Source organism: Hydra viridissima, unplaced genomic scaffold (assembly GCF_058129835.1).
Source record: "Hydra viridissima isolate aposymbiotic clone 2 unplaced genomic scaffold, HvirCarnegie_v1 scaffold_10, whole genome shotgun sequence".
In the NCBI taxonomy this organism is placed as follows: Eukaryota; Metazoa; Cnidaria; class Hydrozoa; order Anthoathecata; family Hydridae; genus Hydra; species Hydra viridissima.
In genome coordinates this window covers 16,744,700-16,862,328 of record NW_028324309.1, presented here as the reverse complement: position 1 = coordinate 16,862,328, position 117,629 = coordinate 16,744,700, and the positions used below count along the sequence as shown (strand labels likewise).

The window sequence follows — 117,629 nt, the reverse complement described above, 5'->3', positions numbered from 1 at the left end:
GGTATCAACCATATTTTTACCAAGATTTTCACACAAGTTACTGTAAAGAATCTTTGTTGTTTTTTTTTGAGATAAGTTTGACGTGTTTAGGAGTTCCATTATGACTTCAAAAGATAACTTTTTAAGCGATATTTTTTAAGATTTTGAACCTGGTCTTCCAACAACAACATGTGTGGAACATTTTCACCACGTTTAATACTTTCTCTCTTCCAAAGCTTAAAACATCAATCAACGTTTCTAAAGAACTTAAAAAATTCAATGAAGCCTTAAACTTAGAAGGTGCAGAATTTTTCAGCCATTATTTGAAGAATGTCAACATTTTCTATTTTTGGTTGGTTAACAACACCAAAAAAAAGATGAAGCTCCATTGCTGGACTAAAAAAGCTTCAAGCAACTTTCTGAATTCCTTGGCTTAGCTTATTTTTGATCTAGCTACAAAAAACTTGTAATTTTTCTTCAGACTTTCAAATGTTCATAGACTACTTTGGTGAAAAGATTTTGTGAGTCAATACCAACAACATGGGTGCTTGCTTAAATGCTGATTGAATTCTTCATAAGAGTTTGTCAACTTTGAGAACTTCAAATGGTCTGTGTTAATCAAATCCAGCAATGCCTTATTGTTTTTCTAGGATTCTGGTACTTATTCTGCAGTTGCAATAATTAATTGGCGCTTGACTTCTGTTTCCCGTGCTGTCAAAGTTGTTAGTATATTTTAGGTTTTCTGTTTAGGGCTAGATGTTTTATCGATTCCCTAGATGCGTTAATAACACCAAGAATCATTTTTAAAAATGATCCTCCACCATCAATTCCAATGTTGATGAGATGATTTGCTGAGTATTACCGTTCGAGCAGTAAATGGTTGGTTATTTTTTCCAAATTCTTACAATTAATAATATCAGTTGTTTTTCATTTTCATTTTCAGTTGTTGTAACTTGTCTCTTGGAAATCCTGACTTTTGACAATATAAAGAATTCAGACCAAAAAGTTGTACACAAGTGATTCAGACCTCGGCCAATCAGTGTAGACACTTAGTACATCTTTCTTCAATATGCTATGAGAATGGGGCTTTTCAGGTTGAACAACATTTTTAATTATTCTTTTAATGATTCTTTAAATAGATGAAAGTCAAACAAAATCAAAACAAAATGAAACAAAAAACGAAAAAACTTTGGTCATCTCGGTGAAACTTTTATAGCAACTTTCTACAGTTGTCACAGAATCCTCTTGGGGCCTTTTCATTATTCAAATCCATGTCCTTATTTCACAAATTTTTTTTTTCAATCGGAAATGTTTAGTCCTCTTTCATAATTTTGCAAAAACAAAAAACACTTTTTTTTGCGTCTTAATGATTTTCGTCTGTGTTAGGTATTTTTGAATTTTGCAGTTTGAAGTACAAAATGAAAGTTTATTGTCTTCAACAGATTTGTAAACAAGTTTAAAAACAAACTGCATAATTCAATTTTAAAATTAAGAAACCAATGAAAAAGGCGGAGTAAGGTGTGTTAAAAATTTTAACGCTGTAATCTTGTAATAATACATTTTTGATTTAAGGCATTTTAAGGAAATTTAAATAGTTAAAAATAGTAGAAAAGTTATTAAACTTTAAACTAATTTTTTTTTAAATTAAGTTAGTTTTTCGATCATAAATCATTCGTTTCTCAAGTTTTCTAGATTTACAATATTGGATTTTAATTTTCTTCTTTTCAAAACTCAAATATTCGTTTATAAACTCTTTCAACTAATTCTTTCTTGTATTTCGGAACTGTGAATCCATGATTTGTCATTCGCTTCCAACTTAATTTTCTACTTTTCTTCGCACTTTTTTAATGGTTTCTTCATGGCCTTCTACATTCACGGCCGTATATCTTACATTTTTGAGGGGGAAATTAAGAGGCCGATTTTTGTTCGAAAAGCTAGCTGCACTAAATATTTAATTTTTAAAAAGCAACTTAAACCCTAATTATTTACTTATGTTTCTTCAATATAAAAGTAGCATTTGCTGTTTATTATTATACATTTATTTAAGATATATTAGGTATCAAAGATTTGAAGACATTTGTGTAATATTTATTGGAGATTTGCAGTCATTGCTACAATACCAAAGTTAATAGATTGTCACAAAAATTATTCAAATCAAAGTACATTTATATCTATCTATATTATATTTACCTATAATGTATATCTATATTCATGTATATTCTTAAACTATAAGAAAATTGTCAAGAAATGATTCAAAGAACTCAAATGGAAGGAAAATTTTAGTAAAGGATATAAATAAATCCTATACAGCTTGCATAACACACTGTTAAAAATTTCCGTTAAAAAACGGAAAAATATTCTGTTACTTGCACGGAAAGTATCCGTATTTCCATGTATGGGATGTACAGATACATAATGTACGGAAATTTTCCGTATCTGCGGCCAAATTTTCAAATACGGAAGTTTCCGTTGTATTAATAACTGCAGTTATAATCAACATGTTAAACCGCCATAAGTGATGATTTTTCAAACTTATATTTGGGTACACATTTAGCTTCAAAAAGAAATAGAAATATTTATAAAAGTTGACAATTGCATCTTCTTCTTCTTCGATTATTTACTGAAAAATTTGTAATGCTTTTATCAAAAGTTGGATTTCATTCTAGATATAATATTTATAACATAACTTTTTATAAAATATAATATTATATATTAATTTATATAAATATTATATATATATATATATATATATATATATGTATATATATATATATATATATATATATATATATATATATATATATATATATATATATATATATATATATATATATATATATATATATATATATATATATATATATATATATATATATACTGATGTCTTATCAACTCCAGGGATATTAAATTAATTATTTTTAATTATTTTGTGTTTAGCAAAAATATTAGTAATAAAGAGAGATATAGTGGTTTTGTAACAATTTTTAGCTTATGCAAGAAAAAGTTAATTTTCAAACATTCTTAGAATAATGAAATGTTATTTCATAAATTTAGTTTTTTTTTTAGCGATGATTTAGGACCAGATGGGTTAAAGTTATTAATTTTCTGTTATAAAATATTCATTTTTCATTATATTATAATATATAACAATGGTATATAAAATAAGTAAAATAACTTAGTATAAAAAATTTAAAATTTTATTTTTTAAATGGTTTTATAATAAATCAAAATAAATTTTTATTAAAGATTAGAAAAGAACATTTAGATTGTTAAAATGTTTATTAGAATGAATAATTGTTATTAGAGTTAAAATAGAGTTTTAAACTTTTTCTTAATTTATCTGCTGCTCAAAAAATCATCGTATTATTTGGTAGGTAAATTTAGTAATTGATTATTAGAATTTGATTTCAAAGAAGTTCTAAAGATTTTTATTTACTTAATAATATAAAAAAATCTAATTTTCTAATTTTAATTTAAATCTAATTTAGTACTGGCACCAACAATGGTAAAAAATTGGCCTTCGCTAAATCAGTCATATAGAGTAACATTTTTAAAGTAATCAATCATTGCACACAATGAGTTTTTTTTAAAATTTATTACTTTATTAAATATTAAAATGTTTCCTTACTCAAAAACTTATGCATTTTTATTTTTAGTTGATTCGAAATGGATAAGAAAGGAAATACTATATTTTTTTGCATTTGAGTTGATTTATTTATATTTTACGAAACTAATATATATATATTAGATAAAAATAAATTTTTATGTACTGTGGGGTGCAAAAAAAAGCCGCACTGATATTTTTTCTTGATTTCAAGTATAAATTGTATAATCAAGCAAAACAAAAAAAATTGGATGTGGCAGTGAAAAATTCAGTAAAGAAGAGGTATGCATATATATAAACTAATATTTGTATAACAAAAATCATTAGAGATACAGAATAATATGGGCACATTTAATATTTTAGAAAACAGCGAACGGATATAGAAATTGGACGAATTATTGAAGCTGCTGACCGAGGAGAGTCTCATAGAAGCTATGTAGAGCGTTTTAAACTCCACTATTAGCAGATTGGTGAAGAAATATAAACAAAATGGTACAACTGAAAGCTCTATTGGATCAGGGAGAAAACCTAAAACTTCAAAAAAGAAAGATCGCTACATTCTTAATGTTGTCAAAAAAGATTGTAAAATCACATGTAGTGAGATAAAACTAGATTTGAACCTTACTAATATCTCAAAGTGGATAATATCTCATCGAATAAAAGTATCAGGTGAATTTTTTTCTGGAAAGCAAATAAAAAAACCATTTGTTAGTGAAATCAATCGCAAAAAAAGATTAAAGTGGTGCATTGAGCACAAAGATTGGACATGTGAACAATAGGCTAAAGTTATTTGGAGCGACGGGTCTCCTTTCATCTTGTTTTATAATGGTCGACCTCACTGTTGGAAATTAATTGGGGAAAATTCAACCCCCAAACATGAAACGCAACCATTAAACATGACAAAAAGGTCAATGTGTGGGGTTGTTTTAGTGCACACAAAGTTGGACAACTTTACTGGGTGAAAGACACCATGGACCAGCATTTGTATCACAAAATCTTAGTTAATCAACTTGGACCAAGTATAAAAGAATTTTTTCCTAATGGTGACTACATCTTTCAACAGGATAACGATCCCAAACATACAGCACGGTTGAATAAGAGATATCTAGAATCTAAATTGATACCAGTTATGTCTTGGCCAGCACAGTCTCCTGATTTAAATCCAATTGAAAACCTATAGTCTATATTGGATAAAAAGTTGAAAGATCGTAGGGCAACAAATGAAGATAAACTGTTCCAAACTCTTCTTGTTGGTTGGAATGCTTTACCAAATGACTTATTAAAAAGGCATGTAGATAGTATGCCTTCTAGATGCGCAGAAGTCATAAAAAACAAAGTGTGGCCAATTAAGTACTTATACAACTAAAACTTGAAAAATACTTCACAAATCCTAATTTCTTTTTATTATATGCAATATAGAATAATGTCAAAAGCATTTCTATCAAAATTGTCTTATATCACTTTTATTATATGAGTTTGAGACATTTTTTATTGCTTTTTTTTTATTAATAAAATTGAGTGTGGCTTTTTTTTTGCACCCCACTGTAAATTTATATAGGATTATGTAATATAATTATATTATTATGTACTAATACTTTATTAACTATTTTTTTTTTTTTTTATTTGAAGTTGTTTATTTACAAATTGATTATTTAATCACGGAAAATTTAATATTTTATTGTAAATCAAAAATGATTTGTTTTAGATAATATTTTCGATAACATTCAATCTATTTTACATTTAAAATGTTCACTTTTTAAATTTTCATATGAACAACATTCCTTTCATTTACGAAAACTATACGGCAGTTGAGTTGCCACAACCTTTCTGTTGTTTAACGGGGAAAACGCATTGATTTTCAACGGAAATTTCAGTTTATATGCGGAAAATTTCCGGCAGCTACGATGACAAAACCTCCCGTTATTTAACGGAAATAAACGGAAAAAACCCATTGTATTTAAACGGAAATATCCGTTTATTTACAGAATTTCCGTTTACATGTGATGGGTTTTTCCGTAAAATAACGGGAAGTTTTGTCATCGTAGCTGCCGGAAATTTTCCGTAGAAAACGCGATATTTTTTTAACAGTGCATACAACTTATATTTGCAATTTTGACTTTATTTTTTTCTTTGTCCCTTTAAATGTTTTTAAACATTATTGGAAAGGAAATCCTTCGATAGTTTTTGTTTGTTATTAAAAAAAAAACATTGACAAGAATTTTTTGTGGAAAACATAATTCATCAACTTTCATGATTTTCACAAACAAACTTTCTTTTTGGTGTATATTTATGTAACGTGTATGTTGATGACTTCATGACAGGAATTGATAAAGATGAAACTTCATTCTCAAATCCGAAATGGCATATATGCTACAAACAAATTCTGCAAGCTGCTTGGATGGAACAAATAGTCTACCACGTGATGAGAGATAGATAAGAGTTATTTTCAAGATCGCAGTCTTCAGCTTTCAAATATTTCAAAAAATATTTTGCAGTGTTCACTTTTAGACCTCTTTGATAATTTTTTTTGCAACATAGCCTGCTAATTTTTTTTGCAACATAGCCTGCTAATTTTTTTTGCAACATAGCCTGCTAAAGTTATTGCAACTTCTTAACTATCATAATCAAGAAAACTTTCCGTAATTTCCTCACTTCAATTATTAAACAGTTCAATCAAGTATAGTTAAGGAATATCTGGTAGTAGATTTTCTTCCCAAAAGTTTATATGCTTTTTAACTAAGGAACGATATGACATAATTCTTTCTGAATTTAAAACTTTTCTCAGGCTTACAAAAATATCTGCGCCCATTCATTTGCCTGTATTGTGAGAAACGTCTCTCAATTGGGTCACTTTGTAAACGAGCTGCCATCACATAATCATATCCATCATTCAGGAGCTCCTCAAAAAACACTGCTTGAGCACGTTGTGACTAGAAATGCTGATGCAGTTTGATTTATGAGGGTGAATGCAGGTGAAAAAGACCACTGATTGATCCAATCAGCCCGAGCTTAGTAAAATGTCATTTTCTTGTCTCCTGATACAATAGCACAGTATATCTCAGAAGTAATGCATATCGAATTATCTTTGCAGAATATGGTGGACTGCCTTGTAGCTTATAAAGCTCTCTATCTTTAATCTCACCGAAAATAGTGTTGCAGTTTTATAAAATAATGTTTCTAATATAAGAAGGAAAATTGGTAAAGCCACAGTTAAGTTGCCTAAAATAATTGTAGTTTTTTTTTTTTATTTTGGTTTTACTTCCGACCGGCTAAAATGCCCAACAGAAGGTGGGATGTTCGACGCTTGCCTACATCACCCCGTTTAACGTCTTGAAGTCAGAAAGAATCTGCCAGCACGACGGATCTACCTTGGGGCCCCCGGGTGTCGAAAATACGAACGAAAAAACGAAAGAAATCGAATAAGACCCAGATCATCTGCCCGACTTTAGCAGCTAATGACCAAGTTTCGTACCCCCCACTTCATCGGACTTTTTACGCCACAAAAGTGACGTGCCGAATTTTCGATAGGCTTTGGGATACTACACTTGATCTTAGCCATTAGGCCGAGAAGCGAAATAATTTTACTTTTCAGCTTTATTCGCACTCGTTGGCGAAGACAAAATCATCATAGAATAGTTATTAAAAGCAAAGTGGATAAATTTCAAAGTAGCTTTTAATTTGCTTTTTCTTTTTTTTTCTAATTTTGGAAACCTGTACTTTTTATATAACTTTTTCTATTGTTATTATGTACTTTATATTTTATGTGTAAATTTATTTCTGATTTGTAATTTATTATAGTTATTTATTATGGTTAAAGAATATAGGTTAATATAAAATTTTCATGCTAATGTGTTTTTAAGAGATATGTGGCTGAAAATAGCCGTTTAGTTTATCAATTACAAAGGATAGTGACGGGGCATGCAAGATTGATATATAATATTGCATTTTACATATAAACATATGATATAATAATATAAAAATTAATCGCGCTGTAATATTTTTATTCCACTATCAACTTCTAAAGTTTATTTTATTTTTGAAATCACTCATGCGTGCAAACTATTATTCTATTCGAATTACTTCTATACACTCCACCGTATTTTTAAAAGCTTAAATGTAAATCTATTTTTGGCCGCTTAACTGGAGCCTTACCGAAAAATTTTCTAGTAGACTAATTGTATCAATTTTTGCATTACGTCTTTAACAAACCAACTTGGAATGTAATTGGTGTCCCCTTGCAGTGCAAATGCACATTCAGGTTTTTAAATCAATTTCTTTGAATAATTCGAATGCAAAAGTTTTTTATTATTTTTTTAGTTTATTCAAACTCTATAAGTTAACATGACCAATCTAAGGAACTCATTAAAATTTAAAGCCTTGCTTGCGACCGAATTTTCATCTGATAAAAGACGAGCTAATGTGGTAATATTGTATCTTAAAGTGAAAATGTCATTCGGTTGTACCAATTCATTATGTGGAACAATAAAACGAGATGCTTGCGGTCTTGGCATTTTAACAAGTTTTTTTTAAAAAAAAAACACTTATTTTCACTTCACAAATATTTTCAATTTAAAAACTTTTCCTTGAGAGAAAATTGAAAATTTACTGAAGTCTTAATCAGGGGCGTGTCTAGGGGATGTCTGCTACGTCGCTGGACATACCCAAAATATGTATATATACATATTTTTTCACAACTTCAATATTTCGTTAAGTAAATATGATGCGTCGGTAGATAAAAGCAAACAGAGCGAATAATTATAATAAACTAAAGCAATAATTAAGCAAACTATACAAGGTTAACTGTTCGAACGGATGGTAAGAAGTTATTAATCCGGGATAACAGTTAGATTTACGGTTTAGTATTTTATTATACGCCAAGTTAGAATTATTTTGTTCTATCTCCAAGTTTAAATGTTGGGAGAAAGTTTTTGATTTTTTTCTTAAAGTAATAATTATTTAAAAACTTAGTCTTAATTTTTAAAGAAATAATAACTTATGCTTTAAATAATTTATGTTTAAACAAATTAGAAAAAAACTTGTAAAATAGAGCGCATTTTAGAAGTAATCATTACTTACTAAAATTAATAACTCATTTTCTCCCAACTTTTAAAATAGGAGATAGAATTAAATAATTCTAACCTCGCGCATAGTGCTTGTCAAATCGAGAACGGTCTAAAGTTTATTAAAAAAAAAAAAAAAAAACGATTTATATATTTAAACGGAGGTTGTTTTAATTTTTGACTTAAACAAATTAATAAGAAACTTGAATGGACATACCTTTTTTTATTAAGTTATAAGGTACTTCATTTTTTAAATATTTTCTTTTGTTAATTTAAAAAAAATAAAAGTAATTATTTCTTAGAGAACAAATTCCGGACTTCCCTTTTCAATTACACCCTGAGTAAAGTTTTAGTCAAATTCTATTGATATTTATCATCAGGAGGAGAAGACTGTAATTAACAACAAGCATATATTAAAATATATCAATGGACATCCCCAACTATTTTATACAAAGCTGTGTATCTTTTTAATTACTTGCATTTTAAAAAATATAAAAAGAAAGAAAGGGTTTTAAACATTAAAAATAAAATTTGGACTTCCCTTGGTACATACACCCTGTTTAGTGAGTATTTATTAAACATTTCTTAAACATAAAGTTTAGACAGTTTTTCAACAATTTTTTTTTGCTTCATATAAGAATAGGTCGTGTGTAATTGTTAAGCGTTGGTGCTGACTATGGTTATCATCATTTTCTTCTAAAAATAGATAGCGTGCGAAGCGATGATGTTTGATAATGGTTAGCATCATGTGCGATAAAATATCGGGCGATTGCTAAGCCGTCTTACCTCATATATGCGTTTGTGAATGAGGAAGGGGGGGGAGGGGGATGCTAAAATTTAACTTTTTTTTTTTTTTTGGGGGGGGGGGGGGGGGGGGTTAAAACTGCGACTTACCCAAAAAAATTCCTGTACACGCCCCTGTTAATTATGCAAACTCTTTTGTTAAAAAACAAAAAAAAATATTTTAATTACCTTTTTATTACGCAAATGTAACGGTTGCGCTTTTTACTTTTTTAGTTTACGTACATAAAATACGACTCAACTGATTTTTTTTTGCAAAAGTTCACATGAATACTTGGAAGAAACAGGTTTCATAACCCAATTGAAGAAGCATTTATTGCTTCTAGTTAAAATATTTATCTTCGAAATGAAATTCACATAAAAAAAATGTTTGGTTGGTTAATCTTGGTGCAGCAGGTTTGTTGACCATTTTAAATATAATTTCTTTAAATTAGTAAATTCTTCAAGAATAGATTTTAAAGAAGAATAGATTTTAAAATAATACTTTAGAAGAATAGATTTTAAAATAATACTTTAGCAATCTTTTGTGTCAAAAACATTAAAAATCAGCCTCTAAATTTCCCCCTCAAAAATGTAAGATAGACGGCCGTAAATATAGTTGGCCATGAGTTTGTTTTCTAATAAGGATTTCAGGCTTTGTAAATAGAGGTAAAAGCCCTTTTTATAATGTTGGGAGTCCTGCTAGCTTAATTTGATTTCTTTGAATACAATTCAATAGCAATACAATACAAATAGCAATACGATACAAACTTGAAACAAGTTTGAAGAATGTTTAGCCTCATTTCATTATATATATATATATATATATATATATATATATATATATATATATATATATATATATATATATACACACACACATATACACATATATATACATAGGGACCGAGTCCCCGGGGGCAACAGAGGCAGTGCCCCCCCCCCGGAAATTTATACTAATAATATATTATCACGGATTATCATGAGGGCGAGAGTATCTATTTGCCCCCGTAATAATCCGTGATAATATATTATTAGTATAACTTTCCGGGGGGGCCACTGCCCCTGTTGTCCCCTCGAACTCGGCGCCTATATATATATACATATATATATGCATATATATATATATATATACATAAATATATATATATATATATATATATATATATATATATATATATATATATATACATATATGTATGTATGTATGTATGTATGTATGTATGTATGTATGTATGTATGTATGTATGTATGTATGTATGTATGTATGTATATATGCATGCAAACACAGCATATATATTTGTAGTTCGCAGTTAATAAATTTACATTTATTCAGCTTCTTCTCACTTTTGTCTTTTTACGTCACATTTTTTTTTTAATTAAATAAATTACAATCATACTAATTTGACCAACGGTTATAAATAATGAGGATAATGCAAATGTATTTACAGCCATAATCGGTTTTTTTTTCCAGTCTAAAAAATAATAAACTGACTGACCAGTCGCAGAATTCTGAGCTACAATTATTGTTAGGTAGATAATACCAAAAAAATACGTGTAAAACAGGTGTAAAAATCTCACTGGAATTCGGTGGAACATCAAATCAATTATTAATAAACAAAACGAGATACCGTGGTTATTAACAGCACTAAATGAGATTATACTAGATAACTGTTGGTCAGAATTGTGTAGGTAACCCCAATACATAATGAAGACCATAAACGTAAATAGATAAGTAAAATTGAACCAAAACCAGAAAAATTTGAAGCATATTTTTCTAGTTTTGTTTTCATTGTGCAATTCTTCTAAGATTTCCACTTGATCTTCCACATTTTCACAAAATGGAATTTGCTTGAAACCGTAAAGACCAGATATTGCTGTGCCCCATATAAAGTAGAAAAGAATAATGCCAACGTTCAGATTGGTGAGGAAAACTAACCAATCCCCATTGTTGTACACGATGCATGAAAACACTAAAGATATTATCATGTACGCAGTAAAAATGAGACGCACACACCAAATGAGCCACGTTGGCAGACCACAAAACTAAATTTAAAAAAAAAAACATATTCATTATTCGTAATCATGTTTAGAAATACTGCATTTTATCACTTCTAACAAAGTTAGGCTGTAACCACCTCCTCCACTCCCCCAATGCACGTCATTTGACTGATGGATGACATTAGTACACTATTTTTTTTTTCTATTTAGAATTATATTTGTAATAAGTCGAAGTTTTTTTTGTTACATTTAATTTTATATATTTATATATATATATTATGTTAAAGATATAAAGATCTATATAAATGTATTTACAAAGGTATTTAAAAAGAGATATATTAAAAAAATACTAGTCAGATATTTTAACGTTTAATATGTTTTGACAACCATTCTAAGATGAGAGATGTATGAGCTACATTCTGGGCAAGAAAGGTAAGAATTGTGTAAAATACCCAATAGCTTTTTTAAAAAAATTACTACGGAAAAGCATATAATAAAATACCGTTACAAAATTTTTATCATGAATATATATGTAAAGAAAAAAGAAAACGATTTTTTTAAACTGAAATTTTCAAAAAGCTTTTTTACGAAGTTTCTTACTTTTATCTGGTAGAAATCTCCCTCGTTTTCAAAGTCGAAGAAAAAATTTCTTAAGTGGAATTCAGACCTGATTTCTCTTAATAAAAGCATTCTTTTATATATCTAATATTATGTAATATTACATATTTCATTAATGAAGTAAGTTTTTGCTTCACCGTTGTTTAACATTGTTTTCCTAAGAGCTTTTGTGTTTACTTTGTAAGTGAAGATTTTCTAGCATAGATTTATAAACTACACGTTCATATTGATAGAGACGATTTGAAATTTGTTAGAAATTTTCAAATCAGTTTTTTTTGAATTTCGTTGATCAATTTTGATGATTTTTAATGTATATTTTTTTCTTATTAATAAATTGTCAATTACATAAAATCAATAAGATTGGCGTCACTTAAAAAAAATGTTATATTCAAATATTGTAACAAACTGGTTACATAATCTTTTCCATTGATTTCTGCTTGGCAACGACACGGCATAGAGTCAGCAAGATTTAAGATGCATTCGGAGTGAATTTGGACGAAGCAGCATCAAATTAACCAAAAAACTCGACAACTTTGAAAAATCCGCGTGGGCATTAAATAATTTTTTCCACACAAATTGATCCATGACGTTATTATTTCGGAAAGGAGGATTGATGCAGTCTCGGCTAAATTATCCCCCCACCTTAACACTACGTTTGGTATTTGCTGTTATACTTTTGAATTACGGCCATTGAGCATATTTCACTCTATCATTTCCAAAAAATACAATTTTTTTTTTCATCGCTCCTCAGCACTTTACTCCACTGCTAGTGTGTCCAATCAAGTATTATGTTAACAGTTTTTTCAAAGCACGTTATCCAAACGACCGGTGCACGAACGACGCTTTACCGTCCCAATACTGCGTTTGGTTTCTGATTCATGAAAGTGTTTTATTTCAATGGAAATGTAACGCGCAAGTCCCAGAGGAATTTGACAATTTTCTTTATCCTTTTGCATGGAAAGACTTTTAAAGACCCTCAAAAAAAAAAAATGTCCTTAAGATTTTTATCAACTATTTGTTTATTAAGGATAAGGCTTTGTGTGATTTCTTATAAAATTATTAACAATTAATTTTACTCGTTAAAAAGTTTAGTTAACTATCAATTTAAAAAATTTTCAAAATTGATTAAGTAATTAAAAAGTGATTAAAAAATTTCAAGTCTTCTCTATCAATATGAATATAAAAATTTCAAGTCATATATATATGACTTGAATGTTGACATCTTCTATAAGAGTGTATGTTATATTTTAATAAGAAAACATCAAGTTTTTTAAATACAAATATTAATTTCTCATAATAAATTAATATTTGTATTTAGAGAACACGTATTATTTGATGTTTTCTTATTTCATATATATATATATATATATATATATATATATATATATATATATATATATATATATAGGCCCTATCAGAGGCCTATATATATATATATATATATATATATATATATATATATATATATACAGGCCCTATCAGAGGGGGAGCCACATGGGCCATATGGCCTGGGGCTCCGATTTTGTTGGGGCATCACATTTTCAAAAAACATTTGTTAAACACGAAAATAAATATCAAAGTAATTATTTTAATCTAATTATTCTAAACAATTTAACTTTAGGTTAACTTAATAAATTAATTTCATTTTCATAATTACACTTTTCCAAACCTAAATTCGACATGATAAAGATTACGTCATGTAATGATGCAATTAACCCTCCGTCGGGCGCGCTTGATCAAATTGATACAATTCAATTACTTTTAACTCGTACGAGTTTTTAAGTTATGACTTAGGGTGGAATGCAAGAACCGAACTTCAAATTTGAAGTCGAACTTCAAACCTAAAGTGCGACTTGAGCGAATGCACAAAGCGAACTTCAACTCAAGTCAGACTTGAAAACCGCTAAAAATAGACCTTTTTCAAGTCTGACTTCAAACCAGACTTGAGAGAGCAAAAATTCCTTCCGAATGCAAGAACCCAACTTGAAATTTCAAGTCAGACTTCAAATCTCAAGTCTGACTTGAACGGAATGCAAGAAGCGAACTTGAACTGAAGTCAGACTTGAAAAACGAGAATTTTTGAATTTTCAAGTCATTTTTTCAAGTCTGCTCCAGACCAATCTTGAAACCAAACTTGAAAAAAAAAACAGACCGCCATTATCATTTTGCTGATGCGTAACAAAACTTTACTATTACTATATAACTTATTACAACCTTTGCAAGTATGAAAATGAGTTTTTAACAAGCAAAAGTAGTTACTTGGGCATATTCACCTAATTAATTTAGAAGGTTACATTGTGAAAGTATATTTTTAAATGAATTCATTACAGAAAACTGAATATTAACATTGCGAAAACGTGTGTCTTTTAAAACATCCTGTAACTCGTATGTAATGATTCAACATGTCATATTTTGATGCCATTAGAAATGTTTATTAGCTTTTTGAAATGTCGAACATCCTAGCATTATAAAAGGCTGTTGATTAAGGCACATTTTTGTGATACAGTATAAAAGTAAATTCCATTTAGTAATAAATAGTTGCAGTTATACAAAGAGGTGATACGTGTAAAAGGAGTAAAAGAGAGTTCATGAGAAGTAGTTACAATTACATGAAGTATTAAAAAAACTTTTTTTTAAATGTTCAAAAATGAATCGGTATGAACTGAATTTTAGAAGAAGAAGAAGAAAAAATAAGCCAAGTCACATACCAAGGTTTATTATTGACAGAGCTAATCCTTTAGAAGTTTACCACGGTATAGAATTTAAAAGGTGCTACAGATTTTCCAATAAAAACATTTTTAATATTAGCTAATGACATTATTAACAACAATGTTAACAATTGAGGGTGCCCTCTTTCAACTGTACAACAACTGGCTATTGCATTTCGGTTTTATGCTACTGGTTCATTCCAAGTGAGTAGACATTCAAGAAATGGTATCAGAAAATGGCACCTTCTTATTGTAGATTTTACATTACGTTTTTAAATAACAACATTTTATACCAACAAATGATTATAACAATAAATAAACTCTTTTAGAGAATAATAGGAGATTTGGAAGAGCTGAAACTCAACTGTTTGTCCAGTGGTTTAGAACATTTCAATTCAAATGGCTAACAAAAGATATCAGTACATAAAGTTTCCAACAGAAGCAAAAGTGTTTATAAGTTTTCATGGATATCTGATTTTGCTATTTCATACAAACTTCAAACTTTTCTTAGATAAAGAAAATATTTATATTTATCAACCATTATTTAGATTTTACCAAATTCAAAAAATCCCTTTTTTTACCGAAACAAAAAGGGACTTTTTTTTGAATGTTGTTCATGTTTCAGGTGATTCTGGCTATCCTTATAAACAATATTTAATGACACCTTTTTCTAACCCAAAAATGAAAATGAAATCAGATACAATTACAACTTGAGAAGTACACACATGTTGAATGTTGTTGTTGAATATTGTTTTGGTATATCAAAAAAAAAACAATACCCTTGTCTTAACATTCCCTTAGGAACAAAACTGCAAAATTCCATAGCTATAATAATATCCTGTTTTGTGCTTCACAACATTGCCCTTCTACAAAATGATTATTGTGGAGGCAATGAAATACAAAATAGCAATGAAGAATGTGGTGCTAAAGCATTCACTAAAGATATTTTTGCAGAAACAAAGCAAAAGTCAAATTTCAGACTTATTTTTTTAAAAAAAAAATTGTGTCTGATAATGGATAAAGGGTCTAATAACAAAAACATTATTTTCAAATATTTATACTACATAATATTTCAAAAGAATTACATTTTATATTTCAAAATAGTATTATATATGAAAAAAACAATTTCACTAAAAAATAAAGTGATAAATTAAAACATTCCAAAAGCAATTTGGATCTGATATTGTTAGAAAAAAATAATCCTCACATAGAATAATTCTGTTGTGTTGCTTTTTTAAAACTTTGTGAAAATTTTAACTGTGAAAATTTTCACAAAGTTTTGTTTGTATTGTTGCTTTTTCTGGAGAGAGTTTTTTTTTTATATCATCTATTTCTATTTGTTTTTGCATTAGTTCTTTATCAAGATCATGAATTTCATTGTATTGCTTTTTTGTATTTTTTTTTATTAAGAGATTTTTGTTTAACGTTAAACTTTATTCTTTTTCATGTGTTAATGAGCAAGATGCTATCAATGGTTTTTAAAAGTTTTCTTTTCTGTTTCTATAAGTGGCCCAATAATTTCAGAAAACCTGTCTCCATATGTGATCTCTATTGACTTACATATGTAAATGGTATACTTACATATGTAAATGGTATATATATATATATGTGTAGGTATATATATATAGGCGCTACTCGACTTTCTCCCCCCCCCCCCCCTAATTTTATGATTGATTCTGATAGAGAATTTTATGCTGATTAAGAATCGTATAAAAACATGGGTCTCAAAATTAATGGAAAGTGCTCTAATTCGAAGTCAAAGTTGTAAAAAATCCCACTAAAAACCCTAATATTCGCCATTTTGAAAATATTAAGTTAATGATCTTTTAGCTGACAAAAGCAAATTATTAATAGCATGGTTTTTACGTTAAAAAATTCGTTAAAGTATGTTTATCTTGCACAATTTTTTGTGGCAAAGAAAATAACCGTTTTTTGATTTATTAGAGAATAAACTATATTGCAAGTAATGTACTTTTGTAATAAAATTTAAAAAAGAATTTAACAGTTTAGTTTCCTAAAAGAAGAACTTTTGAAACTCAGTTCATTGTTGTTCTATCACATGTAAAGTTTAGAAAACGTAACCTTCAAACCGTTTTTTTTAATAAAAAAAACCAGCGTACGATACAATAATAATTATTCATCAATTTTTCTACATTATCACATTCTACGTTCAACCTTTATTTGAAATCTTCTATTAATTTCATTTCTTTATAACACTTTCGTTACAATACTTTAAAAAAATAATTATAAGGCTTATGGAAACCAGGTCTGTTTATTGCGCAATAAAACGGTAATTAATTTTCGTTAAAAATGAAAGCGTTTTGAAAAAAAATGGCGAATATTAGGGTTTTTAGTGGGATTTTTTACAACTTTGACTTCGAATTAGAGCACTTTCCATTAATTTTGAGACCCATGTTTTTATACGATTCTTAATCAGCATAAAATTCTCTATCAGAATCAATCATAAAATTAGGGGGGGGGAGAAAGTCGAGTAGCGCCATATATATATGTGTAGGTATATATATATATATATATATATATATATATATATATATATATATATATATATATATATATATATATATATATATATATATATATATATACACACACACACACACACATAGTATTATGTAATATTAGTATTGAGAAAACTAATTTTGTTTAAAGTAATTTTCTCAGTATTTTTAAAAAAAAAACCATTATTTTCATTAAAGTATTAGTAAAAAGATAAATAAAAATACATTGTAGTATAGTATCATCCCCAAAAAGCGTCAAAATACGATTCTGCATTTTCTAGAACATTTCCATGTATTTTAATTCAAATGGAATCTGTTAAAATGGAGAAATCAAGAGAAATTGTCTTGATCACTTAAGTGGTACATATGACCAACCGTTGTTTACCAACAACTTAGGATTTGGAACTGAAAGTGCCAAGATGAATTTATTTTTCTGATGTAAAATACATAGCAAGAACTTTTTTTTTTTTACTGTCATTAACTTTTTATTTAATCGTATATTATACAAATATCATTACACGGAATTTGTTTCAGTAAAAGGTTTTTCCCGTAAAAAAAATCCATTACCGCTATTGGTTGCGAAGTGCATTTTCCGATAAACGCCCTAAATTCAACGCCTCGACTATTTTTCAAGTTCGACTTTCTCAAGCACGAGCTTGAAATTTTCAAGTCTCGTTTACGCATTCGCTCAAGTCAATTTTTCAAGTCTGACTTGACAAAGTCGAACTTGAGATTTCAAGTCGAACTTGACTCAAGTTCGGTTCTTGCATTCCACCCTTAGTGTTCTGCTTTTTAGTAGCTTCGTTTTTTCTTATATTTTTTAGTTGCACTTTATCAAACAAGATTAAATCAATTTGTTTTGAACTGTTTCTTATCATTTTGTATAAAATTGATATATTGCGCTTTTGTATATTGCGTTTTGTACGTTACATTTTGTAACTTGGAGAATGGTAATACTTTTTTGTTCTGGTAAATATTTTTTAATTTTTAAACATAATTCGTTTTATAAAATTGTATAAGTTCGATTGATGTATAAATTTATTATATTTTCAAATTTCAATATTATTTCCAGACACCATTAAAATGAAGAGAAAATTTGATAGTGGTGCAAGTAAAAGGCGGCGGAGAAAAGAATTGGCCGAAGAAGCATGCACCAACTCAAAGAAAATTTATTCGTTTTTAAAAAAATCAGAAAACACAGTTCAAATTGAACAAGCAAACCAAACTCAAAGTGTGAGTGACAATGGTAACATTGAAAATATAGTTGTTCCAATTGCAGAAGACCCAATTTTGGACCAACAACCAGCAGGAAATTTAAATATTATAAACCAGGAACGGGTTGAAACCGAAATCTCATTACAGAAAAATGCAGGTGAAAATAAAATTCGAGATATGGAAACAGAGACAACTGATCCAGTTCATTAAGGTAATCCGTTCAATTTTATTGACATTGGGATTATCAACAAGAACAATTCTTGTCAAGTGAACTCTTTTCTTAAGATTACTCGCTTTGAAATTCCAAATAATATTGTTAAAGACTCTAATCATCATGCATTTCATTATCGTTTCTTAAACAAAACTCTTGCAAATGGAGAAACATGCAAAAGAGACTGGTTGTGCTGGAGTGTTAAAAAACAATCTTTGTATTGCGCACCATGTTTCCTTTTGAACAAAAATGCTGCAAATGTGTCATTTTTCTCTAGTTCTGCCGGATGGGGCATCAGTAGAGGTTGGAGAAGATTGAAAGATCGTATTCCGTCGCACGAAAGTTCAATTTACCATAAAGAAAACAATGTCTTACGGAAATCTGTTAGTAGAGCAGCATTATGTGAAACTTCAGTGGATAATTTACTTTTATTAGAACTCAAGACTGAAACTGAAAATTGGGAAAAATTATTCCAACGTATTCTAGATGTTATTATTTTTCTTTCTGAACGTGGATTAGCACTTTTTGGTTCTAACCAACGAATAGGTGATCGAGCGAATGGAAACTTTTTAGGTTATTTTTGAGCTTCTTAGCAAATATGACCCACTTTTAGCTGAGCATGTTAAAGATGTTCGAGAATCACAACAGTGTAAGCAGCGAATGCAAGGTCGTTATCTTTCAACACGAATTCAGAACGAATTTATTGATATTTGTGGTTCACATGTTCAAACAGCAATCCTCCACGAAATTGTGAAAGCAAAATATTTTTCAATAATAGTTGATGCTACTCCAGATTGATCGTACAAGGAGCAAACTACTCTGGTTATTCGTTATGTTAAAATTTTAGATAATTCAAACTTTTCAGTTGAAGAAAGATTTATTTTATTTGAAAATTTTTCAAAAATAAACTGGAAGAGAAATCGCTGCTCGAACACTAGAAATATTGAAAACTTTGAAGCTGGATTTTGAAGCCTGCATTGGTCAAGCTTACGACAACGGTGCTAATATGAGTGGAAAGTATAACGGGATGCAAGCGGTTTTGATACAACAAAATCCAAACTGTATATTTTCTAGCTGCGGAAATCACTCATTAAATTTACTTGGTGTCGATTGCGCTGAATCATGCAAAGAAGCAGTAACGTATTTTGGAACAATTCAGCAATTGTACAATTTGTTCAGTAGCAGTCCTCAAAGGTGGGAAATTTTAAAACAACATCTTCCTGTTTCGTTGCATGGAATGTCCAAAACAAGATGGTCAGCACGGATTGATGGTGTTAAACCAGTTGCACAACATTTGAACTCAGTAAGCAGTGCTTTAAATGAACTTGGGGTGCTACATTCAACAGCCCAGGCTAAAATGGAACTCAATGCTATTCAAAAGTATATTTCCAAATTTGATTGCATTTTGATGTTGTGTATCTGGATGAAGCTACTCACAATGATTCATAAGACAAATCTAATCATCGAGGCACGCCAAGCCACTCTTGATATTGAAAAGGATAACATTGAAAATCTATGTAATGACATTCAAAGGTTGCGTGAACAGTTTGATAAGATTTTAAATGAGTCAAAATTTGTTGCAAGAAATATTGGTGTTTCATGTGAGTTTTTAACTAATCGTCATTTTCCAAGTCAAGATGATGCTGAGTTGTATTTCAAAATCAATGTATATTTTGTCATCATTGACTCAATTCAATCTGGCTTCACGCGACAATTTCAGTCGTTACAAGAAATTTGTAAACTTTTTGGATTTCTCTGGCAGTTTAAAAATTTGAATGACGAATATCTTGTATTGGCTGCTCAACATTTTCAGCACAAATATGACAAAGAAATCTCACAAGAACTTGAAAATGAGGTTTTATTTCTTAAAAGAATCTATGGTGCTAATTTTAAACTAGACTGCACACCAAAAAAATTGCTGGAAGAAATACTTGGACTTGGTCTTTCAGGTGTCTTTCCAAACATTACAATTGCATTACGAATTTTTATCAGCTTGCCTGCATCGACGGCTTCGGGCGAACGCACATTTAATGTTTTAAAGCAGATAAAAAGTTATCATCGTTCAACTATGGGGCAGGAACGGTTGAATGGACTTGCTATGTTGAATATAAATTGCGATAATGCACATAAATTAGATTTTTCAAATATAATTGCTGCATTTTCAGAACAAAAAGCAAGAAAAGCGTTTGTAAAAATTAATTAAAAATAATTAAAAATAATTCATTCTGTTTTAGTTACTTTTAGAGAATTTCTTTAGATTTCATTTTCAAAATGTGACATTAATTTTACTACTCATTTATAGTGATTTGCAAATAATTACATATCGAAAAAAACCAAATAATAAAAACCAATTAATAATTATTCATGCATGAATCATTCATTTGTGAAATCTAAATTGTAACATTCACAATAAAGTAATAGTCACTGATCTCAAAATATAACTGGATAGCGTATACGAAAAAATTTTTTGAAGCCAGTTTTGGCCTCCCAAGATGGCGGCGGAATTAAGGAATGGTGATATGAAAATTAAGAAACTGATGATAATCAAGTTTTTTATCTTAAGCTCAAATATTGATAAATATGTAATTTTCTAATAAAAATCTAGTTTTTTTGTTTAACATAAGATTTTTTTCATAAAAATAACGGAATATTACATATTTACATAAATTTCAAATATAAATATTTTTTTATTTAACAAAACATATTCTTACAATAAGTTGCTCTATATTAACTTTCTGTTTTTCGTTTTTTAGAATAAATATAATAAAACAAAAATTCTCAATAAAACTAAGTACAAATTTTAATTTTAATTTGCTTAAATTTAGTTTGTTTATTAAAAGTAAAGAAAAAGTATTAGTTTGCTTATGCAGAAATCTCAAGTTTCAAATAGTTAGCATTTGTTATATAATTTATGTACCTTTTAGTTCTTAACTACCCAATGCTGTGTACTTTCTTATCATTTCAAAAAAACTGGTTTGTTTGAAATGATAAGAAAGTACTAATGCATTCCAACATTTAATGCAGATAGTTTATTGTAAATTTACGTATCAAAAATTTTTTGATAAGATACATAATGTTGATAATGTTTGATAACATACAAAATATATGTCGTCAAAACATTCCCTTTATGATTTGTTTTGAATAACAAGTTAAAAACAATTGACTCAATTATTGAGAGCTGAAATATTACAAAGAATAATATATAAGTAGAATAACATATATTAGAAAATAATATTTTGTACTTAATATTTTATTAAATACTATATCCATTAATTACATATATGTATTAAACAATCCTAGAAGGAACCCCTGAGTTGTGTGTACTCACAGCACTCAGCTAATAGTTCATGCAGCATGTACATATTTGGTATCTTGCTACAAAAATTGAAAACATAAAATTTGTCAAAATTGTAAGTAGACACCACTGCCGCTTACCATACAGTCATGTTATCAACCTTCTAGCACACTGCATTGGGTAACTAAGAACTAAAAGGTACATAGATTATGCATAAATATTATTTAATCGTAAAGTATATCGAATATTTTGTACCTTAGTATCAAAATAATTACTTTAATCATCTGATTTTTTTTTGAAAATCATTTCATTTCGTGAAAGTCATTAAAACTTTATTTCATAGTCTAGTTTTTCTTTCAAAACTCTATTTATTTTCTTTAATATTTCTGTAAAAAGCCTTATAAAATGTACATAGATCATGGCTTACTATATAACAGGCCTTGCCAACGAGCGGCTTGCGTAAAAAACTGGAGGCAAGATAGTTTTATGTTTGAAAAACTAGAAAGCAGTTTTACAAAATAAATACGGGGGTGTTTTTTTTGTAACAATAATAATTATATAACATTAAATAATTATTATAAAATTAACAAAATAATTTTCATTTAAAATTTATTTGATAAAGTTAATTAAAGTTGAATATATATATATATATATGCATAAATTTAATATTTGCATAAAATTAACAGTAACCAAACACCCGTCATTATTTTAACTAACTTCCAAATTAAAAAAAAAAGTTAGTTGAGAGGTGAAGGATTAAGCAAAGGATTTAATTTAGTATTTAGAAAATGGTTCGTCGATGTTGTGTAACAAATTGCAATGGCAATTATAATCCTCAGAATAGAGTTAAAACATTTAGACTTCCAAGAAACATTGAAGAACGAAAACGTTGGATTGCTATAATACCAAGAGATAATGTTCCTGATACTGATAACACCGTAGTATGTGAAAGACATTGGCCAAAAAATTATTCAACTGTTACTGTTTATGGGAAGCTGAGACCTCGTGATGCTCCGTCAGTATTTGATTGCATAAAGCCAAGCTTAGTTCCTACTGTACCCATGCCACTTAGAAAAACATCAAAAAGTCTTAATAGTGCTCGCTGGCAAGAAGAGGATGAGTTAGCAATATTTAATTCACAAGAAAAAATAGAAAGTATTAATGTTTTATGTGAAAAGTTAAAAACTAATCAATTTAATTTTGCTATTATTAATTATTTATGCAATGATATATTACATATTCAGTATTCAGACTTTTTAAAGGAAAGTGCTATTCCTAGATTTCTTCTTTGCATAAATAAAGATCTCATTTTTGAAGCATTTCATTGTGGAGTTAAAATTAGTGTTATGACTTTATCATCTAACCGAGTTTATATTATGAACAAATTTTCTCATATCCAAGAAGCATTAAGATTTTTAAATTGTTGTGAAATAACACCTAAAAAAGAAGTTGTATATCAACAAATTTTGTCAATGAATAAAACATGTATTGGGGAAAAAAAGTATCCAGTTGAAACAATTGTGCGAGCATTTGAGTATTTTTCTCTTTCACGATCAGCCTACAATCGTATCAGAGAAGATTTTGAACTTCCAAGTTTACGCACTTTAGGAAGAATTACATCTAAATGTAAATCTTTAGATGATACCACTTATATCAGACATATTTTCTCTAATCTCAGAGATGATAGACAAAAAACATGCATTTTACTTCTTGATGAGGTTTATGTTAAACCAATGTTGCAGTATCATGGTGGCATAGTATTTGGTAAATCTGTTAACAAACCTCATCTATTAGCAAACACAGTACTGAGCTTTTTGGTTGTAACATTGTTTAATGGACCAAAATTTCTTTACAAAATGTTACCAGTCAGAGAACTTGATGCTGAGTTTCTTTTTGAACAGACAACCCTGATTCTTGATGCAATTAAAAATAATGGGGGCAATGTTGTTGCTATTGTCTGTGATGGTAACAGAGTCAATCAGAAATTTTATAACTTTTTTGAAAAAAAAGAAGCATGGTGCACTAAAGACAATATTTTTCTTTTATTTGATTATGTTCATTTATTAAAAAGTATACATAATAACTGGATTACAGAAAAAACTCAAGAACTTGAATTTTATATTGATGGTAAAAAAAAAATAGCACGGTGGGTTGATATTATTAATTTGTACAAGCTTGAAACGAAAAACATTGTTAAAATGTCTAAATTAACGGAAGTTTCTGTTTATCCAAAGCTGATTGAAAGACAAAAAGTTATCACTTGTCTGCAAGTGTTTTGCGATGAAACATTGTCAACATTAAAAAGTCATCCAGACCTGCATGATAATGAAGGGACGATTATTTTCATCTCTAAAGTCATTGAATTTTGGAAAATTTGTAATGTTCACAGTCCGTATGCAGACATTTGTTTGAAAGATTCTAATCAAGCTGCTATTGCTTCTGCTAATGATGACAACTTAAGCAAACTTTCTGCAATGGGTGATTTTGCTATACAAATAAAAAATACAGAAAAAGGAAAAAGAGTCAAATTACTAACAAGAGACACTGCTAGTTGTTTAGCTCAGACCTGTTATGGTTTGGTTCAGTTGTCAAAATATCTTTTAGATACAACTCATCAGTATGTGTTATTAGGCAACTTTACAACAGATCCATTAGAAAAGCTTTTTGGAAAATTAAGACAAGGCTCAGGAGGAACTTATCTTATTTCCGTTCAACAAGTTCTTGAAAAAGTAACTATATACCGTACAAAGTTGCTATTAAAGTTTGAGAAAAGTTCAGATGTGTTAGCCAATCTAGGTTCAGATCACTCTTGTCCAAAATGTAAATTTTTACCAAGCGAGGGTATTTGCAACATTATTGACAATTTACCTGCTCTGTGTGACTCATTGACCGTCGATATTAAAATGTCGTTTATTATTGCAGGGTACATTATTCGTGAAGATGAAAATCCAGATGACACCTTTTATTTCTATGAAGCGTATGGAAACTTTGTAAAGGACTTAAATTGAGGAGGTTTAACAATTCCTGGTGACAAAGTTTGTCAATGGGCAACTTACTGTTACATTCTTTTTTATGAAGTATATAATGACACTTGTCGGTCATCACTGTGTAACTTCCTTATGATGCTATCAGAATTTTATTCATTAGGTATGCAAAGACATCATGGATTAACAATGACAAATATTTTATTTAATAATTATTGTCGACTCTATTCACCTCGTTCACACAAGGAGCCAAAGCAGAAGCTGATAAAACTCAGCACAAAGTAAAATGCTTTTAACAAAAACTGTAAAATAGTGTTTAGTAAAATATCTAAAAAGCTTGTATTTACTTTTTATTCTCTAAAGATTTTATCTCTTTTTTCTCAAAAATTTATTTTTAATACTTAAAAAACCCATTAATAAATTTTGTGGTAAATGCTAACATTAAATTACAGCAAAATATAAATCTATATATACTAACTAAATTGTTTAAACATAATTAGCTTTAGATACATTTAAGTTAATTTAAAATTGTTATAAATGTTATTTGTTAGTTATATTACAATGTTAGTTATAAACAAAATTAAAAAAATAATAGTAATAAATTCATCTTTTCACTTTTTATAAGTTACTTTTAGTAGATATATCATACAAATATTATATTCATGCAAAAATCACCTAACTGAGAATGTAAATTATTGCGAAGTAATATTTTTAATCTTGCCTCCAGTTTTTTACGCAAGCCGCGCGTTGGCAAGGCCTGTTATATAGTAAGCCATGACATAGATCACCGCTAAGAGCTCCGATCGCCGCCATCTTGGGAGGCCAATTTTGGCTTCAATTTTTTTTGAAAAAGGTAATTGAGTACGCTATCCAGTTATATTTTGAGATCAGTGGTAATAGTTTAACATTCCACTCATACGTCTTACCTTCTTAATTCCCAGGCCTCCCCAAAAATGCGTTTTTAGTAGACAAGCGCGTCTCTTGGCTAGTTGGCTTGATAAAACGCACAAAAAGCGCCACATCTGTGTGTGACGGTCTGTCTAATTTGTTGCATTTAGTCTTAAAGTTAGACATTTATCTGGTCCTGATCTATCTGAAGACTTAAATGGCTTACCATTATCTTGCGTCGCTTTTGCGCATATTTTTCTTTTGGGGCCTCCAATTTTTAACTGGCCGGAGCCTCTCCAAACCTCTGAAAGGCCCTGTATATATATATATATATATATATATATATATATATATATATATATATATATATATATATATATATATATATATATATACAGAGCCGGCTCGTAGCGTGTGCGAAGTGTGCGAAACACACAGGCGCAGCATTAAAAAGGCGCAAAATTAAAATTTTGCTTAGAAACAAAATATATTGATCTTTCAAGATCTATAGCTAAAAATATCAAAGGTACTAAGTCCATTTTTGTGAAAACTGAGTTATGCCCCTTGTCTAATCCCAATCAGTTTTTTTTACAATGTTTTCTGCTAACCAATCAGACAAAAGTTTACATTTTATGTTTACTTCTGGACAAGATGGCCGACATTAATGCTAAAATCGGTCCCCGCCTTAAATTTCTATTGTCAGTTGTGAATGACATATCTGCACCTTATTTTCCAGATTTAAAAAAGATTTTCTTGAATGTTTTTATAAAAAATATACAAATCTCTTTTTTAGTCTATTATTTATATAATTATTTTTACACATTGTTTGTTTTGGTTATTTTTTGTGCATAATTATTTTTTGTTAGTAATATTAGATCTAGCTAGTAAAATTGCATGCAATTACAACTGCCTATTTTGATGCAGATAGTGCGGTTTCAGATTATAATGCATTGCATAATGAGTTGTTTTTTGCATATTTTTTAAAGTTCAAATAATTAAATTTAAAAAAATGATTGTTATTATTTTATTATAAAAAATAGAAGGTATTATAAAGGCATAAAATTTTAAAGAACTTGCATTAAACCAAATGAAAAATAAATAAAAAACCCAAGCAAAAGGATTAAGGCTGTTAGACTGTTAGATAAAATTTTAAGTATTATAAAAAAGGCTAAGTATTTTTCGATTATTGTAGATTGTACACCAGATAATAGTCACAAAGAGCAAATGTCTATTATTATACGTTACGTTAACATTGCAAAACAATTGGATAACCAGGTTATCAGTGTCACAATTCAAGAAAGTTTTATAGGATTCATAAATGTATTAGATACTACTGGATTAGGACTTACTGAAGAAATTTTGAATTCATTGGAATCAAATAATTTATCTGTCATGGATATTCGTGGACAAGGATATGATAATAGATCCAATATGAAAGGTAAAAAAATTGGTGTACAGAAGCGTATAAAAGATATAAATTCACGAGCCTTTTATATTCCTTGTGTCTGTCACTCCTTGAACTTGGTTGTTGCGGATGCAGTCCAAGGATGTTTAGAACTTATGAGGTTTTTTTCACAAATTCAAGCTTTGAATAATTTTTTCTCTGCAACTACAAAGCGTTGGCAAATTTTTGAATCAAAATGTTGCAAATTAACAGTAAAGTCATTAAGTGCATTGAAAGAAGTTGTCAACATTGAAAAAGATTCTATTACTAGATTAACTGCTGAATCACTTGCATCAAAATTAAACAGTTTTGAATTCATATGTGGTGTTGTGGTTTGGCACGATGTATTAACTGAAATTAATTGTACTAGCAAACTATTACAATGTCAAACTGTAGACGTGAAGACTGCTGCAAATGCATTAAAGAAAACTATCGATTTTTTTGTTACTAAACACACTGAAGATTCTTACAAAACATATATTTCAAAAGCCAAAATTCTAGCTAATGATGCAAACTTGACCAATGAATTCAGTTCTATTTCACGTGAAAGAGCAAGAAAAAGAAAAAGGTTTTTTGATGATGAACCTTTTGAAGAAGATGGTGATATACAACCAAACCAAAAATTCAAAAAGCAGTTTTTTGATATTCTCTTTAAAATAGCTAAAGAATCAATAAATGAACGATTTGAAAGCTTTTCAAGTACAATAGAACCGTTCGAGTTTTTGTATAATATCAAAGAAATTGATAAAATAGGAGAAGAAGGCTTAATTAATAAATGCAGATTACTGGAAAAAGTATTGACTCATGGTGATTCAAAAGATGTGTATTCAGAGGATTTGTTTCTGGAACTTAATTTGTTATCACGGAAATTAGATGGGAAAAAATCACCGGAATCTGTGCTTAAATGGATATATGATAGTCAGCTTGAAGAACTGTTTCCTAATGTTTGTATTTCCTTACGAATATTATTAACACTACCGGTAACAGTGAGTACAGGGGAACGTAGTTTTTCCAAATTAAAATTAATAAAAAACTATTTACGATCAACAATGGCCAGGAACGTTTAAATGGTTTATCAATAATTTCCATTGAAAACAAAATTGCTGAATCTGTGGATATTGATACTTTAAGATTAAATTTTGCAAAATCTAAAGTTAGACGTGTTCCGTTTAGTAACTAAAAATATGTTTAAAATCAAAAAATTTCTTAAGAAAGTTATTGTATTTGTAGTATGCATTGTTTTATGATTTAAAAAAAGTGACATTTTTTGCGAACGAGCTCGGAATTTAAATCTAAAAGGCGCCTAATTTATTCTCGCACACATATAATATTTTTCACGAGCCGGCTCTGTATATATATATATATATATATATATATATATATATATATATATATATATATATATATATATATATATATATATATATATATATATACACATATAGTATTGTAGAAATTATCTTAATATTTTTTTTAAGAGAATTCGTATTGTTTGATGTTTTTTTGATTATTAATAAAAAAAACATCAAATAATACGAATTCTCTAAATACAAATATTAATTTATTATGAGAAATTTTCGCTGGATTATGGTTACCAGCATCATCAGCTCGTAAAATTATTTTAAGTAACAAAAAACGGTTAAAATTAACTGACGTCAGCAGTTGAATGGCTTCTTTCTTTTTTATCCTTACGTATAAGCGTAAAAAATGGTGTCCAAAATTTATTTTTAACAAATTGCCCATTATCGAGATTAATCCCGCCATTTAGAGGGGAATATTGGTGCCTCTGTATCTCAAGAGCCTCACGGACCTTCCGATCAAATGTTTTTGTTTCTACTTTAAGAGTTTTAGTTCTCTCCCAATTAATTTCTTCTGAGCATGATTTACTATGTGTGGCTATTTCAGACTGATGATGCTTGCCCTCGTTTAAGCTTTTTTGATGTTGTTGGGTTCGAGTTCTAATTTGTAATTTCGTTTCGCCAACGTATTTCTTTAAACAGTTACATTCAATTAAGTAAGCTCCAGGTTGGCTATTGCGTGCTAATTTGGATTTGTTTTTACACGTTACCAGTGATCTTAAATTAGGATTAGATTTTAAAACTACTCTATATCCAACTTTTCTAAATATTTTTCTTAATTTTGGGGACAGTGATGGTATCCACGGTAATGAAGCTGTATGGAGGGTGTCACAGTCGGATTGATATTTTTTTTTATTTATGGACCGTTTTTTTCTAATTTGGTTTGCAATACTTAGCAGTTGGCTTTTGTCGTAACCATTTTCGTTGAACGTTTGAATTAAGTTGTCTCGTTCTTTAAATGTAAATCACTGCATATGGAATAAGTTCTGTGAACGTAACCTTTAAATATTGCGCTTAAAATTTTAGGGTCGTGAATTGAGTGAGGTTTAATTTGAATATTCGTAATGGCTTCTTTTCTGTAAACTTTAAACTCGTAATTATCATTGGTGTTATTTATTACCGTTACATCGAGGAAGTTTAAAGTTTTATTTCCGTTTTCGATTTCGATTGTGTATTGTATTGCAGGGTGTTGTTTATTCAACATAAGTTGGAATTGCTCTGCTTCCTGAATTTTTGAAAATCTAACATGACTATCATCAACATATCTTAGATAGGATTTTAAATCAAGAGGAGGGTTTAATGTTTTTGCAATTTTAAAAGTATTTTCTTCGTAGTATTGTAGAAAAGATTCCGCCAGTATGACCATGAACGAAAGACCAATAGGACCGGAATTCTCCAACTCATGAGTTTCTTCGTTCCACAAGAAATAACATCGATGTAAACAAAGCTCTATCAGCTTTTTAGTTTCCGATATAGTAAGTTTAGTAGAACATTTGTGGGAATCATCTTGATCTAAAAGAATCAAAGTAGCTTCTTTAAGTGGAATTGATGGATAGAGGTTTACTACATAAAATAAAACTTGAACCTCATTTTTTTCTATATTCCATGAGTTTGCTTTGTTTATAAAATCAAAAGAATTTTTTAAACTTGTTTTGTTTTCTTATTAATATATATATATGTATGTATATATATATATATATATATATATATATATATATATATATATATATATATATATATATATATATATATATATAACACACTTCAGTGGACTATAAGCATTCTTGGGTGAAGAATTTTTTTACTAATCATATATATATATATATATATATAACAAAGAAAAGTGCTTTCACTGACAATTGCATCAATGTTGTGCTTAGCCCTTAGATGTTTCTTTCCGACATTTTTGCGTCAATTTTGTAAATTGCTTTTAAGCTATCCCCAATCGAACTTTTCAAAATAAACCTACGCACATAAACCCACTCTTGTTATACAAGCAGATTGCTTTATCGACTTTCTGTATATAAAAAATCTTTTAATACCACTATTTACAATCATATTTGAACTAGTCATGAAGCCTTATCTTGTTCCTTCTTTTTGTAAAATTTCAAACAAATCATTCGCATCTGCAATCGGTTGCACTGAGGGACCGACATGCTCCTTATGAATTTATCCGACATGCTCCTTATGAACCTTTTAGAGTAATTTAACATCTTTTAATTAATAGTGTATGTGGAGCAGCAATAGTTCACACAAAAATATATTTTTTTTCCCTCTCGTAAAAGAAAACAATAGTGCCCGTGAACATAGAGCTGGGCTACCTCTATTTAATAATTTCTATTGAAAAGTTAAAATGTTATAAATGAAAGTACATAAGTAACAAATAAAATAAAAAAAATAATCCATCCTCATAATAAAAATAGAATTTCACATAATTTAACACGCATAAAAGCGTTAATAAGTGAGCACAGGTAAAATAAATATCATAGGTGTGTTCTCACGTGCACATGAACCCATAAAAAAAGTGATGAGAGATTAAGAATGAAGTGAACGGAAATGAGAACTGGTAGAGTGACTGTAAAAACGTACTTGCAACTTACAAAAAGAAAATACTTGAAACTAAAGATAAAGTATTCCAAGAAAGGAAACGCCCGTGTGTAAAATAACTACGTTGTTATAACTTTCTCAGTTTATGACCACACACCCTTTTGTTAAAAGTAGTTAAAATTTTAGAGAAATTTAAGAACTGAACTAATTTCTTAAAGAATCTTTGATGTAAGATACAGGAAGCCCCGAGGGAAATTTCATAAATGAATCAGACTAAATTAAAGTGAAGCATTTTTAAATGAGGGCAGTATCAGTAAAAAAATCAAAGTTTTAAGATACCTAAAAGAAATATTTTGCGCAAAAATCTTTGATTTGTTTTCACAAGATCACTTAAACTTGGGGAGCAAGGGCGGGGGGTGGGGGCAATTTTAAGAAAAGATCAATATAGAGTAGAATTCATTATTATCATGATGCAGTTTGTAATGATCAGCGGTTGATTGTTTATGCTCAAATGCAACTATTTCTTATAGCCCTAATAAATAAAGAGAATCAGTACCGAGCAGTTATTAATAGGCTGTTGGTGATTACGAATAATTAACGATAAATAGATGTTGCTCATTTGCGGTTATTTCTAGGGCCCAGAAATAAGCGTAAATGAGAAGCTTTCAAGCCTCAACGGTGTAAAATTTCTGCACTCAGTCCAGTCTTCATGTTTCCTCCTCCATTTGGTTTCTTGACAATTTTTGCAGGTTTTAATTTTCTTTAGCTGATCAAAAAAAAAAAAAAAAAGTAGAAGTGGAGTAAAGGTTCCTGTTAGTTTTAAATTTAAATATTTTTCTTTATGAAAGGGAAACTCTGAAGTATTTTTTTTTAAATTTTTTTGAATTAAAGTCATTTAGATTCCCAGAATAGTTGTGTTTTGATGAAAGTAAAAGTTCTCCCAAACAATGCCTTCATCAAAATTTATCTATATTTCGCAGATTTTATGGGAAGTTGCATAGGACTCAGATGATACTCTAAGTAGTGATAACAGATAACTGTTGAAATGGCGATGGCTTTCTTTATAAAATAATACCTACCCAATGGTTAAACATAACCTCTCTTTGCCTTGCCTTGGAGTGAATTTATCTATCATTTGCAAAAATAACAAACTTTTAATACCAGCTAGGGTTATATTTTATATCTGGTTTGATAATGGATGATTAAGACAGCTACTGTGGAGCCATGCACCATTGGAGCTTTATCAGAAATATTTTTTGTCTTATTTACAAAAAAGATTATCTTACTATATTATATTTAACTGCTGTAGATAAGCTAAGATACTTAGCCAACTTTTATGTTATAAAAAAAAAAAAAAAAGAAGTGGAGCAAATAAAGAAATTTTTTAGCTTGGACAAACTGACATTATAATAATAAGTACAACATCGTATGATGCTGCACTATGGTTTTTAAAACTGCTTTGTAAAGAGCAGTTTCTCTCAAAATTGTCATGGAAAACACAGATAACACAATTTCAGTAAGTTATTAGCTATGATAAATATCTTGAATAAATCTAAGGTAAACCTTAATTTATGAATTATTTTTTTTAATAGGTTGTACATAGAATCAATCTTACTCATTTGTTATAAAATTTTGGATTTTGGATAATACTTGAAATAAAGTCACTATCAATCTAACTTTCTTGTTCTGCTTATAGAAATGCAAGTAAAATAAAAAGTATACTACATCATTATTATGGGTTTTGTGGCCTTTATTAATGCTCTAAAAGAAATTGACAGTTTTAGTCAAAATTTTAGTCAAAATTTGATAATTTTAAAATTTAGACAGTCTTAGACAAAATTTAAGACAGTCTACAATGCTCTAAAAGACATTCTGTTGACTACTGACAAAATGTTTTTAATAGGTTGTGCAATTTGATACAGTATAATTTCCTAATTAGGGACTTGTGACACCAACATTTCATAAACAGTTTTTCCCTGAGTTAACAATGAAAGGTTTATATGTTGACAGAAAAATCAGGTCACAATTTAGAGAGAGGTTATCAAAATCTCGTCTAAAAAAGTGGAAAAAAGTTTGTTTTGCAGAGTTTTGTGAGTTGTTTCAAAAGTATCAGAGCTTTTAGATAAATAGTTTTTTTTTTATTAAAAATTAAATCTGGTACTCTTATTGCACCCTTTATTTTCCACCAAAACAAATGCATACTTAAGCTAAAATATGAGACTAATATGCTTAATAATTTATTTACATGTTTTTAACTAGTGAATAGAAAGTTTTCAATTTATTTTTAAATTTAGAAGTTTGCCCTTTTACAAATCTGCACCTATATTACATATAAAGTATTAGTGTTTACTTATGATCTATATTTAAATATATACCTAATTAAACCCATTGTATATGATCGTTTTTTTAACAATTAGGCTAATTTATGTGTTGACAATTGTTTTGCTAAACAAGGAAATAAAACTATGTAATCAAGTACAAAAATGATAATGTATTTTTGATAATATAATTGAAGATGATTAACTCTGTTTTAGAATAAATCAATGGATTCAGTACGCAAAAGTCAGCGACCCAAAAAAATTCCTGGTCATCTTCTTTCAGAAGTTCCAACTCATGTTAGTAATGCTACTCCGAGAAGAAGCATTAAGAACCCAATTCGACCAAATCCTCTACCTGATTTCTCATGTGATAGTTGTGGCTCTCGCTATGTTGTGAATCCAATGAGAAGAGGTAATAAAGCTGCTGCAACACCAAGGTACAAACCAGCACCACGGCATAAAATAGATCCAGATACACAAAAAATTCTGACCTTGTGCAATGCTTGTGGTAAGAAATTTATTTAAGAAAAACGCTTGTTTGGATACTTGGGCATATTCTTGCTTCATCATTTTGAATTATCTTTTAAATTTAAGGACTGAAGTTTAAACGTAAAAAAAAGGAGAAACATGGAAAGGGGGATTTAACAGAGGAAGAAAAGAAACGTTTTAATGAAGAAGGAGAAGCTTTTGCGAAGGAGTTAGCAAATAAGTTGAACAGTGACTTAGGTGAAGAACGGTTATGAAAAATTTGACAAGTATTAAAACTTTAATGTATTTTGAAATCTTTTACAAGCTGCCTTTAAATTTTAAAAAATATCTTAAGATATTTTTAACTATGGTATTATCCAGGTTTAAAATATTTTTTACTTTTGTTAAGATAAATAGTCTAAATGATTGAATTGTATTTAGAGTTTAAATTCAATTTTAAAATCAACCAGTTTTGTTAAGGTTGTCTGTAATTGTAATTAATTTAGACCATTAAATTTGAATGTGACTTTAATACTTTTTAAATAATCAGGTAAAATTTAAAAATTATTTAAATTCTAAATATCACCAGCTATAGATTATTACAATTGGCTATTATCAGTTAAAGTAAAATATCCACAAAGCAATAAGCTTGAGAGTGTAATTACATCTAATCTGTCCAGAGAAGTCTCTGAGGGCCATAGTCCCAGAGTCAGCTTTGGGAAGTAGACATCAGGCTTAATGTTCATAGTATTAAACTGAATATTAAATTGTTATAAAATTTTTTTTAAGCAAGTCGATTGTTTTGCTCAAATGTGAAGAAAACTGCTTGTGGCTGCATTCAAAAGTTCATTTGCGGGTCTGGTAATCCACTTGAACAAATTTTATTTCTTTTCAATGTTTTGATAAATTTTAATTTTTTAAAGGTCCGCACTAGGATTTAGGACCAAAAGAGAGAGGAGATGGTTTTTATTTCCTTTATCAAAAGTTTTTAAGATTTTTATTTTTTTATTTTTTAGAAAGTACTAGTGTTGAAGATATACTCAGCCGTGCAAAGCTTCTTCTTGATATTCTTACAGTGGCCATGGAGTTAAGAAAACTAAAGTGTTATGATTTAAACAACTTGGAACAAAAGTCTGCGAAGAAAAGGTATTTTACTGGTGTATGCGATTGGGAGAATTGTGTACTGATAAAAGTGATTGGAAGAAAAGTTTGCGTTAAAATGAAATTTATTTTTTAATAAATAAAATTAACTATGATATCCTAATGATTAATCAAATAAAGCAGTTATTTGATGTATTGTTGAAAGATGATTTTTATTCTCATTATGGGGATTTTATCTTAAGGGTCAATTCTTGCAACATTTACACAAGAAAACAAAAATAAAAGAAATGCTATACCACAAGATATATAGGCAATAATATTTGAATGGAATTGATCAGAAAGTTCCAAAAAAGAAAGATTTTGATTTAAGTTTTTGACAAAATTGTTTATTCTAAACAAGGAAGTTTCAAAATTAAGAAAAAAAAAAATTAAATATATAATTTGATGTTTAAAATTAAGTTGGTAAGAATTTTTTTACTTTTCTTTTTTAGAATTGCTAAGATAGGTTTAGGTAATGGTCATCGAAAATCAAAAGAGTATGAAGATTATGTGCTTCAAAAAAGAGAGTATTTAAAAGGATCCATGAAGCTTTGTGAAAAAGGGGCTCAAAAGCTTCTGTTCTATTCCAATAATTTTTTGCATAAAAGAATGAAGACAGATCCAGAGGTAAATATCTATTGTAGATAACTATTTACAAATAAATATGATTTTTTTTTAAATTATAACTGTTTTTGTTTTATTGTTATTTTATTAAATGTGGATAAGTATGGAATCTTTTAGAAAGGAATACGGATTGAGCGTCAAAAAGGCAAGGCAGCAATGGGAACATTAAAACCAATACAAGATCTTCCTCTTGAGTCATGTTGTATTGATAATTGTGTTAGAGTAAGTTTGGCTCTCTATTATTCACATTGAAACTCTGTTAACCCTAATATTGTGAGGAACATTTATAAATTTGTTTGATATTTTTATTTATTATGATTGTTATTATACTTTTTAGATTGAATTTTTTACCAACAACAACAACAACAAAAAAATGTGTATTTAATTTTATTTTTAACCATTGTCTATGTGAAAATTGTTATGGCAAATGCAAATTAATTGCCATGTAGATTTCTCTACTTCTGACATGGTTTTTTTTAAGGAATAAGGTAAAAAGTTGTTACAAAAAGAGAAATGGTTGATACTATTTATTTGTAACAGGGGCAAATAGAATTTTTCTCATTTCACTAGTGGTTCATTGATGACTTAAATTGAAGCAAGAACATCCTGCAATGTCAAAATTCCAGTAAGCCTGACTTCTTGTCCTGTTTTTCTCTAAGCATGCAATACATGAAAAGTTAGTAAAACCTCTTAGTAAACCAAGCAGAAAATTTTTTTAAAATCTCCAATCGCATCATGCTCATTGCACTTTAACTTTACTACCAACAGTTTAAAATTGTTGTGATCTTCTTTAAATTGAGCAAAATGAACTAGTGGAATTGAAGGGAATTTGTTGTCATTATAATGAATTGTATTTAAGTTCTGAGATGAAGAACCAAATTAAAATCCCTAGTCTAAAAGCTACCTTAGTCCGTTACCTCTTGATAAATTGGCAAGAATTGGCTTATTAGTGGGGCATTAGAGGTATAGGAACAGGAAGCAAAACTAAATGGAAAACTGGTGCTAGCCACAAAGGTACATGAGGATTACACTGGTTTACAAAAATAAGTTTTTAGTCTGAGACAATAATAGGGATAGGTGTTTTTTGCAAATTTGGCTGTGCTGAATTCAAATTTATAAACAGTTTTGCTCTATCACCTCTACTTTTCTGGCTTTTAAATAGTCTCATTTTAGTATAAATAGAAAATACATGTTCATATTTCAAGAGTTGCAGCAGATAAAACAGGATAGATAAAGAACACTGAATAAATATACTTGGATGACACAGTTACACATTTTATAGTACCACAGACAGTTAAAAGTGTGTTTTCTTGGAAGATCTGGTGTATTTTGTCTCCAGGATATCAAGCAAGAGCATCCAGCAGAGGTCTCCCATCATGCCAGGGTTCCATTTACCTTGATAGTTGCTCTCCAATTTTGTAATGTCTTGGTGGAATCTTTCTCCATGCTCATCACTAATTGCTCCAAGCTTTGACAGGAAGAAGTTGAGGTAAGAATGGAGAAAATAATTCTTGAGTGACAATCGGCACCCCATATCTTTATAATATAACTTTTCAATACAGGCTTGGTAATCTGGTATGTGTGTGTTACCAAGGAAGCCACTACAAACTGACTTGAAGGCTTGCTATGCTCTCATTTCCTTTAAGTTAAGAAGCTCCTCAAAATCAGTTTCCTTTGGATCTGAGGTCTAACAAAGATGCCCTCTTTGAGCTTTGCAGTTCCTAGGAACACAGTAAATAAATGTTGGAAGGCTGTACCACTTTTGTCCAACGGTTCTGAGGAGGGGAGTGATGGTTCAACGCTGTGCAACTGTTATGAAGTTCCCACACACGTAGCAGAAAGAATTGACCTTGTTGAGGCATCCTCGATGTTTTGATGTGCTTAAGGCCATTGGAATCTGAAAATATAACAAAGTAAAACTAAATCATATGCAAGGCAACAAAATGTGAATTAGAAAATTTAATACTAATATTTAGTTACCAAAAAGATGTGTAACATGATAGTTGAAAGACACCAACCTCCTGCGCTGCTTGCGAGACAACCTCTTCCAATAACTGCCAAAGCAGTACTGAGTGTTGATTGAGACCTGCTGCCTTAACTGCCAAAGTCCATCTTGATATATATATATATATATATATATATATATATATATATATATATATATATATATATATATATATATATATATATATATATATATGCACACAATGCTATCATTTACATTTAGTGGATAATATTAGAATTAACCCTGAATGCATATATACCTTTATGTGCCATATGTGCACAAAATGCACACTATGTATATCTAAAAAACTAGAGGTGATGAATAAAATTGGATTTCAAATTTGAATTCAGCACCCCAAATTTAGACAAAAACAGGTAATTTTGTGCTTGTCTCAATTTTTTTTGTAAACCAGTGTTATTACTTTCTTTCTTTAGCTCACCTAATTTTAGAAATAACTAACAAAACAAAAAATCAGTCAAAAATTTGATTGTAAAACCTTCTTGAATTGCAAAACAATCATCTGAACTCTTCCGAGGTTCCGACCTCCGATTTCCTTGACAATTTTGTGGTGCCAAAATTTAAGAATCACTCTTTATATTATGGTTATGTTGGAATGAAACAGCTGCAACAGAAACAAAAACAGTCAGGAGTGTTAAAAAACCGTTTGAAAACATATAAAATACTGATCAAATCAACAAATGCGCTTGAATTTCTAAAGATATATAATAATTACGATAACAATTTCGAAATTTATCATAAACTGACAAATAAATCTAAACAATATATATCTACTCCAAACAAAATGACCTAATGATCCATTTTATTTGCAAAAAAGCTTTGCTAGCAGGGCAAAAAAGTATGATTGATTTAAATTCAGCGTCATCAAAATAAATCAGAAACATCAGTTCAATAAAAAACAAAGTTTGTTACATGTATTTATTCTATTTATTTTACATTGGTATTTGTGTCCATAGTATGATTTCTTTAAAAATTGTATTGATAGATGGCACTAACTCACAGTCGCTTGCTAGAATCATGGCGCGAAAGATCTGTATCTAGTCAAGTTGAAGCAAGGCGTGTTTTAGCTGAAATGCTTACACCATCAGGTGGTAACCGTGCTAATTGTTACAAGTTCATAGCAGCTGTAACTGGTTGCAGTAATACAACGATTGGAAAAGTTAATGAGCAAATGAGGAATACAGGTTTTATTTGATAATGTTGGTTATAAGGCTATTTGTTCCATTTTAATCAGTCTTCCTTACCTATAATTATTATTTTTATTTTGTTTTTTCTCAAAGGTGGAGATCGTGAACCTCCTGAACATGGTTTAAAAAGATATTGGAAAGAAAAACCTAAATCTGATAATCCGACTGAAGTTGCTCCAGGTTTCGTTCCATCTTACAAAATTCTTCAGACAGCTGCTAGCTCTGCGGGCTTATCGTCTGTCATGCATAATATTGAAAACGAAGCCGCAGCTACACCGACTAAGAGACAAAGGCGTCAACAAGGAACAAACGAAGCAAAGAAAAAGGAGTTGCCAACGGCAAACAACCGTTTTATTACAATACTAACGGATGCGAGCGACCCTGCATCTACATTAGGTTGATTTTTTTTTTTTTAAGTTGATAAGCGTAGTCAAGGTTTAATTACTTGATGTTCATAAAGTACTTTTGATTAAATCACTAAATTATATACTAATTAACTGGTTTTGCAATCGCAATCAATATGAAATCAAAAAAGAATGAAGATACTAAGGGAATTCTTTATTCTTCTTGAATGAAGATAGAGAGTCAACAATAGCATACTTCGAAAATGAAGAATGTAAAAAGAGAACAATAACAGAAGCATTGAAACACGATGATACTTATAAAGTTGAGTGCTTGAAGAATTCAGTTCTAAAACCGTCTGTTAAATGGTAAACATCTGAAAAAGATCAAGAACCATTATAGTTGTAAGCCAAACACTAGTGTTAGCCTTGCGATTATAATGGTTCTTGTTAAACTGTTGGGCGAATGAAAAGAAGAAATTAAGAATCAAATCTATGAAGAAGGTCTTTAGACCAAAATATCTGAAAGATCAAAGAGCACGCGCTGAAAGATCACTTCGAATTTGTATAAATCTCGACCTTATCATATGGTCAGATATGGTCTACTTCATATTTAAGCACAAATAGTGTGCAAGTATCTAGATTGACTATATGTAAATGCTTTAACTGTACCTAACCAAATACCAATAGAATATTTTTTGGGTATGAGAAATTACAAACAGATGAACAAGAAAAAGTATGACAACAGAAATATCCTAAATTTAAGAACACTTACATATAGATTTCGAAGAAAGAAGCCGATAAAAGATGGTGATACGCTTAAACTGTAAGACGGTGCTCAAAAAGGCCTGTAGTTTGATATCTGATAAAATCTGATAAACTTTTTTGTGTGCTTTGTTTTGCACAAAAAAAAAACGTTACATTTTATAGTTTTATTTACCTTTTGAACATCGCGCAATTAAAACTTGATCACGCTTCTCTTAAAGTCTTCTTTTGACCATGGCTCTTTTTATGCTAAAAGCTATTAAAGTTATGAAAGTTAAATGTATTTGAAGCATTAGCTATGACTATGATGACTATGAAAGGGCTATTAACTATACTGTTATTTTTAGGTAACATTCAAAGCATTCCTGCAACAATGTTAGCACTTAATACAAATAACCATTATGGCGGATTCATATCCATTCCCACAGGATTGACGTCGTCCAATGTCAACATATCAAATGGATTGTCGCTACAAACATTTCAACAACAACTGCAGCATCAGCAACAGCTGCAGTTGCAAATACAAATTTTGCAGCAACAGTTGCAAAACACTCAAGCTGCTGTACTAAACCAGTCTGCTATTCAACAAAACCACAATAATAATGCATATATGGTGACGGTCTCGAATCATCTAGAAAACGTTCATTCTGTCGGAACGCCAATAGTTATGCGAACATTAACGACACAACAGCCTTTGATTCAGAATGCTGCATCTCAATCCTTTATGTCAAATCTTGTTACTAGTGAATCAATACCGTCTCCGTTCGTTGGACATTCGAATGGTACTATCAACTTTTTGTCGGCAAATGTTGATGTTTCCAATAGCAATCATGTCTCACTTATCGCCTCGCCTATTTCAAGTCGTGGTGATTTAAACATTGTAGTACCAAATACTGTTTTGCCTAATGAAAATAATGTAAATGGGAACTCTCATAGCAGTAGCAGACAAACTCGACAACTAGGGAGTTTCAGTCATCTGCATCTAATAAGCTCTCAGCCATCTACTATGACATTATCTCAACAACCAGTCACAATTTCCTTACAAAGTCCAGAGATTTCAAACTTGCCTACCATGCTGTTGACCCAGGCATCTTCAAATTGTTCAGCAACCCCTGCTCAATTAGTTCTACGCCAAGTATCTGCGTCTCAGCCACCACTATCTGTTCAGGCCACCACAGATCAACTTCACATTCAGTCAGTCTCTACTTCCCAACCACTAATAGAATCATCCTTAGCGATATCAAATTCAGTTTTACCTCCAATAACTTCATTTAATGCGGATGCTTTCTTGACTAATGGTGGAACAGGGACCTATACAGTTTTAAATAGCAGTATTCTCTCACCAACGCAGCCTTTGTTAGCCGACTGAGAACGTGTACATAATTAAAAATTTTCTCAAGGTGAAATTTGCAAAAGTTGAGTCAAGCTAAAAATTAGCAAATGAAAATGTAAACAAATAAATTCATTTTAAATGAACATGTTCAGAATTAATGTTTGCCCGAATACAACTTGAAGAGTTAATACATTCGAGATGTCTCGACGTTTATGAATAAATTAATAACCATATCTTCGATTTGCTTTTGCGTTTTTTTTTTTTTTTTGTTTTTTTTTTTAGTTTTTTATTAGACATGGAAAACCTGAGTTTCTTATTTCGCTAAGTTGAAATTCAAATAAAAGGCAACTTCGACTGTTTTTAATGGTAAGAGATATTTTAACGAAAAATATCGTCGGAAAACCAATATTTCTTTGTATCGCGTTCCTCTGTAAACGAACTCCATAACCTCAGGAAATGTTTCTGCGGGCTCTCGCGAATTGTAATGGTCCTAAAAGTTCGCGAGATTTTGTTAGTCTACATTAAAATTAGTGTCAGGTTCTCCTAAAGTCGCAGTTATACAATGAATATTTATAAGCATAGATCGTGGCTAAGAATTGACAGAACAAGCATACACATGCTCCTAACGAGATAAAATTTGGGAAACATACCAAAAATCAATGTTGGTAGCGTGATAAACTCTAAAATTTTGAGTATTAAAAGTTTAAATCGACAACTTATTCGAATTAGAATTGTTAACAAAAAATTAGCACCTTTAAAAAAAAGAAAATACATTTAAAACTGTTAAAAAGAAAAAAGGGGTGGGGTGGGTCTGAAAAAGTTACTTTACCGGAATGCTCTTCTACTTTTCCCGTCATCAAATATAGTAAACTTGGGCAAGAGTGAACGAAAAAAAAAAAGTGATGGTTAAGCAACTTTGTTTCTTTTTGTACTTATTTAATGCTAAAACAAAAAGATCTTTAAAAAGCTGTGGCACCTGCAGAGAAATTTCTGCCCCCATCTGAAGATGTAAAAGTTATTTTAAAAACTTTTTTTTTTGTCTTTACTTTGTTTAAAAATTCTCACTCTGATAAAAAAAAAAAAAAACCTTTTTAGAAAAAACTCAAGTTTAAACTCTCGAAACTGAAATTAAATTTTACTAAAGTAAAAAATTTTGTAAAACATTTTATGAAGATCAAAACTCTATTTTCAAAGAATTCGCTTCGATCGGAAAAAAAAAGTTGTAAACGAAAAAATCGAGGAAAGATTTTTATCGGGGGGAAGAGTAAACATCCTAATTGCTGACACCTATCCGTTAGAACGAGCGCGGCTAAAAAATGACTTATCCGTTAGAACGAGCGCGGCTAAAAAAATGACTTATAGTTAAAGTTATAAAACACAAACGAATGTAACTCATTTTTTAACCTGACAAAAAATCACTAAGTAAAATTTCAGAGGCAACAAATCAAATGCAACGCTTTGTATTGCAACGCTTTACAGAAAGACTCGAAGGCAATATGTGAAGTACCAATCTGAAGCTTCTTGTTACAAGTCTTGCATTCGTCAATCTTATTCATCAAAAAAAACAAAAACAAAAAAAAAACAGAAAAGAGTTTTTTTGCATGAAAAAATGCTGCAGACCTACTTATGACCCTTGAACGACTCAAATTTAGTTAACAAAAAGTTTGTATACTTTTTTGTTTTATATATAAATTTGTATGTATGTATATACGTACTTAGCCGCAAAATTAACGCACCACTTATAAATTCCGACTTACTTTGAAAAATATTATGTATTTCCTGGATTTATCGATTACAAAAATGATAATAATGTTTATTGTTACGCCTTTTGTAAGTTTTATTCCGTTTACCTTATTTAATTTCGACACTCCAATCTTCTACCAGCTTGGTAGAAGATTGGAGTGTCTCTGACAGCAGTTGGTTTGTAGAGAACAATGATCATGCTAGACGACTTGGCCAAGGCAGACCACGAGCTACCAAAACCGTGGAGGACCAATTTTTAATGCTTCGAACACTGAGAGAACGGTTCACTACTGCATGAAGTCGTCAAATACAACCTACTGAGGTTCATGGAACTGCTGTTAGCCAAGATACCATAAGAAGACTTCGTGCTTTAAATTTACGACCTCGGGCAGCAGCTACTAGTCCCAGATTGTCTGCACACCACCGAAGAAACAGACTGACTTTTGCAAGGAGGCATATGAATTGGAAAATTCATGATTGGGGACAGGTCTTATTTACAGACGAGTCAAGATTTTGCCTTGTAAGTTCTGATCGCTGCCTAAGAGTGTATAAAAGACCAAATGAAAGACATTTCGCTAGTAACATTTGAGAAACCACTTAATATGGAGACGACTCATTGATGGTATGGGGCGGAATATCATTAGCAGCTCGTACAGAGCTTTTTATTGTTGATGGCGGACGTTTGACTTCTCAACGGTACATAGCAGAAATTTTAGAACCTTTTGTGGTGCCTTTTGTACCGTACATTGGAGATGGATTCCTTCTTATGCAGGATAATGCTAGACCACATACAGCACATATTGTTACAAAATACTTAAATAATGTTAATATACAAGTTTTGGAATGGCCAGCTTGCAGTCCAGATATGAACCCAATAGAGCATCTTTGGGAAATAATGGGATGCTGTGTTAAAAGCCAACATCCACCACCCAAAAAGCTTGACGAGCTGCGACAAAGTTTTATCCGTGTGTGGGAAGATATTCTTCAAGAAACTGTTAGATCTCTAATTGATCCCACTGCACTGTCAGGCTATAATAACATCAAGAAGTGGTAACACTAGTTACTGATAAGTCAAAAGCGTTTCAATTTAAGCTGTATAAGTGTGCATAACAGCAATAATTATTTTACTTTATTTTGTTAAGCGAACCATGTCTTTGGTTTTAGTTGTTTTGTTTTTTTTCACCATCCTTTTTTTTTCACCATCCTCAAGAATAGAATACATGAACAGAATTATTTCGATGATAATAATTTTATTATTATCATCGAAATAATTCTGTTCATGTGTTCTATTCTTAATATTGTTTGTCAAAATATATGACAATATTGACGACAATTAAAATAAATCAAAATATATAAGTGGTGCGTTAATTTTGCGGTATAAATATATATATATATATATATATATATATATATATATATATATATTTCATAAAAATTGGTTTGTTCTTAAATTATCAATGTAAATTTTTTTTTAAATTGTTATATAGTGTAAAAAGTCCTCTAAATAAAGTTAAAAAAAAAAAAAATCTGAAGGTGAACCGTTTACTCTTTTACCCCAATTTACATTTATAAAGTAATTATTATAAGTATTTATAAATATATTACAAACATTTATAAAGTAATATAAATGAATTCGGATGCAAACAATATAAATGCAGATATGACACATAATTAAAAAGAGTTTGATACATAGAAAAAAGTACACATAAATCTTTTAAAAAAGAACTGCGGAACTGAAAATGTTCCGCAGATCACATGTTAAAGAGCTCTTACGCTATTTAGCTAATCTTAACCTACCGTATTTCCAAACCTCAAAGTCAAATCTCAACTGTAATACTACAGGGGATTTTCTCCCTGATATCATAACGAAAGAATTTTTTTCCCCAAAACTTAATGTGAAAAGCAGGAAAGTTTTCTATCAAAACAAACATTAAACTGAAATTGTAAGTGCCTAAGATAATATTGCAAAACATCTCAATTGTTGACAAAATTTAGGTTATATGCACGGACGTCTGTAGATAAAAGGCAAACGACGGAAATAAATGGTAAAAACTTGAATTTGAAATCTTAGATGTTTGATCTCGGAACTGGTTATGTGTAATCAATAATTCTCTAATGAAGTAATAATTTTTAAAATATTCATCTGAAGTGTTGTTCAGTATGAATTCAAAACAAATGAACATCTTGTTTGTCTACAAAAGTTGTACTATTTCATTAAGCTATTTAAATCAATAACATTAGATTTCTTCCAATAAAATATTTCAAAAAAAGTATCTCAGATTTCGCATGATAATTATGTATTACGCTGTTAGTTTTGACCGTTGATGTTGACACAAAACCTATTGTAGACTGATATTTCATTACATTTAAGAAAAAGATAAATAAAAGCAGAACCTGAAATGTGTGAAGTTCGAAGAATTAACACAACACATTTAGTGTCTGCGTGAGAGGAAGTGTTGGTTCAAAAATTGTGTTCATTAGAGTCGGCTGCGTGGAAGTACGCCTGAGTACAATTCATTTTGAAGAAGTAATGATAAGATGACTTTGAAGAAGTGATGATGATAAAATGAGTTTAATCTTTTATGGTTTTACTGCTCGTTTATAATTTGGCGTGTACAAGCAAAACACCAACCGCTATGATTTTAGAAAATGTGAAACAATATTTACATACTTTTTTTGTAAACCAATTTTTCATAAGCCAATTGCATTACTCTAGAAATTGATTTTTTGTTGGAGCATGTTCTATGGTTTGCAAAAGAAAATTGCAACTAAATTTTTTTTATGGAATTTTTCATAGAAAAAAGAAAAGTTTATTACAGAAGTTATTAATGATTTGTTTCTTAATAGATTGTTGAAGTAATTAAAGCCCAGTTGGGGTCGTTGTTATAAAACTTACGCCTTCGTAACACTTCGTGTAAACGTAAAAATTATCGTGCTACGAAAATGTCTTCGCGGCTAAAAAAAATACGAAATATCTTCACGATTCTAAAAGGAAATTACAAATTGATAATTACGTCTCGCTTTTGATTTTTTAAACATAAAAAAAATCTCCAACAATTTTTGCATTAATTTTTATTTTTACAAAAAAGTTCATGAAAATACATACTTATTTGTTTTATAACACCAACCCCCTCTCCCGCCGAACAAAAGATGCTTGCATGTAAAAATTCATTTTAATGGAGGTTTAAAAATGTTATTTGTTGTTATCAGAATCTTTTAAAGCTTAAACGCGATTTTGAACCTCGATTGCGAGGAACAGAAACGAGATTTTATTCAAGATGGTAAATTAATTGCTTTTTGGATAAATTGATGATGCTAACGAAACTCTATCAATGATTTTTCTCCCTTTAATATTTTGAAGAATAGCATGTAAGAATGGCTTTTGAAGATTAAGACCAGTATCTTGTTTTTAAAGAGTAACACAAAACAATTTATTTCTCTTTTAGTAGATATAAAAATGGCCGATAAAAACTCAATGAACACAAATAGTTTCTCTGTTCCAGACTATTTGGTGTTTGCTGCAACATTATTGATATCAAGCATAGTAGGTATATACTTCGCTTGTGGCGGTAAGCAAACAAATACAAAAGAATATTTAATGGCTGGGCGTGATATGACTTGGTTCCCGCTATTTGTGTCGCTGCTTGCTTCATACTTATCTGCAATCACACTGCTGGGTGTTCCATCGGAAATATTTACGTACGGCATACAATATGTTGTATTGTGCATATCTTACGTGATAATTGTTCTGGTCAGCTCAACAATATTTTTGCCTATCTTTTACAAGTTGCAAGTAGTTAGTTCAAATGAGGTATGAGTTCTTAATTTTATAGTTTTACCTTATTGACAATTAACAGGTCACTTATGTTTAACTCAAGCCAAGTTCTTTATAAATTACGATTTCATAATTTATTTTAATTTACTTTTGAATAAATTAAATAACCATTAAAAAGTGATGAATTGACAAAATCCATCTCGTCTCCGCATCTTCAACTTACAACATTTAGTGCACAACTTTGACTTTACAAATTTTAATTCAATATTATTCGCCGTTTAATAATAAATATAACTAAAATATCAAATTCGTCAAAAAGTGTTTTTCTCAGTTTTTAGTTGTTTTTTTTTATTTTTATTTTTGAAACTTTTCGAGTAACGAAGTGAGTACACTAATTTATGAGAATAAATTATGAGAAAAGCTACTTCTTAAATATCTGTTTTAAATTTATCAACAGATATTTTAAAAACACTGCGTTAAAATAGATGAAACCAAAAAACTTTTGACGCTTTGTGATACAAAACTGTTTTCTCTTATTTCTTTTTTCGTCCGAGTAGTTGATCATGAGATTAAAAAAATCACTTATAAGTTTTATTCCATTAAACCCCCCTCATTATTATTGGGCATAGTTAAATATGGCGCATTATTCGGACCTTAATTGCCTTTCTAGAACAAGCAAAAAATGATTGATTGTTTTGAAATTTTTTTTTTTTTTTGATATTTGGAGCGTCATTCTAAATGAGTAGACGTGTGAAATGTGTGAACGATTGTTGCAATGCTACACTTTGGCGACCGATCCATTCAACTTCACCATTACTGCTTTAAACGTCGACAGTTCATAATGATCTTTTAGCCATTGTTCGCTTTTTTTAGATCAGCGTCGAGATCAGCTTCGGCTTCGGCATCTACATCAAAACATAGTTAAATAAGTTTGTTTTAAAACAAAGTTTAAAATGAAGCTTTTTTTTTTTTTTTTTTTTTTTTGGTGAAAAAGAATTTTTTTAACTCATTTAAAAATTTCTTTGTTACCAAAAAAACAGCAAAAGTAAAAGGTAAACACCGATCGTTTACTCGATAAGTCAATAAAAAAGTAATTCGAAAGTAAATAATTATAAAAGGTGTTACAAATAAAGGTGTGCGAACGGGGTGCAGTAACACTGGGCGAAAGCGACAAAAAAATTTTGTCGCTTTCACCCATTAAAATAGATGATAGTTGGAAGTTATCATTTATAGTATATTTTTTCATATAATATACTATAAATGATAACTTCCAACTATCATCAATTTTAATTTTTTAAAATTCTATTATTACTATTCTATATGTTTCAAATTACTCTGATTGGAGGTGTGGCGCTAAATCAACAAATTGAAAACGCCCTATTTCCTTATTATCTTGCCTCTCAAAAGTTGTGTTATAAGAAGAGATGCTTAACTTGGTTTGTTTGAAGTTACACAAATAAAAAAATTTAGCTTCTTGTGTCAACTTCAGTGTTAGTTGTAGACCTGGCTTTGCCCCAGTTCTGTTGTAAATAAGTAAAGGCAGGTTGGGATTCCAGTAAAAGAGAATGCAGCAAAACGTTCCCTGACGTTCCCTGGCAAGAAGCGACATTGGCCTTTGTTATTCTATCAAGTTACATCAAAAGATTTAAAACAAAGAATGCTTGTACATATTGAATTTTAACAATTTTTAAAATAAGCAAATGGGAATTTAACATTTGGCAGGTTTTGTAGTCAACTTAAAAAATTTCATTTCTCTTTAAAGGTGCTGACCTTTTGCAGAGCCCCATCTTCTCCTTAGAGCTTGTACATTTTTTTTCAGAAAGAACTTTTGTACTTCTATTAAAAAAAAAGATAAGAAAAACTGACAAAAATCTTTTTAAAAATATTGATTCAGATTATTATTTGATGTCTCCATATCATTCGAATGTTTATTATGCCCAGACAGAAGTCAATTATACGCAGTCTAAAATCAGTTATGCGCAGATTACTATAAAAGTCATTTTCGATTTTAATTGAAATTTCGTAAGTTTATTGTGCGCACCGCTACTGATAGAGGATTTTCCATTCTATTGGCAATACACTATAATCTAAATATATAACAGTAATATATTTAGATTATGGTGTATAGCCAATATAACACTATAATATATTTAGATTTATGAACATCATGTTTGTAGAGTAGGGCGGGGCTAGTTGAGCAATTTTTACTAAATCTAATAGATCTTTTGAACGGTGCGTCGAATATACATAATTTTTTTACTATTAGAGAGATAATTTTCTCTGCCAAAAATTGCTTAAGAAAAAAAAACGTTTTTAGATTTTTTAGAGAAATTATTCCCTAAAGTTTACTGAGCTGCTCAACCTACCCCAGCGAGGTAAGTTGAGCAGCTGTGTGGGGTAAGTTAAAAATAAAGTTAGTATGTTAAAATTTTTATTTCTGAACTTTTGTCATATATATTTTATTGTATAAGTAATATTTAAGTAAAAATACTTTTAAAAGAAGCAAAAATTTTATGGTTTTAAATCACGTTAACATATTTTTTTAAAAAAAGGATTTCGGATATTATTTTTAAATTGTTAAGAGTATTTAATAATGATTAATTTAAAAGTGTTTATGGACCTTAAAATGTTTACCCAACAAAATTTCTTTCTCCGTATCCGTATAATGTTTTTTTAAGGACCTAAAAAAAATTGCAAAAAATTTTTTTTTTGTTCTTTTGGTCTAAAATTAAAAAAGTGCCCATGCATCTCACTTGACCATGCATCTCACTTGACCATGCATCTCACTTGACCATGCATCTCACTTGACCATGCATCTCACTTGACCACGGTCCAACAACCATTTCATGCGCATTTTATTATCATTATATATACCTATACTTTCATCCATTAGATGTTTTGTCATTTATTGCGTAGTTTTTGAGATATCTTAGTTGCCCAACTTGCCCCTATGCTCAACTAGCCCCGCCCATTCATTACATTAGACATTAGTGTATGTATTATATACACTAAGGTTATAACATTTTAAAAAGCTCTACATGATGAGAAGTAGTGCAAACTTGTGATATATAGCACCTTTTTGCTTTTCTTTTACAAAAAAGCAATCCCAGGACACAGATTGAAATATTTCTATAAAATTTCTAGCTACCCTACTCTAGATTTATATATATCTGTAAAAAAAAGAAAAAGAAAAATATAATTAGATAGTTTTCTACTATTTCATCAGAAATAAAATGTAAATTTACTAAAATTATTTATTTGCTCATTGATTTTTATTACATAATTAACTTTATAATTTTTATAATTTTACTAATATTTGATAAAATGATAAGAAAGATGTAACTCATGGATTTTAATGAAACTAGTTAAAAAAAATAAAATGGCTACAAAATTGGATTTAAAAAAATGAGAAAACGTGCTAAGTACTTGTCGAATTGTCAATAACCAAATGAAATTACAGTTTAATGGATGACTTTGATATATATATATATATATGATGATGATGATGATGATGATGATGATGATGATGATGATGATGATGATGATGATGATGATGAAGATGATGATGATGATGATGATGATGATGATGATGATGATGATGATGATGATGATGATGATGATGATGATGATGATGATGATGATGATGATGATAAAGATGATGATGATGATGATTTGATTATTACCTTAACATTAGAATACAACATTAAAAATGTTGTAAATCTCATCAATCTTGACTCGCGAACTCGGAACCTGTAGACTAAGAAATTAAGACCGTCTAGTGGGCCAGGAAATGGGCGAAATTGATAAAAAGAAGTTGCTCTATTGTAAAAACGCTACACTGTATTGATGGTTACATAAATCAGATTAAATCTAAAAATAATAAACAAGCTGATGTAAACTGATTTTTAGTTTTGATTTTCCATTTGCTTTTCAGCTAAAATTATAAAAAAGTGAAAATTTATGAAATTTCTGTTTAAATTATCTTTGATAATATCAATAATACATTCGTCTAAAATCACAACAGTTTTTATTTACTTTACATCATGTATTCTTTGTGATCTACTGCTGTGTTGCTTTTTTTTTTTGGAATGTATGTTAATCTCAAACAAGATGCCATGTGCGATTTGTTCTTGAAATATATTGTCAGACGGTCGTTGATCAAAGAGTGTGTTAATATTCATACGCTTTTAGATGAGTATTTAGATGGCTACTAGACATTCAAAATTTATCAAATAAAAAATGACCAAGTCTTACGTCGAATACCTTCGGGTTAGACTACTTCATTTTTATGCCCAGGATTTTCAATTGTATGCAAATTAGAAAAAGAATTAAAATAGTTTAAGAAGTTCCTGAAACAAAACAACAATTTTTTTATGGCATAACCAAGCCTGATCTGGATTGTGGCAAATTTTAAATAAAATGAAGGTGTCAAAGTGAAACTTTTAATGTTATTTATCTTCAAAGCAAAAATTATTCCCTTAAATAAATTTTTATTACAAATATTTTATATACACTAGGGTTATAAGATTTTAAAAATTTTTTAAATTTTATCATGGCCATAGACCTACATGATGAGAAATAGTGCAAATATGTGATATATTGCACCCTTTTGCTTTTCTTTTACAAAAACCGACTCCAGGACACAGATTGAAATATTTCTATAAAAACGCTATAGGTTTCTACTAGTTCCTACTAGTTTCTTACTCAAAATGAAAAATGTCAAAAAGGTTTAAAATGGTGGCTAATGAACTAAATGAATTGCGGGAAAAGTTAAATTAAAAAAAAAAAATGAATTGCGGGAAAAGTTTAATTTTTCATTCATAACAAAAAAGTGAGGAAAACTGAAATGTTAGTTAACAAATGCGATGTTTTTAAAATACCATAATGAAAGTACTCAACTTATATTTGCAAAAGTGTTTGATATTACCAAAACATATGTGATCTGGTTGAAAAATGAAGATAAACAATTTTACGAAATGCAAGTTAAATTGCAAGGAGAAGTTGGTTATGCAACAACAGTTCAAGTAAAACTACATCTACAAAAATTAGCAACATGAAATTAAAAGAAATGCCTCAAGCAATAGTACATTTAATCTTCCTTTATTGTGCAAAGTTGTAACATCTTCAATTGCATTCAGTATTTTAACATCTTCAGAAACTTGTTACAGTGGTGAGGCTCCTGCTAAAGTAAAAAAAAAATAATACGATATTCCACTGAAAAAAAAAAAAAAAACAAAAAAAAAAAAACAGGCTAGTTTCCTCTAAATCTAAAATTAAAGTTCCTCTAAATCAACAAGAGTTTTCAAACAATTATTATACTATGGTATTAACATTCCTTTACCAACTCAACCTGCAATATATAAACATGTTTTAGAAAATCACGGAAAATGCAGCAGAACTTTAAAGAAAATCATTTACAATGAAAACTGAGCATTGCACTTTGATGTTAAGAAAATTAACAAGCAAGAAATTCAAGTTGTTGCATTAGAAAATTAGAACTGCGAAGTTTGCTTAGCTTCACTAGCTTAGTGATAGGAAAGCATTAACAATATTTAACAGAATAACTAAGTTATTACCAGTCATTGGAAAGCATTAAAGTTAGTCTATGATGCCACAAGTGTCAAGAGTAGAGTAAAAAATGGAGTTGTTATAATTGTTTCTACAGAAATTTAAAGAAAAAAAGCCTCCTATACCTCTGTATATAGAATGTGAACATCAAGTGTTGGTTTTAGTTTTAAGAAATTTAGTCAATCACCAAAATCTTGGTGGAAACACAGCATCTCCAAATATATCAAATGATTTTGTCCAAGTCAGTAACAACTAAGCAGTAATAACTACAACTTAAGAAATGACTTTCAACAAAGTAATGTAAAAAGCAAAAGTTAAAAGGATTAAATGGTTCGATGATATGAAGTTTTTATAATGATTGGAAAATGCCTACTAATATTATCATACTATAAGTAATTCATGGTGGAACTCTAGAGCATTTTATGCCTTATTTACTTTTGTGCTACTCTCATACAATCTTGAATTGCTTAATATGAACAATTCTGATACAAAGAAGTAACATTTGTGTCAAAAATTGTGTTAAAATCATACAAGATATGAAGTGTAAAAGTGCTGAGAAAGTCAATGATCTTATCTAACAAGTGATTTAATGGCATTATGGTTTCAATCATACTACTGAGTTTTGTTATATAGTTTGTTACATATTTACTCAAATATAGTTTTATCCAATTATTATATATTATAAAATTTCAAAAAATCAAAAAAACTTCAAAACCAATAGTTTATTTCAGTGTTTTTACACCAGAACTTATCTTGTAAGGCCATGGCCATATGAGGTTGTAAAAATTTACATGCACCAATAAATAGTATTCTAGTATTTAGTTATGCAAAATCTTTAATGATGCAAATACATGCATACATTAGGCACTTAAATGGTACCAGGCCCATCAAGAGGATGAACAAAGAAGCCCAGACCAACTATTCTGGTGGGTCTTTAGAGTCCATGGACTGCTCTAAGGTTGGGAAAGAGCTTTCCGGTCACCACCTCTCCTGCAGAATTTACAACGGGCTAAATTCCTTCATTATTGTGGTTTTTGTGCATCACTAAAAAAAAGGAAAAAAGGTCATATGAAACCATTTTTTCCTATTTTAAAAATTATATTTACAAGTTTTTCTATTTACAAAAAATGCATTGCACTCAAAAATCTTGTGAAAAAAAGCTTGGAAAAAAGTTTTTTTTCATGACTCTAACTGGGAGGGCCAGGGCAAAATACCCACCAGCCTTCCTCTCTCAACAGCTCTGAATGATACAATGAAATATACAACTAAATATAAAATTTTTTTTGTTTTTGTACTTTTAACGTTAATCTTTAAATAAAATTTCACTGTTGAGAAAAGTAAAAAGTCCATACAGTTGTAAAAAAATCTTCAAAAATAATTGAAATCATTAATGGGAAGTGTAGATGTTACAAATAAGCTGGTAACATCAAATCCAAACGTTTTGAGTTAGATGTTAGTAACAAAGGGGAACCTCCACATCTAGCTAAATTCTATAATTACAATATAAAAATTAACTTACTTTAAGTAATAGATGTGTTCAGGGTTAGTGTATCAAATTTAAACAAAGTGCTGGAAAAAAAAAAGGTATGCCAATAATTAAAGTAAACTTTTCTCTAATAAATGTCATATTTAGTTTCAAAAGTAGGTTTTTATTTACTACTTGGGCTGGAAACAAAATGATTGACTAAATCTTAAAGTTAGTTCTGCTGTAAGTATAATTTTGCTTGCCAGTCTAATAATGAATTTAAAGATGATTGAACCTTGCATCCTTTCAATATAAGTGAGGATATCGGCTTTTCTGATAAGAAAATAAATTTTTCATCCTTTTTTTTTTGTTTTTATGCATGGCATAATAAAAAAAAAATGTTGTTAAAAAAGAAATGCTAAGTCTGTGAAGAAGTGACACATTTAGAATATATACAGTTTTGTTGGGTAGATGATTATTATTGGAAGTTGTGCTGCATTACTTGCACAGTTAGTTAGAAATGTTCTTAATGAGTTTTCATGATTCATTTTTATCAAAGGCAATTTTTTTCCAAGAACTAGCAAAAACTGTTATCTCTCCTTGATGAAATGGTTGAGTTGATAGCTTAGCTGGTCAAATAATCAGCCAGCCACCAGAGTGGAATGTTCACGTCTTAAGGGTATGTAGATTAGATACAAGTTAAATGGATGAAATATAAAAAAGTTTTAAACAGGCAGTCAAATAAAATTTCAACAAAACCACAAACTCTTTTCAGCTATAAAAGTTTTTACTTTATATTCAAAATTTATATAAAGTTTTTACTTTATATTCAAAAGTTAAAAAGTGATGACATTATGTATAATTAAATAAATTAAGCATAATTAAACAAATTTCATGTTTCCAAAGTTTGCGCCAGATGTATGTTCTCCTAATTAATTTTTTTTTGAGCAAAGATAATTGATTCATTTTGATAATTATGATAAAAATTTCATGACAGTGACTTAAGCAAAAGTTTATCTAAAACTACTCTGACAATAAACCCCACCCAATGGGTTGGCTGTCATACAGTTTTGGTAATCATTTTTGAATTAGAAGATGGTCAAGTTGAATGATATGTTAAGTGGTAGGTAATTCTTAACCAGTTTTATATTGAATAAATGTATATGCTTTTTTATTTTAGTATTTGGAAAAAAGATTCTCACCAGGTGTCAGATCTTTAGGATGTGTTCTTGTTATGGTACAATATGTAAGCATTTTTATTTATTAATATTTGTTTACATTGTTATATTTATTCAAAACAGAAAAAGTTAAAAAGTGTAGAATGGCAACACAGAGCTCAAAATAATACACACTATATACACATAATAATATGCACCTATCAAGAACCATCCTCTCTTAAGATCTCAAGATATTGTTTTTTAACAAATTTTATAGTATATTTTTTTACATTATAATAATTAAATAATATATTTTTTTATATTATAATAATTTTATTATATATTTTAACAAATCATGTAATATCCAAATGTCTGAACATCAATATTAAATAAATATCGTAATCTCATTAGCATTTGATCAGTGATTGGGCATTATTTCAGCCATTGATATTGAGAAAGAAATAGATACTTAAAGCACTTTATTATATTATTTTAATTTCAGCATGTTGTTTTGATGCAGAACAAACTTTTTTATTAAAAAACTAAGATTTTTCATCAAAGTGTCTTAAGTTTAACTTTTAAGTTTAAGTGGCTTAACAAAAATTTTAAAGCTTCAGTTATCTACTAAAATTTTCAATTATCTATCTCAAGCTCTATTGTCTATCATATTACATATTAGGTATGTCACCAACTGAAACCTAACTGATGTATTTAAAGGACAATTTGCTATCCAATTAGAACCATTAAAAACTTATAATATTGAAGTCAAGTTAGTTTTGCATTTAGGGGGCACTTTTATAACAATTTTATGCAGCTTTAATTTTTTACATTTCATATAACTGATATTAAAACTAAATTTTAGTTTTAGTATAAGTTATATGAAATGTAAAGTTAAATGTCATGAATAATTTAATGCACTCTTCATCCTGATCCATCACATAATCACTCAGTCCGAACCCATCAGAAATTACCATACAATCCTTATTCAACTCTTGATCACAACATGCCTATTTTTGTCATAATTGATGTCACATAACTTTGTCAGAGTGAGATGTATTTTTTCTTTTCTTAGATTCTGTATCTTGCAGTGGTGTTGTATGCTCCAAGTTTAGCATTAGAGTCAGGTGTGAAATTTTTTATTTTTTAGCATTAGAGTTAGGTGTGAAATTTTTTATTTTTTTATTTTTTAGCATTAGAGTTAGGTATGTCACCAACAAAAGTTGTTTTCTCTGCAAAAATTAAAACAAAAAAGTTTTTTTTTTTTTAAAATTTGTTTTTTAATTTTTTATTTGCATTTCATATATACTATAATTATATATATTAAAGTATATATATTATAATTGTCTTAAAATTAAGTTTTTGGTTTGAGAGTTTGCTTCTGAATAAAAGTATATGATGAGTACAAAATAAATTTAAACATAAATTAGCATAAATGTAAATAAATTTATTGCATAGATAGTTAGGTTTAGTGTTAAACTATCTCCTAACTTGCAATGTGTAATTTGTTGCTATAGTTGCAGGAATACCACTCACTGCTACCATCATCAGCACAGGTGTTGTTTGCACATTTTATACAACATTGGGTGGTATGAAAGCAGTAATTTGGACAGATGTATTTCAAGCTGGCGTTATGGTGGCTGGTTTACTTGTTGTAATGATTATAGGACTCATAGAACTTGGCGGTTTCAAAAACCTTTTTAGTATTGCTTCAAAAGGAGAAAGATTGAAGTTTTTTGAGTGAGTTTTTTTAGGCATTTTTGTTTGCATATATATTTGGCTTATTCAAGAATCGTTAGTGAATGCCTTAGGGAATACCAAAAGCTTTAAAAATAGTAAAAAAATTTTTTGACTGAGTTATTGCCTTTTAATACTTTCGTTAGTTGTTTTTATTGTTGTTTGTAGTTTATGATTGGATTTTTTTTTTTTTTTTGAGTCATTAGTGATATGAATATTCTCAATAAATTTTGACACTTTAGGCATAAATTGATATTTTGCCAGTTACTTTTTCTTTTTATTACAGCAAGTTAAAATAAAAGACAAAGACTTCAAATACTGGAGTACTTTTCTAACGCCATGCAATTCGTGCAATTTTCTTCTCTCTTGTATTTATCTTTGTATTTCAATGATGGAGTAATATAAGTTACACATTTATTTTTCATAAGTGGTATGCCAATCAAAAAAGTTTTCAAAAAAAAGTTGAGTTTTTAAATTGAAAACCTTATATCAGTTTTACTTTCTTTTTGAAAATCAAAACCAATTAAATTTTCTACCATCTTTAGCTTTAACCCTGATCCAACTGTTCGAAATACATTTTGGACCCTTGCCATTGGAGGCTCTTTCACTGCAATGCCTGTGTGGACTGTCTGCCAACCCGCTGTTCAACGATTTCAAGCTGCAAAAACTATAACTGAGTCCAAGAAGTATGTGTAAAAGTATTATTGTTTTACTTATGTATTCTTAAAAGATATGCTGATGCAGATGCTTTAGAAAAATTTCCAAACGTGTAAAAAATTGTTTGCATAAATATTATTAATAAAGAATGAAGTTTAAAAAGTTTAAAGTTACATCTAGTTTTGTTTTGCTTCTGTATTTATTCTTTTGGGAACTCAACTGCGATTTTTTTTATTAAAGTTTGAAAATTGTTGTTGTTGTTTTTTTGAATAGGGCTCTTCTAATGAATATTCCTGGTCTGATGTTCATTGTCTTTCTATGCGCTATGGATGGATTGATTATTTATGCAGTCTACCATGAATGTAATATTGGGGTGAATGGAATAAAAGCTGTGAAAAGTAATGATCAAGTAAGACACGTGTTGTTGTTTAAATATTGTTTAAACAGATTTTCTTCCGCAAGATTTTTAAATATTTATAATAAATTATTAAATCAAACATATCATATTATGTTTATAATATTTGTATAGGTGCTGCCTTATTTCATCATTCACAAAATGGGACACTTGAAAGGTGTTGCTGGTTTGTTTACATCCTGTTTGTTCAGTGGTGCCTTAAGGTATTTTACGTGCTCTGTTTTATGGAAGAAGTAAAAAGCTCAACTAAGTTGCTTCAAGTCAAAAATTGAAAAAAAAAAAAGTTTTATTTTTTGAATTTTTTAATTTAGTCACAATTTTACATCTGCAAATTCTCTAATTAAAATACTCTCAAGTAATTAAAATCTCAAATAAAAAAAATTAGCACAGCATCCTCTGGATTGAATTCAATGGCGGCTGTTGCATTAGAAGATATTGTTAAAAAGATAAAACCTGGTATCTCTGATCGCGCATCTACATATGCTTCTAAAACTATTGGTAATTGCTTTAGTTGTTTTTGAATTTATTTGATGTTTTCTTTTTGAAAATAAATTTTAATTGTTAGAAAAAAATCATTTTTATTGAATTAAATTTTATTGACTAAATTTTATTGAAAAGTTTATAAATATCTGGGCTGATGCTCAATATTGATAGCATAATTAGATTACCTAGATGGGTGTCAGTAAAGTATGATCTGTACTAACTTTTTTGCATAGTTTGCTACAGAGAAAGTTTCCTAAAAAATATATGTTGATCCAAATTAGCCCACATACTCTCTGAGAGCAATGTCATTTAGTTGAAAAAGTGTGTTCTGAAATTTCTAGAAAGCTTTCAAGTCTGGTGAAATTTTTAATTCAAAAGTTTGTAAAACATTTCCATTAGAACTGTGTGATTTTAAATATTTTATGATTTCCACTTGAAAGTTGCGATGAAACATCGAGAAAAACAATTTTGATATTGATCTTCACTGATTTGATGCTTTTGATCACATGGTGCAATTTTGATCACATGGTGCTATTGACATTGATCACATGATGCTTCGTTGCAAAGTGAAAATTAAAATGTCAAAAGTTCATTTCAAAGCTAAGTGTAAATATCTCTCCAATTCCATCATTAACATGTATAATAGTTTCCAAACCAAAATATTGGCAAGGACCTTGAAATTTAGTTTGAGCAGATTGTGCACTACAATTCTATGAACAAGGCCTGATTACTTCATCACACACTATTCCAAGTTAAATAAATTTTTTATCTAACTTGTAATTGTGAAAGGTTTGTGGTTTTTTTTTTTACCTGATAATAAAACTAAGTTACCGAAATATATTTTCCAGGTTTTCATAAACATCTGAAATTTTTGCAAGTTTCTATATATTTCTGATAATTGCAGATCAATGTGTCTGTTTATCGCCTTTTATATGTTTCATTAAAATACAAATTATTAGAATTAAAGTTTGCACTTTAAGCTTGTGGTTTGGGAGTGCTTGTTATTGGATTGGCGTTCTTGGTGGCGCTTTTTGGTTCCATGGTTTTGCAGGTACCAGTTTATGACGTGTTGTGTTTAAAATATTGTTTAACTTTATTGATTCAAACAGATTTTCAGATTCAAACAGATTCAAACAGATTTTCTTCCGCAAGATTTTTAGTTAACTCTGATTATTCTTTTCAATTTTCTACTATATTATTTTCATCACTAAGAAGAAGAAAGTTATTTCAAATTTCTATGTTTAATGTCCAACATGAGTTAGTTACAATTATTAAGATTTATTATTAAATTTCATACCCTTTTATATTTAAATGTATTAAGATTTATTAAATACAAAAGTTTTTTTTTTTGGTTGAAATGTTTAATCAGATTGGTTGAGATAAAAGTTCAATCATTTATTTAGCTTGCATACAGCATTTTTGGTATTATTGGAGGTCCTTACCTTGGTTTGTTTTTCCTTGGAATGATGGTGCCATTTTCAAACTCAATGGTAACTTAAAATTATATTACTTTCTGTTTTATGTGCTCTAGTAACTACTATTATAAGAAAGCTGTACCGTGGCCATGCTTAAATCTTTTAAAACGTCTTTCTATCGAGGGAGCTTATTTTGGTGCTTTGGTTGGTGTATCTTCTACGCTATGGCTAGCTATTGGCGGATTGATGTACCCTCCAAACAAACGTGAAGCTGTAGTCCATGTGTATAAATGTATTGGTTTCAATACCACTAATTCAACAATGGAATGGCAAAGAGGAAGTGGAGAGATTAGACCTATTTATAAAGCGCCTGAGTAACGAAAATTTAAATCTAATGTTTTTAGACAATTTTAATTTTAAAAAACTACATTACAACTACTTACAAATTTCTTTTTTTAATATTGTACAGTATAAGCCCCCTGCTAGCATCTTGGTATTCAGTGTCCTATCTTTGGTATGCTGCAATCGGCGTGAGTTTCACCTTTGCTGCTGGTTGTCTGTTTTCATTAATTTTTAAGCGTAAGTTTATTTATTACCTAATAGGGCAAATTTTAATAGGCAAATATTTTTAAGGGTATGATGAACGAACCTTTTACATTTTTCCATTCTTTTTTTTTGCTTAAATGCTTATTGCATTTTTATTTTGTATTTTTTTTTTTTTTTCACTTTGGAGAAGAAAATTAAAAAACTTCAATGCTAACAACTTCAAAGTTTGTTTTTTTTCAGTGTTGATGCCAGATGATCAAAAAAAGATTGATGACAGACTTTTGTTCGATTACGGAGCTTTTTTCCAATCGCTCATTCCATCCTGCTGCAAGAAGACCAAATATGAAGTTGACGACAACACGGCGAGTGTTGAAAACGTTAGTTAAGTTTGTGATTTATTAGTTTTTTTTTATTAGTTTTGTAATTCATCCATTGGAAACGCATTTTGTATTTTTGTATTTTATTTTTGTATTTTTAATGTTTCATCTTTCATCATCAAAGATTTATCTTTTATGGTACAATTATCACTGATTTACACTGATCAATAATTCTAGGGCCTGTTTACATTAATTCTTCGAAAAATTACAAACTTAATGTTTTTTTTTTCATTTAACACTAAGGGTCTGCGTATCATTTCTTTTCCATATCGTTATCATTCTTATATGATATCGGAAAAAAAAATCATCGGAATGACAAAAATTCCGGTATAAACTAACTACAATACCGGTTAAAATTTTTAAAATTATATTACGTCGTAATCATTCCGATGACACTTTTTTTTTCATACAGAGGATGACCAGAGAGCGATAAGGTAGTTTGTTTAATAGAATATTCAAACATCCCGCGTTACTTCCTCTATCTTCCTCTCACTACTCCCGTGCATTTGCTTTTATAGAAAAATCTTGAAGATTTCTATAAAACATTCGTAATCATCAAGGCCCCGTTTTATAAAAATTAAATTTTAATTTTTTCTGATTCTTTATATCAAAAAGTTAGTAATATCTTCGTTTACTTTTGAGACATTTTGCTTATGTACCTTTTACAACAATCGATATATATTTCTTTTTAAAGTGTTTTGTTAATTAAGGGTAGGTACGAGGGGTTGCAAAACAAGTGGTATTTCACTAATGTGGCTCATACCCAGTAACATTTTCCTGTACATTCTTGAACAAAACTAAAAGACTTTGAAATTTCTGTATTAGAAACTTCTTTGTGATCAAACCACAATGTGAACCACAATAGGCCGGGTGAATAACAATGAGCAATTGCTTTTACTCAGTAATTGGTCAGCTTTACGTGAATAAAAACTTCAACAACTTTTCTTAAGTTTTTATTAAAGTAAAATTGAGCAATAACTGAGTAAAATGCTTACTTTAACGTGAGTAAAAATATGAGGAAAACTGCTTTCCAGTTGAAACCGTAGAATTTGTTTTAGAGAATTGTTTTAATGACGCGTTCAAAGAAAGCGTCATGAAGTATTTTCTTGATCTTGCAATCTTTCACTTCAAGAAGACGGACTACTTTATTGCAATGAGTAGAAAGAGTTGTTTGAAGAAATCGGAATCTCATGTAATCTTGGAATCTTCATATAGGTAGTTTTCAAAAAGCTTAACCGTGGTCCATCTTCACAACGGAAATAAATTTCCATTTTTTTCCTTTTCATTCTACAAGTGTGCACATTGTGCATGAGAGTATGACGTTTACAGGGAGAACGTGTTTTTATTCTGAGTTAAAACTAAACATGCTCAATTCTAGATAAGAAAACATGTCATAAAGGAGCCAAATGCAAAGCTTAAATATATATTGATGCCTGTGTTGCACATGAAATCAGGTGTTATGAAGAAATACGTTAAAGTTGTTCATCATATTCTGAATTTTTTCCTCCTTTAAAGATTTTATGGTTCTAGTATTCATGAAAGTTTACGTTTTCCAACAATAGGTTAAGTAGCTATAACATGATATATAACGGCCAAGATTTTTCTTGTGGTTTATTTTTACAAAAACTCTAAGTAAAGTTAAAAGAAACAAATAAGTGATTTTATTTAAAGTATAAATATAAAAAAATCATGCTTATACACAAGTATCAGCCTCATTAGCAACAAAGGTTCTGAGCCTCTTAAACAAGTTCCATGCCTCTTAAACACAATTGAAAAGACAAGCTTCATCATTACACGCTTTTTTTTTTATTGAGTCATTTAATTTTGATCTTAGGCTTTTAATTAAATTTAGATCAAGTAATTAACTTGGCCACTAGTCCAAGTTAAGCATATTGTTTTCAACATATTCTTTGATACATTTTGCAGTGTGCTTAGGATCATTATGTTGTTAAAATAGGTACATAGGCCATCAAGAAAAAAGTCTATGTAACTTTGGTTCGCATAATGAACAAAGTGCCCATGGAGCTGGTTTTTTGATATATGATGCCATTAATCTTGTAGCCATCTAAAGTCAAAAGGAGAATCATCAGACAAAACAACTTGTCCCCATTTGGTAATAGGGGCTGCTTCTCCTGTGTCTTTATACTTCTTCAGAAAATCATTAATAGTACTTTATACTCATCCGATTTGATGTAAATACATAATATATAGATAAATGCACAAGTCATGATATATAGATAAATACACAAATATATGATATATGAATAATTGTACAATTATATGGTTTATAAATAAATATACGATATATAGATAATTACATAAATGTATGACATATAGATAAATACATAAAATTATATAATATTGATAATTGGATAAATGTATGACATATAGATATATACATAAATATGTAATATATAGAAATTGCAAAATTATATGATATATAGATAATTGCATAAATATAGCATAGATAATTACATAAATATATGATATAGATAAGTACATAAATATATAATATATTAATAAAAATTGTCAATAAAAGAAGAATATAGCATATTGCATCATTAACAAATACAAGATTTTATATATAAACAGGGTTAGGATTATGTTAACCCTTTCATGCGGTGGGTTGTTTTATAAAATCATGATTATGATGTAACCCTAAATACGATTATGATGTTACGCTAAAGTTGTTGAGAAAAGAAGAATAAACTCAATTTTGACATAAGATATAGGATAAATAAAAATAAAGTGTAAAAAAAAATGGTAATGTACCCAGCAAGCACACAACGTTGAAATAACGTTGATCAACGTCGATCAACGTTATTTCAACGTTGTTTCAACGTTATGTGCTTGCTGGGGTAGTGTAAAACAATGTAAAAATGGTTTGAAAACCCATAGAAAGTGAATTTTTTCTACAACAAAAAAAAAAAAATTCGGCCGGTTTTTTTTGGTGCTGACTGGAACATGAACTGACATAATTTTTTTAAAAGTGTAAATTATGCCCAAGACATCTAAGAAATTGTTTGCAAACCTTACCCCACCAATTTAGTACCTCTGCTTCCACTTATTGCAAAGAACGATACTCTTTATATAGAAGATTCTAACCCATCACCGCCAGCGAGCGGATTTTATTGAAACTAATATGTATTAAAGACATTTTTTAGACATGATTTTTGTTCTCACACTTTTAATGTAAAAGGCTAACTATGCAGCAAAGTAAATACTTAACCCTTTAAAATGATATCAACCATGTTACTTTAATCCGGTTTTAATAATAATAAAAAACCGACCAAACTGCTGGCTCCTAAAGGAGCTTCATAAAGTTTGCAAAATGTTCAGTTTTTCAAAGTTTTTTTTTTTTTTTTTAAAAAAAAATTATCCAAAAAACACAAAAAACTTAATTGGATAAAAATATTTAATTATTTCCCAAATAATTGAAACTAACTGTTATCATAATTTTTTTTCACTATTAAATATTTGAGGTGCAAGTTTTCCATTAATTGATTTAAGTTATTTCCTCTATAATAAATTATGCTTCTGTTTACATGCGTTGAATAATATTGTCTTTCCAAGGGGAAGTCAAGCTTACCTAAACGTATAAGTTTTGTCCTGAATATAATGAAGCACACTGGGATACCTTAGCTCACCTAGAACCCAATGTAGCATGTGTTCATCTTTTTCTCCAAATGTATTTTTCTGTTAGAAGATCGAAGTTTGATATTTTTGTAATATATTGTGGCAGCACTTACAATAGGCTGACATTTTATCCGATTCATTTTCGGAATATAACGAATCCGACACATTATTTTTTGGTGGTGAAACCCAGGTTTTTTTCATTTGCTGATATGAGTCCCAGTATAATACCGTTGATATCTGGTATTTATTTATTTCTCTTCGCTTTTCTTTTTTTTTTATTTATTTTTCACAAAATATATTTTTTAGGAAAACAAGTTTTAAATACTATCAAATGAGTAATTATGAATTTACTATTTTTAAACCTTTTATAAAATAGTAAACATAAATTCAATTTTATTACACGGACACCATGAACATTACGGTTTTGATTGTGGATGTCATGAGCCAAGATGTTTGGTTTATTTGAAGATTAATGCAGAATCTTTTAAATTTTGGGATTTTATTTTCAGCTCGGTTCTATTCAAATGTGCTCCTCCTCGACAAAGCTCTGCGAAGAAGAATGAGAAAGGAGAATCGTAGACTAAACTTTCGCTTATATAAATCCCAGGTGATATAATTTTAGGAAATCAAAAAATCTGTTTATTTAACATTGTAATAAATGTTACAAAAAAAAAAATTCGATTTAATATTCTCAAGTAAACTACTAACCGACTGATGCCCTTGAGTCTGGTTGCACTTGCTAAACAAAAATCTGTTTATTTAACATTGTAATAAATGTTACAAGAAAAAAAATTCGATTTAATATTCTCAAGTAAACTACTAACCGACTGATGCCCTTGAGTCTGGTTGCACTTGCTAAACAAAAATCTGTTTATTTAACATTGTAATAAATGTTACAAAAAAAAAAATTCGATTTAATATTCTCAAGTAAACTACTAACCGACTGATGCCCTTGAGTCTGGTTGCACTTGCTAAACAAAAATCTGTTTATTTAACATTGTAATAAATGTTACAAAAAAAAAAATTCGATTTAATATTCTCAAGTAAACTACTAACCGACTGATGCCCTTGAGTCTGGTTGCACTTGCTAAAAAAAATACCTAATAAATATAATCTTGAACATAAAACCCTGTTCGAAATTTGTTGAAATGGATTTTTTTGCGATAAACGTTTGAACTTAACTAATATTGTTCACTGAGATTTTGCTGACCCAATATTCAGGGCTAGGCTTAAAGAGTTTTGTGCTATAGGCAAGCGAAAAAATGGCACTCCGTGCAGTCATTAAAACTCTATTGTTAAGTTCTAGATGAAATATCTTTTCTTTTCATTTTGGAGTAGGAAGGATAAAAAAATTGCATAGATACTTTCCTATTCTCCCATAAAATGTTTGTGTGAGAAGATGAAGTAAATAGTTTCTTTTTTTTAATCAAACACATTTTTTTTAATCAAATGCAATTTTTTTTACTGGTCCTATCTCATCGTCCCAACCACTTTGTAGAGACATCCTACTCCTTGCCCATAAATGAGCGATTAGATAATTGCTGAGGGTGGATGCTTGACTATTTCCACAATGCAGTTAGGAACTTTTTGTTTGGTCTACGACGAACAAGGCTGTTTTGTCTTTCATTAGTTGAAAGGCTGACTCGTCTAAAAAGCAAATCTAGAACAATCTTTGTATCAAGTGACAAGAACATATTTTTAAATAAATTAGGAATAAGAGTGTGAATAAAGCATCTAAACAGATGGTGGTTTCGACACTCCAAACTTTTTTTCTTAATGGAAGGAATTAGTTTTGGTTTCTTGGCACAACAATGACACATCAATCGCCCTTCTTTCAGCATTCTGCGAATGGCTGAAAGAAGGGAGATTTATAACTTAAGCTTAGTCAGCTTAAGTTATAAATGCTCTTGGCGTTGTTTTGCGTTCAAAAGTTGGTCTCTTTGAACTAAACTGCTCTCCAGTATCTTTTTTTTTTCTCACAATTTTTTTCTGTAAATATTGTGTATTCTGTAGAAGACATAGATTTTCTAGTTTTTGTTAGAGCTGTTTCATTTTTTTTTTTTTCCCATTGTTGAAAATTCTAATTTAGAACTTCAAAATTGAGTAGACGATTGGTAGGGGAAAGGTGCCTATGATGGCATACTTAACTTTAACGTTTCTCTGAGTCATTACCTGAAAACTTAAAAAATAATTTTTGACATGGGTGTATTCCCTCTTGCATGCAAAATAATAATAAACCTCAGAATTTTTACTATTTTGTTTTTTTATAAGTTTATACCATTAAAAAAAAATACAAGTATGCCATCATAGGAAACTAACTGCTCCTATGATGGCACACTTTAAAGAAATTAGACTAACAAGAATTTTTTTTGTTTTTTATTAATCGAAACACAACTTATCAAAAAAACAAAGTTAATAAATATTTGGTCTATAAGCATAGTTCACATATAAATTTTTTTCTACTTCTCTTTATGCCTGCACATAAAAAATGACAACAAGATCTGCATTTTTGACAACAAATCCATGGTTCTTTAGAGTAAGACAGCGTATAAAGTTCATAACAATACAAAAAAGCTGTATCAGATTCGATATTTTTCTTCAACAGTCGTCTTTCTTTTTGTTTTTCTAACAAATTTTTCCTTTTCTTTGTTATCTTTTTCTTTTGCCTTATCTTTTAATTCTTTGATATCCGGTGTGGTATTTAGAGGTCCAGTTTTTCCACATTTTCGTTCTCTTTTAAATTCGATTTTAGGGGTTCATAAAGGCACCGGACACAACTTTTATATACTAGATCTTATCCTTTTGTTGAAATAGAAGATCCAATGCATATGGAAGCTTCTGATAGGGGAGATCTCATTTCCAAATGTGTTGGTTTCTCAAACTTTCGTATTTCATCTTTGTTCTTAGCCTGAACACCTTTTTATGAGCATAAAAATTGATTTCAGGCATTTTTTTCAATTCATTTTGCAGACTTTCCTATGATGGCATTAAAACTACAACACCACATGCAAAAATTTATGTTTGTTGATTATAAAAGCATTATTTATAACAGAGGGACGAATTTTTATCAGAAGTAATGAATTACTAATATACACATGTTGGTCTAATCACTTACACACTAAAACTAATTGGAAATATGAGCAGTATGCCATCATAGGCGCTATGCCATCATAGGTACCTTTCCCCTACATTTATATAAATCACAAAAAATACAAAATTTTTTATTAAAAAATAAACACTTACTGATTCGCTTTGAGCCCACAAAACAAAACAATGAGATGAACTTAAACTTTATTCAAACTTCAAATTGTCGAAGACGAAGCGGATTGGTTAAGGCAGGTTATCATTGACAACCAGATTTGCCAGTTTAAAAATTTTTAATAAACTTTACTAAGAATAGAAAAAAGTTGACACAACAAAAATAGTGCATTTTTTTTATATGTAAACTTAAAATATCTATTTGTAGTAAATTCTAAAAAAAAAGTATGTGGTCCTAATCTGATGGCCAGCTACTGCAGCTGTAGCAAGACCTAATTTACATTTTGTTAGTTTTAAGAACTTTCTTTAAAGAACTTCACCTAAATATGCTGACATGTTGATGAAGTTCTTCGAGAAATCTCCCAAATCTACAATAGGCTGACATTTTATCCGATTCATTTTCGGAATATAACGAATCCGACACATTTTTTGGTGGTGAAACCCATTACAAGAGTTTTAATGTTTTCATTTTGTAAATGTTCAATCTATTACTAACATCATAGGTTCAAATCCATTTTTTTGTATTTTTAAATCACATTTATTAAACATTAATTCAATCTATCATAACATTTTACCAAACCTAACTTTCCATAAATAATAATGCATAAACCTCTCCTCCAAAAGATAATTATGCATGAACCTCTCCTCCAAAAGATAATTATGCATGAACCTCTCCTCCAATAGATAATTATGCATAAATCTAAATATGTGTAACGTTGGTGATAAAAGAAATTAAATTATATTCTATTTTATTTTTGAGCGTCTTTGATCGGGTTTTGTGGCTATTACCAATAATGAACTGATTTTTTAACTTATAATTTGATCGAGTCTACAAATCAATGCTTGAAAAGTACCTAAGTCTTGGTTGTTGAAAACTCGATTTGTTTCAAAAGACAATACAAATCCGTATACCGTAAAAATGACTGGGAACAAGTTTGAAGAATTGGACGGTGTCAAAGTTCTAGTGCATCCAGTCTATAATCTAGACGTTTCTCCATCTGAGTTCGGTCTCTTCCGATCAATACAGCACTTTACAAAAGCTCTCCAATTTGAGTCATTCGATAAAGTATGTCAAGGATTTCTTTATCCAAAGCCGAAGGTACTTTGACTTAATTCATGTATTTATCGATCTTTGGTAGAAGGTCGTAGAAAATTATAGTCTTTATTTTTAGAAAGTAGTTGTTTTTGTTGCTGTTGTTGCTTTTTAAAAAGATTTTTGCATAAAAAATCATTTCTTAAACACGGCGCACGAACCTTTTCCTCAATCTCATTAAATTAATCAGATTCGAACTCCTAATTTTAATGGTATGTAATGAGAAGAAAATGTCTAGCAAGGTGAAAAGAAGTATTTTTGAACTGACAATAATGACAGTGAAGTTTGATTGGGTAATTTATAATTTCAGCACCAGCACTTTGCTCTCTGGGTGTCTACGGCTTCTTCTAGCATTTTGTAAAGTATGTTCACATTGTGAGAGGGATCTTTTTACGTATTTTTATGTATACTTCTTGTTTATTCGGGATTTTGTTAAGTTTACTTAGATTAGATTAGGGTTTTGGGATAGGGTGTTAGTGGTTCGTAGGTTAGAAGGATTGGGTGTGTAAAGGTGTTGGGATGCCTCCTGGTTCTGTGCAATGGCAGGGCTCTTACTTAATTATTTTACACCCGTACGTGTCTTGATGCTATTAATTCTTTTGTAACATATAGAAAATGTTGCGAGGAAGCTAATTCTAATTGAGAATATGAACAAGATGCCATTTGTAACAATCTAACCACCTAAATCTGATAGGAAAAAAAAATTTATTATTAGAATTAAAAGAAGAAATATAACAAAGCTCAAAATTTCAGCTGAAATAAACGAGTTTTAGCAGAAATAAACTAAATAACTTTTGTCAAACAATCTGACACAACAATCAGTTTTTTTCATTCAATTGTTTGTAAAGTTTTAGACGAAATAAAAAGACAGGGATATCTATTAATTGATAAATAAAGTTGAATTTTTTAATTGAACCACTATTTAGATAAATAATAAAAGATAAACTCAGCAATAAAACGAAAAAAATAGGGAGTTGTCCTCAACCTTCAAGCTACGCTCCATTTATCTTTTTGCCAAAAAAGACAATTTTTTTGTACCAACACTGAAAAGACGTGACAAGAAAATTGAAGCCGGTGTTTTAGTAAATGTTTAATGATGTTTGTTTCTTCAAGTGATTTGAACTTTAGTTTCCGTTGAGTTTTAAAATAACTTTACATATTTAATTTTGCATCCTAAACAATTTTATCTGAAATAATTTCGTATTACATTAATAACTATTTATGCTAAGCAGCATATATTGCACTTTTGTAAACATATATAAACATTTATTATTAAACATATACCGAAGACATTTACAAATTGGAGAGACAAACTTTGCTAAATCTATAAATTATAAGCGTTTTCATTTTTAAATGCACTTCGATTATTTATCTCGATAACCTGAGAACGAACTGACATTCTCAATAACTTGATACCTAGAAACATCTTTTATAAAAAGGTAGTTTAGTAAAAATTTTCTAAAAATCACTTTCTTCATAAAAACAAAATAAAAAAAAACGAATTCACAAAAATTTTTAAAAACCAGTTCAATAAAAGCATGTCGTTATTGATACGATGGCATGCGTTTATTGTTAATAGAACCGCTTCAGTGTATAAAAATTGGAACTAGAACTCTGTATATTTTTTTTGTTTGTATGTTAAAGGTTATGTTTTAGCTAACGTAATGGAATACTATTTTGAAAACTCAGCGTCACATTTTAAACAGTAACTGCTCATTTGCAGTTCAAAAGTTGGCAACATAAAAAAGAGAATTTAAAGACAACATTGTTTTTCATATTTAGAAATATTTTATTATCATTATTTATACCTCCCAATTTTCTACAACTGAAATGCGAAGTTTGACATAATCAAAGTCCTAAACCTCTAATTAAAGCATGAAGCCCCCTGATGCATAAACGTCATTTTTCTTGTCTAAATTGAAGATTCCACGGGAAGAAACGGCAGGGTCACATTTTTTCATTTTGAGATAAATCATTATTAAACTTTTAAACCTTTATAAATTTCGAAGTTTTAGGAAAATTTAGAAAAACTTTAAATATGCATCAAATCATTTATTTGATTTTAATTCAAATACAAAATATGCTATTATGGTTAGTAAAGCTAGAAAGTGTAAAAAGTCGAAACTTTCAAAATGTGACCCTGCCGTTTCTTCCCGTGGAGTCTTCAATTTTTAAGGGCATGATATTAACAAACGAGACCAAACGAGACCTTGCTTTACAGTAGAAATGTGCTTAATTCCTTCAAAGGCTGAATTCTTTTTTAATTAGTCTCGCATGGTAACCCAACGGCAAATATTTTAGGATAGGTCATTTTATCTTCCCATGTTTCTTAAAATCCACCGAGAGAGGGAAAATTTTATATAAGAACTATGCTTAAGAGATTGTGCAGAAACCGAATCGCGTTTCAGCTAAAAATAAACTACATAATTATAGAAGGTTCAAGTCTTAGCAGAACCTACGAACAATTTTTACGTAAATATGTTTAGTACGTGAAAGCAGTATATTTAAAATCCAGCATTGCTTGTCTGCTTATATATTTCGTAACTAAAGTTATGTCTATGACACCTTCGTCGAATAGGAATTCTTCGTCAAAAGAGAATTTTCTTTTCCCAGTATTCTTAAATTTAATTTAAGTATATTTTAATTGTTCACTAAAATTATGCTACTAATACACTGCTTTGAGATCCACCGCTTTAAACTCGATGAACCCTGGATTGCATCTACGTCATAACATTGTTATAATTCGTAGAATTCAACTAACACTAGCACGACATGGTTGACAGAGATTGATACAACGTTTCATAGCGGTCAATTGCTATCTGCAGCATGCTCTTTTTTATTTTGAAAGCTGTAGTTTTCAAACCTTGGTCAACGATCGCTTTTTTAAGGCTCTCTAGACCAGAGGATAAGTTCAAATTTGTGTAACTAATTCTAACTTGGTAAATATTCGCAATAAGACTATCTAGCTGAGAAACTTGAACCGCTTGAAGGCTGTTAATATTCAAAGACAAAAGCTTTATTTGATCTGCAGTTGCTTTAGCTATAGAAAATGCTTGCTGAGCCTGTGTCAGAGCATTTTGCGCGTCTTTCCATGCTGCAGTTGACTTACTGTTATAGCTGTTGCATTGGTCAAGAAGAGGAGAAACATTTTGCTGGATGTATACAAGAATTTGTTCATTCTTTACAAAGGAAATTGCTGATTTTGTTCGTTCGTTAATGACAATTGCTCTCTGATAGAATGCCGTCACAGCCTATGAAATAAAGCTACAATCATTCGTCGCCGTCATGTTAGGTATAAGAAATAATCAAATTAGGTATAAGAGTGTCAAAGGTTCACCACTAATTGTTCAAATACTGTAATACGCTAAAGAAAGTTTGCGAAGCTTATCATAAAAAATCGATAGAAATATTTAGTAAATATATTAACAACTAATATTGAGTTTTACCGCAGTTTCTTGATCAGTAGATAGACTGGCAGCGCTGTTGACCTGCAATGCAGTTGCTATTGTTGTTGTGGGTCCTCTTAGCTGGTTGCTAATTGTAACAGCTGTTTGAAGCGCTGACTCAACTGTTGATTTAACATTATCAACCTTTAAGAATTTTTTAAATTATTTTGAATAGTTGCAATTAATAAACAAAAACTGTTCATAAAAGTTACACAAACTATGCTAATTATATGATAATTCGGTGAGTTGCAACAAACAGAGGTTGGTCTAAAAAGTTGTTTAATCAAATTAAAAAAAAAAAATTGATACCATACTTGCATGAGAGCTTCGTTTGCTGCTCTTTTTGCTTGAGATGCAACCACCATGAAATTTTTAACTGTGTTTAACATGCTAGAAGCTTCTTCAAATGTCTTCTTTGCGGTGCTCATCGCAATCGCAGATTTGTTATACAATAATAAGAGGTTGGTAAACAAAAGAGAGGATCGACGCTCTATGGCGGAAATTTGGGTATGATGCAAGGATGTTTTCAGCTTGGTTATTTCCAAGGCAACAGAATTGACATTGGTAGTGAGTGAAAACACAGAAGTTGTAAATGCATTAAAACGATCTCGTAATGCTTGCGTAACAAAGTTCAAATTTGTGATATTCTGTAATAATATAGTATAAAAATATTATCTGGAGACTATTTTAAAATATTGATGCATGATGCATGTTTAGAACAATACTTCAAAATTACCTGTGTATAATCGTTCAACGATGCACCAGTGGTATTAAACACATTTTGAGCGTAGAGCAGCACTTTGCTTGCATTGTTGAACCAATCTTGGATAGCTACGAGACAAGTTCTCGCAATATTTTGAACTTCTATACCACGTAAGTTTACAGGTGAAAAAGTCCATGTCATATTAAAAGCATTTTCCCTTGTGGTTTTTGCTGAGTTAGCAGCTTGAGTAGCAGCATTAATTGATACTTGTATCTTTTGTTTTAAATCGTACTTTTTAGTCAAAACTTCGTTTGTCCTCCTTGTTGCTATAGCTACGTACCCTCCCATCTCAACTCCTAAATTACGGAGCTGTTCCAAAGCCACACGCTGCTGCTGCATTCTTGCATTAACTGTGTTATTGATTAAGTTGTAGCTGGTTATCAAATAGTTAAAAATTGCAGAGTACTGAAACACAGTAGCGTTGTGGATGCTGAAAATAGCATTTGCACTGATTAGGAGGCTTTCCAATTTGCTATATGTTGAGTTAGACAATGTATTTAAAAATAAAGTAACACTGTCATCAAGACTTTTCCATAGAAGATCCAATCCTGATGTAGTTGAAAGACCTTGATCTGCTCGGAGTACAAGATTAATTACATCAGTTCGCATTGCGCTAATGGATTGATAAAAAGGAGAAATATTCAAACTGGATAGTTTTGTTGCCATACTACTTATTTTGTATTGTACAAAGGAAATATTCTTTCGTAACTGCAAAACAGAATCTTCGATCAAACCATAACACACAGGACATTCTATGATAAAAACAAAATTAAACATAACTAGTGTAAGAATATAGGTTTTACATAGTTAAAACAAAATAAAGCTTTTAGTTTAACAGATTGGTACCTTGGCACCTCAGATCAACAGTCAATGAAATATTGTATGAATTTTCTTTACATAGATTACATTGTCTTCCACCAACATTTTTTAATACATCACAAACACATTCACCAGTCAGACTGTCACATTCATTGTTATTCCCACCTTGAGTACCAGGAAGGTAGCAATCACAAGCTAATAACAATAGCATTCTATTTTAGTTTATAGATATATTTAAAATAATTTAAAACATATTTTAAAATAATATTTTTCTTTGCTACATAATCAAAATCTAAGTATTCAGTTCCACATACAGCGAAAAAAATATTTTGAAAACAGTAAAAAATTTAAAAAAAAAAAAAAATTTTTTACGCCTGCAGCCGTTTACTTGCAAGTACAATCCCCAATAACCTGGTCTACACTTGTCACATTTAGGTTCTAACACATTTTCCATGCAGTTTTCACAGTACTTCCCTATGGTACCTGCCATACAGTTCTTACATTCCCCAGTTTGTGCATCACACTCGCTTGCTCGATTATTACAAGAGCATGGTACACAACTTATCAGAGGACTACCATTAGGAATAACTCTTGTGTAACCTAAAAAATTAAAATTTTCAAAAAAGTTTTAAAAAGTTTCAAAAAAAAACTTATTTTCAGTATTTTTCTAATAGATACTTTACTATATTTCATTATTTATATTTTTTTATTACATATAATATATTTCTTTATTATATTTGGGCCAAATAAATTATGATTTAAACACTTTCATAAATTCAAATACTAAAAGTTTTTATCTACAACAAAGTTTTTTTTTTTATAAACTTGTTAAACTGCATACCTATATCACATTCCTCACAAGACAAACCTTTGTAGCCCACCAAACAAGTGGCTTGTTCAATGTAACTCACCATCATAGACATATTAGTATTGTAGGGCATGAAAGAAGCTGTGTATAACCTCACATTTTTCAAAGTTATGGTTACTGGTGCTTCAAAATAAGATGTGCCTATATGCAGACCTGATAGTTGACCTAAATATTGCATTAAGAAATGATGCACAAACAAATAATAGCAATTAAATAATCATATTTTTGGGAAAGATTTTTTTATGTGAATATTATGACGATTAATTATCTCTAGAAAAAACATTTTTTCTGAATTGTTTACAAAAAGTTCTTAGTAAAAAAACAAATTTACTAGAATAAATTTTTAATAAAAGTCAGCGAAAAAAATTAATTCAGATTTCAAAATATATTAAGTGATTGCTGAAAATTTTTGACATTTATTATGAAAAATGAGTATAAAAAAAATTTTTCAAAAAAAAAAGAAACTCTTTTATTAACAAAATTAATGCTCTTTAGGTATTAATTTCTGCTGTATTTCATCAAAATATTTTAAGACTTTTAAAATTTTTTCCCTTTTCTACTAAATTAACTTACCAAGCATAGCTTTGAAATCAAATTCTGTTAACTTAGTTGTGTTAATCATATAATTTTGATGCAGCACCACAGAGTATGTTGTTCTAAATTTAGATAAAGTCTCCTTAAATCGAAACAAGGCAATTTGTCCATTGCCAATTAACCGCACATGCCATGGAATATTTGATACCAGTACTTCAAACATGGAAAAAATCTCCATCTAAGATTGTTTTAACTTTAATTAGATAAGAAACATATTTTATCACATAAAATTGCACGCACACACACACACACACACACATAAGAGGGCCCTGCAAATCAAGATTATTAGTATTGTTTTGATTGGCAAATTGAATAAGTAAATGAAGGAAACTGGAATGTTATTTGAACAAATTCTTTTTATACTAATTGCTTATCTAAAGTTCTTGTCTCTTGCATGGTATGCTTTTTAAAAATATCAAACATTTTGTCTAAATTTACATTTGTTTCAGATGAGGATGTGGGTTCATTGAGTTTCATCAGGAATCACCATAATACTTAAATCATGCTTTTTTCAGCATAATTAAGTAAGATTCTAGAAGCGGAATCTCTGCTGAGATAAGTATTTCTGATTTAAACTGAGGATCTCAAATATTGCAGTGAGAAAAGAGTTCTAGTTTTCAACTGCATATAAAGACCATCAACAAATTTATGAACTCTATTTTTATCCATGGAGCAAAGAGAGTTTTTCAGAGTAGCATGGAAAAACCAAACTAATGCTAACACTTTGCTCTGCCTTTAGAATAGCAGTAGCAAATCAGAAGTTAAGGAACACATTTTCAAAGTCTAAGGAATACATTTTCAAATGCCTCTTGCACCCAAAGCGAGAATCGTACCACTAGACCATAAATACATACATAAATACATACATACATACATACATACATACATACATACATACATACATACATTACATACATACATACATACATACATACATACATACATACATACATACATACATACATACATATTCACTTAAGCATGCCATAACACAAGTTATAGGAGAAAAGAAATAGAACTTGGCATTAACTATTTCAATCCTTTAAATAAAAATTACAAAATGTTTATAATTTAAACTAATACTATTTACTTCAACAAGAAGTAGTTGCCCAAAAGAATAGAGTTGATTTCCAAGAAACAACATGGGTGCCTTAAAATATCTTTGTGAATTTGCATCATTCGTATATTCAATTCCAGTGTTTCCTCGTATTAAGAAGCTTGTTAAATCAATGCCATCTTCATTAAGAAGAGTCCAATTGTCATATGTCAAGGATGATGCTAGTGTAAAAATGTATGTAATGTCACTAGCTATCTCACTTCTTTATGCAATTATTATACACGTTTCTTTTTTTTGTTTTTTTGTTTTTGTTTTTGTAAGAAACATGTTATTAATAAACTAGTACTAGAAGGCCCAAAATCAAAGAAACTATTTGTACAAAGTTATTTTTCGATAAGAAACTTATTTTATTAAGAGTTCAAGGAATTTGCATTCCAAATTTGTGTTCTGTTCAGGGACAAATCTGGGGATTTATATTACATTGAATCATATTTGATGGAATTCAAATAATTTTAGTTGACAAACTGTAAAACACATTAACTTACTTCTTAACTTGTTTTCAAATTGCAAAATTTACCAATAATTAGTCAAAAAACAATTTATTTATCCATTAACAATAATTCAGGTCTTAACAGGGGGCTAACTAACTTTGAAGACACTTTTATTATTAGAGTAATAAAAAAGTACCCTTAAAATAAGAAACTTTCTAGTACCTTCTAGTAGCCTATTTGCTTAGTTTCTTACTTAAAAAAAAAAACAACGTGTATGCATATAAAAACATGAGATGGCATAAAAAAGTAATCAAAATGTACATTACTTTCTATAAACTATTAATAACATAAAATTTACATGCAAATGAAGTCTCTATGTAAGTACTGACAAAACCCAAAGCAGAACTACATGAAGTTAAATGTCCATAGCCAAAACATTCCTGACAACCTTTGGGATTCATTTCATTTAAATGATAATAACCTAGTTTGCACTCATCACATTTCAAACCATGAGCATTCTGTTTGCATGTACATTGGCCAGTCACTTGATGACAAGTATTTGAAAGACTTCCAACATCAGAGCAATGACAGGCTAAAAGGAAGACATTTTAAACTTAGCAGAAGAATCTTAAAAACAAACTGTTATTCAAAAATTTATTAAAAATCTACAAGTTACAAAAGATTGAGTAAAAATTATTTCAGTTAAATAAAACTGAACATACGACTGCAGCCAACTCCAGGTGAACCAAAATAGCCAGGTACACATTGATCACATTTACGATCACCAAATCCTTCTTTACATTGACACTGACCACCATATTCTGCACACTGATTCCCATTATATGAACCGGGGCCATAGCAGTTGCATTCTAATAGTTTTTAAAATAAACTTTCTAACAAAGATGTCATTATTTGTTAATGCAGTTACTCCTCTCAGCTAATACTGTATTAAGCAAAATATTTTTAATTGTAAATAAAAAAAATATTTTTATAACTACTACTAAGTAGTAGATACATATTAGGGATCTAAATACAAATTACTAACACATGATAGTACAAAAATTATATTGAAAATAGAAGTAAAGAGAGTTAATGTGGTATACCGAAAGCTCTTCCATAAAATTCCAAATCAATAGTAAATGTATGCTGTTTACAAAATGCTGGTAAGTTATATGTGGCTGCTAAGTACTTTGAACCTTCAAAGCAATTGAAAATTTCTTTTTGAACTTGAGATAAAGAATAGCTTCTAAAATATGATGTTCGATTATAATCAAGCATTGCAGAAATGGAATCCAATAGAAAAGGCCAGGGACTGCCAAATGCCTGTGAAGATGCTTCATATGAGAGCATAAATGTATATATAACATCCTGCTGCAATGCAACAGAGGCCATTGTGGTAAGGCTGTTGTCATTCCCCATATCTAAATCTGCTATAGAAAAAGTTTCACTTTTGACTTCCATGTTATTTTGATTTTTAATTTTACCAGTAAGTAACCATTTTTCTGGTTGATCTCCAGATGTTAAATAGAATTGCATGTCATTCTTGCCATCCCAATCAATATTTTCCCTACCACTAGGAAGGATTGAGGAGTACCAATCAAGATTAAACAAACTGTAGCGTAACATAATAAAATAATTAGCACTTGTGGGAACTTGAAATTGGAAAGATATCCACTGGCCATAATCAAGCTTAATAAAACCAAATCCTATAAAATAAAAAAAGAAAAACAATGAAACAATGAAAAGTTCAAACAATCAAAATACTAAAAGAATCTTTGGTTTGCCTCATTTTCTCTTACTTAAGTTAAGCTCGAAGAAAGATGGTTATCTAGTTTTTTTTTGTCAGTCAATTGTCAGCTAGTTATTGTGAACTGTTAGTTGATCAATCAAAAGAATTGTTTTCATCTTTCCTTATGTTTTGTTTTAAAATCATTCATACTGAATGTTTTATTTGTTGTTGTTTTTAATTCTTAAGCTGCATAATCAAAAGTAAGTTTTAAAATGCAGTCATACCGGTATGATACTTAGCATAGTTGCGTGCCAAGTAGTAAGTAGAAAAAGTTCCATTAGGTGAAGACAACTCTGGTTCAAACTTAAGGTAAGTAAAATTTGGGAAAAAAAAACCAGAATCAACCATATCACATTTTGGACCAATTACACCAGGTTTACAAGAGCACATTCCTAGAAAAAATATTAGAATTAAACTAGCAGTAAGCTCTTACAGCTTTGCTTTTTTTAAAGAGAAAAATCTCAGAAACAAAAATTTGGTTACAAACTTACCAGAAGATTTATCACAAGATGGAAAGGACCCACCAACATTGCAAGGACAAGGTAAACAGTCACTCTTAGCTAAGGTTGGAAACTTATAATAACCATCTTTGCAAGTATCACACACTCTACCACTTATAAAAGCTTTACAATTGCAATTCCCTGTGTATGGATCACATACTTGGTTATTTTCTAGCGTTCCAAATGAATTGCATGCACAATCTACAATGTAAAAAAATATCCATTTATAGCCTATACTATTATAAAGGAACTTTTTTTTAACTTTATAATTTGTTTAAAAATATATAAAGTTTTATTGTATAATTTCATACCCATGCAAGTTCCATCACTTAACTTGCTATATCCCCATTTACCGGGAACACATTGATCACAGCGACGCCCATAGATTCCACTTCTACAATTGCACTGTCCTAATTGTTGAGTAGCTGTAGCTGTTTGCAGGCACTTCCCTTCATCAATAATTCCCGGTTTGTAGCAATCGCAGGCTGAAGAAGTTATATATATATATATATATATATATATATATATATATATATATATATATATATATATATATATATATATATATATATATATATATATGTGTGTGTGTATATATACTAATTCAAAAAATAGAGTTAAATTTCTTTTTTTAAAGACATTTGAGAAAAAAGCCTATATTAAGTCACTGCCATAGTTACAAAAGTTTACTTACGGATACAGACGCTTACATCAGACAAGTCTCGAGATATGTTTCTATAATAACCTTCGATGCACTGGTCACATTTTGCACCACGTGTGTTATGCTGACAATTTTGGCAGACACCTGTTCGCAAAAGATCGCTGTAAACACAACTGGTGGAGTGCTCGTTGCAGTTGCATTCTAAAATTTAATAATAAATATTTTGCTAAAGTTCTTAACAGTTTGAACCCGTACATCAAAGAAATGATTTAAACAAACGTACTCTCGCAAGGGTTCGCATGAGTAAAGTTTCCCGGCATCCACACCCTGTTACTATACATCGGCAAACACATATTGCAATCGTCTCCCATTGTGTTGTGCTTGCAGTCACATTTTTCAACACCATCTTTGCTGTCGCAAAACTCTGCGTGGCCATTACAGTTGCACCTTGCGTCTACACGTATCTCACTAATTGCGTAATAGTACTGATTTAGCGTTAATTCCTCGTTAATGAATTCTCGTCCGTCAGTTCCTGGATATTCCAAACGCAATCGTATGTTTGTTGCTTCTAGATATGCACTAACGTTTTTTTGGTAGTAATCGGTCGGTGTGTAGCGTGTTCTTGGATCAAAATGGACAACGCCTCCACTGCGAGGAAACTCTCCACTATACTGTTGAGAGCAAATTGGTTTAAATGGATCAAGCGGGTTTATACTGGGGTCAGCTTGAAGATTGTACGCTGAGCGACAGTTTTTTGCATAATACTGATACACCTCCCATGTTCTCCCAAAATCCCTTGAGCGCTCGATGATCATTTGTTTCGGTCGCTCCGTGTAAAAAGTCACATATATTCCCCCGCTAATTAAATAACTCTTACTAATCGTTAGTGTTATATTGACCTTTAATGGTTCAAATATTTTTGAAAGGTTTTTTTGATTTGATGTCCACCACGAATTTGACTGCCACCACGTTATTTGGGAAGTGCTAAAAGCATCATTAATGTTTTCGATAGGATGACTTTTAGTTGGATCATTAGCGTCACAGATCTCGCATGATCTTTCTGGTCCAATGTAACAAAATCCCTCAGGAGGTGAGCCACATGTGTTGGTAGCTTCTAATGTTCTATTGTAAGCAGCATTAATTGGAGAAGTGATACAGGTAACTGGTAATCCATTTTCGTCGTAGCAATCCGATGCGCAATAACGGATCAAATAAAGCAAAATACCTAAAATCATGATGTGCTGCGAATGCGACAAACCTTTTCGCATTTCTTCGTCCAGAGTTAACAGCAAATCTAAAAACCCCATCTCTCAGAACAATTTAAACTAACCTTTATGGTATTTTAAGGTTTGATAATAGTTCCAAATTACTATTTCTTAATCACAATAAGTAACCCAGGATCATTACAAAACTCCAAACAAAAATTAAATTTAACATTAAATGATTTAATTGCTTAAAATCTTTGATAAAATTTCGATTTTAAAACAGCTGCATTGGTCAGGTGAATGTACAAAAATGATTTTTGAATCGATGCCTATATAGTTGGCAATGCGATTGAAAAGGTTGGCGTCTAAAGTGATTTTAGTTCGGATTCAATGAAGGTCATCAATTGCTCATTCTCTATTTATTAAAAGCGTTTGGTTCTGCAAAAATTGATTTTAATTTGTTTTTGCAGTTAATAAAAATTTTTTTGTTAAAACGTTTTCTTTGTTAAAAATTTAGTACTTTTTTCTTTCAATTTGCTTCGATTTTTATTTTTAAAATTGCAAAACCTCTTTCACAGGAATTTTTAGTATGGATGCTCCCCACACTTCGAGAAATATTTTTGTTTAAAAACAGTTTAAAAAAAAAAAAAATTAGTCCAATATTAAAATTATACCTTTGTTTTTAAAACGGTTTTATTTCTTTAAAAATTGAAATGTAAAATTTATTTAGTGAAAGATTTTACTACAATTTACGTATAAATATTATATTTATAGGTAAATTGCAGTAAAATCTTTTTTTACTATTCTTTAAATTTAATATATATATATATATATATATATATATATATATATATATATATATATATATATATATATAAATTTAAAAAAAAGGGGTGGGGAATGGGGAGGGGCGCATTTTATATTTTTGTTGAAAAAAGAACGCATGAAAACGTTGAATGTTTAATAAATTTTTTACTCGTGTGTAGATGCGCAGAAGCTTACAAACATGTGATTAATTATAAAATGAAAGCGCTATCTAAAAGCAAACTTTATTTTAATAATTTACAAATATTGTTTACAGTAAAGAAATTTCATTCAAATATAGAGGAGAACTTTTTCTACTTTTGTAAAAAAAAAATGTATATATATATATTTACTTTATTTATATTTAAATATTAAAAATAAAGCGACCCCGGCTAATCTGGCTTAGTCAAAAAATTGGAAAACTGTATGATCTGAAATGATAATTGAATAACGAAGTATCCTGAGGGAATTAATGTTTCTCTAACAAGAATTTATAAATCATACATTTGAATTTGATAAAATCGTCAAAAATCTAATCGGAGACATTTTTTTTGTTTTTTTGTTTATTTATATAAGAAAAACTCGTTGCAAATGCGAATCGAACCTTGCTGTTCTTTTTTAAGTACGTCTTTATAAATACTCAAACATTTCATGTACATTTTGTCCGTGCACAGTAAGTGCGAAAAAAACGCATAATATGTCATCCATTTTGTTTTAAGCTTATATCTTTGCATATTTAAGTTTTAAGACATGTGACGTAAACCATTTAAAGAAGCTAGCAAAGTTAGCTTTATAATTAATTTTTTTTTTAATTTTTACCAAAAAAGGTAACATTTGGATATGTAATGCTCGACCACGTCAAGTATGTGCATCTCTTTGACAGCTTTATTTGTTAAAGTTCTTCTTAATCAGTTTACTACCTTAAAAGTTTTAAAAATTATACTCTGCTATATAATCCAGTTAAAACTGATTTACTATTTAGTTTTCGCAACTATTTTTATTCTGATGACAAGGAAAACCTGAGAACTGTTCGCATGCTTTTTCTAAAGAAGCTCATGGAAGCAAGCGTTAATGTATAAAATTCGACATAATTACAGTTTACGAATAAAATTAATAGTAAAAATTCTTATCATTTACTTCTTATCATTTAAGTATCTGTTTCTCGTTTGTGTGACCAATCAATTGATTGGTAAATGTTTCTAAGGAAATGATTGGTAGATAGTAACACTTAGCGTTACATTTTTTAAAATTAAAATTTTACGATGATTTGAAGAAATGGATTCGATCATGACTACTCTTGCTACCACTTCAACATATGCAACAAGTACTAAGCATTCTTGATCCAAACCTATTCGTGGATTCATTTAGTAACAACTAGGGCTGTACTGGATTCCGGCTCCGGCCGAAATCCGGCCATTTTTACAAATCCGGCCTAAATCCGGCTCCGGCAAAAAGTTTTGAAACCCGGCCACATTTTAGCCGGATTTCTGAATTTTGGTCAGTTATTTATTACATCTTTTTTGCTTTTATTTATACAAATCAATGTTCTTAGTAATTCTATATTCTATGTACTCCATGTTTGTAAAGGTATCTGTATTTACATTTCTTTACAATTCCTTTTCCCCTTTGAAGTTATCGATTCCATTCATTTCGACAATTAAAATTGATAACTTCAGAGCAAAAAAAATTCGAAATTCGAAAAAATTAGTCGTTGAAATATTTCTGCAAGATTTAAATTTATAAAAATACATACTTAATTAAAAATTAAATTATTTAAAGTATTTAATTAATAAAACTACCTTATTAACATAATATAATATTTTCTTTGATAATTTATATAAAATTTATTTACTATAAACAATCTTTAGAAGTAATTTGTTACTTTATTTTCGCTTATTAATCAAATCATTCACGCTTATTCAAAATATCAAATTTTTAAAGTTGTTTATTTCAAACATAATTAAGAATATAATATAAATAATTTTCTAACGTTTAGCTATATTTATGTTGAGATATTACATTCAACTACTTTGCAAAAATTGTATAGTCATTCATAAGATTTGTTTTAACTAGATGGCAGGCAAAGGAAAAAATGATAAAAGCAGCCCAGTTTGGGAATCCTTAAAATTAAAGGATAGCGACAGCTCAAAATGCCAGTACTTGCTGTGTCCCAGCATCTTGTCACGTGGTAAAGCTGGTGAACCTAAAAAGTTTTCAACTTCGTCTATGATAACACATCTTCGTTCAAAACATCCTAAAGAATACAACGAAATGCAAATAAAAATTGCTGACTCATAGAAGAAAGCTGAAACTGTAGCACTGTCAAATGCTAAGCCTGGTGCAACTGCCGCAACCAGTAAAGCCATGGTTCAGTACACAATTCCAGAACAAGTTGCACGCATGAAAATATGGGATATCAACAACAGCTCATCAATTAGAATTCATTGTGCCATTGCTAAGATGATTATAACTGATATGGAACCGATTCAGGTTGTTCAGAAGACAGGCTTCGTTGAACTGATGAGAGTTTTAGAGAGGCGGTACACTGTTCCATCACGGAAATATTTTTCAGAGCGATTAATTCCTAAAATAAACGATGAAGTGTGTGCTCAACTATTGGTAATACTAGATCCAGCAACTTCTTCATTTCTGTCATTTACCACTGATACATGGACATCAGGCAATACTGTGCAATCATTCATGGGTTTAACTGCCCACTGGCTAACAGAGCACTTTGAAAACATGAGCTTTGTGTTGTATTGTAAGCCATTCATTGGACATCATACTGCCCCTGCACTGATGACTGCCTTTCAGCAGATGCTTGACAAATGGAACATTGACGTTGGACGCTATCATATCGTACTTCATGATAATGCGGCAAACATATCGAAATGTTTCCGTGATGCCAACATAGATAGCCTTGGGTGCTTTGCACATACTATTCAGTTATGTGTACATGATGGCTTGCTCAACCAGCGGGCAATATCAGATATAATAAGTATTGCTAAGAAATTAGTTAGTCATTTTAGGCATTCTTCGTCTGCGACTGGTTGGTTCAAGGAGCTGCAGGCTGAACTTTGTTTACCAGACTACCAGCTGATACAAGACGTGAGTACAAGGTGGAATTCAACGTTTTACATGCTGCGCCGACTATGTGAACAGCGTCGTGCATTAACTGTCTACTGTTCAGAAGTTGATGGAACTTATTGCCTAACTGCATATCAGTGGTCTGTGGCGGAGAATGTAGTTTGTGTGCTGGCTCCGTTTGAAGTTAGCTATGAAACAGCACATATATTACTGGTTATCCCTATTGTAACAGCTCTGCGGAACCTATTAAAAAATGAAGGCAATGATGCAGGTGTAAAGACTATGAAGTCAACACTACTTAAGTCATTGGATGAGCGTTTAAAGGCATTGAGGAGGAACCTCTTTATACAGTGGCGACGTTGGTTGATCCACGATTTAAAACTAAATTCTTTTCATCACAGGCAACACTGACAGCTGCAAAGGTAGCGGTTCTGCTTGCATTCAATAAAGTTACAGTGCAGAGGGTATCAATGCAAGATGAAAGTCAATCTGAGCATGCTAAGCAGCAAATTAACAAAACTGAAGAAGTTCCAGCAAAAAAAATCCGGCTGGATAGTTCTTCAACATCATCGTCATTACTTTGGCGATGTATTGATGAAATTGTTCAATCTACGTCAGCACCTGAACAACAATTGCCAACAACCATTGAAACTCAGCTAAGCCAGTATCTGGCAGAACCAGAAATAAATAGACTCGCTGATCCACTACCAGTTTAAATTGTAGAGAGACCGCATAAAATTAATTGGGAAAACATGACAGTTAAAGCAATCGGGCTCTGGACGCCCTACCTATGAAAAACACCTATGAAGTTAATGTCTCTCCAATTTAAAACTCTTTTTTTAACTTAATCTATCGGCACTTTTTTTTCCTAAGGATACAAACAAATCAAACACAATTTTAATATTTTCTTAGCTAACATAAATATTAAGTTATATTTTAAAAATAGGTCCTAATTAACACTGTGTTACGTTTTCTAATAAATACTTTTGATGCAGTTTTTCTTGCTGGGTGAAGAGTTTCTTCAACTTCTTCAGCTGAGAACTGCTTAATTTTTCGCCTTTCAAATCGTGAGTAGGAACACCCTAAAATAAAAGTAGCTCATCGATAGAAAATCCGTTAAATAACGATAATTTAATATCTTTACAGGTCTCCTACAAATAAAACAAGTACCTGCTCATCAAATTGAGAATACTTGTCTTTCTCTGATTTAAACATTTCAGATGGTGGAACTTTTGCTTTGGCTTCTTTTATCGCCTATTGAGAAAGTATATATATGTATATATGTATGTATGTATGTATGTATGTATGTATGCATGCATGCATGCATGCATGCATGCATGCATGCATGCATGCATGTATGTATGTATGTATGTATGTATGTATGTATGTATGTATGTATGTATGTATGTATGTATGTATGTATGTATGTATGTATGTATGTATGTATGTATGTATGTATGTATGTATGTATGTATGTATGTATATCGACACGCAGACGCACTCATCTTTTTAATACAACCTTTTAATGCAATCATCAAATTTAAGATCTTACTTTTTCTTCCATTTGTTTACGCTTCGCTTCTTCTTTCTCGTTTCGTTTTTTCTCTATTTCCTGAAGAGAAAAAAACAAATTCACAAAAATGAAATTGCATTCGTTAAAATCGAGAACGTTTTTGTTAAAACCATTTAAAACCTACATCTAATTTTTGTTGCCGTTCTTTCAGTAGGACCTCTTTGTCGACGAGTTTAACCACAGGTAAGTTGGTTCCTAAGTTATACAAATGTTAGAGAAACATAAGGAAGTTACTGCTCCAACTTTCGTCTTTACAACAAAAACTATTTTTATTGAAAGTTGTCTATGATCAAATTAAGTGGCCCTACACAAAAACCAAATATTTTCTGTTTATTTTCTATTTTTATGTTACTATGTTTTAGTGATACATTCTGAGTTCTTAACAAATAGAAATGGGAAGTCTCTCATGATGGCGGCTGAGTTGTGAACAGCAACTTAAATTTTTGTCGAAAAAGAACTTAATAATAATAACCGCCATCTGACAACACAAAATTTACGTGCTGTTCTGCTTGAATAATAATCAATTAAAAACGAAATCGCTTTTTAGCTTAAAAAAAAACAAAAAACGAACAGCGTAAAATCGTTTTAACAAACGTGTCAAAATATTCAATTTTGAAATTTTGAATTTATTTTAATCGTGCACCTTTCCTTTCAGTGTTAATCAAAGTAGTTTATGTTCAACTTTCAAGGTAATTTTTCTTGTAAAAATTAAAAATTAAAACCGAAAAAAATTCAATTTTTTAAATATCTATTGAGTGGGGAGGGGCCTTGATAAAATAAAATAAAAAAAAAAAAAAGGTCAAAAATTTTAAATAACATTTCAGCAAACTGAGAAATAAACAAGAAAATGGTACCTTCATGGTCCTCAAGTTGAACACCAAGTTCTGGAAGTTTGTTATCCCTGATATCATCGCACATTTTTAATATCTCAGTAATTTTATGCTCTCTAGCAACTTTCCTTATGCCTTCGCGAAAATCAGCAATAAGTTCTACGTAGGGCATCACTATCTCTTCACGCTTTTGAAAAGACATGTTTTAACAGTTTACAAAAAAACTCCTTATAATAAAAATATTGTAACACCAAGTAAATATAATCAGAGATCCAGCATATAAGAAAATCTGTTGCTCTATTTCAATCTAATATTCTACAAATTTATCTCTCAAACCTTTAGCTCGCCTATAGCATCAGCAGACGAAAATCCTATCTCTTGATCACCATCATTAGCTCCAAAAATTTTCAACAATTTAGTTAAATATTTTGCAATGCTCCGTAGCACAGCGTGATTAGGTACTTTGTCATTCTGCCTTGCTTGCCCAATGTAAATGTTTGTTAACTTAACTAGTAATTGCATTTGATGAATTGCAGCCACTGTATTAATTGAGTCTAAGCGCAAAAAAGAAAAAAGAAAAAAACTTAGCTATGAGAAATATTTTAACTTATTAAATACTTTCATAAAATGGTTTAGAAAAAAAAAAAAAAAAAAAAATTACCAAAAACAGTTTGTGTTTAACAAATAATTTATTTTTGCTCAAGAGCATTCTAACAAAAAAAAATTTCTGTAAAGAACTAACCACATAGTGCTTCATGTATTAATCTTTTCTTCTCCATAAAGCTGTTTAGAGAAAAAAACGCTCTGTTAATTAGGACAATATAGTTTTTAAGACAAACTACAAAGCAAATATAAAAAAGGATTACTTGTTCTGAAGAGTTTTTTCTTCGTTTCCATAGTTGTGTGTACTTGCTGAAAAGTTTTCATTTTTACGTATGATGTCTTTGACATTTAAGAAGAATTCCTTAAAAAATGATCACTTCAGAATTTTTACAAACCATTTATTAGTAAATTAAAGCAAATAGGAAATATCTTCTGCAAAAAAACATCTAAACAATAAAAATAATAATTTAAACAAACTTACTCCAAATAGCTTTTCTGTCTGCTCTGCTTCTTTTAGAACATTAGAACTATAATCTAAAGTAGAGCTCCAAGAGTGAAGAAGAAAGGCAAGACGAATTTGCCTTGATGTATTTTTTTTCAATGCTTCCTAAACAAATGAAACTTTTTATGAAAAAGATGAAGCATATTTTTTTTACAAGCTCAAATAACTGCTTATTTTACTATACAAGAAACATGCTTGGTCTTATACAACTAATACACTGTTGAAAAAATCATAAACAGTAAAGTAATTAAAAAAACAATGATGGCTGTACTTTTACAGTAACAAAATTCTTCAGTGATTTTGACATTTTGCAACCTTCAATTGTTAAATGACCAGCATGCAAAAAGTAGTTGATCCATTGGGTACAGTCAAAATGCGCCTTTTAAAGGAAAAAAACATAAACAGGCTGGAAAAAATTGGAATGTATTTACAAAAGGAAAATAACATTTTAAGTTTCAAACAACCATTTTGATTTTAATCCACAAATATTTTAGAAACCCCTTAAGTATTACAACTTTAGAACCTGAATATTTATCATGCTAGTATACCTCTGCTTGAGCGATTTCATTATCGTGATGTGGAAACTTTAGATCAACACCCCCAGTGTGAATATCTATGGAGCTTCCTAAAATATCACTTGCCATTGCAGAGCATTCAATGTGCCAGCCAGGTCGACCCTAAACAAATCCCACGATGCATTAGGTTAATGTAACAAAAGTAAAATACCTAAAAAACTTAATGCTTTTAATACTCACATTTCCCCATGGTGAAGCCCAATAGGGTTCACCAACTTTACTTGATTTCCAAAGTGCAAAGTCTCTGTCTGATTTTTTAGAACTAGGGCCAACTTGAGTTAATTCACCTGATTATTTAAATGTAAATATGACATATTTTATTATTTCAGAGATTGACTGCTTAACATACAATCCTAACTTAACTTAAAAAAAAAAAAAAAAAAAAAAAAAAAATTACACAAATTAGAACTGACTCATAAATATCAATCATTCTTTTAATTTCACTTTAAATGAAAAATTGGTTTCAGCTTTTGGGCAAATTTTAAACAATTTTTTAATTTAGCTGGTTGTTTCTTAGGAAAATAATACATGAAATTTATTATGCTCATAAACTACATCAGTGATTAAATGTAAATTAAAAATGTGCTAAATTATACCTTCACCATCTGCTAATGCTGCTAAGTTACCAACTGCTTCTGGAACCAATTTTGCATACTTGTGCTTAACACTACTTCCAAATTTTACAGTGTCAAAGTAGACTGAGCCTTCAGACTCATAGCTAAACAAAAAAATCAACATAAAACTTATCTACAAAAATTTTAAGTTATTAATAAGGTTTGAATTGTTAAAAAAAAACTTGCCCAAAACCATTTTCAATGATGCGTTGAATATAAGCAATAATCTCTGGAATGTACTGACTGACGCGAGTAAGTACATCAGCAGAACGAACCTAAAAAAAATACATAGTCTGTGTTACACAAAGCTGTTCACAAAGTTGTTTATTTTGTATACAAAGCAGATAAGAAAAAAAAAAAAACGAAAATATATAACATGAAAAAATATTACTAACATTTAATGCTTTCATATCTTCGTGATACTCTTTTTCCCAATATTGTGTCAACTCACTGAATATGTAATGCTCAGTAATATTACTGCCAAACTACAAAATTTTAATTTACATGATAAAAGATGCCATAAAAGTATCAGTTTGAAAAGGTTTCTATGGGAAATATAAAGAAAACTTGCAATAGTATTAACTGCATTTTGTATGTTGTATTTTAATATTACCTGAGTATCGAGCCATTCAGATAGTGGATCATAGGACTTTGATAGGAGTTCCTATTAAATATACTAAGAAATCAAAATACAATAATAAAAGATATACAATATAGACAAACTAAAGTGCATTATCTGCCCCTATGTTAAAAATTATGCTTTGAAAATTTAAAAAACAAGCTGCTGTTGGATAATACGACCTAGAAAAAATCATTGATACTTTTAAACTAAGGGTTTTGGTGTTCAAATTCAAAAATCAGAATTAAAAAAATCCTGCTTAAGCAAGTTGGCATAAACATTTTTCTTGTTGACATTAAACATTTATTTTGTTGAATAAAAAATAAAGCACGATAAGAGATTTCTTTGTACATTGAAGCACCCATGTCAACAGATGGTACTCTTGCTACAAGATTTCACAAGCCCTACAATCTGTAATAGTTAATATCCATCAACTGAAATCAATTTCATTCTGGTCCAATAAAAGATAAAGAAGACTTCTCAACCTGCTCAAATCTAAAGGGATAATATTTTGATCTCTGTGTATTTTTTTCTCAATGGTCACACATAGACACTCCTGGTCACACCTTGGCAAGTGTTTGAGTTCAAACCAAAAAGCGACACACTGGAGTATAAAGCTTCTTTATTGAGATTAAAAAAAAAACTACAAACAGCACGAGTGTCAAAAGATGATGCAATGTTTAAATACTAAGCTACACAATAATGAGCTTTGAAATTGTTCATCCTAAAAAAGGTCTCCATCAGATGCCAGATAAAAATATAGGCACTGCACCCAAGATTATAATACAAAAATGTACAGGTAAAGTTTAAACTCAAATCTTGGTCAATAGGAGCATAAACTCGCAGAGCAAAATCATTACCTGCTTGCAATTTTCTAATTCTTCTGCGGATGCTTTAGAAGAAATTGTTTCCTTAAATAGCTCTTTACAACTAACAACTGAATCCTGAAGGAAAAAATACATGAAAATAAGAAAATTTAATTTGTGAAATAAAGAAGCTGTATTGAGGTGACTGGTTGCTAGGTGACAAAATTTTTACTATATTTACAAAAGGTTTGCTGTTTAAAGTCAAATACTGAAATATAAAGCAAATTAAAAGTACAAAAAAAGCCCAAAATAAAAGTTCATCACTTGTTTAAAAGAGTAAAAGGGATATATTTGCTTTCATTAGCATTACTAGCATATTCATAGGATTTTACCAGCATTATAAAGTAAGAACCTGTTGTATGTAATCAAAACTCACTATTATACAAATTATGGCTAACTATGGGTTACTCTAGCTGAATGTAGCATCCAAGGAAAATAATGTGAAAAAAAAAAAAAAAAAAAAAGCTGTCTTTAAAGCATTCATAATTTTATTTTGTATTTAGCAGCTTAAAAATTTTCTTGAAAAGTTTAAAACTATTAACTCTTTTGAAAAATGCCACAGCTACTTCCTATGCTAAACTTATACTCACTTAGTGAAAATTGTGGCGTTGAGTAAAGCTTTAAACAACGCATTGTTTAATAACAAACTGCAATGTTATATCATTAACTTATTTATCAGGTTAAAAATAAATTATGACTTCTAACTTAGTTTTGATAAAAACATCAGTTAATGGCAGACTAAAAATTGAAACTAAAATAAAGACAGATTCAGTTTCAATACAAGGAATGGCTCTAGCTGGTACTGCAGTTTGCTCATTCTACCTCAACTAGAACACAACAAAACCAAACTTTAAATTGAAGATATGAGAGATAATATGTGAATAGATGAAATTATAAATTAACAAATTAACTATTGATAAGAAAATTAACTAATAAATGATTATATATAATAACTAATAAATAATAACTAATAAATCACTAAAGAATTTGAAGTTAAACTTACATAAAGTATTTGTAAAGATTTATGGGATAAGCATTTTAAAATATTTCCTTCATAAATTCAAGTTTGTGATTGAGTTCACTTTTTTAACCCATTCTAAATAGCCTAAATTATAAACCAGCATATGCTCTCCTGCATGAATAAATAGGTATCCTATACCTGTTGGGGTATATAAATTGATTATTTATTAGCATCAAGTGTTTTCCTATTGGACTACTCTCTGAGGAAGTACAGGAGAGCTGGAAAAAGTTATGAAGAGCATTTAGCAGAAATTTAGAAAAAAATCCTAATAAAAAGAATACAAAATCTCTTCTGTCAACAACTTTTATAAATATTAAAAAGTAAAACAAGGTTTTTCACCTTTGTAGAGTGAAGAAAAATCAATTGACTCTTTTTATGCAAATTTTATGATAGTTAAAAAAAATCACTGTAATAAAAACCTACCAATATTCTTGACATCATCAATATTTTATCATGGTCTGTTGTTTTTACAAGTTTTTCCTTATATTTCTAAAAAAGTAATAAATAAAAATAAGAAATCTAATCTTGTTTCGGCTTTGCATAATTATAACACATAAGAGAGAGAGGCCAATAGGGTTCACCAAATTAATTGAAAGAAAAATAGTGAAATACAATGAACCAAACCTTTAAAGAAACATCTAAATCTTCCAAAATCCTCTCATTAGAGTGATTATTTTCTTTATATTGTTTCATCAGATGATTTCTTCTAGCTCGATTAATTATCTGCATCAAAGGATAACAGTACTTTCATTTCTTAACTTTCATAAGTATACAAATAATCATCAGAATGCATTCATAAATATTGTACATAATTCATAAAGCTTCTGCTTAAAAATCAAATATTTTTATTTAAAAGCAGAAAATGAATCTAAATTATTTTATGTATCCACCTGCTCCGCCTTCTGCTGAGCACAATTACAAAAAATTTCAGTGTTTTTAATTCTTGAAAATTTATAAAAAAAAAAAAAATATATTGTTAAAAAAACACCTCAATCAAAGTATACTTATTTTAAAAACTGTGTTTTGAACTCAGAACAACTAATTTGCTTTAAAATGCAAATTGCTGCACTATAATTTTAACAAAATAGATCAACTAAAGATCATTTAAAAACAGAAATACCTTATCATCAACATCAGTTATATTCATGACATAGAATACATCATAGTTAAAATAGTCACTCATTACACGACGAAGAATATCAAATGTGATGTATGATCTGAACAGAATATTAAAAAACGTTTAGAAAAAACTCTTTTTTTTAAAAAAAAATATCAGATTTGAAGAAGGAAAAGGCATTTTATTTTAAATGTATCAAAAGATTAACCTGGCATGTCCCATATGAGATGCATCATAAACAGTAGGACCACAACTATACCATGTGACTTTGTTCCCAGACTGTGGAACAAAGAGATTCTAAAATCAAGAACCAAACTTAATTGCAAACCAATTAATTGAAAGGTTAATTTGGAAACTTAAGAAAAAAAGTAACAAAAGTCAAAGTAAATAGTTTAAATAATAATTTATGATAAATAGGAACGAAAAGTTGAATCAGCTTTAAATTAAAAAAAAAGCAACTAATTAAATTAAATCTTTATGGTATAATATAGCCTTTTTACAAATACCCTGTCTTTCATACTGAATTCATAATGGAAAATTATACCCATAAAAAAAACTCAATAACTGTTAAATTATTAATAAATGGAAAGATTTCAGAATAATAAAATGTCAGAAGAAAAAAATATCAAAGTGGAAATTAGTGAAAAAAAAAATTGTAAAAAAGGAAAGAACATAAAAAAGCCAGAGAAGAAAAAAAGTAAATAAAAGATTTTAATGTTTTATTCTTTGTTATGAGTAATTTTTTTTTTCAGCAAGTAACAAGCCAGGCAGATAACTTGTGAGTCTGTCATTACATCAGCAAAAAGCGCCTTAGTTAAAAACCTTACAAGCAAATAACTTTTTATAGCTAGATTTTATCTAGGACTAAAAAAATCAAGCTTTATTTATATATTTTTTTATTCTTTTTAGTAAATTGAAGATTTAAAGGCAAGGGGAAATATCTGGACCAAACTCTGCACTTTCTTCATCAGATTCATTTAGGTCAGTGAAAATTGCTTTAGCAAATCATTTTTTGAGAATGAACTATTAGACAAAGTTCTACTTGTTGATGGCTGAGAAAATTGAGAAGAGACTTCTGAGCCTCATAATGAATTTTACAGACTTTAAATAATTTTATTGTGTTGTTTATCAAAGTTCATTAGAAAAAATTGGTTCTTGTTTTTTGTGTGAAAGAAACAAGATAACAAGTAGATGAACAATAAAGGGAAAATACCATTTTAAGAAAAAATTAACTGTATGTCATGAATAAACCTGCCATAAATTTAAAAAAATAAATGCTTAAATGGTGTAATTTATCATGCATACAATTTGACAATATTTTCACGTATATTCATATTTTTATGTAATTAAATTTTATTGTATAAAATCTTACTGGTAAAGAATCCTGAAAGAATAAAATTTTATTTCACTACACTGGGTGTGAAATTTTTGACCACTTGTCAAAAAAAGACTTTACCAGCTTTAATGGTATAAATAAACTAGCAATTAGTTTACCTTCTACATACATAGGAATATTTTAATCAATAAAGTCAAATCTCATAAAACTATATGATTTCTCAAGGCTGATCTGATCCTAAAATCCAATTGTGTAAAAGTAGAAGTATTACAATAAATTTTAAATTCTTACATTTGAATGTAACAATATTCAAAATTATTATTGAAAATTTTCAGCAACTGAAAAGAATTAACTTTTACTCTTAAATGAAATTCTTTAAATTTTGGTGGTGAAATATATTTAGATAATTATAATATATAATTTATTATAATTACATTTTAAAAATACAAAATATTATTCATAAAATTAGCCTTACTGTTTCTCGAGTAAGGCTATTGTAAAGATGGAGTTGACCTTTATGATTTTGATCTTTCACATTAGGTTGTTCCCAGTAATGCATATTTAATTTATTTATGAAAAATATCCTCCGTGTAGAATATTTATATATGTAAGAAGCAATATTACTTTTAAATAACCTAAAAAAAAAAATTTAATAAGATAAAAAAAAATTAAAACAAATACTTAATATTGATTTCATAATTATATGAATTTAAACTCATAGTCATTATTTTCTATTTATACAAAAAAAAACTTCTATCATTTAAAAGTTATAAGATATTTTGATCCACTTCATACTTACATAGAAGAATTTCCAGTTTAAGTATTTGTCATTTCCTGAAATAAGAAAGATTAACTAGATAATAAACACCTTGTACATATATGTGTTTATATATTTGGAAATCCCAATAAAAATCAATTTGAAATTTTTAACAACAACGAATTTGGAGACTAGGATAAATAATGTGTTCATAAGAGACTCAGCAACAGCCTGTAGAAGCTTCAGGATATGAAGTATCCAAAAAAATTTTTCAAAATCAAACTGAAAAAAGATTTTTGAGCACTTCATATCCTGAAGCTTTTCAAATTACAGGAGACATCTTTAAAAATGTGTCACAATAAGAGGGTTGTATAGGGTTTTAAGTAACTACAGTCTGTTAGTTTCTTACTATCAGTTGTACATTCAAGGTGAATTTGTGAAGTTATATAGCAATCCAAAAAAAGTCTATTCATAGTATTTTCAACAAATAACAGAATTTTCAGACAGGATAAATACATACTTACATATAAATACATATACAGAAATTACCATACTATCGTAATACATATAGCTTACTCTTATAATTATAATTATGGTAATATTATTTTTCCCAATAAACTATCGAAGAATACTTAATTTTTTAATTTACATCGCTTTTTTAAAACTCTGCTAAGATTTTTTTTTAGCTATTATTTTCTCACATAAATGTTGGAAAAAATACTTAAAAGAAAATCTTAGCAGAGTTTTAAAAAAAAAAAAAGCTTCATAAGTACATTTTGAAGTAAAAAATATTGAACTAAAAACTTTGAATTAAGAATTGACGTTACAGTGACACTGATAGATTATTTTACGTATACAAATTTCGGTTTCGATTTTCACGGCAGCGTAAAGGTGATGCAAGAATTAGAAAGGTTTTCGGATGATGCAAGAGTTAAAAATTATTACCGCCCCCATGTCGTTTAAAAATCGTTTAACCCTTTCATGCGCTGGGTTGTTGTATAACAACAAATTAAACTTAGCTTCCCCAAATGCAAATAGTGCATCTTAACCGATTGAAAACAATACTATTTTATAAAGGAAAGTTGAAAAGGGCTGTAGAAAAAGTCTACTTTAACATTTCAGAGTACCGCTGTCATTTTGTAGATGATTTTTGATGGGTGAAGTCGGTACTAGGAGCAGATAACAAATACTACTAATTTAAAGGATTTATAATTCTGATCTTGTTGTGAAAAAAATATTTAATGTTAGTTTAACATAGTACTGTTCTTACCACTCATTTATATTTTTGTTTATTTCTACCTTTTTGATTTAATAAACAAAATTAATTTGTTGTTGTGGAACAGCACTGCGCTTCAACGGTATAAAATCCCATCCGTTATCATTATTGTTTTATGCGAAAAGATTTTTTAATAAAAATATTTTTTTTATCATTTCATTGTTAAAATAAGTTTAAAGATTAAAATATTGTTATTATTATTATCATTTATAATATCATTATTCTTATTTTTATTTTTTAGTAAATATAATATTACTGTGAATGTGATTATATATGTTACTTATGGTTATATTGAGTACAATGCAGTATTATTTACATATTTATATACACACATAAATATATATTATACATGTGTGTGTCTGAGTGTGCGTAATTTGATGCAACTTATTTATTTTCAGAACTTAAAGTAAAATAAATAATAGCACTTTTAAAAAATTTTTATTCTTCAAACACACACACAAAAAATTTTAACAAAGTTAGTTTCTGAAGAAGCATTTATCATAGATTTTGATGTTGATAGTGATGATACTAATAGTAATCTCGAGAATAAAAATATAGAAGAGGATTTGTGCATGTACAGTGATTTTACTTGCTCAGAATCAGAGTTTAGTGTAGATGAAAGTTCTGATGATGAAAGTATCAATAGCGAAATGATTTCAGCAAATAAGTTTCTTAATCGTGTACATTACACAAACAAAGTCGTTGTAGGCAGTGTGGAAATGGTTTTACTTTTATTCAATGTATGAAATGGTAGATAAGCCTGTGTCTTTTAAAATAAAGAAATTTTTTAAAATGAGTTTCATGGAGTCAACCAATAGTTTTTAATGTTTTAATCAACTACCAGTTATTTTTTGTTGTTTGTCAGCATCCCTCTTTGACTGTTGTTAACATGCCTCTTTTTGACTGTTTTGTTATTTTAATTTTATTGCTGTTTTAACAAATGTGGTGTAGAATCAACATTGCTAAAACTCAAAATTGTTTGTTTGTTAAAAATACCCAGGGGGCGGGCAGTGTTGTTCTAAAACAACGAATTCAAATGACATCATCACATCATTCAAATGACATCATCACATCATTTTTTCCTAATTTTTTTTTTTTTTAATGTCATATTGGCATAAATGAGGTTCCAAAAAACAAATTTTGGATTTTTTTTTAGTTATGGGAAAATAATTGGAGCATGAAAGGGTTAAATTGAAAAGTCGGTAACAAAAACCCGAAAATCAAATTTCATTTTTTCATTGTTAAATACTGGAAAGCTTATTCTATTTTTGAACTATATTATGTAGTTTGAAATATTTCAAAAACTTTCTTTTTTAAACAAAATTTTTGGATTCTTGCATCAGAAAGGTGAGATAAGATTCATGAACTGTCATTGACGAGAACCTGTTAACTTTAATGCCGCTTCAAATTTCAGGCCAAAAAAAATTATGGCCTTTAAATTGGACTGAACTGGGAATTTGTAAGAATAACTATACATACATATATATATATATATATATATATATATATATATATATATATATATATATATATATATATATATATATATATATATATATATATATATAAATTAACTGATCATATAAATATTAAATATCTTCCAGGGAATCGTTACTTTTTTCGTCAAAGATTTTTTCCACTCGTAACATTTAGTTAACTTGATTTATATATTATTATATTTTTTTATACTACTTATTTATTTTAATTTATTTATAATATTTTTTTATATTGTTTATTTATATAACATCAAATCCGAACATCTTACAACTTTTTCTTCAATTTTTTTTGCTGGAAAGTTTTTTTTTATAGTAAGAGAGTAAAAATCAAAGTTGATTTTTCCCTGGGTTCTGAGCAATTCGGAAAATATATAGCCTATAGGTGTATCAAGAGTTTTTCTAGTCCAAACGCAATACTCTATTGAGAACTCATGAACAATTTGTCAATTTTTTTTTTATCTTTCTAGAAGAACTCCAACCTTGCTTAACACAGTACGGATTTTTAAATCTATATTCTTTATAAAACTAGCTTTCAAAACCTTCCGCTTCAGCATGATTTCATAAAATCAAAATATTTTTGTCGAAAAGCATTCTGGGATATCCTGCATGACTATTGAAACTTTTTTACATTAAATAACAAATAATTTTTTTTTGCATTTTAAAGTTGTTTTTTTTTAATTAAAATTAATTATAAACTTGCTTTTTTTTTCTTCTATTTTTATGACAAAAATATTTAAAATCCAAACAAAAAATTCCACAGAACCGTTGATGTAAAAAACGCATTTTAAAACTATTCAGGAAATACTTATCACCCCTTAAAATTTCGTTTTTTTCAAAAAGCAACTCGAAACGAGAAAACAAGTCAATAAAGGAAAGCTTTAATCAATTTGTGACAAAATTTTGTCTTTGCTAATTCTTATTCATTGTCCTCAAACCTTTAATGTCTTACCAACAACATTCTGCTTACAAATCAAACCTGTTATTTTTGATTCTCCACATTTAATAAAAAGTATTAGAAAAACTCAAGTTATCAATCATCAGGTCGCTTCTGCATTATATTGCTTTTCTAAAACAAATTTGCTTCCTTTTAGTGTCATACCAACGGCAATACTTTAGTTGACATTTTGAATTCACATAAGCTGTATGCAGACAAACCAATTTGTTGTTCTCTGACCTTCAAAGACATCAGTATTTCTTAACTGAAAGAATTAAAGTATTATAAATGAAATTTTTGTGGTTTTAGAAGTCAAGTAAGTCATCATGTAATCGGGATTAAATTTTCACAATGAATAGTGATAGAAGATAATCTTTAAAAAAATTGAAATATCTTATTGTAAAGTAAATCATAAAAAACAAATAAACTATTTATCTTAGTTGCGGAAAAGCTCCAGCAGTGCATATCGGAATGCAAATTAGATCAATTAACAGGAATTCATGTTGTACAAAGTGTTCTAAAAATCATTCATAATAATAAAAAAAATGTTAGAAAAGAAATTTAATTCTAGATAAATTAATTTAAAAAAAGAAAATGAAAAGGTTCACAAATAAAGTATGAGTTTGAAAACGGATTTAACGGCCAGCAAAAGCAGGATTTACCGTCGAAACTAAATTTTCAACTCATTATTTTAATTTCATTTTGACGTAACAGTCCATTTATCAAATACTAAGCATCTGCGTCTCGTTATTTTTTTATTCGAGACGAGACGAGACGAGACGATCTTAAAAGCTTTGTCCCGATTAGCCATAAAAATCGAGACAATTTTCAACTTTCAGTGGAAATCCGAGACGATACCGAGACTAGACGAGATTTCCCGGACAAAATAGGAGCTTTACAATTTCCCGGAATTTACATCTTTTTTACGAGATATAACGAGACATACTACTTAATCCTTAATGTGAAATTTAAACAATGAATTTCTGGCACAATTACCATTATTTATTTCAGCTACTATTGACATTGCTATACCATCTATGTAAACACAGCTTTAGCAAAATTAATGGTAGCAGCTGAAATCAGAGAAAAAATTATATATTTTTAGGATAGTATTTTTACTTTTTCCACTAAAATATCGTGTAAGAAGGGGATAAGTATGTGTCCAAAGGCTAAGCTTTAGATCATTTAATATTGTTTATCGCTGAGGTAAGTATTCACTTCTAATGCAAGATTTTACTTTAAAGGAAAAGGTTTTATCCAATGTGTCTTTAACTTTTTTTTGATCTATAAAACATTTGAGTTTTTTTAAAAAGTGTAATTCTTGCAGAAACTAAAAATAGAGCACGATGTTCCACACTTAGTTCTTTTATTTTTTCTCTTTTGCTTCGCTCTCCAAGGACCCCCTATTGTTTATGGAGTTCTCATATATAAGGAAAAGCGGGTTCTGGCGCATTGACCCTTCCCATACTTAAGGATGCATAAAAAATGGTGAACACTTCATATCATGTTCTTGGACAAAACCAATACTTAAGAGTCGTCTTTAAAAATCAAAAAGAAGTATAGAAATAACATGATTATTTTTATACCAGTTCTTCAAGATGCCTGTTCTTCTTTATTGCCTTATTTTGTAGTGTCCGATAGCCAAGGTGTGAATGCCGTCTTGTAAGATGTGTCTTTTGTCGTCGTTAGCGCTGAGTGCGACTTTGTTAATTTCTTCAGTGTAAACGTCGTGAAGATGAGATCTGAAAACGTTCATGGTGGCGAGTTTTTCTTGTTTACCCTGCAAGCAGTCATAGTAGTCTTGATGAGTAATCTTATTTTTGACCACGTTCTTTTTGACTCCTTTGCATTTTTTGTGCTCTTGATCTTCTTTTTCAATTTCTTCAGGGATGTAGTAGGAGTAGAGCTTAGGTCGAAGCCCGACAAACTGCGTGATTTGCTTTCCACCGGTCTCATCTTTGAACTTGCCAATAACCTTTTTATTTTTTCCTACTTTGAAGCCAACGTTTTCAATGGCAGGATGGTCTTTTGGAAATTCGCTCGTGTCAAATTTTTCAAGTACATCATCAGCAATGTCTTTGTAAAAATCGTCTGTTTCGATTTCATAAATGAGCGAGTCGGTGTCAGTCATGAGAAGTTTTGCTCGATCACCGTATTTAGGCTTCATGTAGTCATAGTGGTGTTCAAACATGAGAGTCTTGCTCAGGTCGAGGATGCTCATTCCTAAGTAAACAGGTTTATCGTAAGTAACTTGTGTTTTCTTCATGTGAATCGCAGCAAGGTTTTCATCAAAAATGTTGTACCGATCATAACGAGGATTTTTGGATAATTTTAAGACTTCTTTTCTTGTGGTAACCAGTTTAATATCAACATGCTTTAGAATGTTTTCCATGGTTTTTCCAAAGACGGAGTTGTTCATGAGTTTAAAGAATTCTTTTTCAAATTCGTTTTTAGCTCTTGTTCTTTTATCGGTGTTGCCATCAATGTATGATTTCATGAAGGGTTCTTCTTCAAAGGTAAAGCCTCGATGAATTTTGGTGATGACCAAGCCCAATCGTTCATAGAGTTTTAGGCTTAAATGGTGAATGACGTATTTTTCTTTGTTGTTTAAATTGGGAACCAGCTTGGGTACTTTTCCAATGGTTAATCTTTCAGGAGCCAAAGGATAGTCATTGTGTTCATCGTGTAGGCTTTCAGGATAGGTTAAATCAACTTCGAGAATGCAATGTATGGATTTCCAATTGGAAAGTTCCTCTTCAGCCATCCATCTAAATCCTCTAACAGGAAGAGGCTTACTCATAGCCCATCCATAAAGATTGTTGGTGTCTAAGTACTGAATAAATGTGGATGGTTGTGAAGGACCATAGTCTGACATGTATTTGTTATTAGCATTTCCAAGTCGATTCGAGATCATGCAGATTCTACCGCGTATTCCTTTTTGGATCATGTTGAGCATGTCAATACCGGTTATTAAATCCAGCTCAATTTTAGTTTCCTTTAACATAGCGTCCCAAGCCAAACCAGGAGAGGTGTAATACCAAAGAGGGTCGAGACCGTAATATTCCATGCAAGTGTCTCTAAAATTTTCAAAGACATCGGCAAGATTAAGAACGTCGGACTTGTTGTATAGCACGTGATAGTCTTTAAAGGTTTCGCATCCAAATACGTTCCAAACGTTTTGTGCATGCGCGTAGTCTTCATCGCTGATGCGTTTATCGTCTAGTCTGGAATAAAAAGCTTCTTTCGGAGGCAATTGCGTTTCGGAAAACTTTTCAATCGAGTCCACCCATTCATAGGGGTAAACTCCTTTTCTTAGTAGCAAATTTCTTTGTTCTCCGCTGTATAATGAATTGAGATGTTTGCACATGATGTCTCCTTTTTTAAATCTTCTATGAGCGCAGTCTTTACAATTGTCTTTGCACTTGCATTTTTTACCTTTCTTATCAAGGCAGTCCTTTTTGCATGTCTTAGGGTCTAATTTGGAGCACTCCTCACACAAATCTTTAACAAGGTTGCTAGTCAAATCTGCTAACGAGCTTTGCAAGAACCTATAGCTGTCGACGAACCTTAAATCTCTATATACTTTTGTTGGCTTACCTTTCTTATCAATCGAATCTCTTACTTTGATGCTTTTTGAGAAGCTGATGTATTTTTCTTCGCTGTTGGGTATGCAATTGAGTTTTCCGTTTTTTCCGCCTAATCTCTTGATGAATAAATGGCTGTCGTAGCCGGTCAAGTTATGAAAGACAACAGGAATAAATTTTGGAATTCGATATTTTTTATTACAGGCATTGTGAGCAGCACCACGGTATTTTCCAGTCAAATGACAGTGATCCCACACTTTGTCACCGTTAAGATCCTTTTTGCAAATGTGACATTCAGTTGCATCTTCAAACTTCTTTTCATCCTCATCCGTCTTTATTGGCTTATTCTTCCATTGTTGTTTAAGTGAATAACTATCACAGCAAATCTTTATAAAGTCAGCTTCAAGACTGGTAACAAACTTTTTACCTACGTCATCCTTATCGCTTTCGGCTATGTACTCGACAGATTTAATTTTTAAACCATCAGGTCCTATGATGTAATAGCAGAAGGAGCTTGGAACATGCTTTTGGTATTTTTTGGTGTATGACTGTTTTAAGTCAGGGGTGCAAGTGTTGTCATCGATGGGTTTGATGAAACTTTCAAAGTCGGCATAGACGCAGTACGGAACTCTCATGGTGTTGTTGTAGTTTTTAAACTCAAGGGTTGACCCTTCTTTAGGAAGATCAATTCTCATTGGAGCGTTCTCATAACAGTATCCTTTGTGAATTTGAAGCTTTTCTTCTTGGTCATAACCATGCATGCAATTTCTGCAAAAATGAAGTTTTCTTTTTCCTTTTGTTGTTGAGGAGCCAGCAAACCGACTGAAATTGTTAATAAGGCAATAATGGCTGTTGTCTTTGTTTGAAATATACAGCAAATCAACACAGTGTTTTCGATCATGAAATTTGGATATAAGCATAGGTTGAGGCTTATTCATTTCATAGTGAAAGACGTTCACGCTGATGTCAGGATTATTCACTTCAAACTTTTTGATTTGAGTTGTCTTTACAGGAAATTCCATTCCTTCCCAATTCAACTCTTCTGATTTTAAAATAAGATCATTGTCAATTCTTTCATTGTCTCTATTTTTAAGATTCAGCGCTCTGGTGACGCACCACTTGAAGCATTCATTGTCGTTGTTTACCATGTTGATGATAGCCTTTTTGTTTTTCAACTTGAGAGGCAGCTCCATGTAGGAAGAGCCCTTGAAAGGTTCATAATCAACAAAGCTTATATCCATTCTTAAAATCTTTGACAAGACGCAATTGGATCCCATCTTGTTGTAATTAGCGCTACGTTCCAAGATTTTTTCTTCCATTTCAGTCATGAGCGCTCGCACATCATCACCCTCCAATAATCTTTGCGCATTAGATGAAAAGTTAGCCGTCTGAGTAGTTTCCTCACCAGTCAAGATGCTTACGCGAGTCATTTCACACGTTAAAATAATTCTTACCTTTGTGTTTCTTTCTCCTTCCATGGTTTGAATAGCAGACTCTCTCACCAAGTTTTGAAATGAAACAATGTCTTGTTGCCGAGAAGACGGCTCGTAAGAAAATACTCTGGTTGAACGCTCTGCTGAATGCTTAGTCATATTAAATTTTATGGTGTAAGGAGCACCTGTTGACACTGAAGCTGGAACTGGACTTGTAGACCTTGAAGCAGGAACCGGAGCATCAAATACGATGTCTTTGAGAGACTTTATTCTTTTTTCAACTCCGCTTTTTACGCTGCTTACTGTTTTCTTCACCGCAGTTGGAACGTATGGGTCAATGGCTGTAAGCACTTGGTTAAAACCGTTGGAGACAGTCGTTGCAATTCTTGAAAGCCAACCAGGTCTAAAAGCAGGAACCGGTCTAGGTGTAATAACGTTTGTTGAATCGATAACCGGTGTGTTAAGAATAGAGGGTTCATCTCTTGTCACCCGATTTTGCAAATGGATAGGTTTCGGAGCAATGACAGGCTTCACAACAACAGGTCTTGGTGGAATGATCGCTGGTTTTGGAGCAATAGGAGGTTTTATCGCTGCGGAAGGTTTGACAACAAACCTTACTTTTGTCGGCTTTATTGAAACTTTTACAGGTGGTTGAACAAACCTTACTTTTGTCGGTTTTACAGAAACTTTTACAGATGGTCGAACAAACCTAACCACGGTAGGTCTTTCATTAACAGGCAACGGTCTTGCCTCAGTCGTTCGTCTACGTGAACCACTTCCAATGATGGTAATATTTAAAGCTGCAATGAGATCAGCCTTTCTCATTCTTGAGACACCTTTGATATCATCACGACCTTTAGCCATCTCTCTTAATTCTTTTACAGTCATTTTGGAATAGTTTCGATCTTTTCGATCATTAACAGACTTTTGACCAATGACAGGTTTTGTTGTTCTTATTGCTTCAACGAGCTGTTCCCCTGTCATTCTGGTATATCCTTTTATCGCTCTTTCTTTAGCATCCCTTCTTAATGATGCCATTGATACTTTTCGATCTTTAACAGTTTTACTTTCCATTTTTATTACGGAAAGATTTTTCTTTATACCACTTTCAATTTTTCGCTCTTTGGCGTTAGTTTTTGCTTTTTGCTTTTTAGCATCAGTTTTATCACCCATTTTATTAATGGAAAGAAAATTTTTTTCGATGCATTCAAGTTTTCGCTCTATAGCAATTAATTCTGGTTTTGAAGAATAGATACTCATTTTTATTATACTAAGATTTTCTTTAAGTCAATTCAATTTTTTTTAAATCTTGGCACACTTTCAGCATATTTTCTTCTTCGAAAAGTTTTTACCGTTTTTTAATTCTTTTCGCGGGAGAATTAAAAACTTATGAAACAAGATAATTGGCAAAAATTTCGCTTATTGAGTCGTATACATGTGCTTGACCCATTTCATCAAATCTAATCGTATACTTTCTTCCCCACTCGTCATGTGCAGTAAATTCGCATCCAGCCGCATGAATTTCTTTTTCTTCATCAAACAGATGCGCACGACCCATGGTATCAAATTCAATCACATACTTCCTCTCCATCTTTTTATTTATGCCAAGAATTTTATTTAAGTCAATTTTTTAACATGACAAAAGTTAAAAAATCAATTTTGCTGCTTTTTACGTTTTTCAAGCTTTTCAGAATTTAAAAATTCAATCTTGATTCCATTATCCACCTTTCCATCTCGACGCTCTAAATATCTCCATCCACGTCCAGTCCCTGCCATCGCTTTGTAAAGAGACTTGTATTCTACCACCTCACCCGTTTCAATGTTGGTTATTCTCACAGTGATAGGTTTTTTCTTAACAAAACTAAGCCATTCCCATTTTGGATCAACAGGTTTTTTTTCTTTTGGAGGAGGCTTTACTTTTTTTTCTTTCGCTCTTTCTAAAATCTCATCTTTACTGATCAGATTGTTTTCAACCGCAAGCATCATCAACGTTATTAAATCATCTGCTGTTTTACTAACACCGTTTTCATTCAACAAATTTTTCAAATACGATGTTGTATATCTCATTTTATTATACCAAGATTTTTTTAAGTCAATTCAATTTTTCCTGAAAAGACATCTTAATAAACTTAATAAACAGCAGTCATGTTGGTTCCGTCTGAAACAAATTTAAGCAGTTTGTCAGAGATCACCACTGCAAAAATAACGGTATTTGCAATAGTTGAAGTTCGAAATTTAAGGTTTACCACTAATTCAGCTGTTTCCGAAGCCACTCTTTCTTTTTGCTTGCTGATATCCACAAAGAACAACGGATATAATTTTATATATTCAAGCAAGCTTAACCCAGATTGACAAACAAGTTCATTTGTGCCGTAATATTTTTCATCAAAAGAGAACGCATCTGAATAAGCCATGACCACTCTCTTTTCTCCAAAATTCAAGTCGTAATTGTAATTTGGATACTTTATTCCATTAACAGTCACGTAAAAATTGCTAACATCACAATGGTCGAATAGTGATGGATTAACTGTTTGACTGGAATTTCTGTTTGTCTGAAGTCCGAACAAGATAAATCTTGGAATGCTTTTGTCAGTGATTCTTCCAAGCGACCAGGTAAATTCTGTTTGACCGGCTGGAATAAGCTGTCTTTCACATTTGTTTGATTTATAAGCCACTTGAATGGGAATTTTTTGAGCTATTAAATTCATGAAATTAGTCTTTTTCGAAATATCTAATTCAACGCGAGGCATATAAAGTCTGAATTTTTTAAGGTTGATCATTCCTGCACTAACGCTCTCCACTCTATAAATCGCATCATCACATTCTTTCTTTGTAAAGGTGATGGTATGCCTAAACCCATAAACAACTTTGTCATAGGTTTCGCAAAATCCAAAAATGTGTTTCAACGGAATTTTAAACGAAAAAGCTCCAACGGATGTAGTGTCTGCAAACAAGTGGTCTCGTCTAACATTGAATCCTGAATTTCCAACAAGATTTGACGTATCCATATACCACATCTGTTTTAATCCATCAGCAAACTGAAATCCATAAGGATATTTCATCAATCCAAGTATGGTGGTGGCTGGACCTGGATACATCACTCTTTCCACTTGCTCTCCCGACAAGTCATAAGTCACATCATTAAACAAATACATCAAAGCGTTGTTCACCAGTGCAATGTTGTCTTTAGCATCATAAAAGGTTCCATCGCTCTTTTTCAACACTCCTTCAATAAGAATGTAAGCCTCTGATGGTACTGTTTGAATCGATTGACAGTCTATCTCAAAAGTAATCGTGCCTGAAGAATTTAAATCGAGATTGGTTGGAAGATACTCAAAAAAATCAACTTTTTCAATACCAATATCATACTCTGGGTTCTCAGTAACTCTTAATCGCTCAGTACTTATCATTTTTTTATATAATAAAAAAATTATTTAATTCATTTAAATGTCTCTCATTGCAAGTCATCGCAACAGAATGCTATCTTCATACTATTTTCATGCCCTGTCCCATTTTCACCAGGTCTTGGATTCGAATCGCGTTCTTTTTAGACATTTTCTTACTTTGAATAGATGAACCAGTCTTTAATTTCTCAATGGTCTTTTTACCTTTATCAATAGCTACATCTCTAGCAGTGGAAATGGCTGAAAGGGCTAACTCTGTCCCAGCAGATTTTGCAGCTGTAATCGCTTCTTGTCCAATTTTACTTGTAGCAGCATTTTTAAGCAAATTCACTGTTGCTTTTGACACACTTGACGCAGCTGCTCTTTTTATGAAATTTTTAATCATGTCTACAATACCACCTCCACCAACAACGTTCTTTTTCACATATCTTCTTTTGTTCACAATGAGCATTTTTTAAATAAAAACAATTTTTTAAATAATTTTATCAATAGTCCTCATTAACGATTTATATTCCTCTTTATTAATCTCTCCTTGTCTCAACAGCTCATCGCAAATAGCAACAGCCACATTTCTTGACTCTTTATTCCCAGCATGCCATGCAGCAATACTCAATTCAAGCTTTTCCACCAACGCATTAGGATCGCCTGGAAGAATAATGACACCACGACCTTTTTTACCTTTTTCAATACGCATCATTTTTTCCCAAATAGGAGCAATAAGTTGCTGATACTTTGGTCTTCTTGATGATTTCGGTTTATGCGGTTGGGAATCAGATCTTATAGCATCACTATCCATTAAAATTTTTTCATAATTTTGCAAATCTTCATCGGTATAGCTCTTTGGCATTGTTAATTCAGTCATCAGTTCCCAAAGGCCTTTTGTTCCTTCATACCTTTCATCACCAACAATGATATCATTTCCATCTATTTCAACCTCCATTTTTCCAATGTACATTTTATCTCCAACTTTGTTCACTTCGAAAGCCCTTTTCTTTTTTTGATCGACTGACAGGCTTTTGATCATCTTTTCGTTGCTCTCGATGATGGGTTTAAATAGCTTGCTCACATCAGCTTGAAAATTCGTATCTGAAATGTTGTCATTCACGCTGTTCTGATAAATTCTCTTTCGTCTGTCATTAATTTCTTTCACAATTTCATCCCTTTTATTCAGGTCTTGTATTTTAAAGAAAAACATCTTTTTAAAATACGTGGAAAAAAAACATAAATTGGTTTTACGACTACGTTGATCCTTTCTTAAACATGTTATTGAACGTTTGAATCGCGTCTTCTCGACCTTTTTGGATCAAGTTTTCTTTAGCAACTTCATCTATTCCCTTTTTGGTTTTGACTCGTATTTCCTCCATCAAGGATTTAAATTTTTGAAGCTCACCAAGAATCAATTGAAACTCTGAATCGCTTATTTTTCCGTCTATCAACGCTTTGGAAATGTGCTCGCTGATGGTGTTCAATTTCGACTCAGCCAACACTTTGATCTTCTCATGCTTTTCCGCTTTTAATACCATCTTTTTATTCACTTGACCTCCAACAATCGATAAAAACCCCATGCCAATAGCCACACCTTCACACGCAATCGCTACTGGACTGGCGATAATCGTAGACAAAAGCCCTATTCCAGTCGCACCCAATGCTATACATAATCCTTGCATCACATTGTCCACATTCGAAATGATCCTAAACACACGATGGTACTTTTTGCTTAGATGAACTCGCTTTGCTTTTTCACTCTCTATCTCTTTCTGAATCTCGCTTATTTTATGAAGACGGTAAACATGCCCTCCTTCTTCTATAGGAGCTGATAGAAGAACTGGATAAAGTTTTTCATTCAATATTTCCATTTTTATTAAGCGAAAAAAACTATTTTAAATCAATGTAACTAATCTTACAAAGTTTTTCTCCTTTTTTAACAATCACGTCCTGTTTGCTGTTACTATTCACGTCCATAATAACATCATCTACAGAGTCTGAAATAATAACTTCGTTTTTTCTATAATTCAATTGATCAGTAATTTTATTCATTAATGTTATCACTGCAACACCTTTCTCCAAATTCAGCCCAATGGATAAAGCTATCATTGTATGTGAGAGAGCAGCAAATTTAATGTCTTTCTGGGCAAAAATCTCATATTGTTCGTTAACGTTGAAATAAGGTGGATGATCTAACGTTTTCGTAGACACAATAATGTTGTTCGGTCTTCTTTCCTCCAACTCTCTAACCCTCTCTTCCAAAATTTTTAATTGCAAATCCAAACTATGAACTTCTGCTGAGGTAACATTTCTAAAAAACTTGTGAGGAGCATGCATTTTACATATTAAAAATAAATTTTTAGATCATTTTTGCAAACTTAACAATTCATTATTATCTACCCATGAATTAAACGAGTCTGGATATCCCAACCATTTGACTAACGACTTGCTCTTGGTTTTGCGAATGACTTTTTCAATTCTGAATATTTCTTGCTGCGTCTTTTGCATCTCCTGTTCGTAAAAGGTGCCTTGAATTTCTTCACCGTTAGCGTCAGCGATTTTATACGTGGGTGGATTCGTATGCTGAACATTTGACACTGTAAAAACCTCTTCAGTCCATCTCGGCGTTTACCCTTTTTCAAAATGAGACTTCTTTTTTGCAATCCGCACTTGATCACCCATTAAGAATTTTGGTTTTGCTGGTAATGTTTGATCCTTTCCATACAGATTCCACCATACCCTACCTTTATTCTTTTCATCGCTAGCTTCCACTGGTGTTATTTTGATAGAAGAGTGCTTTGTGTTGTTGTAATTTTTCACCATCTCATCTAATACGTCAATGTATTTATTGGTATTGTTGGCTGAAAAATATTTAAACATTCTCTCTTTCATCGTTCTGTTCTATCGCTCGACAACACAACTTTTTTCCTCGTTTTCAGTGGAGTATAATTGCACACCCAACGCTCTCACGTGCTTGTTGTAAAACTCTTTTCCTTTATCTACCCACAATTTGACGCATTTTCTTTCACCAAAAATCTTTTTCAACGATTCTGCCACTTCAAGACCCGTTTTGCTTTTTAACGGAACGATCCATCCATACTTTGATAACACGTCGATCACCATGAGTTAATATTTTACGCCCTTGTTGAATTTTGAAAACGATTGCATGTCCACCAAATCTGCAGCCCATATTTCATCAATGTCGTTTACAATCACCCTTCTTCTTTTAAAATGATGAATCACCGGTTTATGAAGCTCCTCTGCAAGCTGATCCGTCCATTTCAAATCACTCACACCCAATCCAAATTTAGCTTTGGCTTTGATGATGGGAGCGATGATTTTTCGCTCGCTTATTTCTTTTTGAGTGGGATTGGGAATCGAATTCATTTCTTCAAGCATCATTTGATCAGCCACATTCCTGTTTTGTCGGTCGTTAAAATATTTATAAGCCAAATCATGGTGATACGCTGCATTGTCTACTCTGTCTACCGGCTTGCTCCAATCTTGATACATGTCCGTGGAAGTGAGTCTTTTGTCTAAATTGGTTCCAGGTCCTGCAAAATTCATCCCTGGAATGTGCATTTCTCCTGGAAACTTTGCCCATGGAAGCTTTATTTTTTTGAAAAATTGTTGATCGATTCCACCAAGTCTCCTCCATTGACCGCATGCGAAGATGATCCTTTGGGCGTATGCGAAGAAACAAACTTGCATTTTGTTATCCCACAAGAGTTGCAAGTCCCTTTCAACATAGGTCTGTTGTTTTTTGTGATCTCGTTTTTCAAGTGAATGGTTTTAGTCTTTCTTCTACACTTAACGCAGTACATTTTAACATATATAAAAAAGTTTATATAAAAAATGGAAGTGATGAATTTGTCGTGTAAAATTGGGAAAACCAAAAGAAACAACAGCGCGCTTTTACCAAGAAGTATACGAGGAATCATCGTTGGAAAGTCCGGTTGCGGAAAAACAACGTTGCTCTTAAATTTACTTTTAAGACCTGGGTGGCTAGATTACAACCGCTTGCAAGTCTTTGGCAAATCACTATTTCAACCTGAATACAAAATACTCAAAAGATCCTTCGAAAATAAACTTCCTAAAAAGGATATTGTTGATTTGTTAACGGATGATGTACAAGACGAAATGGAAAAATTGAATTTAAACCCTGAAGATGTTATTGAGGAAATTTCAAAAAAATATTCCGACAATGATGATATTGAGTGTCAATTCTTTGAAACGGCTGATGATGTGTCTGAACCTGAATCCTTAGACTCAACCAAAAACAATTTAATGATCTTTGACGATTTGCAATTAACCAATCAAAACAAGTGCGAAAAATATTACATCCGAGGAAGACACTCTAACGTCGACTGCTTTTACCTCGCTCAAAACTATTTTGAGATTCCAAGACATACCATCCGAGAAAATGCCAACTTTATTTGCCTCTTTAAACAAGACCAAAAAAGCGTTAATCACATTTATCAAGATCACGTTTCCTGCGATATGAAAATAGAAGAATTTAAAACCTTTTGCAATCATTGCTGGAATGAACCTCACGGATTTGCCGTCATCGATCTCTCTTCTAAAAAGAACGAGGGAAAGTACCGAAGCGGGTTTGACGATTTTTTATTTTTCTAAAACAATTTAAAAAATAATTCTTATTTAAAAAATGTCAGGTATAATCATCGATGTAGATGGAAAATCAAGTGTTATCACCACTGATTTTTTGGATAAAATCGTTTTTGACGAAGGAAAAAGTTATGAAATGGCTTTTCTCGGTCTTGAGACTTACAACAGCATTCCAAATGTAAACAGTAAAAACAATTCTTTCAAATACAGCATGAACAATGGAGCTCATTGGGAAAACATTATCATTCCATCAGGAAGCTATGACATTAAAGACATCAATGAGTATTTGCAAAAGTCTATTTTAAACACAATAAAAACAGCTCAACGTGGAAGTTATATTATTGCAAATAAAATTAATTACTCTCCAAACAACCTTCAAATTAGAATCAATCTTAATACTTTAAAATCAACCATTAAACTTGGCTTGAATTATTTGATTGACTTTAACGTGGAGAATAGCATCTCTTCAGTTTTAGGATTTACTAAAAGAAAATTAAATTCCAATTCCGAATACGAGTCGGATCATATCGTTAGAATTTCAAGCATTAACACCATCAGAATCGTTAACAACGTTATCGGATCATCCTATATTAATGGAACCCAATTAAATTGCATTTACTCGTTTTATCCAAATGTTAGTCCAGGCTATAAAATCATCGAGAGACCAATGCATTTGATTTATCTTCCTGTTAAACTGTTTGAAATTTCAACAATGGTTACTCGCATCATTGATCAGAATGGAGATTTGGTTGATTTTCGTGGAGAGGATATTACAATACGATATCATATTCGAGAAGTGAAATAAATAATTTTTAATACATAAAAAATGAGCAATTATCAAAATATCAAAATTAATATCTCGCAGAGCCAATCTGATAAAATTAAAAAAGCCATTCAAGACAAAACCGATACTAGCATTAAGCTTTCTCATCAAGACTTGAACGGTAAACATGTTCTCGCTATCACTAATTCGCAATTGAACAAAATTAAAAAAGCGTATGAAGCTGGTAAAGGAGTCACACTCAAACTGAGCAGAAAACAATTATCATACAACTCAACCATTGAAGGCGGATTCATCGGAGCTCTTTTACCGTTATTAGGTATGTTAGGCAGCACTCTTGCAACAAGAGTAGTTCCAGCTCTAGCCACAGGATTGTTAGCAGGTGTAGGATCTTCTGCTGGCTCTGCTATGGTTGATAAAATTGCTGGAAGAGGAATCGTTTATTTGAAAAAGAATGGAAATGGAATGAAGATAAAAACTTTAGGTGGAGAAGGATTGTTTATCACCCCATGGACTAAAAATGTTCACGGTGATGGACTCTTCATTAAAACTGGAAAAGGTTATCAATCTGTTGGAGCTGGTTTATTACTCGGACCTAACTCACCCTTCTCAAGCATACCCTTTTTAGGTGCTATTCTATGAAAATCGCTTGTTAAAAAAATTCGGATAAACTTTTTAAGAAATTTAAAAAAATGATCAACTTTCAATGGATTGACGTAGAAGGAATTGTTTTACCTAATGAAGCTTTAACTAACTTTCAATTGATAAAGGCTGCTAAACAGTTAAAATTAAAAAACTTTCAAGGCGTGTTTGTCAGGGATGAGTTGCCAAAAAAGCCAAGAAAAAAAGAATGTGGTATTGTCAACACGGGAGATTCTAGCACAGATGGATTTCATTGGATCTGTTGGTATAAAGACGCTGACAAAAAATACAGCTTTGACTCTTATGCTCAACCTCCTCTTGTAGAGCTCGTAGACTACTTGGAAAGTCCGGTTTATTATAACAGTGAAAGAGTTCAGTTTGGTGATACGTCTTATTGTGGTCATTTGTGTCTTTACGTTTTAAAAAAATTGAATGAAGGTCTTGACTTTCAAGAAGTTATTAATACCTTGTGGTGACTACTTAATGAACAAGACAGAAAAACTCGCCACCATGAACGTTTTCAGATCTCATCTTCACGACGTTTACACTGAAGAAATTAACAAAGTCGCACTCAGCGCTAACGACGACAAAAGACACATCTTACAAGACGGCATTCACACCTTGGCTATCGGACACTACAAAACAAGGCAATAAAGAAGAACAGGCATCTTGAAGAACTGGTATAAAAATAATCATGTTATTTCTATACTTCTTCTTGATTTTTAAAGACGACTCTTAAGTATTGGTTTTGTCCAAGAACATGATATGAAGTGTTCACCATTTTTTATGCATCCTTAAGTATGGGAAGGGTCAATGCGCCAGAACCCGCTTTTCCTTATATATGTTCTCCAGAACCAAAATGGCTACCATTATTGGTCTTAAGATTTTCTTGAAGCTATTGATATTCTTTTTCTCTAAAAGAATCATAATTTCTACCACATTGTTTTAGTTTTTTCTTCACTTTTGAAATAAATGTATCTAAAGTAGCCTTTATTTACGTTCTCTTTGCTAATTTCTTCAGTTTTATTTGATTTCGTCAAGTAAATCCTTCGATAATCGTGATTTATCCACTCCTAATTCACCTACATTCGGGATAAGATCTAACCTTTTTGTTGTTGTTATTTTTAAAATCATTAATATATATCAGAAACATTTTTTAGTACTTTATATAATTTTTCACTTTACACTGTTTAACATTTTACGTTATTATGTCTTTAACAATTATCACATTAAGTTTCCTATAACGTTTAAGTAAATAACAGAGGTGGGCACTTCCGATATAAGGTCCGATATTCCGATATTCCGCTAGTATCGGACTAAGAAAAGAATATCGGATTATCGGACTAATATATGTATCGGACATCGGCTATCGGACTGGCAATAATAGATATCCGATATTCCGATAACTATCGGACAAAGTAAAAAGTACCGGACTAATAGAATAAAAAAACAACTATCGGACTAAAAAAACAACTAACGGACAACGACTATAGGACCGTCCGAATTTTGTATTTACGTCTTCTTAGTTTTTATGTTTGAAATAAATGATTTTTTTTAAACAAGTGCAAATTCAAAAATTTTGAAGACAACATTTGTGATTTATTTACTTGTTCCTCAGCATTATGCCACTTGTATGCCCTTGTAGGAGACCTTAACACACGATGGGTTTTGGGAAGGTGGCATTTGAGATTTTTACCGGCGTTAAATGTCGCCAGACAAAAGTAATTACACCATGTACCTCTGGTACCTGGATGCACGATCATTCATATCTCATCTGTTCCACTAACAACTCCTGTTTTAATTTGTTGCAGCAGTTGTAATAGAGAATGACGCGCACCCCGTCGGAAAGGGGTGAAGCAACAGTCAAAGTGTCCATCAGCACTGTTAGATTCTTAGCCCAACAGGTGCGCCGTAAGATGGATTTCGGGTGAGATTTTTATCCTCCTTACCCTTAGAGTCCTTGGCCTTAGTTGCCTAAGACACATTGGCCTTAGTTGCCTAAGTTACTAGTTGCACCACGAAGAGGCTGTTTAATACAGATTTACTACAGTAAATTCGAGCGAAATATTACCTTTCACATAACAGTAGCAAACGAAACCATTGTTATTGACCCCCTGTTTCAGTTTTGCAACTAAGAAATATTTTTTTAAGTATTAATAAACCATTAATTACCGTCAACGGGGATGACTATTAACAGCGGGGTGACCAGGAACGTCAGTACCAAGTTAACTAAAAGGTGAAACAGCACACACAATTATAAATTAAAATAATTAGATCTAAATTGTGCGTTATTTTGATCCAGTTGCATTAAATATAATATTGAAAACCTAATTTTAGGCTAAGCAAAATATTTTCCTTTTTCGGTTTTTCTTTATCGCATATCAATAAAATGAGTAACATTGTTCGGGCAGTTATTTGACTTATCAAGCTATATCTTAAGAAGCGCGCATCAAAACTCTATAAAAATTGCTACACATCAAGTTCAGGTACATATTGTTTAAAATCCACATTTATGGACTTTAATAAATGTTAATTATATCAATAATAAACAAGTATAAAATAATGAACAAGAATAAAAAAAACAATTACAATGTTACGCTATTATTAGACTTCGAACTCCAAATTAAAAAGCCCGCCAAAAGAAAGAGCACTCCAAATTATAAAACGTGCTCACACGCTCCTCCATTCTAATTAAGTCCCAGTCTTATTTACATAGTTTCTACATATTGTTCTAATGAGTTCAACATTGAGGGTGTAACTTGTCAGTTAATGATTATTTACTCATTTAAAAATGACATTTTTTTTTCATCAAAAAATCAAGTTTTTTTTTTTTATTAATTTTTACTAATTGCAAAACGAAAAACACGCGATCCAAAGGTTGAACCAGGGGAAAGAGTTCTTTGTTTAGATGAGTCACCATCAAGTTCAAAAGAGCAAAAGAACAAAGATGGTGATTGGTACTGTACTACTAACTTGGTTTTAAACTTTTTGTGTAATTTTTTCACATAAATTGATTTGAAATCAAAGACTCTACAACATATTAAAATACACTTTCTGTTATCTGTTTGATCTTTAACAGTATTTTTCTCCCCTTACAATATGTTAGTCTATCCATAATCTAAGAAATAAAAACATGTCTTGTTCAAAGTCACCCCGAATCCCGTGTTCAAAGTCACCCCGTTTTAAAAATACGAAATTAATCAATTTTTTCAAAGTCGACCGGAATCGACTAATAAAATTATAAAATCGACGAAGTCGACAAAAAGTCGATTTAGTCGAAATATTTGAATAAAAATTTTTCATTCAAATATTTCGACTAAAAATTGTCAAATAACATTAAAGTATATGATTATAGTATTTGAATATTATAATCATATACTTTAATTTTACTTGACAATTTATTTTTTAGATGCTATGAAACAAATAGAACTTTAAGTGAGTAAACAAAAAAGCTACGTGGGATGTAATACTGTTATAATAACACATGCTGTTGTTTTATCAAGAGCATTTTCTTTGTTCAATTTTAACTCATCTAATCTATTAGATGAATTAAAATCGAATAAACAAACAAAATAAAAAAAATTTTTTTACAACAATTAAAGCAAAAAAATTAAGAAAAATTTTAATGAAAAACGGTCGCGTAGATTGGTGGGGGACAGATGGGGTTGCTTAACTTTTTTTGGGGCAGCAGATTTATAAAACTTTTTCACATCCTTGACTGAGTACCAAAACACATTACTTAACATTTTGTTTTAAAAAGCATCAATTGGTTGCTCTAATGAGAAAAAGGAAGCATTAATGAAGCGGTTGTTCATGCAGTAAGCTAAGAGTTAATCTAATGTGACACAGCAAATTAGGTTAAATGTTCAGATTTTTTGCTTGAATTAAAGAAACAACTATAAATGATATTCTTACGCATGGATCTTTATAAATAATTTATTTTTACTAGATAAACTACTTACAAAGATATCTCTTTACTAATTTTTACTAATTTTTACTAATTGATCAGCATCATAACAATATTAGAGATTGATAAAAATAAGTCAAGTGAAAAAATTGAAATAAGGATTTTAGAATGATTACCGGACTAAATTGACTTTTACTCGATTAGTAGGAGACCCATAGTCGATTAAATCGACTATTCAAATTTTCAAAGTCGCGAAATTTCGACTTTCGACTAGTCGACTTTTAGTCGATTTAGTCGAAGTTGATAGCAACAGTAAATAAACGGAAATGTCC

The 117,629-nt window shown here is 30.3% G+C and overlaps 11 protein-coding genes, 1 long non-coding RNA gene and 1 pseudogene across 15 annotated transcripts; 9 read left to right on the top strand and 4 right to left on the bottom strand.

Annotated features, from left to right (window-relative positions):
• Window positions 1-2,902: 2,902 nt before the first annotated feature.
• On the top strand, window positions 2,903-5,508 carry LOC149883397 (uncharacterized). Its single transcript, XR_016444701.1, has 3 exons — window positions 2,903-3,349; window positions 3,468-3,865; window positions 3,947-5,508. It is a non-coding gene; the product is annotated as an uncharacterized LOC149883397 (long non-coding RNA).
• A 5,242-nt stretch (window positions 5,509-10,750) lies between these two features.
• LOC149883396 (uncharacterized) lies at window positions 10,751-12,196 on the bottom strand. Its single transcript, XM_090101328.1, has 2 exons — window positions 12,025-12,196; window positions 10,751-11,469 (listed from the first exon to the last, which is right to left on the bottom strand). Exons 1-2 carry the CDS (start codon window positions 12,112-12,114, stop codon window positions 10,786-10,788), a joined length of 774 nt encoding a protein of 257 aa, XP_089957454.1. The 5' UTR covers window positions 12,115-12,196; the 3' UTR covers window positions 10,751-10,785.
• Window positions 12,197-18,352: 6,156 nt separating this feature from the next.
• LOC149883395 (uncharacterized) lies at window positions 18,353-18,694 on the top strand. The gene has a single exon (XM_090101329.1). It carries the CDS (start codon window positions 18,353-18,355, stop codon window positions 18,692-18,694), a length of 342 nt encoding a protein of 113 aa, XP_089957455.1.
• A 1,007-nt stretch (window positions 18,695-19,701) lies between these two features.
• Window positions 19,702-20,939, top strand: LOC145199171 (zinc finger MYM-type protein 1-like). The gene is made up of 2 exons (XM_090101072.1): window positions 19,702-20,879; window positions 20,930-20,939. The coding sequence occupies exons 1-2, from the start codon at window positions 19,702-19,704 to the stop codon at window positions 20,937-20,939; spliced, it is 1,188 nt and encodes a 395-aa protein (XP_089957198.1).
• A 1,647-nt stretch (window positions 20,940-22,586) lies between these two features.
• LOC149883394 (uncharacterized) lies at window positions 22,587-25,361 on the top strand. Its single transcript, XM_090065539.1, has one exon. The coding sequence runs from the start codon at window positions 22,779-22,781 to the stop codon at window positions 24,996-24,998; it is 2,220 nt and encodes a 739-aa protein (XP_089921665.1). The 5' UTR covers window positions 22,587-22,778; the 3' UTR covers window positions 24,999-25,361.
• Window positions 25,362-27,086: 1,725 nt separating this feature from the next.
• LOC149883393 (uncharacterized) lies at window positions 27,087-28,373 on the top strand. Its single transcript, XM_090101071.1, has one exon. The coding sequence runs from the start codon at window positions 27,087-27,089 to the stop codon at window positions 28,371-28,373; it is 1,287 nt and encodes a 428-aa protein (XP_089957197.1).
• A 1,228-nt stretch (window positions 28,374-29,601) lies between these two features.
• On the bottom strand, window positions 29,602-30,722 carry LOC149883392 (uncharacterized). The gene is made up of 2 exons (XM_090101070.1): window positions 30,707-30,722; window positions 29,602-30,227 (listed from the first exon to the last, which is right to left on the bottom strand). The coding sequence occupies exons 1-2, from the start codon at window positions 30,720-30,722 to the stop codon at window positions 29,602-29,604; spliced, it is 642 nt and encodes a 213-aa protein (XP_089957196.1).
• Window positions 30,723-31,857: 1,135 nt separating this feature from the next.
• LOC145180970 (uncharacterized) lies at window positions 31,858-41,650 on the top strand. Of its 3 annotated transcripts, none has more exons than XM_090099377.1 (10): window positions 31,858-31,960; window positions 33,746-34,037; window positions 34,124-34,255; window positions 34,787-34,858; window positions 35,014-35,143; window positions 35,590-35,764; window positions 35,879-35,983; window positions 38,770-38,968; window positions 39,065-39,367; window positions 40,425-41,650. In XM_090099377.1, exons 2-10 carry the CDS (start codon window positions 33,755-33,757, stop codon window positions 41,444-41,446), a joined length of 2,421 nt encoding a protein of 806 aa, XP_089955503.1. In that variant the 5' UTR covers window positions 31,858-31,960; window positions 33,746-33,754; the 3' UTR covers window positions 41,447-41,650. The 3 variants fall into 3 exon arrangements, with proteins under 3 accessions (XP_089955503.1, XP_089955501.1, XP_089955502.1); XM_090099375.1 differs by having other exon boundaries at window positions 31,936-32,727; XM_090099376.1 differs by having other exon boundaries at window positions 31,944-32,017.
• Window positions 41,651-46,557: 4,907 nt separating this feature from the next.
• On the top strand, window positions 46,558-65,164 carry LOC145180973 (sodium-coupled monocarboxylate transporter 1-like). Of its 2 annotated transcripts, none has more exons than XM_090099373.1 (14): window positions 46,558-46,964; window positions 55,142-55,207; window positions 56,191-56,242; window positions 56,633-56,855; window positions 57,398-57,538; window positions 57,783-57,918; window positions 58,039-58,127; window positions 58,310-58,422; window positions 59,388-59,458; window positions 59,811-59,897; window positions 60,006-60,196; window positions 60,292-60,401; window positions 60,609-60,745; window positions 64,891-65,164. In XM_090099373.1, exons 1-14 carry the CDS (start codon window positions 46,611-46,613, stop codon window positions 64,942-64,944), a joined length of 1,824 nt encoding a protein of 607 aa, XP_089955499.1. In that variant the 5' UTR covers window positions 46,558-46,610; the 3' UTR covers window positions 64,945-65,164. The 2 variants fall into 2 exon arrangements, with proteins under 2 accessions (XP_089955499.1, XP_089955500.1); XM_090099374.1 differs by lacking the exon at window positions 46,558-46,964 and adding an exon at window positions 51,749-54,640.
• A 5,949-nt stretch (window positions 65,165-71,113) lies between these two features.
• On the bottom strand, window positions 71,114-81,244 carry LOC145180969 (laminin subunit beta-1-like). Its single transcript, XM_090100114.1, has 17 exons — window positions 80,004-81,244; window positions 79,754-79,921; window positions 79,371-79,544; window positions 79,051-79,260; window positions 78,784-78,951; window positions 77,874-78,476; window positions 77,493-77,639; window positions 77,129-77,362; window positions 76,313-76,500; window positions 75,202-75,400; window positions 74,602-74,793; window positions 74,133-74,360; window positions 73,788-73,955; window positions 72,915-73,693; window positions 72,493-72,825; window positions 72,179-72,322; window positions 71,114-71,983 (listed from the first exon to the last, which is right to left on the bottom strand). Exons 1-17 carry the CDS (start codon window positions 81,025-81,027, stop codon window positions 71,495-71,497), a joined length of 5,448 nt encoding a protein of 1,815 aa, XP_089956240.1. The 5' UTR covers window positions 81,028-81,244; the 3' UTR covers window positions 71,114-71,494.
• A 2,849-nt stretch (window positions 81,245-84,093) lies between these two features.
• Window positions 84,094-85,066, top strand: LOC149883391 (zinc finger BED domain-containing protein 4-like). Its single transcript, XM_090101069.1, has 2 exons — window positions 84,094-84,999; window positions 85,049-85,066. The coding sequence occupies exons 1-2, from the start codon at window positions 84,094-84,096 to the stop codon at window positions 85,064-85,066; spliced, it is 924 nt and encodes a 307-aa protein (XP_089957195.1).
• Window positions 85,067-85,098: 32 nt separating this feature from the next.
• Window positions 85,099-85,532, top strand: LOC149883390 (uncharacterized; annotated as a pseudogene).
• Window positions 85,533-85,719: 187 nt separating this feature from the next.
• LOC145181446 (cysteine--tRNA ligase, cytoplasmic-like) lies at window positions 85,720-96,082 on the bottom strand. Its single transcript, XM_090065636.1, has 23 exons — window positions 95,272-96,082; window positions 94,948-95,107; window positions 93,345-93,433; window positions 93,140-93,236; window positions 92,644-92,742; window positions 92,443-92,508; window positions 90,993-91,076; window positions 90,127-90,177; window positions 89,909-89,998; window positions 89,700-89,788; window positions 89,496-89,617; window positions 89,080-89,186; window positions 88,873-89,001; window positions 88,596-88,703; window positions 88,304-88,429; window positions 88,086-88,183; window positions 87,962-88,002; window positions 87,556-87,773; window positions 87,244-87,406; window positions 86,514-86,584; window positions 86,369-86,428; window positions 85,987-86,070; window positions 85,720-85,898 (listed from the first exon to the last, which is right to left on the bottom strand). Coding segments are annotated over exons 1-23 (2,283 nt in total). The 5' UTR covers window positions 95,274-96,082; the 3' UTR covers window positions 85,720-85,769.
• Between the last annotated feature and the right edge of the window lie 21,547 nt (window positions 96,083-117,629).

Excerpts from the sequence above, each read along its gene's own strand:
- LOC149883396 (XM_090101328.1), bottom strand. The coding sequence starts at position 12,114 with ATGCTTTTATTAAGAGAAATCAGGTCTGAATTCCACTTAAGAAATTTT. Across the intron at positions 11,470-12,024 it reads GAGATTTCTACCAGATAAAA|TTTTGTGGTCTGCCAACGTG; the intron begins GTAAGAAACTTC and ends TTTTAAATTTAG.
- LOC149883395 (XM_090101329.1), top strand. The coding sequence starts at position 18,353 with ATGAAGAGAAAATTTGATAGTGGTGCAAGTAAAAGGCGGCGGAGAAAA.
- LOC145199171 (XM_090101072.1), top strand. The coding sequence starts at position 19,702 with ATGAGTGGAAAGTATAACGGGATGCAAGCGGTTTTGATACAACAAAAT.
- LOC149883394 (XM_090065539.1), top strand. The coding sequence starts at position 22,779 with ATGGTTCGTCGATGTTGTGTAACAAATTGCAATGGCAATTATAATCCT.
- LOC149883393 (XM_090101071.1), top strand. The coding sequence starts at position 27,087 with ATGTCTATTATTATACGTTACGTTAACATTGCAAAACAATTGGATAAC.
- LOC145180970 (XM_090099375.1), top strand. The coding sequence starts at position 32,701 with ATGGAAAACACAGATAACACAATTTCA. Across the intron at positions 34,859-35,013 it reads AAAGTTCATTTGCGGGTCTG|AAAGTACTAGTGTTGAAGAT; the intron begins GTAATCCACTTG and ends TTTATTTTTTAG. Across the intron at positions 35,144-35,589 it reads CAAAAGTCTGCGAAGAAAAG|AATTGCTAAGATAGGTTTAG; the intron begins GTATTTTACTGG and ends TTTCTTTTTTAG.
- LOC145180973 (XM_090099373.1), top strand. The coding sequence starts at position 46,611 with ATGGCCGATAAAAACTCAATGAACACAAATAGTTTCTCTGTTCCAGAC. Across the intron at positions 60,197-60,291 it reads CCTATTTATAAAGCGCCTGA|TATAAGCCCCCTGCTAGCAT; the intron begins GTAACGAAAATT and ends AATATTGTACAG. Across the intron at positions 60,746-64,890 it reads ACACGGCGAGTGTTGAAAAC|CTCGGTTCTATTCAAATGTG; the intron begins GTTAGTTAAGTT and ends TTTTATTTTCAG.
- LOC145180969 (XM_090100114.1), bottom strand. The coding sequence starts at position 81,027 with ATGGGGTTTTTAGATTTGCTGTTAACTCTGGACGAAGAAATGCGAAAA. Across the intron at positions 75,401-76,312 it reads GGCAACTACTTCTTGTTGAA|ATGGAGATTTTTTCCATGTT; the intron begins GTAAATAGTATT and ends AAACAATCTTAG. Across the intron at positions 73,694-73,787 it reads TGTTGATCTGAGGTGCCAAG|AATGTCCTGTGTGTTATGGT; the intron begins GTACCAATCTGT and ends TTTTTATCATAG.
- LOC149883391 (XM_090101069.1), top strand. The coding sequence starts at position 84,094 with ATGGTTCAGTACACAATTCCAGAACAAGTTGCACGCATGAAAATATGG.
- LOC145181446 (XM_090065636.1), bottom strand. Across the intron at positions 88,704-88,872 it reads ATGAAATCGCTCAAGCAGAG|GCGCATTTTGACTGTACCCA; the intron begins GTATACTAGCAT and ends TTCCTTTAAAAG. Across the intron at positions 88,003-88,085 it reads GAAAAAACTCTTCAGAACAA|CTTTATGGAGAAGAAAAGAT; the intron begins GTAATCCTTTTT and ends TTCTCTAAACAG.